The 144,179-nt window shown below is 41.4% G+C and overlaps 1 protein-coding gene across 10 annotated transcripts; it reads left to right on the plus strand.

The window, feature by feature from the left end:
- The first annotated feature begins 12,401 nt into the window (after positions 1-12,401).
- On the plus strand, positions 12,402-85,979 carry NCAPG2 (non-SMC condensin II complex subunit G2). 10 transcript variants are annotated; one of them, XM_075587836.1, is made up of 30 exons: positions 12,433-12,503; positions 19,044-19,224; positions 20,047-20,139; positions 21,219-21,287; positions 23,411-23,599; positions 25,137-25,251; positions 26,388-26,545; positions 28,786-28,920; positions 32,286-32,380; positions 39,966-40,035; positions 42,455-42,541; positions 44,877-44,969; positions 47,080-47,205; positions 54,503-54,682; positions 56,769-56,921; positions 58,748-58,970; positions 59,084-59,178; positions 59,778-59,951; positions 65,898-65,968; positions 66,959-67,112; positions 67,226-67,399; positions 74,771-74,887; positions 75,091-75,228; positions 76,482-76,581; positions 77,295-77,485; positions 80,265-80,408; positions 81,666-81,769; positions 83,607-83,707; positions 84,082-84,184; positions 84,740-85,979. In XM_075587836.1, exons 3-30 carry the CDS (start codon positions 20,062-20,064, stop codon positions 84,789-84,791), a joined length of 3,489 nt encoding a protein of 1,162 aa, XP_075443951.1. In that variant the 5' UTR covers positions 12,433-12,503; positions 19,044-19,224; positions 20,047-20,061; the 3' UTR covers positions 84,792-85,979. The 10 variants fall into 10 exon arrangements, with proteins under 10 accessions (XP_075443949.1, XP_075443956.1, XP_075443959.1 ...); XM_075587839.1 differs by lacking the exons at positions 12,433-12,503; positions 19,044-19,224 and adding exons at positions 12,514-12,790; positions 17,572-17,644; XM_075587834.1 differs by lacking the exon at positions 19,044-19,224 and having other exon boundaries at positions 12,402-12,503.
- The last annotated feature ends 58,200 nt before the right edge of the window (positions 85,980-144,179 follow it).

The raw sequence follows: 144,179 nt of genomic DNA on the forward strand, positions 1-144,179 counted from the left end.
AAAGTAAAATAGATACAGCAAAAGAGAGACAAAGGAGCATGATGCTACTATGGATGGAAAAAGAAAGATGGGGAGAGAGAGGGAGCACATGATAGAAAAAACCCTGCGCTGTGTCTTGTGTGGTTGAAAAAGCAAGGAGAAGCAGACAGTGAAAAACGAGGGAAAGCAAGCAAGCACTCAGAAAAACGGGGGAGCCGAAGATGTGGGATTATATCTGGTGAATGATGTGGATGCCATCCAATGCTAAGGCAAGTGCTGTGGAGTTATAACTGGGGCTGTGTGGCAAGTGTTTTGGGTGCAATCTGCTGCTGTGAGTGCAATCCAGTGCTGTGGCAAGTGAAATCTGGCACTACAGTATATATATATTGTGTGTGTGTGTACAGTCATACTAATAAGTGCTCCCACATAGCTCGTAGGTCGCACCACGCCCCGTTCCGCAGCGGAACGGGATGGACCCAATGATGAAGCATGCCACCAAGGGGAAACCCTATTGGGTGAGGGTTATATAAAGAAAACATTCTGTTTTCCTTGCTTTTTTGAAAAAGAGTTGGTTTTGCAGTACTGAAGGGTCTTTTTTTGATTAGAAGTATATATACCCACCCACCCACACTGTGTGCCACACACATACACTTTTCCTTTTTCAAGTTTCTAGTACTGCATACAGAGCTGTGTTCAATAAATAGTGCATTGTAGGTGAGTTATTTGAAGTACACAAATCTCATCTTACCAATATAACTATGCATTATGCAAGTATAGCCCATGCTCCCCCCCCTAATAGCAGATCAGGTCCCCTAAGATGTTCTGGGGTCTGGCTATATGTCTCTGTGTGGTGCATACCTGCTGGCAACAGGAGGGCCTGAGTCTCCCGCGATGACATGGGGGACAACAGGAACAGGTTACTGGGGTGGATGCCTTCGTCTTGGTTCAATGGTGCAGTGCCTCCATCTGCAGTAAGCCCCAGGGATGCCAGGTGGAATCCCTACTGCAGAATCCCCTCCACAGGGATGAGAGATTCCAGTCTCACAACACTCAGTAGTTTATCAGCAGGCTCTTTATTCTCTCAGCAAAAGCAGGTACAGTTAATCAATACTGTACACTAGCTATTCTCCCTTCAGATGTTCCCTGCCTCCACTCTGGACCCCAAGGGCCACCCAGAGTGGGGCTAACTCTTCCCACACCCCCTAAGCAGGGTGAGAGGTATTTGGTCCACCTATAACTCACTAGGCCCTACTCCTCAGGAACCTAACTCACTCTAGCTATTGTCAGACTGACAGAACACACACTTCTTGTGCCTCTAAATAGGAAGTGCACTGCTCTTTTATGATATCAGCAGGCACCGCCCCTGTGTCTCTTGCTTTGAAACCACCACTCAGGACAAGTGCTTGAAGTGGGGGAAACCCATGATAACTCCTGGTAACCTGCCCTTACCAGGGATTATACCAGGAGGAGGATAGAACTACAGCCCCATTTCTTACCAGGGCTACACTCTCCCTCAGGTGGAATCCAATGGTCCCCACTTGGACCTAATTTGCTGGACCATCCTGCAGGTGAACAATCTGTGAACATACAAAACATAATTAGTAAATTGTGTACACTAGACTGTAACACCCATAATGGCGACATAACACAGTAGGAACGCCCAACATGGAGAACCCTAACTCAATAGTAATGACGGGGATCAGGCTTCTTCACTTCCCGCCCATTGTGATCCACTATTTTAACAAAGAAGGGTTGTACAGGCCCATTCTCCGGTCTGTACAGAATGTTATGCATAAATATATTCCTGCCTGTACTCCAAGCCTTTATCACAGAACATATTTTATCCTCCCGTATGTAGGTAGCGCTACCAAACTTAATCCTCACGTGCTCAAGGACTGCATCTCTGAGCCAGGTGTCTCTCTGGTCCTCGATCTCCTGCATTATTGGCTCTGGCACGTATGGAAACTCATATCCATGAGATTGCCGGTATCTCGCCGCTATGGCTCTGTCTGCCCTACTTAACTTAATAAGGTTCCCGGTTCCCAGCCTTTCCTGGCAGTACCCAAAACTTTGGCTCCTCAGGCGCAATATCATCGTACAGAATAGATGAGCCTTTGGGGGTAATAACTTTTTGCATAATTTCTCTCCACCTGTTATCTAACTCGTCGGCAACCTCCTGTGGAGAATAGGTGCCTACGTCCCACCAGTGATCTACAGTATCTTTCTTGATTAACACAAATCTGGTGCAGTCCATCCCCTCATGATACCCGGTGAATAATGGTGCCCACCATTTATCTCGGTGCTCATATGAGGATGACACACTCATACCTTCCTCAGACTCTGCTCTGGAAGATACACCGGATGTCGCTGCCTCTGTAGAGTGCGAGCCTTTACGCCTACCTCTAAGGACATTCTTATAGACCGTGGGGTTGATCTTAGGTGGTTTGGGACTTACGGGACCCGCTTTTGCAGTAGAGTGGGACCCTCGGGCTCTACCTCTAGGAACAGGATTAAACACAGTGGGGTTAGGTACATGTACAACACTTGACAATGGTATCTCCCCATCAGAACCCTCATCACTTGCCACCCAATCCCGCCTATCAGTTGAAAATTTGGGCGTCTTATCCAGCTTACTCCCACTAGGACCCGGTGGCACGACACGTGACGGGGCAGTGGCCGGGGCAATGGCGCTAGGGGCGGAGACCATAGGATTGCCAAAGTCCTTTACAGTGTCTCTGAGTCGGGCGATACCACGACCTGTAGGTATTTTCTTACTGGCTCTTTAGGCAGCACTTCGGGCTCCTCGCTTGGCTACTTGGGCTTTAAACTCTTCGAACGCATGTTCCAGCCCAACTGTCCTTATTGAAGCAATCAAAGCTTCCGGGCCTCTGCGCCAGTCTGACCCGGAAGTGACGTCATCGCTGGTCATCGCGGAATCTCCATCCGCTCCTTGGTCTTGCACCGGAAGTGCGTCGAGGACCAGAAGGGGCGGTGGTGGACCATCAGGGTCGCGGATGGGCAGGTAGGCCTCAAGCCCTTCTCTCTCCACAGGTTCATCCTTCACCTGGCGGGAATAAGGGGGTGTTGGTGTCCTCTTACCGCTCCGCTGTCTTGCGATGCTCTGCGGTTCCTCCGGAGTCGTCTCGAATCCCATCTCCGCCGCACTCGGAGTCGCCACGGCCGTGGGACTTCTACGCTTTCAGGCCGCACCAGCACTCGCCGTCGGGGGGTCTCCGGACTCGTCTGCTCCATCTCAGGGGTAAGCGGAACTTCTTCTTTACAGCTAGGGTGGTCCACCAGCCGGCGCATCACCACCGATGACAGGCTGTCTGTCTCATCCGACGAGGACTGCAACGGCTCCTCCGCTTGGGGAATCACCTTGAGTCCTTGTGGCACCGCCAATGGGTATGGGTACGAAACGGGCCCGTTCCGGTACCTCCACTGCGGTCGCGCTCTCCTCCGTCGGGACATCTCTTGGTGGCTGGGCCTGGGTCCCTACCGCAGGGGTGACATATGGGACCAGAGCAGCCTTCGCCTCCGCCTCCTCTATCTCGATCAGCGTCGATGGAGAGGCATCTCGCGGTGTCTTTATTGTAGGGCATGGCTCGATAGGCCAGAGTTAGAACGTGCCACACTGTTGGCACCGTGCTGTTGTACTTGGGGCTGGTCTGGGTGACCTGCATTGGACACACAGGCACCGCAGGTATTCTTGGCCATCAACCTCCACAACCAGGAAGCCTCCTGGAAGCTGATAAGTGGTTACGCTTAGGTCAGCTATCTTTTGCGTGGGGGTTGATTCGCTCAGCTTGCTGGTTTCACACTTAGCTCCTTCTCCTTCACCACTCAAGCAGAAGTGAAGTTCCTCAGCCTCACTTCCTGTCCCTCCTTCCGCTGGGGAGGACTGTTGGGATTGGTTCGCAATGTGCCCCCTCCCTCTGGTGGAAACAAGAGGAAGGCACTCTCTCTCTTTGTGTGACGTGGCTTCATCCGTCAGCCAGTCACTGCACAGGTGGGTGCGTCTACAGTTTTCGTGCCGCTCCCTTCTTTTGGCTGGGGATCTGGGTTTGGCGCCAAACCCCTGCACATCTCTCGCCATATTTCTCTTACAGCCTGCTTGCACGCAGCACGTGTGCGATCTAGGCTTGGTGGGAGTCACCATTTTGGATTGGCTGCAACACACGTTGCAGTGAATGACGCAGCTGTCGCCATTTTAACCTCCTCCATGCCCCGCAGAGCACATTTATCTCTCGCCGCCATCTTTAGTGAGCCCTCTAAGCCCACAATAGCGCTACTCTGTGTCTATAGTGTAACTCGTTCCTAGACACTTACTACACTTAATGGTGCTCTAACCTATGAATATAACGCATGGCATACCCCAGGCTAAGCAGAACTCTCTCCTTGTACACCGCACTCGCTGACGGTTCATTATAAGCACTCTGTGGTGTGTTTTCTGGATTCTGGCTAGTGTTCTTGGCATTCCTAACTACTGGGCGTCAACCTACTTTGCTGAAGTCCCTGACCTAGTTAACAGGCTACCCCCACAGGAATCCTACACTATGTGCCTCAAGGCGACTAGAACAGCTATAGCCACTTTATCCAAATTTACATCACCCTCCTAGGGTGTACTGTGCGAGAGGACTGTCTCTCCTGACTACCCCTAGTCTGCAAAAATGCCCATCCTTCTGCAGCCCTTGCTCTGAAAGTGTACATACATCTTTCAGCTCTGCTTCGCTGAAAACCTGTCCTGTTTATCTCAGCAGCGCCTCCAATTATAGCCCATGCCCCCCCCCTAATCGCAGATCAGGTCCCCTAAGGTGTTCTGGGGTCTGGCTATATGTCTCTGTGTGGTGCATACCTGCTGGCAACAGGTGGGCCTGAGTCTCCCGCGATGACATGGGGGACAACAGGAACAGGTTACTGGGGTGGATGCCTTCGTCTTGGATCAATGGTGCAGCGCCTCCCTCTGCAGTAAGCCCCAGGGATGCGGGGTGGAATCCCTACCGCAGAATCCCCTCCACAGGGATGAGAGTTTCCAGTCTCACAACACTCAGTAGTTTATCAGCTGGCTCTTTATTCTCTCAGCAACAGCAGGTACAGTTAATCAATACAGTACACTAGCTATTCTCCCTTCAGATGTTCCCTGCCTCCACTCTGGACCCCAAGGGCCACCAAGAGTGGGGCTAACTCTTCCCTCACCACCTAACCAGGGTGAGAGGTATTTGGTCCACCTATAACTCACTAGGCCCTACTCCTCAGGAACCTAACTCACTCTAACTACTGTCAGACCGACAGAACACACACTTCTTGTGCCTCTAAATAGGAAGTGCATTGCTCTTTTATGATATCATCAGGCACCGCCCCTGTGTCTCTTGCTTTGACACAGGGTCAGGTGATCTACCTCAACCACTCAGGACAAGTGCTTGAAGTGGGGGAAACCCATGATAACTCCTGGCAACCTGCCCTTACCAGGGATTATACCAGGAGGAGGATAGAACTATAGCCCAATTTCTTACCAGGGCTACACAAGGATAGCTTGGATCTCCTAGCAGGAGAACTTTAAAAGGATTTTTCAACTCCTGCAGCTCATCTACAACCCACAGTTTATTCAATTCCGCCAGCCCGGTGATGAACAGAGTATTTAGTGATCACCATTTCTTTTTCTTGTGCCCCACCTGGCACACATCATGTCGGAGGATCCTGCGCAGAGAAGCAGCCTTAAAAAGTAGAAGTACGGCTGGAATTTCTGCACTTAAGCGCCAGAGTGACATGGCAAGTTCTCTAGGCACCCACCAGATCCTGCAACCCTAAGTAGCTGCTCTTTTTTGATGTCATAACTACACTTTCACAATTGCTTTATTAACTTTCAAGCTTTCTCAAATTTGCTTGAAAATGCACAATTTGCCCACTCTTTATTTCAACATTTTCTCGGGGGGAGAACCCTCCTTATGCTGGTCGGGCTCGCTCACCACAGTGCACTCACCACCACTTTCACGCCGGGCACTGGCCGTTAAAATTCTGCCCCCTCCGAAAAAATTTTTGCGGTCGCCCATGTTAGATGGTACACTATCAGCTGTGTAATCCATTGAACATGGTATAAGAACAAGAGATGTGCACGCAGCCGGCATAAATCTGAAGAAGGAACTATTTCCGAAACGCGTTATTCCTAGACGGTTGTGTGTAGGAAGTTTGTACACTGAGAGCCACCAAAAGTGTGTTACACAAGTTTAGACTTCATTTGTGGAAATCAAGCAAAACAATAATTTTCCATTAACTATTATTTTTATGTATAAACGTTTACGTCTACATTCCATATGCGTTTGCTCACTAGACAATTATTTTTATTTACGGCTCATTACATATCACCTCACTTTCATCTGATATTCTCCTCTGTTGTGAGATTTCCCGTATCTTGTTGTCCCTGGGGTTCTCTGTCTCTGCATCAGCGCCATTTCATGCTAATTATTTCTACTCCATCTGTGCTGTCATCTGCACTTGTTAGAGTAAAAAAGTCTGTATTAACCCAGTGCTTTACCTATCAGAGTTTGCCATTTGCTGATGTAAACAAACCTATTTAAGTAACATAATTTCCATGAAGGAAACAAGTGATTATTTCTCTACATATTCCAGTGAACTACAGGTAAGTTTCCTCCAGAGTAAACCTAAACAGATATTTAAGCCTTCTCCTATATATTCACAATCGATAACGTAGTGTAATCAAGAACAGAAATACTGAATTACAGTCCTGCACCTTTGAAATAACTTTGTGGGAAATTACATTTACAAACATTGTAGGCTACATTGGCCCAGATCCACAAAAGGGTGCTAAGCTTTAGCACACCTTTACTCCCATTTTGAAAAAGAGAGGATACCGAACTGAGCTTATTAGATCAAGACAAATACTTGAGGAAATAGCAAGAGCTACGAATAAAAGATTACCATTTGTAAGCCCATACAATTCATTGAGTCTCATGGTCCTTAGGAAAAATTGGTCCATTTTGCACCTGTATTCATCCCCGAGGGAGTTGAGTGTGGCATCATCACTTATGGTCTATAGTAAGTCATAACATCTTAGAGATAAGCTGGTTAGAGTTGATTTGAGTTCAGGGAAAAATCAAAATACATTTCTTAGAACCCCAGATGTTTGGTACTTATCCATGTTTAGGTTGCACCCAGTGTAATAATTTGACAAATAGGGAATTTTTTACACATCCCTGTATGGGGGCTAAATTTATGATTCAGTGGTACCACACTTGCAATACTGATTTTGCGATCTATTTGATGAAATGTCCTTGTGCATTTGCATATGTGTGGGAGACCATTTGCAAAATCAAACACCGCATTACCCAACATAAATCTAGCGTAAAATGACTGACCTCCCAGTATCTGCACATTTCTTACATGCTGGACATGGAATTTGTCAACTAAGATACCAGGTGATTGAGAAGGTAATGAAGGTGTCCCAAGGGGGTGACTGGGTGAAACATCTAAAAAGACGTAAAGCTTATTGGATCCCAAAACTTGGGACGATGCATCCCATTGAACTCAATCAGGAGTATGATTTGGTACATTGTATGTAGAATTAGCCTGTGGGCAATTGAGAGAGGAAGTACCGAATCATGGTAACCCTTAACATAAAGTCATCTAATGACTGGTGGAGCCCATAATAGGCACCCCCATGCTTTTTAATCTATGTACTATGGGTCTCATTTAATCCTGGTTAATTGGTTGGCATCCAATTGCCCTTACTAAGGAAAGCAGTACATTGTGGTAGTGTTGATCAAGGTCTTAATAGATAAACGCACTTTGGTATACCCGCATTCTGGGTGGCTCCTTGTAACAGTGCTCATCTCAAGACAGGAAGCGGACCCACAAGGCTGAGGCAGGATATCAAATCACTGACCTGAACCGTGAGACAGAGTCCTGAAGTGAGTATAGCGAAGTCAGGTTCACAGGCTGGGATAAAGACAGGCGGCAAAGGTGTGGAGTTGGGGTCATAGGCTGAGGTCAAGGCAGGCAGCAAAGGATCAGAGTTAGAGTCACAGGCAGAGATCAAGGCTGGATTCAAACAAAGAGGAACGCTGGAGTCTAGTAAGAACAAACAAGAAACCATGCTGTGGCAAATTCCTGGAGAAAGGCAGAATGCCAGTATCCAATATGGCCACTGTTGTTTCAGTGTGGATGGAAGTGATGACAGAAATAGCTAGGAAGCAAGATGGTCACTTGTGCTTCAGTTTAGGCACCAACTGTACCAAAGCTTTATAGTATACCCCTCCCTGAGGAGCGAGCTCTGGGAGATTCAAGGCTGGTTTGAGGGGAATTTTTTTTCGGAAACCTCGGACCAAAGACGGGGCTTGGATGTCCTTGGAACCCACTCAAGATCTTTACTCTGGACCATAACCCCTCCAATACACCAAGTGGTCGAGCTTGCTACGAGAGATCCGGGAATCCAACGGGCATTAAATTTAAAATTCCTCCTGACCTTCCGCCATGACAGGACTTTGGAGGGGGAAAAATCATTTTGGATGTAGGGCCTGAGGAAACATGAAAGACAGGAGATATTATCAGGCTGGCTGGAAGTTCCAACTTAAAGGCTGCTGGATTGATTTGCCTTAAAATCCTGTAAAGCCCAATGAATTTGGGACCGAGTTTGGCTGATGGTAGCTTTAGGCACATGTTTCTGGTGGAGAGCCAAACCCGATCCCCTTCCTTAAAGGGAGAAGGTAGTCGTCTACATTTATCAGCATGTGTCTTCTGCAGGGTGCCCGCTTTCAAGAGAGATGTGGACGTGTGTCCAGAGGCCCTGTGGTTCCTTGAGCTTGAGGTACACTGCTGGAAATCTAGAGGGTGTCATTCCTCTGGAAGGTGGTAGTTCAACAATAAAGTCCATAGCCACATAGTTCCAAGTCCGATCAAGAATTGGCAGTAGTTGGAGTAGGCCGCAGGGAAGGGCTCTGTGCACCTTGGTTTGAGCACAAGTAGCCCAAGCGGCTACAAAATCTTTGATATCACTAAGAATCTTTGACCACAAGACGGTGCGTCATAAATATTTGGATATTTTCTTTACTCCAGGGTGGACGACAAACTTGGACTGATGTCCCCAACTTAGAATCACTTTGCGGAGGCACAGAGGTACATAGAGTCTCGGAGGTACAGGTGCTTGAGTAGGGACTAAGAGGGAGAGGAGCCTATAAAATGGGTGGACATGACACGTGAGTCAGATTAGCATGAGCCTGAATGCCTTCAGGCTCGATCAGTGTGACTCAGGGCCAGGCTGCGTTCCACTGATAGAGAGCTATTAGAGGGAGAGCAGTACAGTACCTCGTGGCGAGGGGCCCAGCAGATCCTGACCGGGAAGCCACACAGAGTTTCAAGAGCTATCGGAGGAGACCCTCAATGGTTGCAGTTAAAGTGGTACTGAAGTATCTTTGCAAAATACAGGCCTGCTCCACTTTATTACATTAAAGATCTTCAACAAAATGCGGCACCATCACATAAGCTCAGATACCCCAAATTTGGTGGCCGACACACTGACATACACCTGTGCAGTGTTTATGTATAGTGTTTATGCTGATGTACTGTATTTTGAAGTGTATTGATCCTTTGTTAAGGATCACAAGGTTATCAAGTACTTATCTATTATATAAAATCGGTAATATCTTACATGCAGTGTATTTATTTCCCGTTGTCTAACCTTAAGCCATGTGTGGCATATCGCTTAGAAATAAAGGCCTCAGGTATTCACCTCAGAACTAGGTATCAGTCTGGGTTCTAGAAATAAGAGGGGGTTACATATAGTTTGATATCTCCCTTATGTATGAATGTCACGATGGACGCACTTAATAACACATTTATATTTTGTGGATCCCAATTGAGCAGAACAAGTTGAGCAAAATGAACAGAGATTTATTCCCTTGATAGGCAAACACACAACAACTGCAGAATACACGTAATAATTACACTTACTGGTATAGGAACAGGGGATAATGTCCAGAAAGGTGCAAAGCATCAGAAGATTGTCTTTTAAAATGTAGTCCTTTTGCAAGGGCGCAAATTGCCAGCCTAATCCTTCTGTGAAAGTGCAAAGTCTTTTCTGGTTCTTTGGATTTCGTTCTGGAATCCCCAGGGCTAACGAAATCCTGAAGCAGGGCTAGTTTCCTTGTTGCGATGTTTTTAACCCCTTGCGTTCTGGAATCGTAGCCGCTGTACTTAGATTTTATCCGCTTGAAGAAATCAGGTAACAACAACACAGGAATGCAGGTTACAGTCCTCTTTAAGGACAGGGGCCATTGGAGTTTTACATTAGCCTCATCCCATTGGCAAGGAATTATCTTCCTCCTATCAGAACCTGCCATGTGACGTGGGCAAATCCTACAGCCAGCCCAGGTAACTCTGAGCATGCTCAGTAAGCAGCTTGGTAGCACTGCTGAGTAAAAAGGGGCCACTCATTTCTGAGGACGCAATGTCTGTAGTGTGGTCCCAAGGTGTGAAATATCCAGGATGAGTAACAGGATCTGCTACTCAGAAACCTCCTGATTAAGTGACACATTAAGACTCTGGGGTCTTTCATCCCCCAGACCCATAGGCATCGCCTCCACAGGGGGCTCATGTATGCATACCATTTGTTCCGTAATGCATTACAAAGGCAGGCAGAAACAATAGCATCCTGCCTGTACATTTTAAAACTGCAACAGAAAGGCAGTTCATCAAAAATATATGTTTCACTCATGACAAAGTTATATTTTTAATATGTGTGTGCTTGGGGGGTTACACTGAGGTGGCACACCAAAAATCAGGGTGCTGGCTCACTCCGTTCCTAAATTAGCAGTCTTAATGGAACGACTCCTGTTATTCAACACTGCAGGTAGCGACTAGCCTGCAAAAAGGGGACAACAATGCATAGAGGGGAGAATGGTACATGGGAACAGCATATAAAATTAACCCCTTCCTCACCCAATACGAAATAGGGGTAACCAGCCGAGCACACTGCCTTTATTAATGCGCTGATTACCCCCATTTTCTTCACAATGAACCAAGAGGAGAGATCCCTGGATTCGTCTCAGTCCCATGGGGATATCTCTTAGGCTGCGTCCATAGAGGGGGGGAGCAGTGCTGAAACACCCTGACGCTGAGGCTCGCCTGCTGAAGCTGTGCGATTTCATGCACATGCAGGCGAGCCAGCGGGCGCGATCGGGTGGTGGGGGGAGGCGGGGCAGTGACGTCGCTGGGCCAATCGCCCGCGACGCACTGACGTCAACGTCACGGCGCCGTGATGTTGACGCTGCTTCACGCTGATTGGATGTTTTCAGCCGGCAGCACGCTGAAAAACAACGTGACTGTTGGCTGAAAAATCCAACTCCTCAGCACGCCTGCGGACGCTCGCGTGAGCCCCCTCCTAAAGACATCCTCATTGAGGATACAGGAGCTTAGCGCGGAGCGTTCGCACAGCTCAGCGCTGCTTGTCCTTCTATGGACGCAGCCTTAGGCTGATTGACGCCGTCCGGGGGCGTGTCGGGGGGCGGGCCAGTGACGTCACGGAGCTGGTTCGCCCTCATCGGGCGAACCGCTCACGTGACCGGCCCTGCACTCCGGCAAGCGCGAAAATTTGAAATTTTGCTAAGACTTACGCTTCCGCACGCTTGCGGAAGCATAAGCGAGCCCCTGCTAAAGCCGCTCTCATTGCGGCTGCAGGGGCTAAGTGCCGAGCGTAAGCGCGCCTCAGCACGGGTCAGCGCATAAGCGCCTAAGGCTGCGTCCATAGAAGGACAACCATGTCCGAGGCCTTAGGAGAGATCGAGGATGGTCCCTGCTCGCTCTCAAAAAAGTATTACGTTAATTAATCTTACGATATACACCTGTCTGTATATTACAGTCCATATCATTATGTAAATACAAAATTAGAAAGTGAATGTGGTGATTATTGTGCTTGTGTGTAAATTATAAGTTATTACTATTATTATTAATTGTCGCTACCAACAACAAAAGTGCACTACCATCCCGAACCCAAATAAATAGTAGATCAACATATCTCCCAAATAAATAGTAGATCATCAACATATCTTTTGTAAAATAAATAAATAAATAAATATGACCGTGATAATAAAAAAAAAAAAAATGTCACTGTGCACCAACATTTTTTCTTTTTTTACCCTCAACATTGCATCTGCCAGTGTTTCTCCCTTCTCAGGACACCTCAGGTCAGGCTTTAGGAATAACCAATGCTTTATCAAGCACACAATGCTTCCCTTATAGGCGAAACTGTGACTAGCTGGGGTATTGAGAAACATTAGTGTCATACTGTAGTCTGGGGCTGGCGAACTCCTAACAGCTCTGTAAAGTGCTGAGCTTGGGCGTTGTCATGGAAACAAAAAAAAAGAGGCCGGCGAACGTCAGGCGGAGAGAGCAACGTGTTTCCTGTGTGATGACGCACATCCGGAAACAACTGCGGGCGGGCTCGCGGCTCAAGTTTGAACGAGAGAAGGCGCGCGAAGCGCTGTTGGGCCGGATCGTTACGAGCTGCGGGTACGGTAAGTGCGTCACAGCCGAGACCTGGCAGCAGCCGCCCGCACTGAGGACAGAAGCCCTTTTGTGCCGGCGCCCTACGCCTCCCAACATGTAGCAGCCCCTGTCACAAAGAGGGTTGACCGGAGGGTTATATATCTCACATTGATCATACACTACATGTATGAGAGAGAATTTTGATGAAAGAAAAAATAATTTCATTTTTTTCACGAGGGAGTCTTCCTGGGAGTTTGAATCCTGGGACAAAACCAGCCTCCCGTTTGCATGAGATATTCTCATCTAGCTCCCGAAGGTCTCTGTGTTATTAAAGATTCAGCACAAGCACACTAACATAATGGAAAGGCTGCGTGCTGTGACCTGTATTTGTGTGGCTGAGTCCCCGCTGGCGCTGAGCACGCTCATGCTTGGGGAGCGCTCCAAGCATGAGCGCCGCGTGTCCTCTGATTTACGCAAGCGCGGGGGAAGGGAGAGGCGGCATTGCGGGCCGGCTGAGCGAGCGGGGAAGTCAGATTTTTTGTTTTGTTTTGGTGAGCGCAGGTGGGCGTGTGCCTGCGCATGAGCGCGCGCCACGTGAGTGGGAACATACATATTTATATGTAAGTTAAGCGGCAAGCGCCGCCCGCTCAGCACTAGCGGGGATGCAGCCTATGGCCTGGGACATAGGTTCAGCCGCGCTCCTGCTCTGCCTCGCCTGCTCAAAATGGAGCTTTTTCCTGTCCTGGCAGGCGAGGCAGTGAGCGCGCTCTGGGGGCGAGGCGGAGGCGGAGCGGAGGCATGTCAGGAGGTGAGGCGGGGCTATTCCCTCGCTCCCATTGGATCCGCTTCCCAGAGCGGCACATTTTAAACTTGCCTGTCTCGGCAAAGTTTCTGAGCCTCCGCACGCATCAGCACGCATGCGGAAGGGGAAACTATAGCCGCGCTGATGACAGATGCAGGGGGTTAGTGCATCTGCTCAGCGCGGCTCAGCCCGGCTCAGCGAGGCTGAAGCTACTATGTCCCAGGCCTATGGGCTGGAGCACACGACGCTGCGTGCGCCTCCGTCTGCTGGGCGATGTGTGATCATCCCCAGCAAACGGAATGATCCGACACACCACACCCCCACGTGACGCGCACGTTGATGATAATGATCGCTAAGGGAGCAGGAAGCCAGGGTCCCTCTCGGCATCTCAAGCAACAGAGACCCCCCTCTCCCCAAAACAAGGGGCTGCAATAAAGTTGTGTGTGACAGCCTGTGATTGCCTGAGACATAGGTCACTGACAAATAATCACACAGTCACAGGATAATCATGTCGTGTATAATGTGCAGCGGGGATTGGGGGTAAAAGCAAATAGTAATCTTTTTTTTTTTTTCCTCTGCCCCAGCTCCTATTGCGCACAGTCCCCTGTCCCAATTTCAGCAGCCAATCAATGAAAACGTCTGGACATTGGCTGCTGAAACTGACGTCGCGCTGCTGCAGCCGGGAATCACACTTTTGAAAGACTCCAGTTACAGAAGCAGCGACGACGCCGTGCTTGGCAGCCAATGGTAGTTTCAACAATGAACACTGCCATTGGCCGCCAGGGGTCGGTGATGAATGCGAGCACGAAAGCGGGTGAACGTCGTGTAGCGCGGTGTGTGCTCCAGCCCTACGACTTGGCTGGCAGTATTGTCACTGTCGTGTTACTGTTCCTCTGCCAGTGACAAGGGGTTTAAAAACGACTGGAAATACAAACATGAAATATTTTCTCTTTCTATATGTTTTTTAGCTCGTTTTGGCAGGTTACAGAACATGAGTCCAACTCCATGCCTTGTCAGCATCTAGATTGGTTTTGACAGCAGCCAGGCTTATTCTTTTATTTGAGTCCTTGTTTGTTTTGGTAGTGAAACAATTATGTAGAAGACGTACTGTATGTTGTTCATGTTTGTAGGCATAATGTTTTCAGATTGGAATATTAAAAAGACTAGTGGGAATACAGCTTTAAAATGAGCCCTTCTGCGTGCCTATAATATTGTGACTGAGGAACCCCATTCCATTTATCCTATATACTTAAGGACTACAGCAGTATTCTGTTTCAGTTTCTTTAATGAACTTAAGAGCTGTTTATGTAATACATAATGTATAACATTGCATTATAATATTTAACCTTTTTGAATTCAAATATTGCAAAATAGGAATAATTTGTCGCGAAGAGTAAAATGTTTGCTGTTGCCATTTCCCCCCCCCCCTAAGGAAACTCTTAGGAAACTGCCAGGTTGAAAACCACTTGTCTACTTTATAAAATCAGTTTTTGTGTATTGCATGTGCACACTGTTAATAGACCAGAAAACCATTGTCTTTATGGAGCTCAGTGTACAGAGCTATGTATCGAGCTCCTGGAAAGTGCATCTTGACACAAAGCTTATATTTGTTTTGCCGTTGCATTATTTATAACCACATTTTATATAGTGCCCTTATCCAGGGCGCTGTACATTAGTTAGTAAAACAATGGTGGGGTTACATAACGGAGGGCCCCGGGCATGCGGCGGGTTCCGTTCTAAGGGCCTGCTGCAAAGCGAAAAGCGCTGGAAAGTGGAACCGCGATTATCAGCGTGTGCGCATGTGCAAACCGGCAATTTCTGCATGCGTGACCCCTGGCTAACCCGTTCTGCGCAGACATGGCGGCCCCCTTCTCTGTACCGCCGTATATGCGGATCGCCGAGAAGCGGGGCCCTACTGAATGGAGCATTTCATATATATTTCATGTATACATATGTATGGGCAGAGAGTAATTGTTAGGATGTCTTTGTGTTGGATGGATGGGAACATTACAGTATTATGGTTGGATTATGGGTTAGATGCATTGAAAGGTTGGTAGGCAGGGGTTAAGGTCAGGTCTCTGGATTTAGTCTTGTCGATGTCATGGTGATGTGTCTGACAGTGGAGGCAATTGATAATGGCACAAAATAATGGACTTTGGTCACAAAAATCCAAAGGCAGAATACAGGATTAATGACACTGAAGTCAACTACTATAGAGGAAAGCAACCGGAGAGTTAGTATGTCAGGTTACTTAAAAGTAGATAAGCAATCTATTTGAAGGGGTCCCAAGTATGTTATACAAGTGTGGAGAAACTTGTGGGGAGCGCAGGTATCACCATAAACATGTAAGGGAAAAGAATAATAATAAAATAGTGTGGTATGTCTAAATAAACACAGCAACCTAAGCAGGAATCATGAATGGGAACTCACATTCTCCCAGTGGTAATACAGCCTTTGAATAGCAATAGATGCAGTGGGTAGATTCAGCAATGTGCAGGGGGGTCTTGCTTGTACACACTGCCTGATGGTGGCAGGACGAACCCTCAATGGAAATGAAATAAAGACAATTCTAGTGCAACACTGTATGTTCACTGAGTATATTGAAAAAGGCAATTGATATTGCACTTACATGATCAACATGTGCTTAGACACGTAAAAATTGATGCGCAGCATAGGTGTACTCCATCCACCCCACTCCCGAGGTCGCGTCGTGTCACTTCCGGTCCGGCCCGTCGCGTCACTTCCGGTTTCATCGGCGAACACAGAATGGATCCTCACGGGTTCTGGGGCTTGTATGGCACACTTCTGAACTGCTGCTGGTTCACTCAACGCGTTTCGCTGGCGTGGCAGCTTCGTCAGGATTCCTGACGAAGCTGCCACGCCAGCGAAACGCGTTGAGTGAACCAGCAGCAGTTCAGAAGTGTGCCATACAAGCCCCAGAACCCGTGAGGATCCATTCTGTGTTCGCCGATGAAACCGGAAGTGACGCGACGGGCCGGACCGGAAGTGACGCGACGCGACCTCGGGAGTGGGGTGGATGGAGTACACCTATGCTGCGCATCAATTTTTACGTGTCTAAGCACATGTTGATCATGTAAGTGCAATATCAATTGCCTTTTTCAATATACTCAGTGAACATACAGTGTTGCACTAGAATTGTCTTTATTTCATTTCCATTGAGGGTTCGTCCTGCCACCATCAGGCAGTGTGTACAAGCAAGACCCCCCTGCACATTGCTGAATCTACCCACTGCATCTATTGCTATTCAAAGGCTGTATTACCACTGGGAGAATGTGAGTTCCCATTCATGATTCCTGCTTAGGTTGCTGTGTTTATTTAGACATACCACACTATTTTATTATTATTCTTTTCCCTTACATGTTTATGGTGATACCTGCGCTCCCCACAAGTTTCTCCACACCATTCCAGATAGGAGATAATTGGATCTTCTCCTAAGAGGGTTGAGCAGCAAAGTTTGCCAGTTTTCAATATATTTGAGCACTTTTGTAATTTATCACAATATTTTTGATTTTTATATATATATATATATATATATATATATATATATATATATATATTTTCACCTTCATAAGTAGCGCCTCACAATTTTTGTTTTGTTTTTTACATGTTATACAAGTGTAAGACACCTATTTTATGCGGAAACGCAACCTCTCAATAAATCAACAAAGATGTTGATGTTCAATGCAGATCTGTCCACACCTTGGTTCTGACATTTCCAGGTACACAAACAAATAAGTAGGAGTAAAAACAAAAAACAAAGTTGCTCTCCACAATTCAGACACGGGAATCTGCTTGTGTGTGTTGTTTAGCATAACTATATTATTTCCAGTGACATTACTAATTTTCAATGTTTTAAAACGGCCACGTAGTTTGTTTGTTATTGGTGAAAGCTTATATTGAGACTTTAATGGAATAGGACCTGCTTACTGTTCCATACTTTATTGAAGACTAGCTAAAGTACCCGACATCGCACGGGTTGATGTACTTTGGAGTCATCTTTTCCATTGCAGACTTGAAACTGAATCAATCGATAATGGCACAGTCTTTAAAGCTGTAAATGCTACTTTCCAACTTTTTTTATTATTATTTTTATATGTAAAGCATGTGACAATGTATAATTCTACATTCTTACCTAAGCTGTGAATCGTTTTGTGCTCTTATAAATCTGTCAAAATCCTGATTGTGTGCCTATCATAAAGGCTGCTTCAGTCAGTGTAACTCAGCAGCTACAATGTATCCTTATATAACTAAGGTAATGTTATCTATTGTTACAGTTTACAGCTCAAACTGCTGGGAACATTTGCCACAAATTTTCCCAAATGGGAAAGATCTTGCATTGCTTGAGAGGTGGGTTAAAATCTGCTATAGAAATCTAAGGATGCTTTAAAACGAATTAAAATGGCATTAAGAGTTGAATACAAACAAAAAAACAGTCTCTATTCTAATACTACAGAACTAATAAAAAACCCCATAAGATTTCATGTTTTTCTGCTTCAACCCGATCAGTAATTCTGCACCACCAACCTCCAGTCACTAAGACTCTCATGTATTTCCTTGATTCTAAGATGCCATCGATTGTAAGACACACCATTGATTTAATAACACCCTTTCCCCCTGCTATGGGAGATTTGGCAGTTGCTACCTGGTTTAGTGCTGCTAAGGTTCTCAGGATTCTGAGCGTCCGCCGATGGTATTGGGGATAAATAGGACAGGCTTTTGGATATTATCTTCTTTCTCTTTGGTGCAGCGCCTCCATCCTCCAAGGTCTATCATAGATAGGTGCAGTCCCTGCAGTAAAACTCTCTTCCCTCCCCCTGAATAACTGCATCCTAGGGCAGGAGTAAAACAACTGGCCTTTATTCTCTTACATCATAGATATCTTCTGGGTTCCTGGAGCCAACCCAAGGAGCCTGAGGCCCCACCATTCTCTTCATATTTCCCTTACCCCCTGATGGGATAAGGGGTATCAGCTCCCACTCCCCTGAGGGAGGAGCCAGAACCAGATCCCTTGCTCCAACTCTACAACCACTCTTCCCCCAGAGAGGAGAGAACAGAAGAACACTAAATTGAGAACTGCATCCCCTTTTTGTTACCAGGGGAGGGTCCCAGGTCTTGCTCCCGTTAAGTGGGCAGTACCTCGGCTGTGGGCCACCCCTCCTGTAACTACTAGGAGTTACTTACTGCAGCAAGGGTCATGATTAACGCTAACACTGCCTGCGCTGGTATCAGGACTTATATGTTAGGCAGAGGAATTTAGTAGCATGGGGTCAGATGGCTACACAGCTTTTTTGGGGGGGGGGGGGACGGGGTGAAGAAACACTACATTAAATGTACAGAAACAATGACACTTAAATGAATGCACCTTCACAGCCTGTCATATGGCAACAGAAGCCTCCTGCTCAGCACTAAGAGTGGCGTGCTAGGGTTTGCAGCATCATGTTTTAGGAACGTCATTCCACAACGTAGAGATCACGTGATCCTCAGTTGACTTGCATTAGCAGCCATATTGGTACAGGAACCATTCCGTTACAAATACCCGTTTTTCAATGTTTTCCAGCATGTACAAAGCTGCTATTCCAGATTCGGGAGGAGGAGGGACAGGTCTTCACCTCTTATTGGAAGAAGGAAACTTATCAGGGGCATTTATAACCAGGGCTCAACTTGCCCGCTGTTGAGTACCTGGGGTGTGGCGACGTCTCCCGGCATTCTCCTGCTTCTCTGTAACTTACGACTGTCTCCCCTACAGCTCCTGTGAAAATGGCTGTGTGGCGTCAAATGACACCGCGTTTCCATGACAATGGGACGCTACATGACGTCACACAGCCTCAAGTGCCATGACAACTGGACACCGCGTGATGTCTTGACAGTTGCAAGTTGCAGGGGAGAAGCAGAAAAATGGTGCAAGACGCCGCACCCCGCCGCCGCAGGTAAGGCTGCGGCCAGGCAGGGAATGGCTGCGCTTGTGCGCTGCGCCCTGCTCGGCCGGACGTTTCATAGCCGTCTGGGGGCGCGGTCATGACGTAACGGAGATGGTTCGCCCTCATTGGGCGAACCGCTCACGTGACGCGCTTGCGAGCGGCAAATTCAAATTTGTTTGCTCTAAGTGCCGAGCGTGCGCAGGCACTTGCTCACGTTGGCCACACAGAATTACCGCAATGTTTCATTGCGGCCAGCATGGGCGCGCCCGCTCAGCGCCACCTTGTCCGAGGCCTAAGACTAGTGAGGCGGGGTATGAGTTTTTTTTTGGGGGGGGGGGCGAGTGACTATTTGTTTTATGCGAATGTTTTTTTTTTTTAATTATATTTGTAGAGCCCTGATTATAACACTATACACTTCAGTTCAAATGGCCAACTACGTCCCACGTTTCTTTTGACATTGCTTGTAAGACGCATCCTGATTTCAGAAACGTTAAAAAGCGACAAAAAAGTGTCTTAGAATTGGGAAAATCCGGCATTTCTTTTTCCCTTCTGGCTCTCACTCCCTCTTACGCCCCCGGTTTGTGGAGAGAGAACAACCAGTCAGAGGCGGAGCAGTTAAAAGCAGGAGAAAAGAAACGACTGTCCCAAAATAAAAAACTAACCCCCAGGTGTACACTCCTAGGGTTTCAGGTGTCTAGGTTTCATGGTCATGGAGCTATGGCTCTGATAGACAGACACACACACACACACACCAGACTATTTTATTATTGTTATAGATGACCGTCTAGTCAATGGTTTTTAGTATGTGGTATTTATTTCTCTCTTCGGTAGGAGGAACAGTTCAAAATGTCAAAACGTGAGGCATTTTTGCAAGCTACTGCAAAGGATTCAGTAGAAGACTTCTTGAATTTTATTCAACTTCACGTGAGTACTGTGTGAAATTTGATATTTTTGGTACAGAGTTGCCAACCACTTAATAAAATCTGTTTAGCTAATTTTCTATCGGGGCTGAAGGAGTGGCTCAGTAATCCCAGTGTAGAGTGACTTGTCCTATGAGCTTATCTCCCTGTGCCTCAGGCACCAAAATTAGACCGTGTTTCTCGCCAAGGTTTAGGGGAGTGCAACGGGATATCAAAAAAAGAAGAAAACAAGAGTGACACAAAATAGTGTAATATGTTTGAATTCTAATGGGGGTTATGTGCCAGTGTGATGTATTACTTACATTCTCCCATAGTTAAAACGGCCTGTTCCAAACTGGCAATTCCAATGGTCAGTGCATGGTCAGTTGATATATAAAGTGGACATTCTTTAAAACCAAATCACAAGTGATCTATATAAACCGGAATCTGTGAGGCTGCATTCTCACCACCTGCGTAGCGTCTCCACGTCCCACCAGATGTTACAGCCGACACTTGCGAATGCAGAGTAGGCAGCAGCAGTGTCTTCCCCACAGTTCTACATTTGGGAAAATATGAGCAATACATCACACTGGCCCATAACCCCCACTAGAATTTGAACATATTACACTATTTTGTGTCCCTCTCTTTTCGTCTTTATTTGCTATGCACCCCCCTATACCTTGGAGAGAAACTGTGCTTTTACTCGCAGGTTTTTTTGGGGGGAGCTACTTTAATATATACTATATGATATGTGTAGAAAACAAATATAGTTTGCTCAAATTTATAAGACGGAGTGTAAAAATGTTAAGTTGTGAGAAGTGCATAACGCAATTGATAAAATTGTGTCAACAAAAATATCAATTGCAATAAAAAAACAGTGAAGTGAAAGACACACTACTTTCCTTGTGAATATAGGGTTTTGCTGCTGTTGATGTAGGTGGCTCAAAAATCACAGATCAGAAAGAATAAAAGCGCAAAACCTTCATGGTGTAGTATTTAAATTGATTTTAGTGCTATAAAAAGGTAATGGATGCACGTACAAAAAAAGACATTCGAATGGGCATTGTTGGTGTAAAAACCGTGTATACGTTCTCTTCAAGGCAGACTCTCGCACCTGGCCCAGATAGGTGTCGGTGGAAGGCAGATAGACGTGTAGTCACCGGAGTAGTACAGGTAACCTCTGATACAAGCTGTAGGAGCGCACACACCACCTCACCCTGCTTGCGTGGACAAATGTATATAGAATTGCACTCGGAAGCGGTAAGCGCCCTGCACCGGAGCGCTCACAGATAACATCACGGCTAGCGCTCGTAAAAATCAAACGGGCAAGTCCGTGCAGGTCTTAATTATAAAAGTTTAAAAAACTAACTTTAGCAACCCAATAAATTGGTACAAAAGTAGGCAAAGCACACAAAACGAAATCCAACACATTTCGTAGCGCGACGCTACTTTATCGGAATAGTTTTAATACTGACTGTGTACTATTTAAACCCCTCCACAGAGAGGGATTGGTTGAGAAATACAGGTGCAATCAATTAATATAAAAACAACATACAGTAGTTGCTTGTTTTAATAAAATAACATGGTAAAAATGAAACACAAATATCCAAGATTGTAAATCCCAGAGGAAAGGGGAGATAAAAAAAAGTGTTTTGGCAGTTATACATTGATATATACAATCTTATAAATAAACCTGCAATTGGTATTTAGCAAGGATAAGCAGGTAAGGCTTATAGGGCCAAACTTCATAGACTGCTCTTAAGATCCTTCATTAGCGTTGGGTAATTGAACCTGTAGAGGTACTCCTAATGACCTTGTGAGCCTAACCCCAAAGAAGGGAGAAAGTGAACATTTACATTCAAGATCTTCACAATGTTCTTGGGTAATTTAATGTTTAATTCCAGTGATTTTAAATTGGTTTATATTAGAGACTGAGCCAAATTGATCTAGAACATGGAGTAAGTTTGGGAGATCAGTTAGTGGTTTGCATATGGATAGCAACACACAGCCTCCGACGAGTGACAATTTATATTCTTTCCGTCCTAACGAAATACCTGAAGTGTTAGGATTGGCTCAATGACTGTGATGAATAGGAGAGGGGAGGGGGGGGCAACCTTGCCTTGTAATTAGCTATCTGAACCTTATCAGTCATGATCCTTTGACCTTAGCGGTCAGAGAATTCTATAATTCTTGCACGCCTCTAAGAAAGTTGCCTGATAAGCCCATATATTTCATAACCGAAAATGTGTATTTCCAATGAAGCCTGTCGAAGGAATATTCAGCATCTAAGGAAAGCAATACAGTAGGCACCTTTTGTCAATCGTGCTCTATGGATAATATCTCCTAACGTTGTCTGGGGCATGCCTGGAGTGGGTGAACCCAACTTGATCTTGGTGGACTCTTCTTTACTTAAATTAAGTGAGGCGGTTGGCGAGGATCTAAGCGAAGAGTTTGACATCTGTATTGATGAGGTAGATTGGGCAGTGACTGGCACAACTGATGGGATCTTTACCTTATTTTAGAATCAATACGATATTGACTGAAGCCTTTGTCTCTGGCACTTGCACGTCCTCCAGAAATGTATTTAATAATGTGGTTAGATAGGGGGTAAGGATATGTTTTTATAGTATGAATTGGAAAAGTCATTAGGGCCGTGGATTTAAGATTATTTTTTTATCTCCTCACCTGAGAGAGGTTCAATAAGTTTGGCCAGTTGTTCAGCAACAGAAGCTTGCATGATCTCAAAAAGCAATACAATACAGGTTGGTTAACCAGCTTAGGATCGACAACCTTGTCTTCGTAAAGGGTTTGGTAAAATTGTTGTAATTGATCAATAATTTAAATAGGGTTGTGAGTCCATGTCATTTGTACGTCGAATAGCATGAATGTTATGCAAAGAGTAAGTATTTTATTTATTCATAATGTTTTACCATGAAGTAATACTTTGAGTCACCTCTCGAATTCAAGTAAGTCCTGGGCACAGCGTTATCACAATACATGGTTACATTAAAAGAACTTCAGGCTTGTCCGCCTTTGGGGCGACGCAGATGTACACTGAAGGGGTTCAGATTGAAGGCCGCTGTGAATTCAAAGTCCTTTGTCAAAGTATTCCTCTATTTCCTTGCCAGCATTGTATGGGCCATATTACCCTCCCGTTAGTTTAATAATATCTACCTGTACCTTTTACCTGACCCTTTCCCGTGGTTTGAGGGAATAACTGGTATCTTGTGAATGTTGGTAGCTCCCTCCTTCATTCAATTGTTCTGTGCCCCTAATACTTTACCAACTTTTTACAGAAAGATGCATCCTCTCCTTTTGATTTGAATGAATTACTGCAAGAGTTGCCAAGGAAACAGAAAGAGCAATTATGGGAGAAGCTGAAGACGTTGTTAACAGATACGCTGGTGATTAACCCAGTGGAAGGATGGAAGACAATAGACGATGAAAGTGATGATGACATGGAAGTAGAGTGTCCCTCAAATGTGGTAAAAATAAATCCTACTTCTGTGTTGTTTGTTTCAATTGGCTGAGGAAAAATGTATAGGTTCCATAACCTGGCATTGTATTTGCGTCTAAAAGAAGCAATCACTGCGGCACCTTTCCCCAACCCCTTCTTACACCACCCTTATCGCTCTCTTCCCCCTCTTCACTGTCTGAATTGTTGGAGAGGTGTCTCAGCCAGGACCTGCCTATCCATGTCTTTCCACCCAGTTTAGAGGAGACTGCTGTGACATAGGACAATTGTACACTACAACACTCCTTTTATTTAGATCCTGCTCCCAGAAAAAGAGGTGTACAGGGGGTGTTTGTGGCTTACATTTTGGCATTGGTTGGGCCTTTTTAACAAACTACAGTAGTAGGTAGCTCTGTTGATGTCAATCATTAATCACTACACTGTGACGTGATACCGTGAGATGGGTTAGCAGCTCTCTGCAGTGCACCACTTCTGCTTTTATGAACCCCAAAAGGAGGTGGGGATTAGAGCATTCTTTCCCTGGAAGCTCATTGCTATGCTACGTTGTAGGTTGGCGCATGCTTTTTTTGTATAGCTCACTGGATATTGCTCCTGCCACAATTTTAAACAAAAAACAATATTTCACTTTGCTAGTGCTGGAAAAATAACTGAAACAAACGTTTCATTAGCCAGTCAGGATATGTACTAATGAGCCAAAATTAAACAACCCCCCAAAAATTGTCTGATCTTCCTACTCTTACTGTTTCTATCAGTACCCTTTACTCTGCATAAGCATCCCTCCTACCCATCAATTTCACTGCATGCAATGTTCCACAACTTCTTGCCCTCTACCTAAATCCTATGGTATGTTTGAGCATCCCTCGCCCTACACCAGCACCATGTGTAATGTGCTTCCTGCAGAGGTGAGATAATGGAAGCAACACTTCCTTACTCCAGCCAGACTCTGCCTCACTCAAACTCCACCCCACTTCTCTCCCGACACTTGGCCGAAGTTTTTTTTTGGGGGGGGGGGGGGGGATTGTTTTCTGTGTGCAGATAAAATGTATGTAGGGAAAAGAGAAGATTGATGGCCAGAAGCTACATTTTTACTCTCTAGGACGAAAAGCACTCGCCAAATACGAGTGGGCACGTTCAGTTTTCCAGCCCTGAATACTGCTGTCATCGCACACAGTGGAGGGGGGATTGAGAATGACAGGCAGAGAGGGGGAACGGGGAGATGAGAAGGGCGGCAGTGACAGGGGGAACGAGAATGACAGGGAGAGAAGGGGAGACGGGAGGGAGAGAGGGGGAGACGGGAGGGAGAGAGGATGACAGAGAAATAGAGGAAGAGGGGTAACGAGAATGATGGAGAGAACAAGCTGCTGAAAGTTTGCCTAGGGCCTGAAATATCCTTGCACCGGCTCTCTGGATACTGACAATCACAATGTTGCTCCACTCGAACCAACACTTCACAATGAAGGAGTTTTATTTAATCAATTTAAAGCCAAAAATAGTTGCATAATATAACTGGCTTTTGGCAAATATATATTTTATTTCCACATTTTTAGAAGCAAACCATGACTGTTATTCACGGGGTGACGATTGTTGCAATCTCTTCTATACCTGTAATAGATGAAGATGTAAGCTATGGAGCGCTTCTGGAATGTGCTTCTATACTGAATGGTACGTACTTAATATCTTAAAATGTGAGAAATACACCTTTTATATTCAAACCTGTTTATCAATGGGTTATATTTCTCATTAATACTGACTCAACTGATTTCAATATAAAAAAAAAAAATTTGTTGGGGGGGTGGGATTTAACATTTATGCAGTTACCATGAATGTGTTAAAGTGACAACAATATATACACACATATAGGTGAACACAAGGGATCACCAGAAAGCCCCTAGTAGTTGCACTCAAATAGGTCGCACTAACAGTAATAGTGTGAACACAATAAAGGCTATGAATAGCCTAACCCTTTAATAGGGTCAACCGCAAAAGGTCACACGAGAGTGCACAAAAAAATAATAAAGTTTTTTATTAAACCATAAATAAAATCCGACGAAAAAAAAGAATAAAATCGTATTGTAAAATCCCCAGATGCTGAGTGGAGGCAAATAATGTCACGTAAGTATAACGCCAGAGTGTATTCTTGACTAATGTACACTGTGTAGTGCAAACATATAATAACAGTAGCCCTTTTGTATGGCTAACAGGACAGGGTACTTGGTCACCAAATGTGTCAAAAAGTATTACACAAATGCCATATAGTAAGGTAAATATATATGGCTAGTAATAAACACAACGCTGGTATAGGTGACTGCTGCCTTGAAGACTGCTAGGTAAAGGGTTCTAATGTGCAGCTGGTAGCTCAGGATGTTTGTGACTACCACACGTATCTGGTGTGTTTGGACAAATATATATATATAACTGCTACACACTATGTTGTTCACACATATAGTCACAGCATCCTATTTTGCAGATAACAGGACCCTATTAAAGGGTTAGACTATTCATAGCCTTTATTGTGTTCACATTATTACTGTTAGTGCGACCTATTTGAGTGCAACTACTTGGGGCTTTCTGGTGATCCCTTGTGTTCACCTATATGTGTGTATATTCAATATCTTTCCCCTATGCACCTTTATAGTTTTCTGTTTGTCCTTTGTCTGGTGAGCGACATGTTTCTCTGTGTAGTTCTTAAAGTGACAACATCCTGTCCATTTACCTATGGACTTCTTTTATTTTATTTTTATAATGGAAGCATAAGGCCACTAATTACCGTATAACAGCTCAACTGTTTTTATTTGTAGGTATTTTAAAGGCTTTGCCAAAATCTGAAATTGCTGTTCGGCTTGCTATCCGACAACTATGTGAAGCATGGTGGGAAAAGGGATTACGAAGAAAGGAACAATTTGGAAGAACTGCTTTTCTTTTGCTTTTGTCAAAATCCCTTGAAGCCAAGTCCGTGGTACGTTGAAATGATGAGACACAGTATTTGAAGGGCCTCGTTGTTAAGTTACTGTATATAAACACCTGATTGGGGAATCGGTTTTCTATTTCTGGTTTAATAAAATTACGTTTTACAATGAAGAAATGTAGATTGTGAATCTTTCACAATCTTTTTCAACACATCATAGCTTCCGAAAAAGGGTTTTGTTTTTTTAAATATATAAAAAAAAAGTAAATTTTCAACTGTCAGGTAAAAATTGTATCTGTTGCAATATGTTTTTTTTTAATCAAATGATTTCAGAGAGATATATAATGTGATGCTTGTTTTAATACTTTGAGATAACAAACAATTGGAATGCAACGACTTTATACAATGATCGTCGTGTCTGACAAATTCAAGGATTGGAAGACTGTTCTTAAATAAAAATAATAATAAAATGATGTATTCTAGATTTTAGTGTGACTAAGGCTGCGGCCAGGCAGTGAATGGGCGCGCTGGCGCTCGTGCGCTATGCCCTGCTCGGCCGGGCGATTCGTGGGCGGCTGGGTGCGCGCTCGTCTGGGGGCGCGGCCACAACGTCACGGAGCTGGTTTGTCCTCATTGGGCGAACCGCTCACGTGACGCGCTTGCGAGCGGCAAATTCAAATTTGCATGCTCTAAGCGCCGAGCAGGCGCGCTCACGCTGGCCACACACATTGCCGCAATTTGTTTCATCGTGGCTAGCGTGAGCCCGCCTGCTCAGTGCCACCCTGGCCGAGGCGAGGCCTAAGGCTGCACTTATAATGCCGGTGACAGCGGTGCGACGTCACGTCAAAACGAATGCATTGCTGCCGTCGCGTGCGCTTATAGTAAGCGCGATGCGACGGCTTGGTCACGATCACTGGAAGTCATCTCAATTTGATTTTTCCAGTGGCAGCAGCCTGACGTCGCCGTCGGGTCGCCAGCACTATAAGCGTAGCCTTAGACTAAAGGAAGCTATTTGTTTTTTTGTTATGGTGCAATTGATAATTTCACCTCGTTGAGGTCATGTGATATAGGTTTAAACTAGAATTTGTTTAGATTTTGTGGAATACAGTTTTGGGCTAATTACATTAGTTTTCCATTGGGATAAAAAAAAGGAAGAGAAGATATAGCGCACCAAATGAACCACCCGTGAAATAAAAGAAATAGAATAAATCACGTGTTGAAGAGAAATGATGTAAAATTCACTATACCAGGGGTACCAAGGCAAAATATAAACACAACAAAACCTGATGTCAACAGTAATGGAGAGTCTGCAGCTGTCCAAAAGAGAGAGCTAGTCATCTCAAAAGTACTGGAAAAATAGAGAAAAGAGAGCGCACAACTCTCATAGTCAAGTAAAGTTTTGTAATAAGCACAATTGTGTATAAAGATAAGTATTGTGCGTACATCAAGACAACTCTTTAAGCCATGTCTGCCACATGAAGTTAAAGAATTGTCTTGATGTACGCGCAATACTTATCTTTATACACAATTGTGCTTATTATAAAACGTTACATAACTATGAGAGCTGTGCTCTCTCTTCATTTTTCCATTGTGATAGTTGTTTTTTTTTTTTACCAATTATTGCGATCTACCGTCCTTTATTATTTTAGCCAAGCAATTTCATGGAAAAAAAGCATTTTTTTTTTTTAATAAATCCCCTTCAACAATTATTTTCTGTATTACAATTTTCTTTTAATGTGGAGGCACCATTGTTTAGTAATAATGTTTTGCTGCTGAAGATTGAGCATATTAAAGGTTTTCTGACAAGTCGCATTCCATGTTCTGTTTTTTTTTTTTTTATATAACTCTAAATAAGCCCCTCTTTAGCCTACTTTTTTTTTTTAAATGTACATTTTTAAAGAAATGTAACCTAAATAGACTATAAAAGATTGTGTTTTTGAAATCGCTGCTCTTGTAAAGATCATGCTGGGAGGGATATCAAATACTGTCCATGGATCAAATTTTATAATGTGTGTGTGTGATTTCTTGCAACTTAATTATGACCAAGTTTTATTTTTCCTAATCTTTTAATGACTTTTTCTTGTTTTAATCAAGAATAGTACTGTACATGTGAGCAATTTTGTGTCTATTGACCTGCACATTAATTTACAGGTTTTTATAAACTATGCTCCTGTGCTGAAATCATCTGTTTCCTTTATAATTTTCAGTTTGAATATTTTCCTTTTTGATTTAATAAGGGCGATAAAAGATGTAATTTTCAAATGAGTTTTGAATACGTTTATCTTTTACAGTTAGCTGACATCGCTCATCTTTGGCATCTCCATCAATCCCTCCTCAGTTTTGATTATAACTCATTGGAGAGTAATGACGTGAAGGATTTGTTACTCCAGTGCTTCATGAGCATCAACCACATAAAGAAAGAAGAGGTATAGCTGTATTTTTGGTCTTCCCTTCCTGTTTGGATGTTTTCTTTTTTCCCCATGATGTACCTTGTACTCCTTCAACACCTTCAGTTAAAGAAATAGGTGCACCAAAATTGGGGTAAAGTTCTACATGGTAGTAGATAGTGGTAAAAGGCATAACATCAATAACAAAGTGGTGTGAATGTTTCTTTATATGGCAAATCCAAAATCTTCTATTGTCATTGAGTGAGTGCTAATATACCATACTTTTTCAATGGTGCAGCTACGTTGTTGGTGAAAGGGTAGTTCTCTGCTTTTCAAAAATGTTGTTGGTTATCATGGGGAAAAAAATAAATATTGTGATTTGTTCGTATTTAAATGATTTAAGGCAGGCTAAACACTAGTTAATGTAAACTTTGAATGTTTCCATGTAAGGTAAAGACTTTGTGTTTAATGTATCGAGAGAGTTTCAAATATTGCTTTAAGCAGTCATACCAAGTAATGAACTACAGGCATACCCCGGTTTAAGGACACTCACTTTAAGTACACTCGCAAGTATGGACATATCACCCAATAGGCAAACAGCAGCTCGCGCATGCGCATGTCAGCACGTCATGAACAGCAATACCGTCTCCCTACTTGTACCGAAGCTGTGCGCAAGCGGGGAAACTATGGAGCCTGTTACACATGTCTTATTTACATCAGTTATGCACATATACAGTATGACGATTGCAATATAGAACATGCATCGATAAGTGGAAAAAAGGCAGTGCTTCACTTTAAGTACATTTTCGCTTTACATACATGCGTAGGTAATGCGGGGTATTCCTGTACATGGTTTTCCTCTGTGGCGATAAATTCTACATACCAGTATGTCAAAGCGGCTGTTTGAGCTGATTTCATCAGCAAGTCCCCGTACATTTTCTATCGGAAATGGCAGAAATGGCTGCTTTGGCATATATAGAATTTACCCCCGTACCGTTCTGTACCTGTGCTGTCCAACTGTCACTTTTTGTGATGTGATTTATCTGTAACTATCAACATTTGGTACCGGGGGAGGAGGGGGGGCCTGGGTGTCACCAGTATTCTGATTTTGATGTTGTTACATTATATCTGCTCGCTTGCCATGGAGCATTGTTTTTTATTTTTTTATTTGGGTTAAGGAACCCAAAATTATAGTGTGACATTCTAAGGAACCCAAACAGCGCATCTGAGATCAGATGCATTGTAAATTATTCTGTATTTGGTACCATTTTTTTAAATTACCTGAAAATTACAGGGAACCTCTTTAGGGATACCCTAGGATCCCCTGTTGAAAAACACTGTCATGGAGAGTTAAGTTATGATAAATTAAATTGAAGTCTATGAGACCTGGAACTTACTAAACCATAAACATCATAAACTTCCATAAAAGCGCTCTTCTACTTTTTTGAATTTTTAGAACATATAATTTTTTTGGAAGTAGCTGACCTCAAGTGTTTTGTGGAATTTTCAGTTCTTTCCTATATAACATGAGCAAAGTATATAATTATTTTGAATAATTCCTGTTAAAGAGGCAATCCATGCTGTTTTTTTTTTTAATTCATTTTTGTTATATTGGGTTGAAGCAGGGGGTCTCCAGAGCTGAGCCCCATTAATTTCAGCTCAGGGGACCCCCTGATTCCGGAGATGCAGTCCTCCGTTGTAGGTGCCGGAATCCGTACCAGGGTTCACATGGCTGCTTTTGAAATTTCCCGGGCCCTGTGGGCTAATGGGAAGCCACGGCGTCACCCGGTACAGTTTCCTATTGACCCATGTGACGCAGGAGCTTTAACCTGCAGAAAACTGCAGAGAGATACTAGTACCCCTTCTTGGGAAGCAGGGAGTCCCCGGAGTTTAAATTAATGGGGATCAGCTCCAGACCCCCTGCCTCAATCCTGTATTAAAAAAACAAAAAACCAAGCATGGATTGTTCCTTTTTAAGATATTGATTTACTAAATGTTTATTACGTATACGAAAAAAAACATTTTAAATTCAGACATAAGATAATTTCATACATATCACACAGGCACAAATAGGGCAGCAGAACTCCCCCCCCCCTGTTTCCTTCCCTCACCCCCCTGTTTGATGCAGGGGGTCTTTTGAGCTAAATCACATTGATTCAAGCTCTGGGGGACCCTCTGCTTCCGAGATACTTACCTCAGGAGTTGGTGCTGGTAGCAGCTCTGACTGGGCTAATATAATGGCAACTTAAATGTTTTATGTCTTGGAGTCCAATAGGAAGCAGTAATGTTTCCCCTTGCCGTTTCCTATTGGCCCATTTGATGCGGGACATTTTAAATGTCAGAGAGATTCCGGTACCCCCTACGGGAGGTAAGAATCTCGGGGAAACAGGGGGGTCCCCAGAACTGAAATAGACAGGGTTAAGCTCCGGAGACCCCCTGCTTCAAACCTATAAAATCCCATATGTTGGGCCCCCAGGGGTGCTGCTTTAAAGCCTCAGTCCTACTGAGCAGTGTCTGTTGGAGTGGGGCGTGGGGCGTGGGGATAAAGAGCAGGGAAACTATTGAGCAATAAAGCGGTCTTCCTGAACCACTGGCAAACTGTCACACTATCGATAGGAATAAAACACGCTCTCTGTAAATGTAGTTTCTGTTTGTTTTACAAACTTCTGTTAAAGGGGAGTTAGCGACAACTGACATAAATAAAACCCCACTAACGATACCTTCATCATGTAAATTGTTGTTTTTTTACTCTGTTGCATGGAAAAAATTTCAGGTTCTATGGACTTCTTTTCTGCAGATTGCCGTTGCAGAAATGAATCCTCCTTTTTTCATTTTACCGTGCTCCTATTCCCAAGCACTATAACCGTTACTATCCCATTAGCACTTGCAATGGTCACAATGGCAGGGAAGAAGGTAATTTAATAACTACAAAGCCACTGCTGTTCTGTATTCTGTAGATGCTTTATAATGTCTGGTTTGAAGAGGTGTTCTTGTCTGTTTATAGGAGTGGTTCTGTAATTTTTTTTAAGACTTTTTTTTTCTGCTCTTATCACTTTGAAGTGTTTTTAAGCAAATTTAAAAAATATATATATACAAATTAGTTTCTATTTGTGTTGTAAAAATTGGGAATTGTGTGAAGTCTTTGTTAGGAACTCCTAAAGTCAATTCTTTCTGGTAGAGATTACATGAGTGTTTTTTTGTTCTGCAAATCATTACATACCGTAGCAAGAAAGGATAGTGGAGTCTGTGACAATTACCTGTTGAATTTGAAGGAAGATGAGTTAATATTTTTTTTTAATTTACTAGATGTATGTTCACCTGTAGTTTTTTTTGGAATATACCAAATCGCATTTTATCTCCAATATAACTTTTTATTAAAATATACTTTGTTTTTCCATTATTAGGGTAGACGATTTCTCAGCTTTCTGTTCAGCTGGAATGTCAACTTCATTAAAATGATCCATGGAACCATTAAAAATCAGCTGCGGTGTTTACCAAAGTGAGTTCATATGCACTTTTTGCCTCACCTTTTGCTACATTATTTAGATTATTGCCTTTCTCTGATATCTTGCTATGCAAATACTTTCCAATTGTTATTATTTATATATATATATATATAGCCATAAAATTCACAACAAAAAAAGAAGTGCAAAAGAAAGACAGTATCAATTGAAAGATAAAAACAATTAATAAAAATGGTAAACAAATAAAAAACTTAAAGATTAGCATTTGTGCGATGGAAACATTACATTCCAAAAATCCCTCCAACATCTCGGATGTGTTGGTACCGTAAAGTCCCTCCATGTAGATGAATCCCGGAAAATCACCAAAAACTATAGAGGGACCAAACTCAAAATCCTAAGAATAAACCGCTGCAGAGCTCCTTGCAGCGTTCTCGTGGGACCAGGGGGGCGCCGGAACATCTGTCATCACAGCGTCCTGCGTAAATAACGTGATTACCTCCAAACCTCTACACGTTTCGCATCACATACGCTTCATCAGGGGTTGGGTCTATTGATATAAGGGCTATCATATATATGTATATCTATGTATATGTATACACACACAGTGGTTGACAAATCACCCAAAAAATCTACTCGCCACCTAGTCCCATCCCCAATCCCGCCCTGCTTGGCGGCTATGAGGAGGTCGCCACGGGGCCAAATCCAGTCGCCACGGGCTTGTAGGTGAATGGATTTGTCGAACACTGTATGTGTGTATATATATGTATATATATATATATATATATAGTGGTTGACAAATCACCAAAAAATCTACTCGCCACACATAAAAATCTGCTCGCCACCTAGTACCAAACGTGTGCTGCTTGGGCCAATATTTACTCGCCCGGGGGTTAAATCCACTCGCCCGGGGCGAGATATATATATATCTCACTCCCTCCCGAACAGGCGCGCGGCGGCCATTTTTTTTTAATTAGCGCGACCCCGTTACTAACGCGGTGGTCTCGGGGTGGACCCAGAGGACCGCGTTATAACGGGGTTTACCTGTATGTATGTATATATATATATATATATATATACACATATACACAGTGGTTGACAAATCACCAAAAAATCTACTCGCCACCTAGTACCAAACGTGTGCTGCTTGGGCCAATAGGAGCTCGCCACGATGTTAAATCCACTCGCCCGGGGCGAGCAAATGTATAGGTTTGTCGAACACTATATATATATATATATATATATATATATATATAGTGTTCGACAAACCTATACATTTGCTCGCCCCGGGCGAGTGGATTTAACATCGTGGCGAGCTCCTATTGGCCCAAGCAGCACACGTTTGGTACTAGGTGGCGAGTAGATTTTTTGGTGATTTGTCAACCACTGTGTATATGTGTATATATATATATATATATATATACATACATACAGGTAAACCCCGTTATAACGCGGTCCTCTGGGTCCACCCCGAGACCACCGCGTTAGTAACGGGGTCGCGCTAATTAAAAAAAAATGGCCGCCGCGCGCCTGTTCGGGAGGGAGTGAGGAGGGAAGGAAGAGGTGTCCGGAAGCCCTACATGCGGGCCACATGCCCCCTCCCTCCCAGCACCCTCCCTCTCCCTCCCATCCCCTTCCCTCTCCCTCCCAGGCCAAAGGACCGTGCCCGTTAATTTAATACAGTACAGTATATGTTAAAAAAAACAAAACTGCACCGGCACTGGTCTCCCTATCGACAGTGCCGGTCTGCCGGAAGTCATCAGCTCCGGCGCGAGAGCGAGGCCCGGGGAACAGGTGATCAGCCGCCTGGACCCCCGCAGCACCAACCCCCCCATCCCCAGCACCGTCACCTCCCCTCCCCGGGCACCATCACTCCCCCTCGCAGGACCGGGCCTCCTTGCCCCGCTGTAGCGCAGGGTCGTCTTGTCACTCCGCCGCAGCGCAGGGCCCCGCCACCCCCCCACAGCACAATGACGTCCCACCCCCCGCCCCGGGCCGTACCGCCAACCTACCCCCACCTACCTGCCCCCTGCGCTGCACCGGGCCATCCCACCAGCCCCCGCAGCATCGTGGGCCCCCGCAGCCATCACCCCCCTCCACCGCAGCACCACCCCCACCGGCACGCAGCGCCCCCCCCCCTGCAGCCACAGGCCTCACCAATCATCCCCAAGGTAAGGCCCAGTTCTGGAACAGCAATCTTTAGACAGATGAAACTAGGATCAACCTGTACCAGAATGATGAGAAGAAAAAAGTATGGAGAAGGCTTGGAATGGCTCATGATCCGAAGCATAAGACATAACCTGTAAAACACGGTGGAGGCAGTGTGATGGCATGGCATGGGCATGCATGGCTTACAATGGCACTGGGTCACCAGTGTTTATTGATGATGTGACAGAAGACAGAAGCAGCTGGATGAATTCTGAAGTGTATAGGGATATATTGTCTGCTCAGATTCAGGCAAATTCAGCGAAGTTGATTGGACGGCGCTTCACTTTACAGATGGACAATGACCCAAAACATACTGCGAAAGCAACCCAGGAGTTTTTAAGGCAAAGAAGTGGAATATTCTGCAATGGCCGTGTCAATCACCTGATCTCAACCCGATCGAGCATGCATTTCACTTGCTGAAGACAAAACTTAAGGCTCAAAGACCCACGAACAAACAAACTGAAGACAGCTGCCATAAAGGCCTGGCTAAACAAGCTGGTCTTAGCTGATTGGAAGGTGGCTCCTCCCATCTTGTTGAAGCTCACCCCCTCCCACATTTAAATGGTTAAAAGCTCACTCCATAGCATATCCCACTCTCAGGGGAACTTGCTTGCTTGCAATATGATTGTGACAAATCTAATACAGAGTGCTTTTCCTGGTAATGTACAGGTTAATAAAAGCTTCAATCAAACTTAGAACTATGCAACTAATTTTGACAGATTTATTATAAATCATTCTTCCTGGTAATGCACAGGTTATTAAGAATTTATATTAGTGTTAGGGACCCTTGAGATGTGGTCTGCCGTGTAGTGGCTCAGGGGCTTACAACACTTTGGCCAAAATGTTAAACTAAAAGACCATTTTATTTAATAGATATCTATACATATATATTTAGGCACTGTACCGTGTATAGGTTTCACTGGATGTGCAGTGAGCTCTGTCTGTGTTTCATGTTCTGTCTCTGGTTTTAAAATTTTTAAAAATGTGTATAATATTTTAAATTAAAAAAAAAAGTTACTCAAATGGATAAAATAAATGCAATGCAACGACTGTTAAACTAACAGACATGCTGAGAGGACGGAACAAATAAGTCAAAAAGTTACTTTAAATACCTGAGACAACGTACCCGCATTTTAGTTATCAACAATTACCTTAAAAAGGTAGTTAGTTCTATCAATTCGTTAAAACCACAGGGATGTTTAGATCCAAATGTGTAAATCCAAAATTGTTAAGCAGTGACAGCTTGTTTTGCAGAATAGGGGATGGATTCAATCCCTGTAAAGGTTAAAGTGCTGCGTCACATTTATGAATATCGTTAAAGTGACTGGGCAAGGGTGTAAGTGGTTGGCCCTTTTCCATTAATTTCGGGATATTTTTTATATTTTTTAGATGCTCAAGTATACGAAGTTTGAGTACCCTCGTGGTCTTACCAATGTATTGTAAACCACATCCGCATTGTAATAAATATCACATGCGTGGCAAGACAATTGATAAAAACGGGGTACTTTTTCTGAGTAACTGTAGATACGACTTAATTGTCCGTCCTCATATGGTTGAATAGGGGGTTTCTTATCGCACCATGTGCATTGTTGTACTGTGTGAGAAACATTGGTACATCCTTAAATGTATTAACTTTTTTTATCATTCCCTTCTTTACTAGATACTGTACTCAATGTATCTTGTCTCTCATTTTTTTTTGGCCCATACTTTAACAAAGAAGCCCGTTCCTTTTTTTTGCTTTTCTTAATGATTCATCAACCAGCACTTCGTTGTAATCCTTTTTAAGAAATCTATCTTTTAGAAAGAGTGCCTGTTCATTAAAATGTTTTTCATCTGTACTGTTACGTTTTAGTCTTAAATTAATTTAAAGGAATATTCTTAAGCGATTTCTCATTGTGACAGCTAAGTGGGGTGGAGATAAGCATTGACATTCGTCTACTTGAAATGTGTATTTGTTTGAATTTTCTTATTTTCAATGAAGACTTCCAAATCCAAAAAATGGACACTGGTAGTGCTATTTATACCACTAAATTTCATATTGAACTGATTTGTATTGAGTGCCAAAATGAAATGAAGATAAGTGGTCTGACTGCCAACCAAAAGATATCATCTATGTACCTCCTCCAGCTTAAGCTGCGTAGGAGGCGTACCAGTGACATGCAGAAACTTCCACTGACCCATATAAAGATTAGCAAATGACGGGGCAAATGCCCTCATCGCAGTGCCCAAAATCTGTAAATAATACGTAGAATCAAACAAAAAATAATTATGACCCAAAATAAATTCAATGGACTCGATTATAAAAGTGATCCGGGACAGTGGGATCTGTTGATTACACTTGAAAAAATACTCTCTAGCCTCACAGCCTTTGGAGTGAGGGATACTTGAATATAAGCCCTGTACATCCAAAGTGGGAAGCCTATATCCCTTCTCCCACAAAAAATTGTCCAATGTTTGCAACACATCAGTGGTGTCTTTAAGGTAAGAGTGAAGTGTCATGACCATGGGTTGCAAATAAAAATCCAAATATACTTATAAATTAGACGTAAAATAATTTATACCAGAAATAATAGGGTGACCAGGAGGTGACGTGAGGGATTTATGAATTTTGGGAATGTGATAAAAAAATAGGAACTGTCGGATAGCTATAAATAAAAACTCAAACTCCAATTTCGTCAAAATGCCCTTATTAAGTGCACCCTGCAAATGTTGCTTAAGTGTAACATTACAACACAATAGAAAAGCCACACCGCTCACTAGATCAATAATAATTAGAGTTTCTCCTTCTCTCTGGTTAATTTAAAACATAAATGGGTGCTGCCTATGTACTTAATGCTAATAGTATTAACAATTGAATGAAAGTGTGACAAAGTCGCAGAATCATCCATAGATAGTACATTTGTGGTGCACACCACATTAATACATATTTATATTTTATACAGTGATGATATAACGTGAAAAACCATAAGTGATATAGGTGACACAAACTAAAAATCACACAAACCATTTAAAATTCCACGTGGTGTTCCCTGACCAGTCCCAATGGGAACAATTCAACATACTTCACAACTGTGACAAATAAACAGCCCTAATTTAATGAAGTTATGACCACATTGCTGAGACTCATATACACATATATAGGATTGCGTAATTCTTAAAGCTTAATTAGCCCAATCTGGTGACCATATATATAGCACCAACGGAGGTAGGTAACAGACTGTGATGTAGCAATTATTGTTGTGAATGAATAAAGGGAGATCCCTATTGCTAAGCTCACATATGAATGCTGTTGCTAGTAACAGCCCAGCTCTAGCATCGCTGGCAAGTTGTACTGGGAAAACCTATTGCTAATGGTATATTTATCATATGTAGAACACATTGCACTCAAATTGCAATAACAACATTCAGGATTGTAACAACAAAATCATTGATTTCAAGGCTACCAGTCTTAACCCTTAGTCCTCCGTAATAAACCATGCAGCTGTGTGAAGGCAGGCAGCAGGCTGTAGTATACCACAGTTTGTAAGTAAATGTAGGGCAATCCCTATTGCTAACCTCACATATGAATGTTTTTAATAATAATAGCCGAGCTCTAACATCGCTGGCAAGTATTACTAGGGAAAACCTATTCTAGTGATACATATAACATATGTTGCAATGTAAACATTCAGAGTTGTTACAGCGGATACTTAGCTACAAACGCTGCCAGTCTTAGCCCTCAGGTCTCCATAGACAGCGACACGCTGTATGAGTCCCAGCAGTGACTGAGTCAGTCACACCACGTGCTTGACGTCACCACGTCACCACGTCACTAAGCCCACGCCCTACGTGTTTCTCTCCAGGCGGAGCTTCGTCAGGGGCAGGTGGGGTCATAACTTCATTAAATTAGGGCTGTTTATTTGTCACAGTTGTGAAGTATGTTGAATTGTTCCCATTGGGACTGGTCAGGGAACACCACGTGGAATTTTAAATTGTTTGTGTGATTTTTAGTTTGTGTCACCTATATCACTTATGGTTTTTCACGTTATATCATCACTGTATAAAATATAAATATGTATTAATGTGGTGTGCACCACAAATGTACTATCTGTGGACGATTCTGCGACTTTGTCACACTTTCATTCAATTGTTAATACCAAGTGTAACATTGAATGCCTTTTGAAGGATCTAACTGTAACCGTTTGTAAGAAATCCCATCTGATAAAATACGCTTGGCCTATACACAGTACTTATCAGTGTCCTGTAACACTAGGCCTCCTTCACCTTTTACTGGCTGCTCGTATTGTGAAATCCAAATTCGATCTAAGGGTTTTAATGCTCTTTTGCTCACTAGAGTTCAGATTAGAGAATGATCTATTGCGACTGACACTACATCATTTTTTAATTTCTAATTCAACCATTTTCCGAAAAGCTCAACTTATTGCCTGCTTGCAAAAAAATATGTATTTCGGTTTGTAACCAGTGTGTAAGTAGTTACTGTTGATAAAATCGGGTTCACTTTCCCTGAGTAGATCATCCAGATTTTTAGCCTATTAGATCCTGTGAGATCTTAATAAATATTCTAATTATGCTAATCCCTGGTGCGCTGTGTGCGTATTCTATTTCGTTTTATCTGATATCACCCAATGGGTACATCTCATTCAGGAGACTGTGGGGAGTGACTCCATGCGCCTGGCAGCAAAGGGATTGGTTTCCTTATAGAATTCTCAAGACAGCACGAGCGCGGAATTCTCGAATTGTGTTCCCCATTATTTCTTAATACCTCATCTGTGATTTCCATCTGTAATGTTTCCATTGCACATGCTAATCTGTAAGTTTTTTTTAATATGTTTATAAAAATGGTTGTGTTTATCTTTATATTGATGTCTTTTTCTTTTGTGCTTCCTTTTGTGTTGCATGTTGTCGCACAGTTTGCCCCGTTTGATTGCGGGAGAAAGTTGAAACAGCAAGATCTACTTTAGTGGGATCTTTTTTTGGGAGATCCTAGGGTCAGCACAGACCCAATCCTTTAATTGCCATAAAACTACCAATTTATGTGTGTGGGGGGCATACAATATTATCACCCTACAAATAAGCCTGCAACTGAATAAGACACTGTATGCTTTTACATTTCTAACCACAACCCTCTTTCTCTTTACAAATATTAAGATATGAATTTTAATTCTGTTGTACGCTCCTTTTTGGTAGCAATTCCAAAGGTTTTTCTAGGAACTTTGCTATATACTACGTAAATATAATAAACAATGTTTGCAGGTTAAAGTCAAGTACTGTACAACTAGTTTCATCTTGTATTACGATGACTATTCAAGTACATGTACAACTGAGAAATCAATTATTTATAAATACATTTATATTCTATAATGCATCCAAACTGTATTGCAGGAACTAAATTGTATATTTTGTTTTTTATAACAGATCCTTAATGGCCCACGTAGCAGAAATTTATTTCAGAGCCTGGAAAAAAGCTTCAGGAGATACTTTAGAGGTATTTCCATTTATATTTGATCATATTTTATGAGTGAATTTAAGTACCAGAAGGAACACTGTGTTCCAGAAACATTGTACTCTTCTTTAAGTCTTTTGCTACTTTAATACATTCATTTTTTGTTAAGAATTTTACAATCTGATTTTGTTGAACATGGATGGATGAGTTATTGAACCAATACATGTTTTTCTGCAGTAGGGTGTATTTTTGTGTGTAATCCTCCTTGCCGGGCTCTAAAGGAGTTTACAATCAGAAGGACTACATACATGGCGTTGCTCAGTCTCTCATACCTTTTCAGGGTGTTGGGTCCGTGCAGGCTGGGAGTGGATATGCAGATAGAATAATGATTGGCGCCAGGAACTTTTTATAGTACAAACGAGCTTTATTGACCGCTGTTGATAATGCTCTACATATAAAACGTACTTCACTTCAGATATTAACTAGTGGCAAATAATATGGTTACTCTGTGCTTCTTCCACTGGTAGCTATCGCTTTTGAGGGGGAAAATGGTTGAAAAGCACTGCTATATGCACTTACTAATGAGCATTGTGGCATGTTTAGTTAAGGCATGTTCCCTAACTAAAAACAATAAAGGCGACAGGACTGCCTTACTACACATAACTATACACGTAAAGCAGCAAAGCGTGAGATCTTATGCTTTTTTAAATCCGTTCTGTACATTTTTTTTATTTAACTCTTAATGCCGTGTTTAATGAGTTTTCACTCATAAGTAGTGCAAGATCTTTGGCAACAAATGATCACAAACAGAAAAGTTTTACAATGTTCCCAGCAGTTTGAGCTATAAACTGTAACAATAGTCCATGCTAGCTTTGTAATATCAGGATACATTGTAGCTGCTGAGTTACACTGACTGAAGGATTGATTGGAAGTGAAAGGCGGCCATTAGGCACACAAACTGGATTTTTAAATTTTTATAACAGGGGCAACAAATGATTGCCAGCTTAGGTAAGAATGTAGAATTGTACATGTTCGCATGCTTTACATATACAAATAAGAAAAAAAAAGAAAAGGGGAAAAAAAGGGGGGGAAATGTAGTATTGCTGCTTTAAACCAATATATATGATTCACAGGAGACTCCTCCCAGGCAATTTCTTATACTGTCCATTGTATTTTTAATCAATGAGTTACTCATGGGATATATTTATTTATTTATAAAAATGTTTTACCAGGAAGTAATACATTGAGTAACCTGCTCGTTTTCAAGTATATAGGCAGCAAGCGTAAAAGTTACATCTTCCGAACACAACTCAATTATCCAGAATTTTAGCTTTACAAGTTATGCTTGTTGTGTTGAAGTAATTATTGGATGATTTCTTCAGTGGTGTAAAATAATTTAAAGCTGTTGAATGTTTCTTTTAAGTGGCAGTCCCACTAAGCAGTCATTTGTGACATCTTATCAGTTTAAGTGGCTTTCTAAAAGATTCCGCCACTAAAAGTCCACATTTTCCTTATTTTTGTTCTGTTTAAAATGGATACATTTTTGTCAACCTAGGATTGGGCAATAACAAAACTTCCCCAGAAAGATGATTGTCATAGCAATATTTATCATGACAAATATCTGCTCCCTAGGAAGAGAGACTAATGGTTTTAATAAATGTGAACAGTTTTTTTTTAATAAATGTTTAAAACAAAACAGCTTCCCAATAATGTAACAGTTTTGACCAGTTAAATAAATCACATTTTAAAATAAATAAAACACTTTTACTGCCCTTTATTCCTGAACATTAAAGAGTAGGGATGGGATTAAGTTTAAATTTATATTGGCAGCTTTGCCTTCTTTGAAGCCTGTGTGTCTAAGGGCTCGTTCAGTGTGCCTGCTTTGGCATATGGAGGGCGCGCGTCCGCGAGTGCGCGCGTTGCTGGTGTAGGAGACGTCCGATCATCCCCTGCCGACAGCCTGGGCGTTCTGTCGTTCAGTGGGCGTGTCTTTGACGTCACATCCTAATCCTCCCGGCCACAGACAGAGAGCAGGGATGAGGTGTTGCAGCCTTGAAATCATTCTGAAGAATGATTTCATTGGCTGCCTTGGTCCCTGTGACGCTGCTTCAGCTGCAGTAAACGAAATTTTCGTTTACTGAAGCTGTCGTCAGCGGCAACTCCTGGCTTCGGAGGCAGGCCAGTAGCTACCCTGACAACAAGTATTCAATTTGAATACTTTGTTGCTCACGGCAGCACGCACGTCAGCACGCCCTGCCCCCGAAGCCAGCACCTTGAACGAGGCCTTAAACTGCATGTAACCATCTGCCCCATAAATGTTAGTCATCCAATAGTATCCTTTTTTTTGCCCAACTCTGACTTAAGCAACAACAATTGTATTCTAACGGTGTAATTTGTTTTATGATATATTACTGACATGTCGCACTGCTTTATGCAAACGTTGTTGCATCTTTTTTCGTAGACTATTGAGCACAGCTGTTTTCAGGACTTAATGCATCACGGTGTTTATCTTCCAAGAAATTCTCCCGTACATCCCAAAGTGCGAGAGGTAAAACATTTTTATTTTTACATTGCAGTCAACACTTCCTTTTATATGGATATATGCAGGGCATGACAAATTCTTAAAAATGTCGCACGCCCGAAGGAAACAAAGGCACTCGCCTCTCCCCAACCCCACTGAAAAAATGTTAACCCCTCCTCCCTCTCTCACCTACTCCCGGTGTCCTGTCTTACCGGTGGCGGGTGCAGCGGCATGGTACAGCGTTCTTCTGGCATTCTTCTGCAAGTCCTGTGTCTCCCCCTCCAGCTCCCGTCAAAGTGGCTGTGCGGTGTCAAATGACGCCACGTTGCCATGACAATGTGATTTCATGTGGCACCCCGTTGTCATGGCAACGCTGTGTCATTTGACACTGCTGCCATTTTGAAAGGGAGCTGGAGGGGGAGACACAGGACTTGCAGAAGAATGCCGGGAGAACGCTGAACCACGCCGCTGCATCCGCCACCGGTAAGCACTCGACAGTGGGCCAAATGCACTCGCCCCAGTCAAGTGGCTATATGTACAAATGTACCTAATCTTCAGGTCTGTGAGTTTTTAGAGATTCCACTTAACTAGAAAAGGGCCTAACTGAATGTGGCATGTTTGTTAATAACTATAGCCTGCACAACAGGTGTCGTTTGCATACAATCCAGAGTTGCGAAATTTCTTAGTTGCTCTTAACATTTGCACACTATCACATGAATGCATATTTGAGCCTTGATGGTCCATGCTTTATCAGTCATTTGCAGACGATAGCAACTGTTTCACCGTTGATATAATGACCACATGTAAACAAGTGTCTCATTCATTTAAGGATATTGAGTGTGCTGAGTGCATAAGGGATATATAGGGTTATTAATCCTGAACTTTACTATGAGCATTGCAAGAAAACCTATACAGGCAGTCCTCGGTTATTCGACACAATGCGTTACTCAAAATGGCGTTGTAAAGCGAAACGTTGTAAAGCGAAACACGTTTTCCCATAGGAACACTGTTTAAATGAAAGTTTCCGTTCCTGAAGGCATTTTTAACACTAAAATACACCAAATATTTTATGCAGGCAATAAGATATGCAGCACACACATAAATTATATAGTGTATATACTGTATTATATATATAATATAACATAATAAATAATATATTATATAGTATAATATAATATTATATATATACGCTCTTACGACGCTTTGCAACGTTGTTTATGTGAATATGTATATATATACACACATACACAACGTTGCAAAGCGTCGTAAGAGCGTTGGATAAGCCATTTTGGCGTTGTAAAAATGAACATAGGTATGCATTGCATAGCGTTGGATAAGCCATTCGTTGTAAAGCGAAGCGTTGTAAAACGAGGACCGCCTGTACTTGCATCTGTTATATCCTGACTAAACAAAGAGTTTATCTTGGAGTCTCCTGTGATGTATCCCACATCCCGTGTCAATTTGTTTAGGCTGACTGTGAATCGTTATTAATATTACTCAGTATGCAGACATTATCTAACGAGTTACCAGGTATATACTTTGTCTCGTATCATTTGGAGTGCTGAGACTTAATATATTCTATATTTGCTAGCGATGGGTATTGAATTGAGATACCATTGCGGTCACTTTGTAGTAAGGATTATAGTCCCTCTATCACCTATAATTCATTCTGGTCAGTTCATGAGTCGCACCCTAGGGGATTTTAACATTATTGTGCTATGTATATATTTTATATTCAACAGCGACGACGTTAAACAATAAAACATTTTTTATTTTTTCATTCTTCTGCGTTAATATTCTAGTGTCATTGGGAAGGGGTTAATTAACTCCACCTAGTGGGACAATTGGTATCCCAAGGCTACTATAGCTGATATAAATTATGTGCAACACTGAGTGCAGGTATCTGGGTTCTACTGTTAACCATGAGTTAACTTTTGTTCTTCATATATGCATATACCCCAGTGCACCTTTGTTCATCTCCTCTGTACTAGGTTGAGCGTTGAGTTAATTTTCTAGTTTCACATTAAGGCAGCAACAAAAGAGCTCCATGATTATATAAAATAAACTATTTAAAAAAAAATTTAGTGAGCAGATTGTATTGCTCTATGAACGGCCTGTTTAATTGTTAACTTCTTGAGCGCTACTGTTCTGTAATCTACATGAACATTACATGGTTAGTCTGTTTCCCCCCTTCACTCCCCCAATGAGATTGGTTGGTAGTGATGAACTCCTGGTTTTAGATGCGCATTACAAATGGAACTATTCATTTGTTTATTATTTTTCACTTTGAACTTTTAGCATTCTTTGCACTTTGAATTATTCAGTGCATTTCTGATATACTGCTTCTTTTTCCCCCTCACAGTTGCTAAGCTACATTCACCAACAGAAGCTGCGGCAGGGTGTGGAAGAAATGCTGTACAGGCTATACCAGCCTATTATTTGGAGAGGTTTAAAGGTGATCTCGACTATTTCAATACCTTTGTATATTGAGTCTATCAAAGACATAGATTAGGGAGTAAAATAGGTGATTAAACCGATGTTTTAAATGAAGTTGACAGACAATTGTTTCTCAGTCCTTTCTGTCTTTTTTTTTTCTTAACATTTTCATATGCAGTCCAAAAAAAATGAATGTTTACAATTTTCAGAAATTATATTTATTGTTAGAAACACCCTAAATAGGTTAAAAGTGGTGTAAATCACTAACTAACATTCTGACATACAGATGTACCCACAGTTCTTTCCTTTGTACTACGGTTTGCCACTAAAGAAGCAGCTTAAATTTAAGACCAGTCAGATTACTTCTGTATCAGCATCCACTGTGGCAAGAAGTAGAAGTTCAGGAATGGGGAAAAGCAGTCAAATGCTAAACTTTACTTTCCCTCATATTTCATGCAGGTGTTCTTAAAATATGACTTTATATATGCATATACATATAATGTATCTCTGTATATAGATAGAAATATATAGTGGAATGTAATATTTATATATGACAATAATCAGTGGTTGACAAATCACCAAAAAATCTACTCGCCACACAAAAAAATCTACTCGCCACCTAGTACCAAACGTGTGCTGCTTGGGCCAATATTTACTCGCCCGGGGGTTAAATCCACTCGCCCGGGGCGAGCAAATGTATAGGTTTGTCGAACACTGACAATAATGTACAAACATAATGTTAGCTCCTTTCTTGATATATTAAACATACCCATTTTACCTGCATGAAGACATTACAATTATAGGGATTATTAATTAAAATAGGAAAAAGCCACACAGGAAAAATGTGTGCATTTATATATTTATTGCACACTCCTAGTGTGTTTATAGTATAAGAATTTATTTTAAAAACACATGGTGAAAGACAAAGGTAAGCATTGAGATTGGAGACATCCGGTTACCTGAACCGGCTTGAAGAATCCAGTCACCAATGTTTGTCAAATGGTCCGATGAAGAAAGCTCCTCATGGGTAACCATCAGCAGTGTAAACTGGGTCCAAAAGAACTCCAGTATTACCAGCAATCTGGAGTAGTAGATAGAGGGGAAAGCTGGTGTAATTGCCAGTACAGGTCCGCACTCGAAACGCTGCGCCGATATTGCTCCGGCAAGTGAAGGTACGTCAAAGGCTTGCCTCCACTGGGTAATTCCTCGAGCACGGTCTGACGTGACGCCACAAGAGCCCAACGCGTTTCGTCACTGCATGGATGATATAATCAGAGGAATGACCACTTAGTGAGCATGCAAAATATTTATAGAGAAACCTCTAGACTGATTGGCTAATAGGAAAATCCAATGAATAAAGTACTGGTTGGGGAATCAATTTCAACCTTTCTAAATGCGTTTAAAAATCCAGATAAGTAATATACATTGTATGAATACTTGCATTTATAATCCAAATACATATAATGTATAATATAAAAAAGTAATATAACTTTGAAGGAATGCTAGTAAAGAAAATGAAATGAATATATTATATATATAAATTAGATAAAGGGGGAATGAGGCAATAAGTATTGATATAAAATATAATGAATGTGTATATGAATAATATACACTGACAAGATGTACATTTACACCATGAATAATGTAAAGATGAATATTGAATATTATTGATAAAAAATAAAATATAAAAAATAATACATATATTAATAAATTAAATTATAACTAACAACTGCTAAATCAAGAACATATAATATTTATCAAAATAAAATAAATATTGTATCCATTACTAATAATTGCAAAAATGCAAAAAAAAAAAAGGTACAAAACAGATCAATATATAGCAACAAAGATACATTCCAAGCTTGAAAAAGGAATGCGAGATTCATGCTAGCTATTAGACAATGGTATTAATACCTACATTTTCATTTAGACCCTCTGGGACCAAACAATTACGTTTAAAAATCCAGAAGGTCTCTTTTTGAGAGAAGTTTGAACCGATCACCTGCTAGAATGGATGGAGGAATATGCTCCAGTCCCATAACTTTCATGTAACATGATTCTTTTTGTGACAGTGATGGTGTCTTCACATTTTACAAGTAAAGGTGTGCTTTGTTTCCATTCCCAAACAGGCCAGAAACTCAGAAGTTCGTTCAAATGCTGCATTGTTATTTATTGAAGCATTTCCTATACGAGACCCCCATCTTAATCATGAGGATATGGACAATGAAATCCAGAAGCAGTTTGAAGAACTTTTTGTAAGTAAAAATAAAACAAACTATTTGTTTGTATGATCTTCCTCAGTTAAATGTCATATTTCGAAACTAGCTATCAAATAAGTCTTGCGATGTACAACTTTAAATTGTTGTTAAATTTAAAAATTGTATAATAGATGAAAGTATTTATCTCCATCCCTCCCTTCCTCCCTCCCTTCCTTGTCCCACAGCAGTGCACACCTGTGGGCTGACGGAGTAGCTCAGTAGTAATTTTACTGCCTTTAGAGTGGGCGAACACCACGGTTTGCTCCTTGTGACCTTTCGGTAATGCTGCCACTAGCACATTGCAACGGTACACGCATCGCACCAGTTGGCGCAGACACCATTGTACAGTAATTAGATGCATGTGACAAAGGGGCAAAGCTAACGCATGAATTACTTCACAGTGGTGTCGCTGACCTGCAGATGCAGTAACGCTTGTCGGGGCCGTATACAGTGCAGAGAAAACAGCTTTCTTACAGAAAGTTCTGGCACTCCTTAGGTCTTGCAAAATTATAAACATTGTTTATTTGGGTGGTTTGACGTTTCGTTCTATAACACAGACCTTTGTCAAGATGCAAAGAGCAAGCAGTGCCCCTTATATACTCATAGTAAACTAACAAATGTGTTAGAGGTGAAGACTACGTGCCTAATTGTCCTCTGTTATGTGTTTTCCAACAGGTGATGATTATCAGTGAGTAAATTTACCCTGGAAAGTATGCTGCTAAAGCTTACTGTGAAACATTTGTCAGTATAACAAATTACTAATACTGGAAAGAATGTAGAAGTGTAACTTAAAAACAAATAAACATAAAATAAATGTAAAATCAAGTAAATGTTGCCAACTATCGGGTACATCTAAATTGATACATTAAAGCCCCATGTGTTGATGAGAGAAATTCACAACACACATGCTGACAGGCAGTGAAATCAAGCCACAAGGGTTCTCAATTGCTGCTGACATACATCACTAGTTTGCATGTGCCTGCTCCATATCCTGCATTAATCATCCTCAGGGCTGTACACAGGGCAGGGAATCATACCTGCCATTTTTTATGTTCAGTACTCCATAAGACAAAAACAAATATTTTCTTATTAGTGTGACTTTTACCATTAGATAGGACATGAAGAACTTTGACCAGAGGAGGTGAAGATGAATCTTGTATCTCTCTTCCTCACATCAGTGCCTTCCTGTTATACCCAGAAGTAGAGCCCATGTTTTTTTTTCCTTCTTCTGTTCTTTAGACCAGTGGTTTTTAAACGTTTTTTTTTTTTTTTTTTTTTTTAAAGGAACCCTACAATTATATTGTGAAATTCTGCAGACTCCAACCCCAACCGTCTCTAATAGTGTGTCTGTGATCAGATGCATTGTAAATTCTGTATTCGGTAAAATCTTCAATTGACCTGAAAATTGCAGGGAACCCTATAGGGGATGCCGGGGAACCCACGTGTCCCTAGTAACCCCTGTTGATAAACACTGCTTTAGACATTGATAGGATTGTCTTTCTGTACATGGCCCACCTTCAAGGTTTTTTTCTGAGGAGGTTTTTGCCAAGACCTTCCTGTATTTCAAGGGGCGGCAGCACGCATAAGCCAACGTTCTATGGCTCATTAAGGCAAACAGGTTTTTGCTTATGCTGCATTCTTCCACAAAGTCCTTATGGAAGATGAAGCCAATAGGAGTCCTTGTACTTGCAATAAGCAGCAGCAATATAAGGCTGGTATAAGGGCACTTGGAACCTAATTATACTACCCTGATGGATCACGTTATGTTAGCGGCCCTGGGTTGCCTCTGCATTCTGGAGCAGTTTTCCAGATCCTCTGTCTTCTTTCCCTTGGGAAAATGTATTGTCCGCTTCTGTTACCAGGGGAATATTGCAGTGGTGCATGCGTTGTGGGCATTTATTTATTCAAGTTTGGTGCCAAAACCAGCAATTTGAATTTCTGTATTGAAGGTTGAGCACAGCATTCATAAGAGAAAATGGCCTTTAACGTTCTACAATTGGATGTTTCTAAAAGCTAGTGGTGGCTTTTGCATGTATTGCCAGAACTATTGGTATTTAAACAACCTGTTTAGATGAATGTACAGTATAGGTGAAAGCATCTCAAAGCAAAGAATGTTGATGGCCTTCAGAAATCTGAGTTGTTAAATTTTGTGTTTATTAAAGATGGGTCTGCCTGGTTCGCCAAATTAAAATAGGTCTGGCTGGTACGCCAATGAAAATAGGTATCTACCTTAGTCAATAAGTTCACGGATCAAATTCTTTTGTTCCAGTATTCAATTATTCAGAGGCAGAAAGCCATCTATATAGGTCTTGCACTAGCATTTCTTGGTTATAAGCGGAGAACTATGGTATCAGTTCAAGTTCTTTACTAGTTCTAAGTTCAATACACACAGGATGAAACTCATCCCTTCTTGTAACCAATGTGGCCTCTTTCTCATGATCAACCAGAGCAATTAATATTAATAAACTGTAAGAAAACATATTTTCCTCTTTAATTGTTATCTCTAGTCTTAGACATTCATGGTAGAACAATGTCTCTCTATAGTTTCTCCCGACATCCTTTTGATATGTCTACTCATACCATCAATTGCTATTCTGACAAACTCCCTAATAATGAGAACAAACCTTTGTAGATACCAGAGGGCCCCACTATATCTAATCCTTTCTACTCCGTAAATTCTTTCACTGTCTCAGTATTTCTCTATGACCCATTTGTATTAATGACCTTGCTACTTATAGATAACTAGGGAAAAAAACTAGAGTTCCAAATGTTTTGGGGATCTAAATATCATTAGATTCCTGGTTAATTTAGATCATCACTAAGTGAGCCAACAAATTATTTCTGTTTATGTAAGGACTTTTTTTATGACTTCAAACAAATCAAAGAACGCTTGATTCCAAAACACCACCATGTGATCACTTGGGGTATGAATCAAGTGGTCATTCAGGTCCCCAGTGATGGTAACGGAAATGGAGAGTTCTCCCTCTAGAGAACGTGCATAAATCAAATGACTTTCCCATAACGGTCAGAAGATCTTTTTGACGTTCAGGGAATGCCATACTGGTAACAATAGTGTTAAGAAAAGTATTTTTCAAAACAGTTCAACGTTTCTCATGGAAACGGAAGGTAGTTGCAGTACAGGCAGTCCTCGTTTTGCAACGCTTCGCTTTACAACGAATGGCTTATCCAACGCTATGCAATGCATACCTATATTCATTTTTACAACGCCAAAATGGCTTATCCAACGCTCTTACGACGCTTTGCAACGTTGTGTATGTGTGTGTATATATATACACATTCACATAAACAACGTTGCAAAGCGTCGTAAGAGCGTATATATATAATATTATACTATATAATATTATATTATACTATATAATATATTATTTATTATGTTATATTATATATGTAATACAGTATATACACTATAATTTATGTGTGTGCTGCATATCTTATTGCCTACATAAAATATTTGGTGTATTTTAGTGTTAAAAATGCCTTCAGGAACAGAACCTTTCATTTAAACAGTGTTCCCATGGGAAAACGTGTTTCACTTTACAACGTTTCGCTTTACAACGCCATTTTGAGTAACGCATTGTGTCGGATAACCGAGGACTGCCTGTACTTATGAAACCACTCAGAGAATTGTAACGTAAGATTTATTTGCCTGTGTTCTGAACAAAGAATTACTGTGGCTCAAAATACAGTACTTCACAATGGGGTTTGTATCTATGTTTTTATTTATATAGCGCCATTAATGTACATGGCACTTTACAGTAGTAATACTCGTGACAATCGTAAATAACAAATACAAATAACAGATCATGGAAATAAGTGCTTCAGACATAAAAGTAACATTTGGAAAGAGTAGTCCCTGCTCTGAAGAGCTTACAATCTAATTGGTAGGTAGGAAGAACGTGCAGAGACAGTAGGAGGGCATTCTGGTAAGTGTGTCTGCAGGGGGCCAAGCTTTATGCATCATGTGTATGTGTATGTGTATAGTATTAGCCAAGGTGCTACACATATGCTTCTTTAAGGAAGTTTGTCTTAAGGTGGGTCTTAAAGGTGGATAGAGAGGTTGCTAGTCGGGTATTGAGGGGAAGGGCATTGCAGAGGTGTGGGGCAGTCAGTGAGAAAGGTTTAAGGCGGGTGAGGGCTTTAGATACAAAGGGGGTAGAGAGAAGACGTCCTTGAGCAGAACGCAAGAGTCGGGATGGTGCATAGCGAGAAATTAGAGCTGAGATGTAAGGAGGGACAGAAGAATGTAAAGCTTTAAAAGTGAGGAGGAGAATTGAGTGCAAGATGCGGGATTTGATAGGAAGCCAGGAGAGGGATTTCAGCAGGGGAGACGCTGAGACAGATTTAGGAAAGAGTAGAGTGATCCTGGCAGCAGTGTTTAGGATAGATTGTAGGGGAGACAGGTGAGAGGCAGGAAGGCCGGACATCAGGCGGTTACAGTAATGGAGATGGGAGAGAATGAGGGCCTGAGTCAGAGTTTCAGCAGTCGAGCAACAGAGGAAAGGGCGTATCTTTGTAATATTGCGGAGGAAAAAGCGTCAGGTTTTACATACGTTTTGAATGTGACAGAGGAGTAGAGTGTGAACCCTAGGCAGCGTGCTTGGGCTACTGGGTGAATGATAGTACTTCCAACAGTAATGTGGAAGGAGGTAGTAGGGCCAGGTTTGGGAGGAAGTATGAGGCGCTCTGTTTTTTGCCATGTTAAGTTTAAGTTGGCGGAGGACCATCCAGGATGATATCGCAGAGAGACATTCAGAAACTTTGGTCTGTACAGCAGGTGTAAGGTCAGGGGTTGAAAAGTAAATTGTCAGCATAGAGGTGATATTTAAACCCAAGAGATGTGATTAGGTCACCTAGTAAAAGTGTGTACAAAGAAAAGAGAAGAGGAGTGTGGAAGCCAGATTGTAGAGGGTCTAGGAGAGGGGTATCGAAGGACAATTATGGCAGCAGCAGAACTAATGAATTACCTAGTAACCATAGTTCTTAATAATCCCTGTTTTGCATTTTTCAATTAAGACTATATTATCCAAAATATAGAACTTCTGTATCTCGGGGTATCATTTTCAATGCACACTCTCCCTTTCCCTGTTGGGATTGCATGTCGGCGTAAACCAAGGAAGAGTATAGTTAATGCCGAACAGAAATGTAAAAATGTGTACGGCTGCTAACTCTTTCAAGTAGAAACCTTCCCAACTGCAGCAGTTCCCTGCTTCCTTGAGGATAGCAAGTCTCTGGGATTAAAACAAGAGTTGTCCAAGGGTAGATATCTAAATCTTTTAAAACGAAGCATCTGACAACTATCACATTTTGGTTTGATGAGGACTTAATTTGCAAGGCCAATTTGCACATTAAACATTTAATGTTTTAGAACTACAATGGGATTTTATGGGGTTTAATAATTTTGGTAGAATATGAAGAGGGGGTACATTGAGACTGTCCCAGAGCTGTGGAATACCTAAACTGGCAAGTTGACACTCAAGACCTGTGCTTTGACCAAAGTTGCCAGCAATCTTGTGTGTGTAAAAGAGAATACTAGCAGGATTTCAGCAACATTCTTTATGGACGTGGGCAATCTCGATGCAGACTTCCTCAGTACAGCATCAGGAGAGTGATCTTTGCAAGCCCAGCTTTATGCTGTCCTAAATCAAATATGGGGAATCTATAGGTGGATTTCATGGCATTAATAGTCCGTTTGAAGAATACAGCTTAAGGATTTCAATGAAAGACCATGCTGGCCGGTTCCAGGGTCCTTTTTCTTACATCACTTTGAATCAAAGCTCAAGTGAAAGGTAGATACAATGAAAATGGAAGTAATTCTCTTCACTCTATACTTACCAGAGACACAGTAGAGGTTTGTAAAATGGCTCCATGAGTTTCATAAAGCATTACATGTTGTATCTCTTATGCGGGAGTTCTGTAGCCTGAGACGAACAAATCAATAATGCTAGTAAATGTTTCTCCCGTACACTTATTTTGCAAATGAAGTCCAGAAATGTAAACCCCCTTTAAAAAAAAAAAAAAAAAAAAAATATGAAATGTTGAATTGCTATTAGTGCTATTAGTGCTATTAGTGCTATTAGTGCTATTAGTGCTATTAGTGCTATTAGTGCTATTAGTGCTATTAGTGCTATTAGTGCAAGACAACACTCGCCCCGAAAAAAAATAAAATGGCGTGAGAATTCACAACCTTGAGGATAACTTCAGCATGGAATTGAAATCTCTTTGTACCAGTTTCCCTGGATACTCCCGATTTATATTTGTGATGTGCATTATTATTTTGAAAGTGAGAATTTTAGCTTCAAGATTTCGTCTTCAACTCTATACATGGCAGCATTTTTGCTCTCTGTTCTTTCGGTTTCAGCTTTTATATCCAGATAACAGACTTTATAGTAGTAATGTCCCCTTTTGTATCTGACCCAGGAGATTTTTTTCTGCTGTGGCTAAATTAACCCTTTCACTGCCATATACAGGCATTCCCCGGTTTAAGGACACTCACTTTAAGTACACTCGCGAGTAAGGACATAGCACCCAATAGTCAAACACCAGCTCACACATGCACCTGAACAGCAATACCAGCTCCCTACCTGTACCGAAGCTGTGCGCAAACGGGGAGACTATAGAGCCTGTTACAAATGCGTTATTTACATCAGTTATGCATGTACATGACGATTGCAGTACAGAACATGCATCGATAAGTGGAAAAAAGGTAGTGCTTCACTTTAAGTATATTTTCGCTTTACATACATGCTCTGGACCCATTGCGTACATTAATGTGGGGTATGCCTGTAGACCAGTTTTATCCTAGGGTGTTGGTGGTCCCACCAGGAAGCAAAAGGGTTAACACACAAGGCAATATTTAAGGTACATTTATTTTACACTGCTTTTTAATAGTAATTTCTCCAATGTGTTTTTTTTTTTTTTTTTTGCCCGACCGTGTCACCCTGATTTCTTGTGTATTAAGACTTGTTATGTTTTCCTTATTTTCAAATTGATGTGGATACAAATGTTCCACATTTTAATTGATACACCAAGATCCTTTTTGTTTCAAAGTTCTTTCAGGGGCAATAAGGGGATTGTGTATGAAGTGCGTTGATGCCTGATCAGTACTACAGCATTTTAGAGCACAAGGACCTAAAACTTTTATAGTCTATGAACATCGCAGCCATGGTAAATAGTGTACTTGGTTGGTGGAGCAGCACACTGTGTCTTTGTATTAACTAGGTCACTTTTGAAACGTCTTTGTTCTGTTATAATGTATCTATTTTTGTAATTTTAGAGTCTCTTAGAAGACCCTCAACCCCTTGTGCGTTCTACTGGAGTTCTAGGTGTATGTAAAATAACTGCCAAGTACTGGGAGATGATGCCTCCATTAATCCTCACAGATCTTTTGAAAAAGGTAGTCCTTGATTTAGCTTCTGATGCAAGTTCGGCAGATGTTCGCTGCTCTGTTTTTAAGGTAAGAATTTTTTGGACTGCAAAATGATGTTTTATTTTCTTTAGCTAATTGCTTTTTTTTTTTAATGTGATACTGCCACTTGCAGATCAATACATTTCAATGACTTGCTTACTTGTAGGAATTAAGAGTTCTGGCAGTTCTCCTGTATATTTTACATATATCGTGGGTGATGGCGGTGAATAGATATGGTTGCAATTGAGTAAGGGATTAACTTATTCAAAGTACATTGCGGAGGAGAAAGGGGAGTTGGCTTGAGTAGCCGTGTGTATTAACCCAGGTTGCATATCTAAGGCACGTGCTCACCAGTGAGCTGTTCGTGACAGATGGTATATGGTGACGGATTGAGGGGAGATATTGTTCATTTGAGGGCCTTTGCGAAGGTGGAAAGTGGGCCAGCTAGAGAGCTGTGTATTAACCCAGGGCTGTTCAAATTTCTTGAGCTGTGCCCCCCTGCCCAGCAGCCGCAGCATTCACGCCCCCCCTCGCCAAGGTCTTGGCGTCCAATGACGTCACGGGTCATGTGACGTCACATCATGTGACCCGCCGTGTCATTTCATGCGCATTGCCATGGCGCCACGTCACATGACCCCACTGCGTCATTTACCACGTTGCCATGGCGACGTGTCGCCAAGGACCCAGCAGAGAGCAGGTAAGGGAGTTAAAGGGCTCACACCTCCCACGGCATTTAATTTAAATGCCGTAGGGAAGAGCGCAGGGCCTCTGTAACCGCCGCACCCCTCAGTTTGCGCACCCCTGTATTAACACATGTCCCATATGCAGGTCACGTGCTCACAGGTGTGCCGTATGTGAACATTACATTTTAAGATTGCACAGGTCCCAGTCAAAAGACTACCTGTCTCTTTTTGAAAATGCACTGAATAGTTGATCTACCTTAATTTCAGACTGTAAAATCCCACTGTTTACCACTGCATATGCCTTTTAGCATGGTGAGCCCTTCACTGAACTGTGACCAGTGTTTCACTAGATATACTTGTCCTGAAGAACAATGTACATATCCAACTCAGTGACTGTTTTCTAGTTTTCAGGGTACAAATAATTTTCTGTTAATTTAGTACCACAGAATAGAAATTTGCTGTAGGCATATATTTTTTAAGGGTCTACATACTTGAACAGAAATGTGTACAATGTATACAAGGTGTAAAATAGCCTGCTATCTCTCAATGGCAGTCCAAATAATGGTTATTTTCAGGCAAGCTGATTTATCACCGCCATCTAAATAATTTGATAAGTGAAGTCAATACCTGGAAAGAAATAAAGATAAATATTAAACATTTTAATTTGGGAAAATCAAAACAACCTGGTGAGAGGTGAAAGTAAACTGACCCGACACTGTATCTGGTAGGCTATTTGAAAATGGGTATTTCATGCCCTGTATAGTAATTTTCATGCACCGGCGTCCTGCATCCCCAGGGTCAGTAGCAGAGCCGTCCTACATTCTACCCACCCCATGCACTCACATCTACATACACATGTTCCATCAACACCAGATTGTATGCATAATATATCCTGGTTAGTCTTACAGCTGCTGCCTGACACAGAGCACTATGGGTGATCTCGCCTGTTGCAATAACTACTAAATCCTCCTCCACAAAACACTGACCTAATTTTGTCCTTTTACGTTTGTAAGTGGCATACTTCTTGTTGCCACCCATTTATCTGATTTTCATGTATCTGTATCAAACCATCAGTTACTCGCATGCCCACTCCAAATGTATCCCAATTCTTCTGCAGAAAAATTATAGCCTACAACGCAGTGTGTTTATATAGTTCCACCACCATTCCTTTTATTAACCGCTTTGTTTTCTTTGGCTAAATATAAATAGAATTGCAGTTAGTATCTGGCCTAATTACAGTTGCAATAATTGCATTTGATGGACATATTTTTTTTTCTTTTACTTTAAACTTACCTACACTTACTATACTCTTACAACTCTATCCTTTCATCAATTTGGGCAATAAATACACTGCAGTAAACGTGATCTAATTGTGTATGTCATTGATTTAGCTTAAGAGTAAATAAGGTTCTAAACTGCAATTGTATCTGCCTTTTTGTATTTTCTTGCAGTGTTTGCCAATACTTTTGGACAACAAGCTCAGTCACCCATTACTAGAGCAGATGCTGCCAGCAGTAAAACACTCTCTCCATGATAATTCTGAGAAAGTTCGAGTGGCTTTTGTTGATATGCTGCTGAAAATCAAGGCTGTCAGAGCTGCTAAGGTATTGTCCATAGGATATGAGAAACCAATGCTAAACACCACAGAAACCAATCCTCCTTACTTGCCTGTCTCTGCGCTACTGTACCAGCTCTACCAAAACAGAATGGAGAGACCATTAAAGCAACAATCAAGTTCCCCCCTCCCTTCCCTCTTATCTGAACCCGATTGTCTTCAGAACAGGAGGTTTTCCACTTTTAATAAGGCTATATTGAAAAGGAAAGAATCGCAAGGATCTAATATGATGTGAGCTTTCACAACAGATAATAGTGTCAGGCAGACTAGGTTGGCCAGGTGGTTCTCTGCTGCTGTCAACTTCTGTATTCATTCTTGTAGTTGGTGTGCCTTAATTTTTTCTTTAAAAATTAAGTTGTGAGCATCAAAGATAAATTAGTTAGAACATGGTGCTGCTCCTGCTACATAACCCTGCCCTCTCCTGACACAGTTCTACGTTAACTGCCTGAACAAATTGTCCGCCAGCTTCCTTAATCTGCCTACAGTAGCCCAAAATGACAAAACAAATGTGCCTTTACAGTGACTTTGCCAGTCTTCGTGGCTAATTGCCTTAGGGTCAAATTTAACGCTTCTTGAGGATTACATATAATTAAAGTAAGAGTGGACATGCCATTTTTTAAAATATTTTTTTATTATCAAAAATATTGTGTAGATTATCGATTTAAACTAGAATGTTATTATTTTTTTTTTTTACTCTCAATAATGTAAATATATATCTAAAAGTAGCACTGGAGAAGGACTGTCATTGCATTTGAATTGAGAGTGCTGCCTGAATGCCAACAATCACTTTCTCCTTGTACTGTAACTCATGCAAACAAAAATAAATGGGCTACTGAGCCAGGATTTATTACAATAAAATGTTTCTTTACAATCAGTCCAAAAACACAAATACACACACACCGTTGATCAAGCACCTAAAACTAACATAAGATGCAAGAAAACAATTGATGTGTGCATCACTGACAAAGGCGTCACGCAGGTTTTTGTTTCGTTGATATATTTGCAAAATAGAAAAATAAAATCACTATTCCTTTCGTGGGAATTAGAATCTAAGTAGTATAGATACATATAACATTGATTATTACACCAGCTTTTGTTGAACTAGGGTTGATTGATATTCTTAGGTTCCTGCTTCAATGTTTTACTTTGCATTATGTATGGGCCCATCTATGGTGGCGCTATAAGGAAGCCTGATTAGAATCTTTATGCTCGTGTAAACATAAATGTAGAAGTCCTATTTGTCATCTTATGTGCAAAACAAAGCCAAGTGCAAAAAGGCCAGGCTAAACAGAAACTTCTTGTATCGGAAAGCTTAAAGATATTTTGATATTTGATATCAAAAGCAGCCCTTCCAAACACCCCCTCTGTTTTTTTTATCTTTATTATTTTTCGTTGGGGGGAGGCAGGGTGTCTCGGAAGTGACCCAGCATTAATTTCAGCTATGAGGACCCCTGGCTCCTGAGATGCTTACCAGGGAAAGATGCTGCCGGTTACATACTGATATTGAAATCTCCCTGTGTTACATGTGACAATAGTGCGGCTTCCTATTGGCTCCTGTAACGCAGGGGATTTAAACACCGTTTGTTTCTCATGGTGGGGATGCTGCCGGCGGCACTTTACCCCGATAAGTATCTCTGGAACCAGGGTCTCCCTGGAGCTGAAATTAATGCATTTCTGCTGTAGAGACCCCCTGTTTCCAATCTATGTAAAAAAGAACAAAGAGCACTAATGGTTTTTTAGCAAGCTACTGTAGGTCTGGAATGGCCAAGTACTTTGGCATCTTAGTACTGTTTTTTTCCCCCCTCTTATTTTCAGTTTTGGAAGATCTGTCCCATGGAACATATTTTGGCTCGTCTAGACGTGGATTCACGCCCTGTATCTCGTCGCATTGTAAATCTCCTGTTTAACTCATTCTTTCCTGTTAATCAGCAAGATGAAGTTTGGTGTGAGCGATGTGTCACACTAATACAAATGAACCCTGCAGCAGCACGAAAGTTTTATCAGTATGCCTATGAATACACTGCCCCTACCAACATTGGTAAGTTTAATTCTCTCTGGTAATGCTCTGGAAGTGAAAATAGTATTCTTACTTGTTTTTTAGAGGGTTCATAAACCACAATATCTAATAGTGTAACCTTTTTGTCTTTCCAGCTAAATTAATGCTTACCATACGACGTTGTTTAAATGCCTGTATTCAGCGAACTGTTGAAGATGATGATGATGATGAAGAGGAGAATAATACAAGTGTATGTAGAACCTAGCAATTGTGCCTCGTCTAGGATTTACAAGTATTTTCTCATACTCGTCAACTTCTTGATGAGTTTGGATGATTTAGGCTCATCATATATTCCACAGCTCCACAGAACTACACAATAGACATTTCACAACTGACACCATATCTTTGAGTAAATGTCTCTTCTTTTCAGTTGGCTTTAGGAAATTAAGACTCAATGTGAGAGACCTACTTTGTTCACGAAGAGTTCTTTAAATGAGGTCAGATCTAGAGAAGAAACTTGTGAAGTCTCAAAAGTTCCCAATGTATTTATGAAGTACCGTAAACCAATACTGTTAAGATTTTTTTATCCCACACTAATTTAGCAACTATACCTCCACACTGGCAGCAAACACATTTTTTATTTCTTTTTATAAGTAGATATATTCTTTTGGCATCCTAGACATTACTGCAAAAATAGTGTTATCCCATGGACATGAGTGAGATTAAGATATTGAATGCAAAATGCATTGAACAAAAAATGATCTATTTAATTCCAGCCGTGTTGTTTAATCCTTTGTATTTAATGTTGGAGCTGTGCTTTTTGTTAATTATACAAATATGTATTTTCAGGTGCTGATCAATGTGTTGGCAACAGATGACTCTGCTTCAATGGCTAGTTTACTGGAAATAATAGTGATTCTATGGAGGAGCATCCAAAAATCTCTTGACCATAATGATGAAGCCAAAAACTACACCATTGGCAAATTTGCTACTGTGCTTCCAAAGTATTTTAAAATATTTAAGGTAAATCATGTATAATTAGGGTGATTTATTATTGTGAGTAGTGGCTAATGAGACAGATAATATGCATTATGTACCCCTACCTTTAGAGAAATTTAATTCTCAAACATATATATGTAATTAAAAAAAATGGAAATGACAATGCTGCCATTTATATTGTATTAATTAAAATATTACGGTGCTTGGGAAGATTAAAAACGGATCTTGCACTCTACAAATGCAAAGGAACATGCTAATATATTGTAGATAAGTAGCAATGCTCTGGTACTATAATGTCCATTCCTCAGCATGAAGAATAGTCATAGTGGTCCTGAAGAATTGCTCCTCTTTCAATAATATGCAACTCTGCTACAATTCATATTAATATAATTAACCTTTTGCTTTTGGAGGCGTGCATTACCTCTCAATACGTTCTAGAAAAACACCACCACTTAGGGGCTCATTTTATGTTTTCCTATCAACAAGAAATAATATAACGTAGCATTAAAACATTCACCTAACGGTTCATGGATGTGGTAGCCAGTAATTAGAACGTTTTCTTACAAAACCAATCCTATTGAGCGACCCTTAAATGTTGTTTGGTTTCCCTAAAATGCTCTCAAATTTAAGGAATATATTAATATATATATATATATATATATATATATATATATATATATATATATATATATATATACATACATACACACACACACACACACACACACACACACGTATATATGTGTGTATATATATATATATATATATGTATGTATATATATATATATATATGTGTGTGTGTATATATATATATAATAATTATGATATAATCCTTAAATTTGAAAGCATTTTAGGGAAATCAAAAACATTTAAGGGTCGCTCAATAGGATTGGTTTTGTAAGAAAACGTTCTAATTACTGGCTACCACATCCATGAACTGTTTGGTGAATGTTTTAATGCTACGTTATATTATTTCTTGTTGATGGGATCAGTAGAAACTCTCTTATCTGACTCGGTCAGGACCGGACGTTGGTCCATTAATCCAAAAAGTCAGGGAAAGCGGAGAATCATAGAAAATGATGCATACAAATGTTAAATATTTTATTTGAACTTAAAGCATATAATAAACATAAAAATATAACACATCACACAAATATAACATATATAATAAAACATAAAATACAAATATTTGAGAACAAACACAACTAACTCTTGTTAATGATGCAACTCAAATATGTTTACTCCACATACTCCAAGTATGTTTTCCAGAGAGAAAGTGTTGGTTAAGTGGAGGTCGGTTAAGAGAAGTTCTACTGTACTGTAAACATGGCGAAGGCCACTAGAAATTCAAATTATATTTAGTTGCTAGGAGCTGAGGACACTGAAAAACGAGGAAGCAAGTTGCCTTCAAATAGACAAGTTTCAAGTGTTTTCTTTTACCACCACAAAATGTTTTTTTTTAAAAAAAAGAGACTATCCGAGAGAGTTCCAGAGCAGTCATTACAGAAGCCGAATCGTTTTGACAGCAGGCTCGCATTCCTGTTCGGCATGAGCAAACCAGCATCAAGAAACTCGAACAGCTTTATGAGACATGGATAAAACTGACAAAAAATTCCAACAGGCAAAGTGACAAACAGAAAGCAAATGAAGCTGAATTTGTGAATAACCTTAATGAGCTTTTTGATATAGCTCACACGGACGCCCTAAATTTGATAAAGATCCAAGAGGACAGGGAATGTCTTATTGCCCAAAGAGAAAAAGCATGTTGTGGTGGCTTAGGTTGATTGACAATGTTCTTTCCAAAAAGGAAAACAAACGTGAAGAACGTAAAAGTCAAGCAGAAGAATACCGTCACCGTCAGAGTTATGAAGAGCAAGCTAAATCTGCAGCTTAGAAATCTGCTGCCAACATAGAATCTTCAAGTGATAACGGGAAGTTACCGATGCTGAACAGACCACAAGTGATGAACCTGTTGCATCAACATGTAGCGGTAAGAAAAGGGCACAGAGGAGTATTATGATTTGGCAGCAGTATTGACAGGACAAATATAAGGGACAAGAATGCTACCTACGTCTTGCCAGCTACAGCAAATTACCTTGGACAAGACATAACAGAGTTTAATATCAATATATCATCGATTCGAAGGCAACGACAACCGATTCGAGCACACCTTGCAACAAATTTAAAGAAGGAATTCCAAGTCTCTGTACCTTTTTGGTGGTCCATTGGGATGGAAAGCTTCCAGATCTTATAAGAAGTGAAAATGTGGATCATCTGCCTGTAATTGTGTATGGTGTTGGCATTGATTAGCTGCTTGGTGTACCTAAATAGGAATCTGGTTCTGGAGAGTGCCAAGTCTCTGCTGTGGCAAATTTGTTAGGAGAATGGATGATTTGTGACAAAGTAAAAGCCATGTGCTTCGGGACAACAGCGATCAATACTGGGCATAGTATTGAGAGCTTGAAAAGGATCTCTTGCATTTGGCATGTTATCACCATGTGCAGGAAATTGTGTTGGAAGGTGTTTTTAGCGTGTGCATGGGACTGATATCTGGTCCAGAAGTAGCAATTTTCCAACGTTTCTAGCAGTCATGGGCCAAAATCGATAAAAAAAACCCAGTTTGAAAATTGAACTACCTGTGAAAGAGTTGTGGTTGCTGTGGATCCTGAAAAGGATGTTATTTTGGCCTTTGCATTTAGTTGGCTTCAGTTGCAACAAACCAGAACTGATTATCGAGAATTCCTTGAACTGTCAATTATTTTCCTTGGCGAAATTCCACCACAAGGAGTGCGATTTAAGACACCTGGGGTATTTCACCATGCAAGATGGATGAGCAAACCCTTGTGTGCTTTCAAGATAGTATTTGTTATGATGACAAATACATGGTTACAAATACATAGTTCCATAAGTGAACAAGGTATACATTATATACAAGACATTGCACGCACAGTTAAAGATAATATATATTATAGGCATATGTAACAGTTACAGACCAGGTTCAAATGTGTGACAACCTTAGTCTTGAAAGAACTTAGACTGGTGGTGGCAGTGAGAGTCTCCGGTAGATTGTTCCAATTTTGGGGTGTACGGTATTAGGAGGAAGAGAGGCCGGATATTTTGCTGAACCTTGGGACCATGAACAGTCTTTTGGAGTCAGATCTCGTATAAGTGCTGCATGTGATAGGGGTGAGGAGCTTGTTTAAGTAGACTGGTAGCTTGGTCAGAAAGTATTTGAAGACAAGACAGGAGAGATGAACTTTGCGCCTAGACTCAAGTGATGTCCAATCTAGTTCTTTGAGCATTTCAAAGTGATGTGTTGTAATTGCATTGGAGAACAAAACGGCATATTTAATTGTAGAGGGTATCAAGTTTGCTAAAGTGGGTTTGAGGTGCTGAGCCGTATGTCAGGGTATCAATGTGCATCCCAAATTTTAAATGGGAGTCAAACCATATGCCCAAATATTTTAAACTAGTAACCAGGGTTAGGGTGATATTGGCGTTGGTTCTGATCTGGAGTTCAGTCATTGGAAGCTTAAAAAATGTAGCCTTGAACCCAAATACCATTGTTAGTCTTGTCGGTGTTTAAAAACAGTTTGTTTTTGGAAATCCAATTTTCAAATCTCAAAAAGTCAGATTGAAGTATGTGTTCAAGGTCAGAGAGGCTAGGGCTGTGTGTGTATAAGATTGTGTCATCTGCATACATGTGTATTGAAGCTCCCTTACAAGCTGTAGGAAGATCAATGATGGACACTGAGAAGAGTAGGGGCTCCTAGAACAGAGCCTTGCAGGACACCACAGGTGATATTCAAGGGGTTGGAGTTAAAGCCTGAGATAGACACATGTTGGGATCTACCTGATAGGTAGGAATGAAACCAGTTTTAAGCATGTTCCCCTATTCCAGAGCACTGGAGTTTAAGCAAGATAACATGATCAACAGTATCAAAAGCCTTTGCAAAATCTAGGAATATTGCACCCGTGAGTTGTCCCTGTTCCATTCCACACTGGATCTCATTGCAAACTTTTAGCACGGTAGTTATGGTGGAGTGTTTGGGGTGAAAGCCAGATTGGAAATGTCTAGGGAAATTTGTCTTGGTATAGTAATCGCTTAATTGGGAGTGAACACATTTTTCCATGACTTTGGATTGTATTGGGAGAAGAGAGATTGGCCTGTAGTTTGAGACAGTGCTTTTGTCACCACTTTTGAAGATTGGGACAACTCTGGCAGTTTTCTTGGTCTCAGGGATATGGCCTGCAGACAAAATAGAGTTGACTATGGAAGCAATCGGTTTGGCAATGGCTGGGGCACCAAGTCTTAGGAACTTAGATTGCAGTAAGTAAGGTCCACATTGGCTGCTTAGTTTTAATTTGAAGATAAGGATGTTAGAAAAGATATGGATGTTTAGAAGCCAGTTCAAGCTTTCCATACAAGAGGACTTTGTGATATACAGGTACTGTCTCTCTCTCTCTTTCTCTCTCTCTCTCTCTCTCTCTCTCTCTCTCTCTCTCTCTCTCTCTCTCTCTCTCTCTCTTTCTCTCTCTCTTTCTCTCTCTCTTTCTCTCTCTCTCTCTCTCTCTCTCTCTCTCTCTCTCTCTCTCGTGTCTGTCGCAATCCTGCTGTGGGGGTCCATATTGGTTGTGCGTGACAGTGGCACTGATGGCCGTAAGTCTTAGACTGTGTGTGAGTGTATGTATGTGTGTGTATATATATATGTATATATATATATATATATATATATATATATATATATATATATACATACATACATACACACACACACACACACACACACACACACACACACACACACACACACACACACACACACACACACACACACACGAAAAAACACAGGCGCAAAAAGTGATGAGTGAAAACTGTTGCAAAGTATCAGGCTCAGATGTGTGCGGAGTCTCTGCGTTCCAGGTGGAGCCAGAACCAACTAGCCGCCATACAGATCAGCAGTGAGGAGAGGATCTTGATATCCTACATGCCTGTTTTATCTGCTACTTTGTAAGTAGCCTTTTGTCTTTTGCGCATTCTGAAGATACAAGCATACTTCACCATATTTTGCTTCTTTTTTATTATTTCAGATTCATCTTCATTGGTTTCGTCCATATGCTATTAATTCTTCCCTGATACTTTGCAACAATTTTCACTTATCACTATTTTCGCCTGTTTTTTTTCTCTCCTGTCTATATTTCCATTACTATTGTGTATAGTATTAACACATTGGAAGCATTTAATGGTACATTGTCTGATTATAGTGTTTTAATTGCGCACGTAGTTATTCTATATATGTATATATATATATATATATATATATATATATATATATATACATATATATATATATATATACATATACATATACAGTGGTTGACAAATCACCAAAAAATCTACTCGCCACCTAGTCACAAACGTGTGCTGCTTGGGCCAATATTTACTCGCCCGGGGGTTAAATCCACTCGCCCGGGGCGAGCAAATGTATAGGTTTGTCGAACACTGTGTATATATATATATATATATATATATATATATATATATATATATATATATAATCAAAAAATAAATAGATGATACCGTTCTGTGGCTAATGAAATGCTTTTATTTGTGCGAGCTTTCGAGATACACTGATCTCTTCTTCCGGCGATGTTACAATGAATGAAGCAAGGATAACTTAAAAACAGTGTCTCTTGGAATGTTACCTGTGCTTGTCCTTCCCCCGGTGTGGATGAGATTTATGGCTTTATAGATTTATCGCCGGAAGAAGAGATCAGTGTATCTCGAAAGCTCGCACAAATAAAAGCATTTCGTTAGCCACAGAACGGTATCATCTATTTATTTGATTATTGAAGCTCGGCTAACACGGTACTGATACCTCTACATGAATATATATATATATATATATATATATTTTTTTTTAGATATATATAATAACGTAACACATTTCCTGGTCTTATAATTTGTAGGATGATCGCTGCATTGTTCCATTGATCATTTTGGCTTCTTTCATGCCTGCTTCTGCCATTCCAACATTCAGGTAAAAATTTGGAAGCTGAAATTAATATATATATTTTTTTTTGTGGTACAATTCAGTCTCATTCAAGAGCGATTAAAATACAAGTGGAAAAATAGTTTTTATCCCCAGCACAGCATAGAGAGGAAAACAAAACAAACAACAGTCCTGAATATTCTTATAACCAGATATTGTATAAGTGACATTACAACACGCCTGTATGCATTTCAAGGTCTTGCATGCCACCAATAAAATTATTCTGCATAATAGGCCTTAGTATGTGACACCTACATTACACTGAAAGTATACTGATTCTCTTTCTCCTCACCTCCCCTTTTGGTATTGCCTTTACCTGTGTAGTGTTTCTGTAATATACTGTATTTTTTCCATTTTTTGTCCCAGTAAAATATATCTTGTTAGAAGCATGTTAAGGACTGTTTTTCTTTGTGGTGGGCTGGAGATAAAAACAATTTTCAATTGGTTTTATTCTGCCGCATCTTTGCACCCTCTTGTTTTTCCTTTTCTACGTTTTCACCACAGAATCTGGCTCTCATAATGAGAACGAGCACAATTATTTCATTAGAATAGCAGATCCACATGCTGGCTTTTATTTGATTTTTTTTTTCCCACTAAAGAACTGTCTCTCTTGCTTAAATATTGTTCATGGGTCACTGGAGGCCAATAGAAGGCTTTCTTTTGGTCATGATCATAATAGTTTTTGTGTCAAAACTGACACGCACAAAATAGAAACATTTTGGGAACCAATTGTTATGTGGGGAGACCCAGGATGCTTTGTCATTAATAATCTCTGATTTTAGTTATTTATTACTAATAAACACAAAAAGGAGTTCTGTGTTTTTGTTTTTTAATTATTATTTTTATGTCATCAAGTAGGAGATTACGTCTCTGAGTACTAATCAATAACTGAATTGTCTAACATCTGTTTCTAAGACCATCATATTGTTGCTGTAAGAATAATTAATACTTTTTTTTTTTATCTGAAAACTATTTCAGCTTCTCTGTCTTATCAAAGTTGAGGAACTTGGAGAAAGGTGCTGATGAAAACAAATACTCTACTCTGATTGACTGCCTGTGTCGCTGGGGACAAGTGGGGCATATATTGGAGCTGGTAACAGAATGGCTTTCTGAGACAATGCCGGAAAAAAAGGTAAGAAGTTTTTTTTGCTTATTTTAGTTTTCACTCTAAAATACTTTGTATAATTTACATATGTGGAATATTGATGTCCATTTTTATTTCCACTTTTGTTCCATACATTACAGAATAGAAAGGATTCCAAACGTCAAGTGTGTATTCAGGACACAATGGAGCCAAAGCCAGAGTTGGCCCTTGATTATATTGAGTATATTATGACCCATACCATGAATCGAGATTGCCTCCTATCTGTTCCAGCAAAGAGATTGAATCAACTTTTAAAGGTGCTAGGAGTTGTGAAGGTAATTTTATTTTATTATTATTTTTTATTTTTTTTAAATAAGCCTGTCTCTAATTCTTTATTATTTAACAGTTTTAAGCTTTTGCCGTTGGGGTGTACTGTTTACTGTACATTGGTTAGTTAAAAAACAACTATTTCCATCCCAAGTAGGGCACCTGATAAAAAAATTCTTGCATATATTCAATTGAATCCATATTTTACCTTATAATATAAAAAGACAAAAAATGGAGACAAGCACGACCTTCCTTTAGAAAAGTGCAAAAAATATATATTTGGGCCACTTGCCCCAATTCTCATAATCATAAGTAAATTAAGTCAGAAGATACATAAGGGAAGAGTTCTTATGTTCTCATATTCACCGTCGTTATGACAATACGTAAGGAACGTCCCGTGGGGTATGATGCCTGTGGGGTGCTGCAGTTGCTGGCAACAGCAGGACTACCGGCGTCCGCGTCCACTTAGGCACAGGTAACTTCGCGATTTCGGGTTACTCACGTCAGCGTCTGGTGTCACAAATGGCTGCTTGCCAAAAAACTCGTATCTCCTCTGAATAAGGAAACTGCGCTACCTAGTGAACCCTACGTGTTTTGCTTGTCCAATAAGCTTCGTATGGGGATTGTGACTGACAGATTAATCTCCTAATATACCTTTGCTAATTGAATACATACAATTATACAATTTATATATCTATTATATAATAACATGCAATAAGACAAAAAAACAGAATACATACATAATTTTTAAAAGATTATTAGTGTAATGAAAGTTGGTATAATCTTGGGCAAGGTACTGTAGTATAAGGCAGAATAAGGGATTACCTATATACTTTTGCATCCTTATTACATATAGTTAAACTATTAATATTACTTTATTAAACCCACGTTTAAAATACAATATAATAAATGTAAATTAAATATATAATATGATTTTGACATCCATGGCTAACTTTACATAGAGTATCAGGATTTCATTATAGAAAAGGGACAATGTGTTAATTTAACCCATTGGGTACTTTTGTGTGCAAGTTGTGCACTTTTCTAAAGGAAGGTCGTGCTTGTCTCCTTTTTTGTCTTTTCATCTCATTGAGGGTCCCCTGGTACGACCCTGAAGAGCCGAGGAACCCGGCCTTAGAAGACTAAGCATTGTGACCTTTTTTTTAGTATTTTATATCACTGTTGGAACTTTAAGTAGACCATGGAATTGTATGTTTGTTTACCTTATAATATGTCTGGCTCACACACAACACATATAGTGCTCCTAAATTTTAACCCCATAAACACTGCATTCATGTCGCGCATCCCATGCTATGGGCTATATCAGGGGTGCGCAAACTAGGGGGCCGAGATTATCTGCGTGGGGCTTACAGAGGCCCCTTGAGCTTCCTGAAGGCATTTAAATTAAATGCCGGAGAAGCGAGTAGGCCTCTGTAAACTGCACTTATCTTGGTTCTGGTGGCTTCTGGAGATGCGTCAAATGACGCTGCGGAGTCATGTGACGACACGTTGCCATGACAACGTGACGTCATGACGCCCAGAACGTCTGAACCAAGGTAGGGGGGGAGGGGGCGCAGAGAGGGGTAAAGCCAGCAGGGGTCACAGGAGAAAAAGATTGAGCTCCCCGTTGCTATATTATTGTTTTGTTTCTCTTTTCTCTGTGCAGTGGAAGAAATGCAAAAGACACAGTACAGAATTAGCAGTGTAGGACCTGCTAAATAGGGTTACACGTGGTTGCAGGCCTCAAATGTTTTGGCCAAAGAATTTAACCAATGACCCACGAGGCGTAAAAAACATATAGTAATGAACTGAATAATTTGTCATGTTGGATGTAGCATTGGGCCTTCTTTATTTACCTTACAATTACAGTGTTTTTTATGACTAGAACACAACCTGCCTTATGGCACATCAGAGCATCACACTAGATTGTAGGACAATGAATAAGCTACTCCCCTGTCCTTGTGTTATTATTGTCCTATGAATATTTAGGTTTTTTATTGACTGCATTGAAAAAGGTTATTTATTCCAAATTGCTTGGTTCTTAATTTCTAGTTATGTACCATGTAACAGAGCTGCAGGAAACACTGCAAAATACAATGAACTAATGGAGGAGTGGCCTGCGTAGAAATTCATATAGATGACATCTTCCATACGAGTATGGCTTTTAAAGCAGCAACACCGTTTTTCTGTAGAAAGCAAAATAAAAAATGTTTTAACCTTGCATTAATTTTTCTCTTCATTTGCAAACGCCTGGCAGAGAAAATGTGCCAGCAGCATATTCATTGGCTCTCTGGAGCTTTGCATAATATCCTTTTAACCACAAGGTTTGCAGTGATGAGGTCGCAACAGACCTGTTCAAGTGAAACTCCCTCAGTTTAGATAGTGTAAGTTGAAAATAAAGTAGGTAGTATCTGTCATACTGGGTAATGTAAACACAATGTTCAACTCGAATCCCTCTGAATCACTGTTCCCTAATCCTAAATTTGGCTCGTATTTCCTGGTAGCCCAGGAACGTGTCAAAGCTGAGAAGATCCGAGATCGTCCCGATCCCCCTCGATTTTAATTGTTCGTATAGCTTAGATCCGCATCCCGGGGGGAATTTTGGGTTATTTGTTAATGGCGTGAGTTGCGGATTGGCTGAGCACAGGCCAGATCTGGTCTTGTGTTTTGACCATATTTCCCAGGTAAGTAGAGACGCCTGTAGTTTTAAGTTGTGTGTTTACCTATCTCCTCTGTCTATACTCTAGAGGCAGGCCTGCAGAGAAGGCATTTTGGCATACTTAGATTCTATATCGATCCAGCAGTGTTTGGCTGGGTCGGCATTCCACATAACAGCTTGTTTCAATTGTGCTGCTAAGTAGTATTTGTGAATGTCTGGGACGGCCATACCCCCCCCCCCCTTCCTCTTGATGCCAACAGGACCGATCTTGCTACTCTGGGCCTTTTGCCCTGCCAAATAAAGTTAAATATTCTGTTCTGTATGCTCTTTAGTTCCGCGCCAGGTACACGGACTGGGAGTGTCTGAAAATAGTATAACAGTCTAGGGAGTATGTTCATCTTAACGGAAATCATTCTCCCAATCCATGATATCTGGAAACCTTGCCACTGTTCCAAGTTTTTCTTAATCGTTTCCCAGAGCGCTGGGTAATTATCTTGGTATAGAGCTCTGTAGTGTCTTGATATATTTACCCCCAAGTATTTAATATATAAAGGACACCACCGATAATTGAAATTTAGTTTGAGTAATTTCACTTCCTTGTCTGAAAGGCTAATATTTAGGCCTCCGACTTTCCACTATTTATTTTGTACCCTGACACTTTACCAAAGTCCGACAGTTCTCTCTGCAGGTTCGGAAGAGAAGTTTGGGGTCTGGTCAGGGTCAGAATAATATCATCAGCGAATAGGGATACTTTATAATTTATCTCACCTATTCCGACGCCCTGAATGTTCATATTGTTCCGAATTCTAGTCGCAAGTGGTTCAATCGTGAGGGCGAAGAGAAGAGGCGATAAGGGGCACCCCTGCCTTGTGCCATTTTTAATTTGAAATCTCTCCCGTTCCGCCTGGGAATTTGACCGCAGCGGAAGGGTTCTGGTAGAGAGCCCGGACCCCTTCCAGGAATTTGTCTTTGAAGCCAAATTTTTTCAAGGCATTAACTAGGAATAACCAGTCTATCCTATCAAATGCCTTCTCTGCATCTAGGCTCAGAAGCATCGCTCTTGTTTTGGACATATGGACGTGATCAACTATGTTTATTATTTTGCGCGTATTATCCGCGGCTTGACGCCCAGAGACAAACCAGACCTATTTTTGATCGCTGTAATTTGTGATCTTTTATGTATGCCTCTTAACTTGCTAGCAAGAAGTCTATCGGCTTTATTCCCTTTATCAAAGTACCTCTGGCCCGTCCATTTTAGAGCCTTTTCTACATTGTCTAATTGTATGTCTTTTAGTTTGGTTCTGGCGGCGGTTAGTAACTTGTAAATTTTCCTGGATGGGTTTAATTTGTGTTTTTGCTTGAGTTGTATAATTTTCTCAGTGAGTTCTTTAGTTAGTTTTACTTTGGCTTTTTTCCTGTATGATGCTATCGAAATAAGTTGGCCCCTGATAGCCGCTTTGTGGGCTTCCCATAGAATAGCTGGGGATTCCACCGTACCCAAATTTAGCCTAAAATAGTCCTTAAGGGCTCTTTTGATCTCTCTTTCTATCTCTTTGTTGTTTAAGAGGGAGTCATTTAGTTTCCAGCTATAAGTGAATGTTTTAATGAATGGGGCCGAGAGGGTCAGGAAAATGTGGGCGTGATCTGACCATGTAATTGGGCCTATGTCTGTGTTAGTTGTTGCTTCTAGAATGTTCTTGGTAGCAAGGAAATAATCAATACGGGAATAGGTCTGGTGAGGGGCCGAGAAAAAGGTGTAGTCTCTTTGTCCCTGGTGCTGAGCTCTCCAAATATCCACTAAAGAAAATTCCTTTATGATCCCTGAAGGTTTTCCCTAATCTTAGTGCTTGGGTTGGGTGCGGTCGTCCTGGTATGGTTGATTTGTCTTCTGCTGGGTTGAGTGCCATATTAAGGTCTCCACCTATTATCATGGAAGACAGATATTCCGGGTCAATCTCCTCTAGTACCTTTTTGAGAAAATTCGGCTGATTCTCATTGGGGGCATAGAGGTTGATCAGGGCGATCGCGGATCCCGCCAGAGAGCCGTACACCACAACAAATCTACCCTCTGGGTCAGTAGTGACTTTTGTTAAATTAAAGGGGGTGCCCTGCCGGATCAAAATAGCTACTCCCCGCTTTTTACTACTAAATGATGAGTAGTAACTCATAGGGAATGTGTTTTGGAAAATTTTGGGCGACTCCTGCGCTGTGAAGTGCGTCTCCTGGATAAAGACAATATCACCATTGAGCTTTTTTAATTCTTGAAGGGCCAGCCTTCTTTTCCTATTGTTCTGTAATCCCTTTACATTGAGGGATACTAGTTTAATTGGTCCTTGTTTAGCCATAACCTTTTTAGGGTGTGTCCCTTCTCGCTGGGGTCAGTGACTGGATGTTCAATTAAGTGTTGTTTTCGTCCTTTGTAGGCCTTGGTTGACCAGTGTGTGAGGAGAGGGGGGAGGTGGAGGGAGGGGGCCTGCTGGGATAGTAACAGCAGGTAACAGAAAGATATGAAAGTAGACCTTGGTGTGGTCTTAGTGGATTAAGACCGACTTAACTAGTAGTCGGTTTGTCGGGTATAGAACCCTTGGGGGGTGGGTCCGGTGGCGGCAACCGTCCGGAATGGGCGAGGTAGAGACCCTATGGTTCCCCATTTACCCGAATTTTCCCAATTATTTTCATATGGGTAGTAGGGTAGTACGAGGGTAGTGTTTATGTAGAGGGGATCTTAGGTCCTGGTAGGCCCGGTAGTAAGTATCAGGCTCACTCTACCCTTCTTTGGCTTACAAGTCCTCTCCTAGCTCGGAGGGAATAGAGGGGGAGTGGGGTAGGTTAGGGGAGGTTTGTTGAGGGCAGGGAGGGGAGGGGGGTAGGGGGGGAAGATAGCTGCACATTCAGACACCTTTGTTTTATACATCATAAATAACCTTATACGGTTTCCTTGATCCCTGCCTCGTGAGAGGAGGTTGTGTTCAGTCAGGACTCAGATTTTCTTTGGAACCTTTAGTTGTCTCAATTTGCCCTTTGAGATTGTCAGGAGGTGGGGGCGGGAGGGGGAAGGGGAGGGAGGCGTAGGGTTGAATTTCTTTTCCTTTCTAAAGTTTCTGTTTACATTTATTTACTATCCTTCACATAATATGCTGACATTCCTTCTGCATGTGCTCAGTAACTATATTCTGGATGTCCTGAAGCATGTAGCTATTTTATACCGGTACAAGAGTACAGTTGGGCAACCATTTTGCAGTTGAAATTGGTTGTTTCAGGATTTCTTCTGACCCTGTGAAATCTGCCTGCCTTTTGATTACACACCCAAAAAATGTCTAGCTGCTGAAGGGTGCGTTGCATATATATTAGTGTTTTTTTTTCTTCTTGTATCGAAGGTAATATCCTACAATTTTTAATTTATAGCACATTTCCCCCAATAACTTTATTTAAAAATAGCTAAACACGTGTTGTATATTAGTTTTTCTCCCCTGGATGTCATTGTTAACCACTATTTGTTTCTCTTCATAAAACCACTTATTTAACAGAAGTTTTTATTTATTTATTTTTTACACAGTTAAAATGCTTGGAAATCATGAAGGCATGCAATGAATGTGCCATAAGACTTGTAGATGTAAGAACCAGGTCTACCAATCTAATACATTTTATAATCGATTTTTCCTTTCCATTCAACTGGCAGCACCATAGTTATAGACTCCACCTCCTGAGGTAAGACTGGAACAATCTTGCACCCCCCACCCCCTTCCCTTACCTGGTGGTAAGAGCTTGTGCTAGGATTATTTTTATTATTTTTGAGGCTCCCCTAAGGGGATCTCAGGCCAACAGGTGTGTGGGTTGCTGGGGATAAGGGGGTTAAGGGCACCCTATCCTGGGCACAAAAACGGCATGAAGGACTCCCCAATACAAAGGCAGTAGAGTCGCTTACCTCGGTGATGGCTGGTACAGTGAAGTTAGCCATCGTACCCATACAGCCCCCCCCCCCCATACAGCAACGTGGAGAGGCCGCAAGTGCTTCAGTCCATCAGACTGCACACCGCTTTCTCTTAATTTGTACTGTGGTTTGAAAATAAATGTGTTTAAAGTGAACCTTGTTACCTGCATTTTTTTTTTTAACTCCTAACTATTTACTACTACAGTATAAAGAACACTGCACAGGTAGAAGGGAGAAGTGCCAGATACAGGACAGGTGCAAGATTCTTCCTGCTCTTCCTCAGGAGAGGAGTGTATTACATGGTGCTGCCTGATAGACAGAAGGAAAACACATTTTTGTTGAGCCAAGTTTTCAATTTTAGATGCTTCCTCACTTATTTCAAGATTGGAAAAATACTAACTTAAACAATTAATTACTGTAACTACCCGCTGGCTTTCCTCTTTGTTAATGGGCTGGCGTCCTCCTGCACCCACTCATTCAATTTCTTATCCAAGATCCATAATCTTGGATCTTCCTCTAAAGACAAAATCATGGGGCTTTCTCTAGGTCTGTACAACTACAACTTTAGTAGTTACTTCGCCGTTAATCTAGCTTTATGAATCTTTATCCTGATCTGTTCGTATATGTCGTAAACAAAACCCTTTTTTCACTGCTTGGTTATAGCTGCCATTGTTTGCATGTTTAATTTTTTTCACTCTACCACTATTTCTTAAACATATGACTATGCACATATATTTAGTATTCAAGGCCAAGAACATCTGCCCCTAAACCTTTTATTAAATATTTTAGGAGCTGCTGTTCTCGTTTCTGAAGCCATTGGAAGCAGTGACACACAAACTAAATCAAGCAACTGCTTTGAGAGCCTTTAGTCTTTATTGTAGGTTCAGTATCCATCTCCAACACAAGGTAAGTGATATTTATTCAAACATCTCATATGATAGCACTTTGCATTGAAGAATCAAAATTAGTTATATTGGCAGGATGGGGGGGAAGCAGAGCTTAATCTGTGCAACATGTATTCAATGCTCAAAATACTACTAATGCCAATTACTAAATTCTTGCATGGAAATTTGGAAAACCTTTGCATTTCTTTTCTATCTGGCTAATAGTTTGGTTCGGAAGGCAGAACATATTTGTCAGTTCTGGAAGACACTGGAGGATGGATCGAAAATAACGTTCTTGGGAATCTTGAAAGTAACCCAGACAACACAGAGGAACAGTGTAATTTGTCACAACTAATCCTTAAGGTTAGAGTTCATGCCACATTGTGTGTGTGTATTTTCCTTTGTAGGGAATAGAAGCGAGCACAGTATATTTGAAAGCAAAAAAAGGTTTATTAATCCATACCAAATGTGTCCTGGGACACGACGTTTCTATCCCCTGGGGTGCCTGACATGCACATTATTGGTAGGCGGCAACTTTGGTTTGGGTGATCATACATTCTGATAGAAGATACTCACAGACATCCTTAAATAAAATGCAAAGGTTTTATACAAGAATTCAGGAGAATATACCGCTCACTAAAATGATGTAAAATGTATTATGCATACGATTGTCGCCCACAAATGCCTACAGTGGCATTGGGTGCACCCTATGTGCTGAATAGAAATATTTTTTTCAAAATAGAGATCCGGTTGTGTTACCAACCACAGGTTGTGTTACCAACCATTCTCTAGCAAGAAGCACATTTATTGGTGCATACCGGGGCTATTAAAACGTAACATTTAATGTTCCTACAATCAAAAGTCTACACGTGCAAATAAAGTAATCAAATATAAGTGTGTATTATTCTTTTAAAATATAACAGGAGGTTGGGTGAGACGCTGTCAACGCTGTAATGTTGTGTAGACTTTTATTGATTGTAGGAACATTAAATGTTAAGTTTTAATAGCCCTTGTGTGCACCAATAAATTTGCTTCTTGCTAGAGATTGGTTGGGAACACAACCTGATCTCTATTTAAAAAAAAAAAAACTTTTATAGTATCAACATTTTGGTCCCTTTAAGACCTTTTCTCAAGATACCTTAATGCTATAAGTAAAACTTTTGCATTTGATTTAAGATGCCCGTGAGTGCCTATCTTCGAGAGAGAAGACTAAAATTGAAAGGTCGCTATATCACATATGGACAAATAAACTTGGCCGATAGTAAGTGTATGCTATGAGTAACAAAGATCAGAGTTTGCTTTCTTTCTTCATTAGAAAATACAGAAACCCAAGAACACCCTGGGTACATACTGCAGGGCACAAAAATAAATGTTTTTTGGGCAAGATTGCCAAGTTCTTAAAAACATTTGTTTTCAATACCCCAGTATCTTGTTAATTAATTAATTCCCTTGTGATTCTCAATCATAATTGTAAAATAACTGGTCTCCATCTCTTACAATTATAGTTTGTAGATTTTTGAAATATAAAGCTCTGTGAATAATGGGAAGCATGCAGTATTTCATATTTTATGCTAAAAAGATAATTTTACTCATCCTTTTTTTATTTCTTTTGTTAGGAATATATGACCGTTTGTAAAGATGTTTTAATGGTTGGCCTTGGTGATTCAGAATTTCAAGCACAACAACTTCAAATTATTCTTGCCATAATACAGACAGGTATGCTGCACCCTTTCCTAATGCATTGTTGTTGTTTTCATGAAATTTGAAAATGTCTGCTTTACAAACCACAACTTTATAAACTACATAATCCATTTCTATGCAGAACATTTTAACCAATCAATTAATCAATCGAACAGGCACATATTTATGCTAAGATATATCTTTCATACGCACATTACAAGCCCATTTTTAGTTTAAGTAGACCTACATTCTGGATATTCTCATTCTCAGAAACTTAAGGGTGATGATCACAAATACAAAATTGAACCTATCCCATTTTCAATATATATTTAGCAGCTTTTCTTTTAGCTTTAGAAATTATATAGGCCTACTAGGAAGATTTAAAGCTGCATAAAACATACTTTGTGGGGAAACAAATTCAAGAAGATCTTAAGTTCTATAGCTTCAAAAAAGAGATGGGTTTCTGTACATACAGTAGTAGGATTTTTCAAATGAAAGCTGCATTATGATGGCCTGAAAACAGTAAATCATTATCTGAATTAAATAAATCTGTAAAATTACTTAACACATTACACGTGTTCATTTTCTCATATCAAGGATAAATTGTCACTCATGGGTTTTGTTCACAAGGATGAGCATAAATCACACAGATTACCTTTAAGATGGTGTCAAAACTGTGCCCATTTTGATATCTTATATTGTTTACGAACCATGTTACATATTGTGTATCTTTTTTTTTCCCCATCTAGAAAAGTGCCATATTTGCATGCCGATGCTTATTTCTGTATTGAAAGAGATAACAGAAGTTTGTTTGGCTCATAAGATGGAAAATACCAATGTGGACACGGATGAACTTCTTGATGCTATACAGAAGGTGTTCCATAAAATGTTAGAGACTATGGCACGCAAGCTGAGAAAGCAACGTGAAGAAGCACTCCAGGTATAAAACTACATTGTAATCGGCGTAACTATTGTGCCGCTAAACCCCACAGTGGGGGGGGGGGGGGGGGGCACCATGAGCACAGGTGGGTCCTGCCGGCCGGTGCTGTAAGTTCTACCCCAGATTGGGCTCAAGTTCTTCGCCGGCTGCTGCTTCTCTGCTAGCTGTGGGGACGGGGCCTTCCCTGCACACAGACAATCCCTCCTCCCCCTACCTGTTTCCCATCCCCAGTTTGAAGCTGCTCACAGCTCACAGGAAATGCTTAGTACTACCCATCCCCCTTCCTCCAGGTGAACAAGTGTGTGACTGTTATGATTGTGGTGTGTGTGTGTGTGTTGTGATTGTGCGGGTCTGCGTTGTGGGTGGATGTCGTGATTGATTCAATGTATAGGGTGGGTGGGTTGAGTGTGTGTTTGTGTGGGGAGGAAGGGAAGTGTGTGTATGCTTAGCACTACCCTCCCCCCCACATCCCCACAGGTGAAAGTGATTAGGGAGGGGGGGGTTGGGGTGTGTGTTGAATGAGTGGCCAGAGAGAGACGGAAGGGAGAGAGTCAGGGGTGTGAGAATGAGAGGGGGGATAATAAGGATCAGAGGGGGGCTGAGAGCAAGGTGTGTGATTGGTGGGGGGGGGGGGGTGCTCACATGGCCGCTGACATGAGGATCCCGGTATAAACTATTTTTTTTGTGGTTTGTTTAGGGGGTCCTTCTAACATTTTTGCAGGGGTGGGGGGGGAGGGCAAAAAATGTACACCACTGATTTGTAATTGAGCCATTGACAACTGTTTGGTGATAAATGCGTACTGCATGTAATTCTAATAATTTCAGAAATACATTTTTCTATACTTATACTTGTTTAAATGTGGTGTTTTTATTATGTTTGGTACATAGTTAATCACATTTTCCTAAAGTACAAATAAATTGGCGCCAAAAGTGGTGAGACTTTTGCCCCAATATTAATTGTTGTCTTCTGGGCCCATTGTGGAAGTGCTGTACTTTTAAAGAGCGCTTTTTGAATAAGGACAGGATTGGTGGTATAGCTGTTGGTCACTGCACTGCTTTTGGTGCGTGCACCATACTATCGCCTTGCATTGTGGGGTGTGACACTAGGAATCAGTGCAGTGATTGTGACACAACTGTCAAACACTTATTTCCAGTGCTGCATTGGGTTGGTAGAGATAAATCAAATTTTTTGAGCCCTGATAATCCAGATTTTGTTTTTTAAGTGAAACTTCTTTACTGGCACCTACAGATTTTTGATGGGAAAAATCTATTGCCTTGTCACGAAAAAGCGTCACTGGGCACAGGCAGAGACACTGGGCACAGCCACGGGCAGAGACACTGGGCACAGCCACGGGCAGAGACACTGGGCAGAGACACTGGGCACAGCCACGGGCAGAGACATTGGGCACAGGCAGAGACACTGGGAATGGGCAGAGACACTGGGCACAGCCACGGGCAGAGACATTGGGCACAGGCAGAGACACTGGGAATGGGCAGAGACACTGGGCACAGCCACGGGCAGAGACATTGGGCACAGGCAGAGACACTGGGAATGGGCAGAGACACTGGGAATGGGCAGAGACACTGGGCACAGGCACGGGCAGAGACATTGGGCACAGGCAGAGACACTGGGAATGGGCAGAGACACTGGGAATGGGCAGAGACACTGGGCACAGGCACGGGCAGAGACATTGGGCACGGGCAGGGACACTGGGAATGGGCAGAGACACTGGGAATGGGCAGAGACACTGGGCACAGGCACGGGCAGAGACATTGGGCACAGGCAGAGACACTGGGAATGGGCAGAGACACTGGGCACAGGCACGGGCAGAGACATTGGGCACGGGCAGGGACACTGGGAATGGGCAGAGACACTGGGAATGGGCAGAGACACTGGGCACAGGCAGAGACACTGGGAATGGGCAGAGACACTGGGAATGGGCAGAGACACTGGGCACAGGCACGGGCAGAGACATTGGGCACGGGCAGGGACACTGGGCACATCAAAGTACTCAGTATATGAATCGCCAACTCTCACTCATGCTTCTCTGAGCAACCCCAGTTTGGAGTAGCAGGAGAGAGTGAGAGTTGGCGATTCACATACTGAGGACTTTGACGGTTGGATATACACCCTCTTTGTTGCATCTGGACTTTAATTCTTTAGCCTGTGCTCATCTGCATTTATATTATTATCACCAGTCTTCATTTTTGGGTCTTGCGTAGTTTGTTGGGGATGCAGGGTTAGGGAAGTAGTACCTTTGGTCCAATTGGACCTGAGGGAATGGGCCTGAGGAAGGGGTCTTAACTTTGAAAACGTTGCCCCCCCTCCCCCCCTCCCTACATTCCCCTTTTGTTTCCCCCTTCCCCTGTGTTGTTCCCCTACATTACTCTATTTAGGGTCATTTGTGTGCTTTTGTGTTCTTCACATGTAGTATTCCAATTTTTATTATATCTTGTGCTTCTATTATTACATTTTTCATTTGGCATATTCCTATGTTTGATCGTATTCTATAAGTCAGAGAGCGCTGGAACACACTAGTGTTTTGATAAATTGATGTATAGTCTAGCTTGTACTCTTATTGTGTAATGCCATTTAGTATTTGTCTTATGCGTTTTTTTTTCATTTAAATCTTATTGGCACCTCAAGTTCATGAAAAATATTAATTAGGTAACTCGGCAGCATCTGTACTTTCAGGATTTATTTATTATACAGTAGTGCTGCAATAGAAATTGATCTAATTTTGAACTTTATTTCCTTGTATCTATTTTTGATTTGTAGCTTCTGCAGTCTGTCCAAGTGCCTCTCGGAGAGTTCATAAACACAGTTCAGGGCTGGCACGCTACTTGCACAGAGGTTCACCATGGAATGCTCTCCACACTTTTGGCTGCAGTTGTTGTTGAAATAAGCTACTCGTTGCGCAAGGTATGTCTTATTTTGAGAAATAGTAGTTGAACGGCAGATCATTATAGGCGGTCCTCGCTTATCCCATTGCGGGTCAATGTTAATCGGCGGCAGTGAAAGTTGGATTATGCGTCCAGCAGACTGCATTATGTGGCGCCAGATAAAGCATCCGACGGATAGCGGGACGTCGGATACTGAGGGCTCACTATAATAATATTTTTTTTGTAAGCATCGCTGTCTTTTTTTTTAGGGGGAAAAAAGCCAATAACACAGAGCCGTAGTCCTAGACCCTGAATTGCCAAAGGCATGATATTTGCTTTTTATATGTTCTGTATATTGATTGTGTTTGGTAAACTGCACTTTATAAGGCTTGCTCCAACGTCTGCTCTATTGAGGCTCTCTTAATATATTACATTTATTTATCTATTTTTGTAAACTTAATGCAACAGCTCTTCTAATAAGTACCCGTGTTAGTAGTAGCTCTGATTGTGTAAATCAGACACAATTAATGGTTTATCCCTGATTTTGTTTTTTGAAGGTGTCAGAATAATTGTTTTATGAATCAATTTGAGCTAAAAATTTATATTTTAGTGCCCACCTAAACTAAAACAGAGAACGCAAACAGATAATTTTCAAGCTTGTATACATCTAGTACATTATACATGTTACAGACTTTTCAGCCCCTAAATAACTTTTAGCAAGGCTTCGTTAAAACATTTTTTTAAATGTAGCTAATTTTGTAACTATGAAAGTTAAAGGGTAATTTTGTAGTATAAGGTAGCCTACAATAGGATATTGACTTAAAAATTATGAAGAGAAAATACATTTGCATCATTGTATACATTTCAGAACCAACTGAAAGCAGACAATGTTTGGGGTTACAAAAATAAGAGTTCATCTGATCAAGTAGTCTAGGACACTTGCCAGGCCATTTGGCTGACCCAGGGAGTCTGGGGGATTCTGGGCCATTTTGGATCATTCTTATAACTGCAACCTAGCACCTTAAAATGTGTGTGTGTATACATAGTGTGTGTGTGTGTCTACTGTAATTAGTGGGGTGCTTATGTATATTGTTTTTTAGGTTAACAATGTTAATACTTCCGTAAATTGATTAGAACATTCTAAATGGTTCACGTTTCAAGAAAAAAACTGTAGCTGTGTTCCAGAAACATAGCGGTATAGAGAACGATGCTATTACAACCACAAAAGCTGGTATGACGGTTTTATTGTACATTCATGTCTTCAGTGTTTGCACAAGTGAAACATTTGCTTTGTTAGACTGCAGATCTAAATGAACTCACCCCACCAGCATCCATTGCCGACCTGCCTCCACTGTCCAGATGTTTAATGTCAGTTATTGCAAAATCAGCCAGTGTTCTGAGGTAAGAGATCTGTCTCCTCATTGCAATGTCTTCTCTGTAGATAGTTTAAATATACTTTAATTGAATGTATGTAGAAATATTACGTCATCAGAAGTCAACATTAACCCTGCTTTGGTAACAGTTGTAATCAGATATGTTTGTTTTTTTCTATGACATTCTTTGTTCTGTGGCACTGAATTGGTCCTGATGGAAAAACGAGATTTGCAAATTGTAAATCTTCCTTTTGTGCAACTGAAATGGATTTAGGTATATGCCTTTCAAAGGCTATAAATAGGGATTCCGGTTTTAGGTCCAAACTGGTTAAACGCCACAAACTGTTTCTTTTGATTTCCACCTCATGTAGCAGCCCAGCCACCGGTAAGGACACAAATGCAAAATAAGGATCGTATGGAAACTACAATGAGTGCACTGATTTAAAAAAAAAAACACACAATTTGTGTTTAATAATACTGAACACCGATTATTTTTTTTATTTTCTTTTAAATAAAATGAATACCAGAACCAAAACCCCCCAGATTTGACAAAAAAATAAAAATAAACACGAAAACCGGAATCCCTACTTATAAACCAAAGTATCTGTTTACAGCCTTCACATCAATCCAATGTAATCTGCAAGCAAAATGTATGAACTTCTAACAAATACAGCCATGTAATTAAGTTAAAGGTTTGTCATAAAGCTTGTTCTGTCCACTCTTTGTGAGAGGATTTGTGCAAACTAAGTACTTTTCAAATCATACTGTTACTTTTACTTCTTTTTGTTTATAGGCACAGGCAATTTTTCTTCCAGGATGCTTAAATGCTACAAAAAATGTGCCGCAGGTATATAATAGCGCAGCAATTGTCACAGTTTTGTAATCGTGTTGCTCATGTATGTTACACATGCCTATTTGCCAACATGGCAGTAAGTTGTGTGGACCACTACGTTTTTATCATGTCCTAAATAGTACAACTGCATGTACAGTATTAGAGATTTCAAATTGTGCTGTTAAATCAGACCTAACTAACTTGTATATGATTGTTGGAGATGTGCGCAGAGGGTAAAACACCGGAGACTTTTTTAGGATAAAATAAACGTAGACTTTTAGCCAGCAGCTTTAAACAGAAAACGGCTTCATATCAGCAAACAAAATTAGAGCAGAAAATAACAACCAGGCCTAACCCCATGTAGGGCACTGACTAACACTACAGAAGTCCTTATCTGAGGGCTGTAAAGGCTAAGCCTCTTTACCAACCTTTTGACACAAGTCAAAAGAGAGAGGTACATGTAGACAATGGTGCGTTCCATGTCAGTCCAGGGTCTGTGGGGTGATCCCTCTGGTTGGTTCCAGGGACCAGTGTTGCCTTGAACAGTCTCTCTCTTCCCCTAGGATCTCTCTGGCAACACAGACCGTCTCTCTGGCAACACAGACCGTCTCTCTGTGTTAGAGAATTTCCTTGCAGTCAATGCCGCAGGCTTTTTAAAGGAGCTAACGAGCCAGCTGAGCAGGTTAATTAGGACAGTTTCATCTGAATTAACCTGCTCCATGCTGGGCTCAAGCTCTCCACACAGATTTTCCTGCAAAACTACTTCAACAGGGACCTGTTACAGTGACCAAGTAAATGACTGCAGTAGCACAAAAGTTGATGTTGCATTTTGTTCACCTAAAATCTGTTCTTATGTGGGATGTGTAATTTAAGTATGTGCTAATCTGTCAGTTCCTTTCCCAATATAGTCATGCTTCATGGAATCTCTAGGGAAATACATTGTCATTCTATGACAAACTGCATTCCTCTAGAAAAACGAACAATCTCTCTGTACTAACAAGGACACCAGAAATAAACATATTTCTTTTTCAAGTTCATTTTTAGGTGAATTAACTGCATGCATTACATCAGAAGAAGTTGAAGGAATTTTAAGCTTGACCGCAGCTTTATACATTGCTGTTGTTAGCAACAAGGGTAAGACCTCTTGCGTTTTTTTCTAATTTATGTTTTCTGTGTGTTCTGTTTTCTGTTTTCTGTGTGTTTTCTGTATTCTTGTCTTGGCAGTTAACACTAATCAAACTCCAATATCCCTTATCGGAGTTTTTAATTCTTCAACCCTCCCCAGCTTCCCTCCACCCCCTTCCAAGTTTCCTACTAGAGGTCACCTATTGATTAGTTATTATTATTTTTTAAATTGCAGGAAAGTTGTCTGTGTAAAATTGGCAAAAATTAGGACTTGGGGATATATACATTGTAATCAGTGTCTGCGACTAAGTAGAAAAGTATATAAAGGGGATAGCAATTGTTTACATATTTTTTTTTATATATATATATATATCTGTATAAAGGTAGAGCAATGACATCCTCTGTTAAGGATATGACTTCAACAATTTATCGGAAATTGAAAAAATACAGAGAAATCACGATGGAAGATCCTGGGAGCATAGAAAGGTAAAAAAGAATATTGGCTTAAATATCACCAGTCTGCTAGAAAAATAATTTTGCCCTAAAGTGCTTTCATAAAGAAACCCACCTAAAATACTTTTCAAATCTTTATTTCTGTGAACACTGAAAAATTGTATTATACATGGTTCCCATTACTTGTCAGAGACCGGCTGGAAGCATACTTTGTGTGGCTGGGTTTTCCTCCAGGGTGGTAGATGATATATAGACTCATGTGACATTTTATTAGTTCAGCAAATAAAGAAATCACTATTGATGCTAGAGAAGTAAATTAGCTCCAGTAATGTTCTAAAGCAACATTAATCATTAGGCATAAGGATAGTTGTTTGCAGATGTGAGATTTGTTTATTAGACCAGCCAATAGTACAATTACCATCATCTTCTCTTACATAAGTGTTGTGTAGGAGTTTTGAAACAGTTTGTTGTAAAGTAAATTAACTTATCCATCAAGCAATGCTTCAAAAGATTATATTTTGAAAAAAAAGTACATATTTTCATTTACTATGATGCATAACCTTGTGTAAAATGTATTTTTCATTTCAGAGCGATATATGAATCATCCACAAAGATTTTAGAAGAGCTTCTGCAGCGATAAACTCAAAAAAATAAAACAAAGGAAAATTGACTGTAAAAAAAAATCTTCTTTTTTTTTAAAGAAATTACATATTTGGAAGCCTTTAATACAACAAACCATAGCATAACATGCATTTTTTTTAAACCATGTATATTTTTTATAATTCCTGAGAAGAAATACTGCAGAGAAAAAAAGAGAAAACAAAAATGTATCATGCCTAATTGTATATTGTTTAATCAAATATTTGTATGAACATACGATTAAATACCTTTCAGTGCTTCAAGGTACAATCCTGCCACGTCAGTATTGTTTTAAAATATATCTTCTATAAAGACAAATCTAGGTCTTTAAATTAAGCATTGCAGCTCCCCTGCAGTATCCAGCAGCCAGGTATACAACATGAGTTGTTACTTCCAGTTTATGTTGGTTGAACGCATTATGTATTCTCTTCTATTTTTTGTTTTTCCAGGCGGGAAGCAGGAAGTTGAAATTCTAGTCATACAGTATGTGGTTGATCAATAAACAATAACTTTATAATATCTATTTCATATAGCGCTTTATTCCCAATGGGACCAAAGCGCTTCACAATTACAGTATAGCACGTGATACGCAGCACATACTGTAGGCATTTTTCCCAGACACAGTCCCTGCCCTGTAGAGCTTACAATGTGATTTTGATGCCTGAGGCACAGTGAGATGAAGTGACTTGGCCAAGGTCACAAGGAGCTGACATCTGTATTTGAACCATGCTCCCTGTTAGAAATCCATTTATTATATTACAATGTATGAATGAGAACTTATATCAAGACAATTGCATTGAAAATATATTGTAGGATTTTGAATTTTTATGTAACAAAGGGAACTGAATACTAAGTGACTCTGATACATAGCTAATGTTGGGGGTTGGCTTGGTAAAGGCCTGGTAGGAAATGAGCCTTAAGTAATCTGAGCTACTGGAGCCATTTGACATTTCTTTGCCCCATTTCTGCCTCGTGACTAAGAACAGTTGCATCTCCATTTTCTTTCTCTTTGCCTGGACCCTCTTCAAGCAAACACACTGCATATAAAGTATCATCTAAGTTGCAGAATGCGATTGAATAAGCAGTCCTTAGTTCTATGAATACGATCAGAAGCACATGTATCATTGACTAAACTATCATTTGTAAGTAACATTGTAAAAATAAATTGACTTTGTCTGCTGGAAAACCATTTTCTGAAGTTTTGGAATCTTTCTGAATATTAATTGGAAATATTATTATTATTAAACATTGGCGAGCCAACTACGGTTCAATCTATTTTTCAAATTTGAATCAGAGGGGAGATTTGCAGACTTTGCAAAGACCAGAGAATTCAAGACTTGGGAAAAATAAGATTGAAGCGAACAAAAGAATTTCAGGTGAAGGAAATTGAAGATTTCCAGTGAGGCAGAAGTCAAGGATTTGAAAGGTGAGTAAAATTGATTTATTGATTAATATGCCAATGAAAGTAAAATTCAGTTTAAATGCTTACCGTATAAGTGTTCAGATGCAGAGCTGATTTATGGGAACAAGGTAGCAAACTAAATCAGTTAAGTGATGAAAGTTACTCTGTGTTAAGAATGACAGGAAGAAGGTTGCAAATATTATTTATATGGTAAAGATTTACAATATGATGCTTTTTAAGGATTACAATGTGCATGCTACTGCTACTGAGACAAAGAAATGTATAAACTGATATGTTAAAACATCGCCTTGAGAAACAAATTGCTACATCTAACATTAAATGTGTGTGGGGGTGAAAAGGAAAAATCAACATCTTCTGTGTCATCATGTATCCCAGATACTAATGAAGACCTAGTTGTTGATAGCACAGAAGAAATTGATTTGAAACTAAAGATAAGCATAATTGAATCTAAAAATTCACGCGCAGTTAATGATTTACCTACGTACAAAATTGGAATGGATGCGTTTCACAATGCAGATATATTTGAATCGTACGCTGATGGGTTTAATTTAACACACGAACAAAAAAATAAGATATTTCGAGTATGGTTACCAACTTTTATATCTCGACGTTTAACTGTTCCTGTCAGTACACCAGAAAAAACACAAGAGGGCGAAATAATACAAGGGACAGACAAAAAACAATTAAATCAATTAATTCATACCACAACAGGAGAAACCAGTGTGACAATTGATATTTTGGATAAAATGACGATGCATTTCAATATATGGTAATATATAATGTTGTTTTCTGATAGATTGTCCAGAGAAAATAATTAAAGCATTTGTGAAAAAATTCAAATATCTGGATCCCTTGACTTTAGCAGTAGCTTTAGAAAAAGGATCAATAGATGTTGCAGCTTTGTTCATTGATAATATCAGACGCCAACTGCTGCAAAATAATCCTAAATTTAAAGTGTCTGAAGTTAATAGGAACAAAGAGGACTTAGTTTATGGTACTCAAAGGGTTAACAGACATGCCGTCTCAAGCAGAGCAGAACAAAGGAACAGGCAGAAATATATTCCCGGGGGGGGGGGGGGGGGGGGGAATTTCGAAAGGAAATCAGATGTTATTTTTGTCACAGATTTGGACACATAAACAGAATGTAAGTTTTTTTTCTAGATTTACAGTTTGAAGAATTGAGAAATGAAAATGGATTTATTGAACCATATGTACCTCAAATACCAACACATAGTCCGCATGTACAATTGTCTGCACCTCAGGAACAAACACACAGTCCATATGCTCAAAGAAATAAGATAAATTGTTGCTAACCATGCAGAGTTAAATGACTTGAGACATTAAAAAAGTAGTTATTTGTACCACAAGTAATCAAGACATGTTTCTTAACCCACAATGGCAATTAAAGAACATCACACCGCATCCTCTTGAATGTTTAGCACCAGTTTATTTCGACAGTGACGATAGGCCTTTTGTGAAATGTCTTTTAGAAGGTCAGGATACAGAATTTCTTATTGACACTGGGGCACAATTAAGTGTGACAAGACCAGAAATTGCCAGTGTTATCAGAATCACAGAGTTGTACCATTGTGGGATTTAATGGGCATGGTACAACTCAACCCTGTTATAGCGCGATCCGCTAGAATGCAGATCCACTTATAACGCTGTCTGAGCGTGGCTCCCGATTTTAAAAACATCTCCAATTTTTTTTTTATTAGGGAAATGACTGCTGCACGAGAACTTACCTCATGAAGTACTTTAAAATCAAGAATTGCAAAAATGTTGCTTGAGAAAGGTAGCACATGGGTAGAAGTATTACCTGCTAGAACAAAATTGATAGACCGCACTCACGGTCAAATAAAATAATATAGTAATGCTGAATGCAGGGTGCAAAGGAACATAAGAAGGACCCAATATCCTCCTATACAATAACCAACAGAACTAATAGTTCTAGCATACCTGACTATAGGAAAAGTATGCAACAATTGGAAATGCCAAATCAAATAAGTATTTAATAAATGCACAAGTTATATACAAGGAGCAAAGTGAGGGAGGCAACGTTTCGGTACAAGTACGTCTTGTTCCTTTTAGGGACAAGGGGGAAGGGGCCTGTCCCCGAAACATTGCCCCCCTGTTTATCCCCCATTTTTGCACCTCCCCCCTTTTTCCCCCTTTCTTTTCTCCCATTATTTAGTGTACTTTTTTCTATTGTGTTGGTGTCACTTAGCTCCTTGTATATAGCTTGTGCATTTATTAAGTATTACCTGCTGTTCCAATGAGCATTAGTGGTACAAGTTCTTCTGCAACTCAGTACAGACCTTTTGAAATCATGATGGGTAGGAAAATGCCACTAACCTTTCCACTTGAACCATTTCTGTCCATTCCACAGAAAAGTTGCTATTGCTAAAAAATCAATGGTTGCAATCGCTCCGAAATAATCTTGAAACAATTTTGCCATATGCTGCATCTAAAATGCAAAGGATGACTCCACCTGATTTTTCAAAGTTTAAGGGAGGACAGGTGGGGAGGACAGGTGATGATAAAAACGTTCAGAAAAATAGGTCCATGACAAGCAAATTGGGAAGGACCTTACAACATCATTGATATTATGGGACAAGTGATGTTACCTGTATAAAGGTTACCTGATTCTGTAAGTAAACAAATGTAGACAGCAGAGTTTTTGGGTCTACATGGACCAATGTAAATGATATGTTTCAAAATAATGGTATTGTATTTTTACAGATCATAGGTGATTATATGATGGAAGATGGATGGTATTGGATAATAGGATGCAAGAAGAATCAACATAAGCTACGCAATAATAAAAATAAAAAAAACAACAATTCAACACCAGATGTTACTGTACATTCTGATCTACATCCTGTCAATCCTGACATGGAGCGCCATTGTTGTCATAACTTATGGGACTGAACATTTTTTCATTTCATTAGGAAATAAGAACAATGGGACTATTGTTAATATGGAGAAGGGTATTAAACAATGGTTTGTAGAAAACATTAGTAATACTAGTGGAAATAAGAGGGTTAATAGAAGGATTCTTAGGAGGCGTGGGTACATTAGGAAGCATAGCTAACAGCATGGATATACATTCTATAAAATCTTAGCTAGGAACCGCAGGGTTAACGGGAGGAAAGGGAATACATGTATAGTATTTAGAATCACATTTTGGAAGGCATGCTTATAAAAACTGCCTCAGTAATAGGACCCACCTGTCCTGCATCTCCAAAAAGCAACTTTAGTTCTTATAAATGGTGAACAAAAAACTCAAGTAGCCAGAGCTTGCTAGGAGGTACAGATTGAATATTCCATTGATTTTAAAGTAATAGCACAGGCTTTGCAAGTTGGGGTTACACCACTAGGACTTAAACAAAGTTTGCACCAGGGGTATGTATTTGCTCTAAATCACACAGATCTATGGGTGAATTAGTGGCTGGGATGTTCAAATGGTGTATGTACAAGTACTTCTTTATCAGTTGTAGGGAAAGAACGAGCATTACTTCTTATAACAGTATTGGGAATACCTGTTGGCAATACTCTTACAGTATATTATAATCTCCAATACCCTAATTTTGTTTTTGACACTACTACAGGGAAAGCTTAAACAAGTAGATGCATCTGCTTGTTTACATTTTAATTCTAAAATAATTTGTTTACCACACCAAGCTATGATTATTTATCATTCATATTTCCATAATCATAGTTCATGTTATGAAGGTTTGCTTCAAATATTACAGAAAAGGTTAAAGGAAGCAGAAATTAGTTTTCAACATGTGCAAGGTCAATTGAAAGAAATAGAACATGAATGGTCAGTAAAGTCAGGATCCTCTTGGTGTGGAAAGTTTAAGAAATCTATTACTAGGTGGTCAAAATCTGTGCAATCAACTTTGGGTACTTTTTTCATTCATCCTTTTTATTATTGTATACGCTAGCTTTATTATATATATTTTTTTCGATTACTTTTATTATGTATTACAAAATGAATGTGTATACGCAGATAGAAGAAAAGGTAACTAAAGGAAAACAAATATTGGAAGATGTGGTAAGAAGAAAATTACTCTTACCAGATAAGGATTCTCATCTTTAGAACTATTTTTCAACAATTGTCTTTATAAGTTTTGAAAGTGATACGAATGATGTGTGTTTGGTATAGGGTTTTAATTTAATTCAGAGGGGCTGTTGGAAATCTATTACATTCAATTCTAAATTATTTCTTACAGTATATTCGATATCTTTAATCATGGATGCATTCTGAATATCTGGATTAACATTCTGATTTATTTCTTCCAACAGGTATGTCTGAGCTGAATTCTATCATCAATTGCTACAGAATTTAAAATATAATTGGTATGTCTGTGTGAGTTGATTAGGCAAAACCCTCCCTTAATTGTTAGTCAAATGCATGTGATCACAGTATTGCTGTGTCACATGTAAAGTGTCTGGCAGAGTTAATTTTGGAGTTGAAATTGGAGGTGTAGATCTGGACTCGGCACAACAACTTTGCAACTGTGAGAACTTAACTTTCTAATAGCTGTGATTACTTGTACTCTTCCTATCCTCCAGTACCTGCAAAGTCTCTCCTCCTGCATCTCACTGTGCCCTCCCTATTGCTTTTTCTGTTTACTGTTAACTCACTCTTGTGAATGTCTCTATTCTCTCCAACTTCCCCACTCCCCACTGCTCCATTATTTATACACTTCTATCCCAACAACTTCTTTACCCCTCAAAAAACAACACCCACACAAATCCTCTATCTACTCCTGCTGCTGGGGATCTCCCCTAGGCATGAAGCCAGACATACACACCTGATCTCACCCACGGCTCCCTGCCATCTCTTCCCCTGTAAATAGTGTTAATTTTCTCATTTAATACTGACTAACCTTAAAAGTCGCCCCACAATTCAAGCATCCCAAAAGCCTGCCCTCGTTGTCCTTGTTATCAAGGCAACCCCACGTCCAGGTTCTTTCAGTGGCATTTCAACTCAGATCATGTGAACCCGCGGCCCAGAGCGATATGTATAAAATAAAAAATAACGATAATTAGTATAATACTAGGAAAATGCTATATTTTATACCAATACATACAATGAATGAATGAGAACTTATATCAAGACAATTGTGTTGAATATGTTGTAGGATTTTGAATTGTTATGTAACAAAAGCATCTGAATCCTATGTGGGTCTGATACATAGCTGATATTAGTGGTTGGCTTAGTAAAGGCCTGGTAGGAAATTTGAGCCTTAAGTAATCTGAGCTTCTGGAGCAGTTTGACATTTCTTTATTCTTAGTCACGAGGCAGAAAGGGGGCAGAGTTAGTTATCAATAACAACCAGTTGCATCTCCATTTTCTTTTTTCCTGGACCCTCTTGAAGCACACACACCGCATATACAGTATCATCTAAACTGCAGAATGCGATTGAATAAGGAGTCCTTAGTTCTATGAATACAATCAGAAGAACATGTATCATTGACTGACTAAACTCATTTGTAAGTAACATTGTAAGACTAAATTGACTTTGTCTGCTGGAAAACCATCTTCTGAAGTTTTGTAATCTTTCTGAATAAGAAATAATAAGTGGGAAAAATATTATTTAACACTCCCCTGCTTCAAACTCGGTGACATGGTTTTCAGTCGGTGCCTTTACTTACTGAGATAGATATAATATAATAGGTATAATATGGGACCTATTGATGAATGTATATTCTGTGCGTTTATTTTTTCTGAACTATTATGTTCATTAAAAAGCATCAGCAGCAAATACATCTAACTTTCTCCAGGGGACAGATGTAAGTGAAGCTTTTGTCTCTGCTGGTATTGGATGCGATGTTATTTAGTGGCAATGGACCAGCAACATGAGAGCTAAAAAATGAAAATATAATAAGCAATGGTTACATATTAAGTAAATTCAAATTTAGAGAACTTGGTCAAGTTTCTCAGCCCCTTATCTGCTGTGCACTGTTGCAAGCTGCCGCTGTGCCAATCATGGTGTTAAATTTATTTATTTATAAAATATTTTACCAGGAAGTAATACATTGAGCGTTACCTCTCGTTTTCAAGTATGTCCTGGGCACATTTGTTGCACGTCTGTACACCAACAGATTCAATCTCATTCCTAGTGCCAACACAACTATCTTGATATACAGTAACTTGGAATATCACACTTCATAGGATTTTATGGCAGTAATGACATAATATTACAACATCCCACCAGAGGGAAGAACGAGGCTGGCTAGACCTAAACATCTAATTAGATAACTTCTTGGGTTACCATCACAGAATCGCTCGCATAACCAATCTGACAAAAATGCTCAAAGCACTTGATGCTGTGCACATACTACTAGTAAAAAGTATTTTCGTTCCCTGATAAATTTACCTAATATAAAAAGAAAGTGTCTGTGTGTCTCAAAATAAACCAACCTAAAATAAATGTCTGTTTTTTTAAATCAAGCATTGTCTTAAGTGCTATATCGCTATATGAATCCCTTTTGGGAACATGCTGAGTTTAAGACCGCTTACTATTTCTTTCATTTAACGTTGATCAACAAATCACTTATAAAATTGTGGTATTTTATGGGGGTGTGGTAAGAAATATGCTACTTTGCCACTTACAGTATGTAATAACAGTATGTAATTTTAACTTTTGGAAATCTGGTCACCCTACTTTTGGAACCATTTTGTTTTGAAATTTCACAGGTTTCCATCAAAGGTAAGATCAAAGCAATATTACTGTTATCAAGTTCAAGGGAGATTAGAACATATATTTAAATCTTTATTTTCTCAATATATGGGAGGAAGCAGTTCAGGACTTCTGATATGAGTGCAAATACATCCGAACCCGAATTTAAAATGTATGACATTTTCTTAGTCTGTTCTGCAACTGCATAATTTGATGGTCGTAAGTAAGCCTAAAATCACTTCCATGCACATACAGTACCAAATTACAAGTCACAAAGTTTCTAGCATTATCATTTCACTTCATTATGCAAGTCACAGTTTGTGTCCCTCCAGTTTTCTCTATCATTAGCACTATGAACTTTTATAAATACCGCAGAAATATTTGAAGCAGGAATTCATGTGGTGCTTTATTTCACTGACTGGTTAATACTGTAAATTATAACAATTAATGATTTACATTCCCAGTATCATTTGAACGAATTGCAGAGAAATATCACTGATTCTGTGCCTGGGTAACAGAAACCAGATATTTCTGACCCGTAGTCAAGCAGCAAAAACATTATTGGAAGCTCCAGGCAGCAGGAGGAAATTGACTCAGATTTGTTTTGCTATTATACAGCCCCAAAATCATGTTACCACTTGTTACATCGATTTATCCTCGTCGATGCCAGGAGAGCCCTACACCCTCAGGAAATGGATTATTCATTTTATTTAAACCCACACAAAATGTATTATTTAATGGTGGATAACTGCACTTTTTTTTCGTGCTAGATGCAAAAATTCACCTGATCGGATCCCTCGAAAAATGGAACCAAGTTTGAATAGAAGGCTTATTTCTCCAAAATGTCAATGGAATCTGAATAACTCAATACTGAACTTACCTGGAGGGATATAAACGATATCCAAAGAATTAGAAATGTAAATTTTATGAAATCTTCCAATTTTTATATTGTGTGGCACATAAGGCTGCCATTAGAAGAGTTCTGACTAGAATAACCTTGCAGAGGAAAGAATAAGGCAGAAAAGAAATGATGAGCCTCACTAAGGGCCTCATGCAGAGAGCATCGTTATTTCAAAATTCGCCATTTTTTGTACAATTTCGCGCAGAAAATGGCGAGTTACGAAAAACGCGCCAATTTTTTTTTTCTATTTCTAAAACTCGCCTCGCGGCTGGCGAGAACCTCCATCTCGCCATTTTTAAAACTCTCCGAATGCAGAGAGGTACGAACGGCATGTAGCGGCTGTTCGCGCCAGGAAAATGGCGCGATTTTCTCATTTTTGCCGCGCCAGGAAAAGTTGGCAATAAGATGGCGCTCGCCGCCTATAGCAAAGGGGACAAAAAATGCGCGATTTTTTCTTTACACATTTCTGAATCGCGCATCTTTCCCATTTAAACTCGCCACACGCATCCATGTTAAACATAGCAGAATTTGAACTTTTCTGCATATGGAGAATAAAACTCCAAAAAAGCTACTTTTTATGAAATTCGCCAATTTGAAAATTCGATGCTCTCTGCATGAGGCCCTAAGAAAGTGAATTGACTTGAGTCCTGTAATAAAAACATGTTCCTGGACTTTTGCAATAAGCCCAAGATTTGGCCCAAAGGGAGACTTGTTGGATCCATAAGATCAAAACAATGATTCCAAAAGGGTTAAAAGCAGAAATGGATAAGGATATTGCAGCATTTCTATTATACAATTCCTTGGACCTTCCATTTTTAAATATAATTTTTGAGTATATATTTTTAAATGTATTTTTTAAATATATTCTATATTTTTTTATTAATGCATAAACTTATATATGCACTTTATTAGCATATTTTTATGAGTATTTATTGTGATTTTTGCACAAATGTATTGTATTCCACTAATGTAATTTCCTCTTTTTCCCATGTTTTTGATCCATGCGCAATGAGCCTGTATACCTTAGTCTTTGTGTGATCCAATTCACAGAGCGCTTTCTCAAGGTAAGGGAAGTTGAGAAAGCGCTCTGTGAAGCGTGAAACGTTGGTAGGGCTCTCCATTGCCCTGTTTCTCCATGACCAATAAATAATCTTTTTATGGGATACGCACCCTCCTTTCTACTTTTTTGATACCTACTGTAGTGCTCTTCCAGTTTTTCTCCTCTGATACCTGTGCTACCCTGTCTTCTGAGAATAAATTCTACTGAGTGGAGTCTAGAGACCATCCATTAAGGGTTTTTTGAGCTGCATATTTTATTTCACCTTTTTGAATATTGCACAAATGTCACTTATTATGACACATTGAATGTCAACAATTGCACTATAGTGCACTTATTATTCTTTGCATTTTTTGCATGTTAATGCACTAATTAGTGTTCATTGTCACAGAAGCGCCCACCTGTTGTTTTGTCACTATAAACACAATGAGGCAAGAGAAAAATCTGCCTTGCCAACCAAGCCGAAAGTCGCAGTTTGGTGACGAAACGCGTCAGGGAATGTCATCGCGTCACTACGACGTTACGCATGCGCACGAGGAGGCCGCTTCGAGCGCGAGATAACATCGCGGCCATTCAAGTGTCGGAGGCAATCTCTGGGACTCTTGCAGACGGATTTGACCGTTGAGGACATCTCTGGTTTCGTGGTAGCAGCCACATCGTCCATACAGCCCTGAGGGAGCTTCGATCTGTTGATTCCTGATACAGAGAAACCGGATGGTGGTGAATTATTCACAAATTGCCTGAATTGTTTTTTACACTTGAGTGCATTTCCTCCCCCCCCCCCCCCCCCCACCTTCCTTTTTTACCATTAAATGTACAATTTTACACTATGGGGCGTGCGCTCTCTCCTTTTTTTCCCTATCTATATATATATATATATATATATATATATATATATAGTGTGTTGGGTAAATGCCTCCAAATACAAAGAAACAACATATGGGGTGCAGAAATAGAAAAAAGTTAAATGCTATTTATTGAAACAAAATAGTTTTAAAAATCCCTCACAAGTGTTGTTAATTTTAGGGTGCCTGTAGCTGGAGTCCTTGTAAGCCTGGATGCCAAATAACCTTTGTTGCCACTATGCTTTCTGCCTCCTTAAGTGCCTCTGTTCCCACAATCTATCAGTGGTTTTGTTTGTAAAATGAAAAAAAAAGCAACAACTTGCAGATCCTTACATCATTAAATATTGTCATTCTGTTATAATACCATATTTTGCAACCTTTGTCAACAAAAAATACATAATTAAATGATGTGTGAATATGAATTTTTATAATGTAATTTGATATTCTAATCATGCAATATTACTAGATTCTATTAACCGTAGTCGTGATGCGTATCTGGTGTGCTTATGATAAATCAATAGACTCCCACATTTCAACATCAATAATTAGCAGTTCTGCTAGATTACATCTTGAATGGAAGCAAAATAAATTATTAACCAACAATAGCCACAATGTATATATTAATAAATTCTATGCATAGTAAAAAATATAGATAATCTTTAATATATATATATATATATATATATATATATATATATATAAAATTATATCAAATCGAATGAATATGAATCAGATAAAATTATAATATATAATAAATGAATGAATCAGATAAAAAGAATATGAATCAGATAAAAAAAGGAAGGGGATGCAGCGACAGTAGGAAATAACAATTTTCTTCTACACTTTGTATCTTTATAACTGCTTCTTTCAATTGCTTATTGAAATGCTGCTAAATCCAACTCTTCATTCAGACCTCCTGGATGCAGTGTTTGAATTTTGAAAATCCAATAAATCTCTTGTTTTCTTAGATTTCTTAATCTATCCACCCTTCGTGTACTTTGCTTAATCTGTTCTAAACCCATAATTTTCACATCTGATGGGTCTTTATTGTGTTTATATGCAAAGTGTAATTTTTATACATATTTCTACCTTTTTAGTATTTATTACAAACTTAAATTGAATTACTGAGAGTGGTATACTGCTATATAAGTCCGAAAGAAACCCAATTTAACACCAAGTGCACCATCGATCATCTAGGTTTTCAGTTTTTGCTGTTGGGTAAATGAGTGTGTTAACACCCACTGTCTTAGTCCTTTCCAAATCCCTCTCCTTTATCTTATGATTGCCTTGGTTCCTATTACATTGCAATATAATCTCTTACATTGAGGTAAGGCCTTTTATACCTTATCTGTTAATTTTCACACTAACTTACCTATACTACATCAGGATCTACATTTGGTGGAATACCATTTTGGATAACACCCTAAAAACAATATTCCTAGTTTTTGTGGGAACTGGTAAATTGTAAGCCTTGACCTACAAATGTCTTTACTGATATTTCTTCAAAATAATATAGTCCTTAAAACAAATTTTTAACTTGTCAAAATTGATATTGTTTTTCTATCTGAACCAAGTGTAACCCTCCCTGCATGGCTCCTAGGGTGTTGACATTTTTGTACAAAGGTTGACTACTCAACATGAATTACCTTGACTCAGGGTGTTGGATTCAGGCGGCTGGGTGATAAGGTAGAAAGGATGTATAACAATGGACTACATGAACTTTTTTAGTACAGTACAACTGTCCCAAGCACAGGGGCCGCTCATACACATATTGACAACATTGCACTGCATTTTCTATCAGACATACACAAATACATTTCTCCCACCAGTGCCCACTGTTAACACTCGAATGGAGGTACATAAACTTAACTGCTCTGCGTAGGTGTGGGACCTGGCCCCCCTTGCAGCTTCGGGATCATAATCCGTATTAATTTGATTACTCTAGGCCCTACGGGAATCCTGGTGGGTATTTCTTAAATCGCCCAATACCTTTGGCCTGTTTGGGAACTGCCACTTCCATACAGACTGATGAATATTAGCACAGATCTGCGGTTAGAGCTGATTTGCGGACACCCAGGAGTAATTTGTTATTGTTGGGAGGCAGGGGGTTGACTAAAAAAAGAAATCTACTAGCTAGTAAACTCTAATAAACCTACAGCTATTTCCACGGCAAATATACAAATGATATAAACTACTGTTAATCATGTGAGTATCACTGTTTTTTTTATCTTTAAAAATCCAAAAGCTGACCTCGTTGACAGTTGACCCCCCACTTCCAAAAACTAAAACGCTGCCTCTGTTGAATATAGATATATGGACTAATATGCCAACATGTTATGGATAATTCAAGGAAAATGATGCTACTCCATTGTTTGCTACATAAATCTAGCTAGAATAAGCAATCCTTATGGTGTGTTGACAAAAATGCTAATATTCTACAGTAATCAATCATCTCCTGTGCAGATACTGCTAAAAAATAGGATGTGTTCAGCAAACACACATATTGCTCTAGTGTTTCATAGCTTGCTAAACATAAAAACTATGCTTCTTTTATAGTTCGCATCTTTTCTGCTTCCCCCTGAACACATGTTTCGTTGGAAAAATGTTCTGAAAAGTTGAGGGAGATTATGATTTTTATTCAAAATCAACTTTCCATCAGCAAATTTTGGGAAGAAATACAATATCAAAGATATTTATAACAACATTACTGTATTGTTCTTTATTATTGTCACATTTTAACATGCAAACAACTTACAGTATCATACAGTGGTATAATAATACAATAAGAATGTGATACAATATATGTCTGCAACAAACTTACTGCAATGCATGAAATTCATTTCCAGCTCTCTATCTTAACTTCCTAGCCATTACAGAAGCCTGGCTTACGCCTCTAGACACCGCCTCTCCTGCTGCACTCTCCTATGGTCATCTCTCTCTTAGCCACAGCTCCAGACCAGAGAATAGACAGGGTGGAAGAGTTAGCATACTACTTTTCCCACCCTGCACACTACTTTTCCCTCTCTCCTTCTGATCCTTCGAAGTCGATGCTATCTGTATTTTTCCCCCATATCGCTGTCATCTATTGCCTCCTTGGACCTACATCTGATTTTCTTGACGACTTTTCTACGTGGCTTCCTCATCTCATCTGACACACCTACTGTCACCCTTAGAGACTTTAACATACTGTACCAATTGAAAATCTCAATACCACTTCTGCTGCCCATCTTATTTCTTTGACCTCCCAGTGGATCACCTCTCCTACTAACTGCAACGGACACTCTTAACCTGGTTCCCTCCCGCTTCTGCTCTGTCTCTAATGCCTCTGACACACCCTTCCCTCTCTCTGACCATCAGCTCCCAAGCTTTAGCCTTGCTCTACGCTCTGCAACCTCCACAACACCTACTTCCACATGCACATACAGAAACCTACATGCTTTAGACCCCTCCAATTTTCTGCATCTTTACATCCTCTCCTCCTATCTCTACCCTTTCTTGTCCTGACTTAGCAACCTCACTACATGACACTACACTCATTAGCTGTAGACAAAATGGTTCCCACCACCACACATCACCCCAGACCAGTGTTTCCCAACTCCAGTCCTCAGGGAACCCTAACAGGTCAGGCTAAGGGTATCCCTGCTCCAGCACAGGTGGCTCAGTCAAAATGACTGAGCCGCAGATTGACCCACCTGTGCTGGAGAAGGGATATCTTTAAGACCTGACCTGTTGGGGTTCCCTGAGGACTGGAGTTGGGAAACACTGTCCCAGACAATCTAAGCCACAACCGTGGCACAGACACTTTAACTGCTAACTAGGTTCTGACATTATGCCTCGTGAGACCTCTCTGCTTACAGCTACTACCGGTGTGTTCCAACACGAGTCTATGCAGCTGGATGTCATTCAGTCCCCAGTCATTGATATCATCCTAGGATTCCCATGGCTGTGGGCTCACATCCCACAGATCGACCTGTGCTTCAGGTCAAGTGATTCCTTGGAATCCATCCTGTATGTCCAAGTATCTGATCTGTCCATGCTCATTGGGATATGTATGTATGTCTTAATTTATATGGCACCATTAATGTACACAGCACTTCACTTCCTGAAGAAACCGCAATACGGAGAAACGCGTAGAGTGAGGCTGATGAGAAAAAACTCCCACAGGATCGGCGTCCCCCGGAGCAGATGACGTCACTTCCGGTTTCCGGTTAGGGTGAGACGCACCGGTGACACGCACGCCTGCCGAGGCAGAGGGGGGACAGAGAACAGCTCATTCATTGCTGAGATCCAACCTGTGTGATCTAAACGCTTGTTACCTTTTATAACCATGTGAGTGTATTGCACATATACTTACTTTTAAAGATATTTCGTACAGTCTGCACTATGTCCGTTTTATTATTCACTTAAGGTCTCCAGCACTTACCATTCCACTTACCTGTCTGACGGTCCAACGGGCTGACACACATAAAGAAACCTTTATGGGAACATTGCTCACTCTACACTTGTGAGTATCCAGCACACTGCACCTTGATATTTATCACATATCAATCACAATACTGCACCATCAGGGAATTTTCTTCTGTTTTTTACATGTCATTGCGCTTCCTGATGTATTCAGAATGTACCTGGGTGTTTCCTGGGTTTTTTGGGGAATTGCCACTGGTTTTTGTTCGAATAAGAGTTGCCTCTACTGTATGAGGTCTTAATTATCAGTCATGGAGCTACTCATGGGAGCGAATCCTTGTAGCTCTGTACCAGTGGCATTTTTGGGTCTTCTTTCCACCCACCTGGCTTTTCTGGATGTCTTCAGTAAAAATCAGGAAGAGGAGCCACCTCAATCGTTCTTTTGACTGTCCAATTGATCAACTCCTTGGGATTCATGATAAACACCTAGCTACATTGAACCTGAAGCTAGACACCACCTCCACTTAACTGCAGATCATTTGCGGTTGATTCAGCTCAACTAGTCCTGCTCCTAAACCCCTCCCATATACCCCTCCTCTCTCTCCAAGATACTCTCCCTCCCAGTTACTCCTTTCTTTTTCTTGTGGCCCACAAGTTAAAGTTGCTTTCTAGGAGCATGAAAGAAAATTTTCTATGGTGGAGGATACACAGAAGAGAAGCGCTGATAAATGCAGAAGGCCTTCATTTGAATACCATGTCAGCAATTTATGCGGATGGTCTACCGGAGTATGTCGTCCAGAAGATCATGGACACCCGTATCTCTAGAGGATCCCTCCAGTACCTGGTCGACTCACAGGAAGGATTTGGATCAAGGCATCCAACGTCCACGCTACTGTCTTGGTTAAAAACTTCCATCAGGCTTTTCCGGCCAACCCTGCCCCATAGCATTCGGAGTCTGCCAGTAAAAGTGGGGATACTATAATGATCTCCAACATGGATGCCCCCTGACTTTTCTGCCTCTACCAACATGGCCTGCCTTCTCCTTTTATAAGACTTCCATTTCCCTCCCTCCTTGCCTGTGCAAGGTACTCCATACCTTGTCTCCTGTATGAAGCCCTGTTGCTGTTTTGCTTGCCTCAGACCCCTTCCTGCCACTGGACTATGCTGTTTCTCTCTCAAGACCCCGGAACCCTGACCATGACCATTCACCTCTCTCCTGCCCTGACCCGGACCCCACTATTCTACTGATTCAGGATTTAGATCCCAGGCATGGGGCGGTCTATACTCTCCACCACTGCCAAGCTGGTCTGTCTCCTTGACAGTACCAAGCAGCATAGGCAAACATAACACAAAAGGCGCCAATTACCTACCCTCAGCCATGTATAAGGGTCTCTTCTCCTTACTAATTCTCCTGGATCTTTCTGCTGACTTCAACACTGTTGATCACCCCCTGCTCCTGAACACTCTCCACTCCATTGGCCTCCATGACAGAGCCTTCTCCTCATTCACATCCTACCTATTCAACCGTAACTTCAGTTTTTCCTTTTCTGGTGTCTCCTCTTCCAACCCTCTTTCTTTGGGGTCCCACAAGGCTCTGCCCTTGGCCATCTACTTTTCTCACTCTAAACCTCCTCACTTGGTGAATGTAAGAATTCCAGTTCGGTTACATTATTATATTGTAATTCGGTTTGAATCCGGTATATAAAAACAAGATATCGTGCATGATATTGACAACTGTGGTTAAAACTTATGCAATCATAAGAGCTTATGGCATCATCTTGGATTAACATTTCATATTTGGTAATAAATGTGTATGGAGGATGGTCAGTTCCTTTTCAGATATGACATCAGTTTTGAGCTTTGGACCTTATCTAGTAATAGAATTAGTAGTAGTAAGGGATGACTTGGGCGAGGTCCCCAGTGGCTTTGGCCGTGCACGCTAAAGCATGCGTGCCACACACCATAGCACAGCCCTCTACAAGGTGCGATGTGTGACCGCCTTGGCCAAAAAACAAGATTTTTGTTTTTTGGCACGGTGGCCGAGCATTGGCCATGTCACGGAAACGGTTTAGCCAATGAGGGTCGCCAGCCGCATGACGTTATGGCTGCGCCCCTGCCATGCCTTCCCCCCCCCCCCTCCTGTTGGATCTTCTGCTCTCCCCTGCAAGCACAACCACAGACCACAGGTCGCGACTGATAAGGGTGCACGTGCCACCAGATGCTCCGGTGCGCGTGCAGCCATGACCACTGGGGCCAAAGCATAAGGGATATTGTCTGGATAAATATCCAGCAATGTTTAGCTAGTTAGATGAGAGTGGAATTCCACTAGGAAGGATAAAAGAAGGATTACACAGAGGAGGAGGAGAGAAGGAACCAGGTTTACCATCATAATACCAAGAGTGAACAGAAGGATTATACCCAAGAAAGGAATAATAATTTATGTAACCATCTTTGAAGATATTATAACTTATTTGATGTCACCGCTATTTTTGTATGTGAGTATTTATCTTCATTGGCAATGTGTCATCACGTGACCCCGCAGCGGCATTTGATGCCGTGTTGCCATGGGGACACGTCGCCAAAGACAAGTTAAGGGACGTTGCAGAGGCCAATTTAATTGAAATGCCTTGGGGAAGAGCACGGAAAATCTGCAACCATCACAACCCCCGGTTTGCGCACACCGGCCTTATTTGGTAGAGCGCTATAAGGTCTGTTGTAACCCACGGAAGGTGGGCCCCACTGTACTCTTACTCTGCGTAGTGGATCATGGGTATCACAGAGTTTTAAGGACTCCGATTGGAATTAGTTGAGCGCAGAATCGGGGTTGGGATTTAAGTCGATTTTGTACTGTTGGGGCAGTTGGTAAGGTCAGCCAGAAACGGTTGTGGGTAAAAGTTTCTAAATGTTTTATTGAGGAGAACTTTAGGGCTTGATTGGGGTGGTCTGATTTTCCTTACACATTACACTATTGCAAGGTCCCTAAAAATGTCAGGTAGGCTGTCAGAGGATTGGATTCTGCTGGGACTAGAGGATATAATCCAGTCTAGCAAGGAATGGTTGTGAGATTTCAGGTTTGTCCATGTGGGTTGGGAAATTAGTTGCATTAGGTTGTGACTTTAGTTGTACCTGGATTTTGTTGTTTTTAGTTTCAAACCAATTGTAGTTGAATTAGCAGCTCACTCTTCTCGTTCAGAAAGGAAATTAAGCCAAGAAACTGGGTGATATCAGTCAAGGATTGTAGAGGGGCTTTAAGGGGGCGGTAGATTCCAGCAATAAGAACGGGCTTATAAAAGGGGAGGCAGATTTTGCCAACTAGGATCTCAAAAGAGGGTGGGCTTGGGGGACAATTTAGCAGCATAAATTGTAAGGTGTCTGCAATATAAAATAACACCACTCCTCCTCTCTTTGACCTGTCTTTCCTAGAAATGGAGTATCCCTGAATGGCAATATTTGGATCAAGGGTTTTAGGCGTTAGCCATGTTTCTGTGAGAACGATGGCTTTGGGTCTATGCATAAGGCACCATGCCCCCAGTTTGGACAGAAGGCTCCGGATATTTATATGGGCGACAGATAGATCATTTTGGAATTTGAAAGGGGTATTCTCAGGGATTTGGGACAGAGTTGAAAAGAGAGGGCCTGGGTTAAATTCAATATCACCGGCTAAAGAAAGTAGCAGTATAAATAGACATTTGAGTAGTGTTCTTGACCCTGTTCAATTTTCATTTTGTATTAATGCTGGTAGTTTTTTTTTTTTTACACTTGAATAGCATTTAACGTGTGATCGAGCTCCAAAACCCCTTATTGGAGCTTAGTTAATCCCATCTATGAGCCCAATTCAGAGAGACGTGAGATACGGACCTGAACAAAAGTTGGTGCATCGTTAGCTGCGCCTTAACCCACTTCTCATCATATTGAATATGGGTGGAATAAACAGGTCTATAAAAATGCACTGATTGTGCACTACTGTAGCAAAACACATTTTGTACTAACCATGCAATATTTTAATTGATCTGAAATTCTTTTTTTCTGTCTTAATTTCTTTCTTCCATGTACTCTCTCCCTCCGATCCCTACTTTTCCTCTACACTCCCTCTGTCTACTTTTTCTAATTGCTCAACACTGTATTTGCCCATGAAACACCATTGTCCATCTCTCTATCGATCCCTGCACACCTTTCCTCCTGCCTCTCCCACATTAACTTCATTCATTCTCCTTTCATTCCTTCCCTCTTTCAGTCCATTCCTACTTTTCTCCAAACACATCTTTTTTTTCTAGCACCTTATTCCTCGAACTCTCCCCCTGCACATTTTTACCCCTGCACGTCACCCTCCTCCTGTCTTGGAACACCATTAATCCTCCATCTACCAACCATGGTGGCTGCATTTAACTTTACTTTGAAGTTACAATGCCTGGAGCAGCTTGTCTCTTTGCTTCAGCTAGTCCTAAAAAGAGGGAAGAGAAAAGAATGTCCTGAGTGACAGTGAAAGTCGTCTTCAGACATAGCAAGGGGCGGGGGGAGGATTGAATGTGATGAAATGGGGTGATTGGTGAAAAGTTAATCAGAAATGGAAAGGCATAAATATAATGATAATCATCTCTGTAGCATTTAAAGTATGCCATTTGCAATTTCTGTTGACTCTTGAAATTACTTGGCTTAAGAGATCAATCCATAAACTCAATGTAGATTATACATACAATCACGTTAATGATGGATTTACATTTCTTTGTTTGCAGAAGTGAACCTGTTTTGTGCCAAAACTCAGCCAATGTAAATACGTGTATGACAAATCTCTCCGTTAGAACTTCATTTTCCTTCCCTTTCACCACTAACATTGTCACACATTATTTTGCTCCAATAATCTCTTCAATGTGTTTTAACGGTTTAAACCTTTCCTCTCCACTCTCCATTTCTGTGTGCATGTTCTCACCCGTTTTGCCATTTCTGCCCCTTTTACTGTTTTAACATCCTCCTTCCCTACTGCGTGTGCAGATTACTACAACTGCGATTGTTGACTACACTTAGCAGGGTGATATCAAGGTCAAGGAAATAGCAGATTGAAGAAAAAACATTTTGCAAAGAAAGCATTTAGTTGTGTTGTCTCACACATCATGCAAGCTAATACTCTCCAATTAAACTAAAAGAGGGGGTGACTATAGTCATTAGCAATCCTGTTTACTATCTACCTACTGTAAACACAACTTTTAACAACTCTAGCAGGAGGACGGTGACCCTTAAAATAATTGTATAAGCAGCACATCTTTGCTCAATATAATTGCTTACAATATAAGCAATACAAAATAAATTATAGTACTTGCATGCAGCTCCTGTAAATATAAAGCTTTTATTATTCACAACTTAAAAATGAAATCAAACACATGCATTAGTAAGGCTGTACCAGAAAGGTCACAATGCCCCCATACATTTCATAATGTCACATCTTCAAGGGGAACACCCAAATGGCCCAAGGGACAATGGGATCCAAAGGAGTAGAACCAACGGCTAGGCATACAGATTGGGACTCAGAGGGAAGAGAAAGTGCCAGAGGTCGGCATACAGTATAGATAGGGGAGCCTCGAGTAGAGAAAACACCAGTAAGTGTAGAATTAACATGCCAGGGCAGGGGTAGCTAAACTAAGGCAGCAATTAAAATAAAGATTTACCCTGTATGGACTGAAGGCAAAAAAGCAGTCTGATGCCCAGCAGGAATCCCAGTACGAGTATCTGCAAATGCATACAGAATGGATAAATAAACTCAGACCAAGAGTCTAGTATTTTTGAAAATGTCTAGCACCCAGCTGAAGAACACCTGTGATTTTTCCAGCATAGAGGGATAGCTACAGCAGGGCACAAAAACACCATGCACTGGAGTCACTACTCCCAGGCAGCACAACATAAATATTATAGAATTTCAAATATTAATAAAATGGATATATCATTAGAGAAACATAAGAAATATCTACGTTACGATGACCCCTAACTTTTAAGACACAAGTACCCTACTTGATATGTAGCAATTGGACTATCAATAAAAAATATTGTCTGACACCCATACATTCAGCATTTTCCAGCCAGGGCAAAAGACAACAAACAAATAACCATAGGCTTATTAATGTCAATAATATGCCCGATAATCCATTCTTTTAAACTGTTTTTTAAACTTCTTTCCATATTGATTAATTATTTTTATATATTTACAACTCTGAGCTCCTCATACAGAACAACAAATTAATGTAGCTTATCTGGTCAGAGGGCCATCACTGGAACCAGGCACTCCAGCTTAGATTCTTGGTAGACAATCAATATTTGCTGGGCCAGGCATTAGCTCAACCAAGGTGCATAGTAAGGGCGTCAGGAACTTAAATGAAAAAATAAAGACACACAAATGGCAGACAGCACCACTATATATTTAAAAAGTTATATATCGAGAGGTGCGGAAGGAATAAACAGGGATCCCTTAAATCCCCAGAAAATGACAAAAGTCATGCTCGCACTCATAATATTGCGTCCCTCCCCTGGGAAGTATGATGCATTTCTCAAGGGGTGCTCATTACTGTATTCTGACCCTCTCCTGCCCCGAGTGATCTTCAGCCTAACTAAATAAAACAGATACTGTAAGGTCTAATTTCAATGATTCTATTTTTCAGGTTAGGGGACATATGAATTGTTTATCATCATTTGTAGTCTATGCCATCACTTATCCTTGCGGTCCTATGCAAGTGACACAATGCTAGGTAAAATCCATCTCTAAATCCTCTCATTGAAGCCTTTGCTGTGTGTATTATAGTATATGCAAGTGACACAATGCTAGGTAAAATCCATCTCTAAATCCTCTCATTGAATCCTTTGCTGTGTGTATTATAGTATATGCAAGTGACACAATGCTAGGTAAAATCCATCTCTAAATCCTCTCATTGAAGCCTTTGCTGTGTGTATTATAGTATATGCAAGTGACACAATGCTAGGTAAAAAAAACATATTTGAATGCTGTTTTCTTTCAACCCCTAATCAAATTAAGCATTGACACCTAGGCAGGGAACACCCTGTGTAGAAAACCATCTGTTTGAGTGTGCCTCAGATGTGCTAATTAAGCAGACAGAACCAAACTGTCAGGTGACTTTTTAGGTCCATATAAACCCAGTCAGAATTGCTAGTCTGCCTGCAGCCCATGTCCAAGTGACTCATTATAAGTGGCAGGACTACTGAACAACTGAAGTTTAAAAGGAAGGACAAAAGGAGTGAAGAAGTGGAATCCTCCAGCTGGCCGTGATTCCTGCATTTGAACTACGCTGGAAAGGAGGATATTATCTATACCAGACTGCATCATTATTGCTGTGATGGTGCCTTTATCATTTATATTTGCTGTGTCTTCATTTCTTCTCAAATTATGCACGTCTTTTTACCAGCCTCAGTATGTCTCTAACTCTATTCATATATCTCCATCTCTCCTTCCTTCATCACTTCTCTGTTCACATGAACTCCTTTCTTACCTGCGTCCTCTGACACCACACAGCTATATCCCCTGCACTAAAAAACACCCCTACAAATCATTGTCACACATCCTCTTTCTATCCATGCTTCTCCTCCTTGCTTCTGAGGATATCTATATGTAGCCATGTGTAAAAATGGTGTACATCTCTTTCTCATGCTGGCAGTAAACCTGGTAAGTATGCAGGGTTGCCAGCAACAATCATGGAGGTTTGCCCTCAAACCCTGGTGAGGTGTCCTATGTCACAAAGGAAGTGACAACATGCTTTGTGTCCACTATTAGTGACACAGAGGTGTGTCTGTTTCTGGAGGTGATATAAGACACAGCACTGTCTAAAGTTAGTGTGTTAACAAGGAGCTCTGACTGAGTCTACCAGAGTGTCTGCAGCAGTTCAAGGCTGCTAGAGTCAAGTGCAAGTTAACTACACACTGTGTCCAGGGACCTGGCACAGATGGTGAGCTCCCTTAGGGGAGAGGTGAACCAACTCCATTAAGAGAGGAGGAACCTTCTGAAGGGGGGGTACCTCAACAAGATGAGCGGCTAAGCACGACCGCTATGAGGGGCAGTCTGTCCATGGAAATGATAATAAATATGCCCGGGTTCACAAGATCCCTTCTGTGTGAGTGTGGAGTTACTCAGCAGAGGAATGCACCAAGAAGGAGTTCCCCATCAGATACTTCCCCCTGCTGCCGCAGAGATCCTGATGCGGTGGAGGCGCTGCATTGAATGTGAGTAGGACTCAAAGCACACTACCTCAGACGCCTGTCATGGTGATATTCCCCATACCAACCAGCGGGCGACTCAGGAGTCCTGTAGCCAGCAGGTGCACCACACAATACACAGACATGTAATGGGGCTGATAGATCACAGGGGCCAATATGAGATTGGGTGGGGGCCAAAAATCCGTTACATATACATATATATTTAGGCACTGTACCGTGTATAAGTTTCACTGGATGTGCACTGAGCTCTGTCTGTGTTTCATGTTCTGTCTCTGGTTTTAAACATATATTGCCATGCTCAGTAGCACTCCTCTGTGACACTTATATGCTTATATATATGTTGTGGTTAATTTGGGGGTTTAATATGAGCTTGCAGGTGTCCTGTATGTTTTACAATTCTTGTTCAGCTGGTCTTAGCTGATTGGAAGGTGGCGCTTCCTATCTTGTTGTAGCTCACCCCCTCCCACATTTAAATGGTTAAAAGCTCACTCCATAGCATCTCCCACTCCCTGGGGAACTTGCTTGCAGTATGATTGTGACAAATCTAATACAGAGTGCTTTTCCTGGTAATGTACAGGTTAATAAAAACTTCAATCAGACTTAGAACTATGCAACTAATTTTGACAGATTTATTATAAATCATTCTTCCTGGTAATACACACGTTATTAAGAATTTATATTAGTGTTAGGGACCCTTGAGATGTGGTCTGCCGTGTAGTGGCTCAGGGGCTTACAACACTTTGGCCAAAATGTTAAACTAAAAGACCATTTTATTTTAATAGATATCTATACATATATATTTAGGCACTGTACCGCGTATAGGTTTCACTGGATGTGCACTGAGCTCTGTCTGTGTTTCATGTTCTGTCTCTGGTTTTAGATATCTCTCCCAATCCTGGTCCCTGCCTTATTCCTACATGCGCTCATCCTCGCCTGCCAATTGCAACCTCTACTCCTTCTGGTGTCAACCCCTCCAACCTCATACCAATCCCCTACTACCCTCCCTCCTCTCTCCCATTCTCTTGTGCCCTTTGGAATGCTCGCTCCCTTTCTAACAACTGCCTCTCTGTACATGACTTTTTTCTCTCGTACTCTCTGCTCCTATTTGCTATAACTGAGAACTGGCTCATTCAGTCTGACTCTGCACTGGAAGCTGCCCTCTCTTATGGTGGCCTTTCTTTCTCCCACACTACGCGCCCTGATGGCAGGGCTGGAGGCATGGGGCTCCTGCTCTTCTCTCTCTGCCGTTACCGAACCCTTCCAATTCCTCCCTCTCTTGCTTTTCCCTCCTTTGAGCCTCACACTGTCCAGATCTTCTCTCCTCTCCCTGTCCATGTGGCGGTCATCTATCGCCCACCTACCGCTACTCATCCCCCTTCTGCCTTTCTCTCTCAATTTGAATCCTGGCTCTCTTTCTTTCTCTCCTCAGACTCCCCTGTTCTTCTCCTTGGGGACTTCAATTGCCACATTGATGACCCCTCTCTCCCTTGGGCTTCCCGCTTTCTCTCTCTAACCTCTGAACCTCTCTCTAACCTTTGAAAAAGTCGCTTAGACGAAACGCGTCAGAGAATTGTTCTGTCTTTTTAATCAGGGCTTATATGCCGCATTAAAGTTATTTTGTTGCACGCCGCCGCCAGCCTGGTATGTTTTACTGCAGTGCTCCGCAACCTTCCCCCTTTCTTCACTTACCTGGCCTTCAACAGTGAACTGCAGCCAGCACCCACAAGGACGGCCACTACCTCGACCTGGTTTTCACTAAAAACTTCTCTCTCTCTGATTTCTCCATTTCCCCCTTTCCTCTCTCTGACCATCATCTCATCTCATTCTCTCTATCTCGCTTCTCCCCTTCTCCACCTCCATCTACCCCCAGGTTTTGCAGAAATCTGCGCTCTATTCACTTACCTGACTTTGAGTCCACTTTACGCTCCTCCCTCTTCTCTCAAGCTCTGCTACAGACCCTGACAACCTGGTCAGGAACTACAACTCTGCCTTGTCCTCCTCTCTTGATCTACATGCTCCGTTTTCTCTCTGCCGCCCTCGCCCTTCTAACCCTAGGCCCTGGCTAAATTCCCACACGCGCATGCTGCATTCCTCCACTTGTTCCTCTGAACGCCTCTGGAGGAAATCTCATACTCTCGCAGACTTCCTTCACTATAAATTTATGCTATCCTGTTTCAACTCTGCCCTCTCGCAAGCTAAACAAGCCTACTTTTCTTCACTAATCAACATACGCAAGTCTAACCCACGCTGACTGTTCTCTGTCTTTGATACTCTACTCAAACCACCCTCAGCTGCCTCTCCTTCCTCCATCTCCGTTCAGGACTTTGCTGACAATTTTAAGGAAAAGGTGGAATCCATACGTCAGAACATCCCCTCTGTTTCTTCCTCCCATCCTACACCTCTTCCTAACTCTCCTCCTGCCTTCCTTGACTCTTTTTCCACTGTCTCAGAGGAGGATGTGTCGCTGTTGATCGCCTCTTCTCCCTCTACCACTTGCTCTCTTGACCCCATTCCCTCCCATCTTCTAAAACCTCTTGGTCCTACTATAATCCCTACCCTTGCACACATTTTTAACTCCTCCCGCTGCTCTGGAACCTTTCCATCCTCCTTCAAACATGAAACAGTTATTTTGCCTCTAAACTCCTTGAACGTCTTGTATTCTCTTGCTTGCTCCATTTTCTCAACACCTATTCTCTCCTAGATCCTCTACAATCTGGCTTCTGCACTGCTCACTCCACGGAAGCAGCCCTCACTAAAATAACTGACGACCTCCATGCTGCCAAAGACAGAGATCATTATACTCTGCTCATATTACACGACCTCTCTGCAGCATTTGACACCGTGGACCACCCTCTTCTCCTTCACATTCTCCATACTCTTGGTATTCGGAACAAAGATCTATCCTGGATCTCATCCTACCTCTCCCATCATACTTTCAGTGTCTCTTCTGCTAACACCTCCTCCTCTATTGATCTCTCTGTGGGGGTACCCCAGGGCTCTGTACTGGGACCCCTTCTCTTTTCTTTGTACACACTCTCTCTAGGTGACCTAATAACATCTTTTGGGTTTAAATATCACCTCTATGCTGACGACACACAAATTTAACTTTAAACCCCTGACCTTACACCTGCTGTACAGACCAAAGTTTCTGAATGTCTCTCTGCTATATCATCCTGGATGGCCCTCCGCCGCCTTAAACTCAACTTGGCTGAAACAGAGCTCCTCATACTTCCTCCCAAACCTGGCCCTACTACCTCCTTCCACATTACTGTTGGAATTACGATCATTCACCCAGTAGCCCAAGCACGCTGCCTAGGGGTCACACTTGACTCCTCTCTCACATTCGCCCCTCACATTCAAAACATATCTAAAACCTGTCGCTTTTTCCTCCGCAATATAACAAAGATACGCCCTTTCCTCTGTTGCTCGACTGCTAAAACTCTGACTCAGGCCCTCATTCTCTCCCGTCTTGATTACTGTAACCTCCTACTGTCCGGCCTTCCTGCCTCTCACCTGTCTCCCCTACAATCTATCCTAAATGCTGCTGCCAGAATCACTCTACTCTTTCCTAGATCTTTCTCAGCATCTCCCCTCATGAAATCCCTCTCCTGGCTTCAGATCAAATCCCGCCTCTCACACTCCATTCTTCTCCTCACTTTTAAAGCTTGGCAGACGTCAGACCTGGCCGACATATAGAAGAAGATGGCGCTGGAACGCAAGCGCTGACGGCGCATGCGCAGAAGAGAGGATGACGTCACTGAAATGCAAAAACCGGAAGAAGACCAAGAAACCGGAAGAAGACTCTCATGAACTGTTGTGGCACAGTATGATGACAGGACTGATCAAGGGAGACGGATTGGGGACGGCTGGGGTGATTTTTTACTTGTTTTCACCTGTTTGTTTTGTTTATCATTGAGGATATATATATATACTGGGTAGATCCTCATTTGGTGTATGCGTAGTCACTTGAGAAAGACCTATTGGTCGAAACGTTGTGTGGAACAATACATTTAATTTCTTTAGAAAACCGTGGAGCGCTGGATCCTTCTTTCCTGAGTATACTATGGAAATTGCCTGGCAGGTACTTCCTTGAAGCAGCAGCACCGGTAAACTATGTCTAATTTTTCTATTTTGTGGAGTGCAGCCTAACCCCTCTCTACACTTTTATGTCTAAAGCACTTATTCCCATGATCTGTGATTTATATTACTGCTGCGGCCGAGTTTATTCGAGCATTTGCCCGTTCTCGGCCGCAGCAGTAACCTGGCGCGCGCCGGAGGGTGCCGGGCGCGTGCCGAAGCAGCGGAGGAGAGGCCCGCCGATCGGGGCTTCCCCCTCTCCTCTCCGGGTCCGCCGGGTCCCCCGGAACCCCCTGCCGCCGTCCCCCACATCGCGGGACACCAGGGCTCCCTCGGGGAGCCCTGGACGCGCGTGCAGGGGGCGCAGGCACCCGATGACGCGTGACCGCGCATCGGTGACGCGCGGCACGCCGAGGGGATGCCACTAGCAAGCCGGGAAATCTCCCGGCTTGCGGAACTGGCCGCACTTTAATAAAGTGTGTCGCCAGTGTATCTGTTATTTATCTGATTACCACATGTATTACTACTGTGAAGAGCTATGTACATTAATGGCGCTATATAAATAAAGACATACAATACAATACCAATATGTAGGACGGACAGCATGCACCCTCAGCACGCGTTTTCTAGAACATAGGCACAATATTATACATGGTTTATCAACACATAGTTTATCCAGACATTATTTAGAGATACATAATAAAGACCCGCCGTCATTATCAATGATGGGTCTGGAGATGATTACCTCAACACTATTGAGTGGAGACAGATCTAAGAAACTAAATACCAGAGAAACATATTGGATATATGTGCTCGGGACTTCAAATCCAAAAGGACATAGATGGCTATGCACTAAGCAGTGATAAGTCGTTTTAAGAGCGCAAGGTGCTCTTAGAACGTGAAGTTCCGCTGAGCGCTATTTACTAAGCCGTGCAAACAGGCACTTTGCGCTCTAAAACTGACTTTTTCCAAGAAATTTTTCAAAGTCCAACTTTGCTTGTACGATCAGCTGTTTGCGCTGAATCCTGCCCTTCTGCGGGATTCACTAAGCAACGCAAACTTATCGTACGCGAAAGTTGCGCTGAATAAAGCTCACCAGCTAAAGGCAGGTGATAAAAAAACAGGAGTTTGAAAATTTCTTTGTTTACAGTTTTGCAGGCGCAACACCCATACAACAGGCCGGTGGGTGTCCCCGGCTGACTCCGCGGGGGTCCTCGAGGGAGGCCGGGGGTCCCGCGGGTGTCCCCGGCTGATCCCACGGGGGGTCCAGGGGTCCCACTGGTGTCCCCGGCTGACCAAGCAGGGTTCCCCGCGGCCATCCCGGGGTCCTTGCGGGTGTCCGCGGGAGTCCCCGCGGGACTGCGGTACCAATGTTGTGCCTCCAAAAAAATAAACAATATTTCTAACTAAATACACCCCCCTCCCCCTGCTCCCAGCCCCCTAATACATACAATACAGTAATGGGCAAAATTACTATTATCCACATATGGATAATAATGCATTTACCCATTTAAAAACATATAAATCACAATAAATACATATTACACTTACCTTTTCCAGGCACCCACGATGAAGGCCATCTTCATCCTCATCTTCATCCTGCCCATGTCCCCTCCTAAGCTGCAAAACATACAAAACAATCAAAATAGCCAATGTAATGTCCTCTAACCCCTTAATCACCTTAGCGGTACTTAACCGCTATAGTCATTAAGGGGTTAACCCACCCTCACCCAGCACTCGGGAGGCCTATGCACCCTCCCCCACTACCCACCCCGTGAGGCCTAACAACCCACTACTCACAAGGAGGCCTACCCAGCCTGGCTTGGGGACATTACCAACTTCCCCCACCCCCGTTAAACACAATAAACAGCACTATATTTAATAAACACTACATAACCCACCCCCATAAATACCTGATTTATTCTTTTACATACAGGGTTAATACCCCAGGCCCACGGGAAGCCCCGGTGGCCCTGACGGTTGTCTGTAGACCTCACAGTAGCCCAGCACAAGGTTTCAAACAGGGTCTGGAGGTGGCCTCGGGTGATTCCCGCGGGGGTCTGGTGGCCCACGGGTGGTCCCTACGGGTCTGCGGTGCCCCCACAGATGGGGCCACCGGTTCTTTCCCGCAGGTGTCCCCCGTGGACATGCCAGCCTGGTACCCGTGAGCGTCCAAGGAGACCTCAGGTGGTCTCCTGAGGTCCCCGCAGACCTGAGGAACCAACCCTGTATTAAAAAAAATATATACCTGTCCTATCCATTTAAAAACATAAATATCCCCCCCCCACACCCCCACACACACATACAGTACAGTAATGTGCAAAATAACTAGTATCCAGATATGGATAATAGATTATTTGCCCATTATGAAACACATAAAACATGCATAAATAAAAACCTGAAATCTTAATCTGAAAATCACCACATTGCATCTTACAATTAAACCAGCAGCACTTTTAAAAATAAATGATATCTCCTCTCCAACAAACCAGCAGCTAGACAAATGTCACACAATTGCATTGAGTGTGTACATCAGCGGTGCGCAAACTGTGGGGCGCGACCCCCAGGGGGGGCGCGAGACTGCCGACGGGGGGCGCGGGGTTTACAGAGGCCCCGCGCGCTTCCCGAAGGCACTTAAATTAAGTGCCGGGGGATCTGCAGGGCCTCTGTAAACCATACTTACCCGTGGCTCCGGCGGCTTCCTCCCGGCGTCGCCATGGCAACGCGGCGTCAAAATGACGCGAGGTCATGTGACGTCACGTTGCTATGGCAACGTGACGTTATTACACCGGAGCGAGGGTAAGTTGGGGTTGGGGGGGGGGGCGCGGGAGTGAGGGGACAGCCGGCAGGGGGGCGCAGGGAAAAAAGTTTGCGCCCCCCTGGTGTACATGATGAAATTAATCTGTGCATCATGTAACACTATGCAAAATCAATTTCAAAATAAAATACACCATGAACAACAACATACTATGCCATCCACAAAATCAAATAGAAACTAAGCAAGTAAACATAAATACATTTACCATCAATCAATTAATCAATTTCCTAAATCAATTACAATACAATCCAAATCAATTATACAATTCACTATTCAATTCCTAAATCCAAACCATTGACAAAATAATTGTACTTCAAAGTAACCACGATCATACAAATCTAACTACCAGAAATAAGCCATTATTCAAAAGCAAGACCCTGAAATATACTCCTGCAAAGAGCATTACAAATGATATGTAACTAAATAAAAATTAAATTACACACACAACAATGTGCAGCTAAATACATTTGAATCAATCAAGCAGCTAAATACATTTGAAATACATGAAAAAAACATAAACATTAGCAAATCAATCATTTATTATCCCTGTATGTCTATCCATATATATATATATATATATATATATATATATATATATATATATATATATATATATATATATATATATATACACATAACATACAGGGGCAATAAAAAAGCATAAAAAACAATGCATTTTCATCAAAAAAATCTAGAGACTGTTGATCATCTTGGGACTTGAACTATTTCTACTGGATATCCAGGATTCCATTGTATGTTGTTGTTCATAGTGTATTTTATTTTGAAATTGATTTTGCATAGTGTTACATGATGCACAGATTAATTGCATCATGTACACACTCAATGCAATTGTGTGACATTTGATATACATTTGTCTAGCTGCTGGTTTGTTGGGAGAGGACATATCTTTTATTTTTAAAAGTGGTGCTGGATTAATTTTATTATGTGATAATTATGAGATTCAGATTTTATGTTTTTATGTATACATGTTTATGTAATCCTTAACCATTTATTTGTTTATTGGTGTTATACGTATATATATATGTGGTTCAGCTCCGGAGACTCCCTACTCATGTACACTATTATTAAAATGTATTTATTTTGTGTACGATCTCCTGTAACAACCTTGCAGAACAGAATCTCCATGCAAATGTTACAGGCGGCTTATTTTTTCTATCAGCTAGCGTACGTGAAGTTTCAGTGCGCTAGCTGAGGGAAAATACATTGCACGCACGATAAGCCAGTTTTGGGCACGTCCGATAGAAAATGGGCTGAGGGCCTTTGTGAATCGCGCAGCCGGCTTCATTTTTTATCGGACGTGCTAATTTTTTTCAGGCCGGCGCGAAAGCTCGGAGCTTAGTGCAATGCCCCCTAAATGATTGTATAAATACAAGCACTATTGTGTAGTCCTTTGTTCTTCCTTCTTCTACTTTCAGGGTGTCAATCAGAGGTCTGGTTTGAACATGTTAAGCATGTTCCCTCTGTTTTTCATCATCTGAGAGGTCCTTGGCCAGGTGCACATATACATAATTAATCGTTTATTTACATTATTATTTTTTAGATTTTGTATTTTAATCACATAATTAGCATAACCATTTATTATGGTAATATTAATTCACATATTATAAGTCACATTGTTTTAGTAGACATACACCAAAATTGAATATTTCACATTTAATTATAATGATAACACATATCATTTACATATTATTCATAGGTCTACATACTGTACCTATATTTATTTAGAACACCATACTGTATATGATAAACAAATCACACGTATACACGATTTTGTTTGTTGACCCCAGAAGGAAGGCTGCCAGCATCCAAGATGTGTTCTTAAAGGTTTTGCTACACTATGGATTCATTGTGATCCATTATATCGACTTGTGACTTTTTCTCTTTCATGATTTCATTGCTTTTTTACATATATTTTTTACAGTTTGATTAACAGTTTTATATTAGTTGTTATTAGTTCACCCATTTGATTTATTGCAATGATTTGTTTTATAGTCATTTTTTATTGGAACATTGAGTTTTAGCCTTAGTTATTAGCAGTATTCAGGACAGTTAATATATTGGTTAATACTATTTATAGGCATCCTATCACCATTGTTTAGGTATATTTATTTTGGTTTGGACTGAGGTGCTATCAGTGATTCACCCCTTAGGTGCTGTATACAATTCCCCTTTTTTTTTGTTATATATATATATATATATATATATATATATATATATATATATATAGTTAAACGTACAGAACCCCAATACGCTCATATTGAACCCCCAAAATAACCAATATATATATATATGCGTATAGGTGTCAAAGAGGAGTGCTACTGAGCATGGCAATATATATTTAAAACCAGAGACAGAACATGAAACACAGACAGAGCTCAGTGCTACATCCATTATAGTCATGTCAAAATGAGTGCTACTGACCGTGGCAAATGTATACAACAAAAGACAGAGGTGCCCAATGCCACATCCAATTGACAATACCTATATGGTAATAACTATAAAGTAATAAGTATAAAGTACAAATACTTCAATAATAATATTGTCTTTGTTATTTAGTTAAACCCTTTGGCCGAAGCGTCATAAGCCTGCATACCAACGTCAAGGTATAGCCAAATTTGCAGGTCCTAACACTAAACTGTGAACCTTTCCTTTTACCTCACACATATATATTCTTTTTTTTTTTTTTTAAACCTTATCCTTTTTTCTCTTTGTGATAAGATGCCAGAAAGGGATGTTCTGCTTGAACTTCTCTTTTTTATTTGACTTGCAGAAAAAAAGTGTTAAAGAACAGAAATAGCTTTGGAAATAATAGGTGTGTACTGGGAACAGAAGCTATATTTCTAGTCAAAGGGCTGTTTTGAAATATTTTGAATAAAGGCAAAGAAGACTTCAATGGGAAAGTGCAATTTACTGAATGCTCGGGTCTGGATCACACTGAAAGGGTTTAATGCTGAGCATTGTATTACGTGGAGATAGATATAACAGAATAGCCGTGAGATAGAATAAAAAAGGATGGTAATTATTATGAGCTAAATATCTCATTTTAAAAAGCACTGATTTATTGAGCTGTTCAAATCTAGGTCAGAAGCTTGCGTCCAGCGCGTTATTAGTAATCTGAAACCAGTTTGTTATAATTTGGTTCATATTCATTATGATTCATACCAATTGGGCTAAAATATACTAGTGCCATTTTTACATTTATAACCCAAGTCTGTGTAAGAAAGAAGTCATTTGATGGCATCTAATTTTTTTTCTAAATAATTTTTTTTTATTTTTTAGATTATATTGAGGGTGGGGGATTGGGTACAGGAAGAAAAAAAGGCGTGTAAGGGACAATAGAACAACCAACACACTTAAATCAACAGTACAATCAAATTAATAGTAATAATAATAAAAATAACAATACTAATAAAAAGTGTGGGGGAGTGGGGAGAGGCAGGAGACAATAGCAGACACAATCATTTCTCAGCACCGTTACTAGAATTTGGTTAAATCTTAGAATGTAAAGACCCTGCTGCTATTGCCTTAATATCTTGACATTTGTATTTCTTGCATTGTCGATATACTGTTATCTTCTGGAAAAGCCCTTATCCAGGGCCCCCAGATCGTCTCAAATGTAACTATAGAATTGTTCGTACGTAAGTGCGGTAAGTTTTTCCATTTCCAGAACATGTCGAACTTTTTCCTGAAAGATCGGATGAGACGGTATAGCCGTCTGCTTCCATTGAAGCGCTATTGTACATCTTGCTGCTGTCAGAAGATGCGCAATTAATTTGTTTAAAGTACAGTATATGACACATTTGGCACAGGTTGCCCTTTAAGATCATTAACACGGGGTCCATTGGTATAATAATGCCTAGTGTTCTGGTGAGCTCTCTCTTGATTCCTCCCCAAAAGGGAATGACCTTTGGGCATGTCCAGAATATATGATATAATGTTCCCCTATGGCCACAATTTTTCCAACACAGGCCACTTACCCCTTTATAAATGAAGCACCCTGCTATATTCCTCTGGCCTAGAAATTGCAAGACTTGGTAATAACAGGCACTGCAAGAGTTAATCCTTAGCACATGGCCCTGCATGTGAGTGAGTTCCTCTAGAGCAGCGATTTTTAACCGGGGTTCCGCGAGCACCCCTCAGGGGTTCCGCAGCACCAGGGGGTGGGGGGGGGGGGAGCTGGAACAACTCTCCCAGCTGTCATAGGCCCTGTGGCACCCCACACAGCAGTGAGCTGGCAACAGCAGCAGCCCGATCACTGCTCTTTCCTCTCCCTGCTTCTGCCGTCAACTTCCGGCTGACAGGAGGGAGAGGAAGCATCATGTCTGTGTGGTGGAGAGTGAGTGTGTGTGTCTGTGTGTGTGTGTGGGGGGGGGGAAGGGAAGGGTAGAGTGTGTGTGTGTGTGTGTGTGTGTGTGTGTGTGTGTGTGTGTGTGTGTGTGTGTGTGTGTGTGTGTCTCTGTGTGTGGGGGGGCTGAGGGGCAGAGAGTGTGTGTGTCTGTGTGGGGGAGAGAGAAAACGTGTGAGTGTCTCTGTGTATGTATGTGTGTGTGTGGGGGGAAGGGTGAGGATAACTCTACTTCTATCTGGGTTATGTAGGGACCAGTGTAGGTGAGCATCTCTTTTGCCTAAGGAAGAACCTATACTGATCGTGATGTATGAGGATGATTGCACCCAATAAACCTGTTCAATTGAAAAGTTCCTGGCACTCCGTTCTACTTTATTGACTATAGTTCCCGCGAGGGGTTAACCCCAGTCCGTGGCTGGGCCCTTGCAGGTGGAGGCACTGCGGCATCATACCCCAAGCTCCCACATCGCGGAGGTTCAGGCTGCAGATTTGCCAACAGGTGAGCACAAATAACATCTCCTAACTGTATATATCCTGATCAGCGGGGTGGGGGTGTTACATAAATATGTGCTAATCTATCTGGTGTTAAATACCATCTCATCATAATCTTGCATCTATTTTCCTTGATAATTGTGCAGACAGATGAGCTCGCCACAATCATCCCTAGAAATTTATTTTCCTATATCCTTCTCCCACAAAATCATATATGACTGCTTTTCTTTTATCTAGGAGACGCAAGGTGTAGTATATACTTGAGATCAGCCCTTTTAGATGCGTTTGTACTGTGCACATCTCTTCAAATATGGTCAGCTGTGTATCCCTTCGCAAAATTGATTTTGAGATAATAAAGTGCCTGATTTGTGTATGTCTGAAATATTCTGAATATGGAATATTGTGTCTCTCTTGTATTTCTTCAAATGTATTGAGTTTCCCCAAAAACATGGCATCTTTGCTCCTAACTATACCTCTTGCAATCCAGATATTGTTCCTTCCTGGTATACATCCTGGTGGGAATTTCTCATTCCTCCATAGAAGGTCATGAGAGAGGGTTGTCCTTTTACCCATGTATCCCAAATATTTAAAGTGAATTTAATAACTGTATGGTTATACACCTCTCTAGGCCTATTCTTCTTAGGGATCCACAGCAACGAATCTGTATTCTGTACAGGCATCTCAGTCACTTCTATCTCCACCCATTTAATCACCTGTATGGGTCTATGCCAGGCCAATAGGTGCTGCGGCATGGCCAGACCACCATCTATCTTTAATGCACATAGTATACTTCTTTTTATTCTTGTTTTCTTTCCCCAAATGAATATATAGATTTTGCTTTGCATATCATTCATACTTTTGATTGTGGTGTTAATTGGGAGGTTATGAAACAGAGAGCAGTTTGGGAAGAAAATTCATCATAACTGACGTTATTCTCCCTATCCATGATATACAATACCTACAGTATTCTACTCTTCCAGATCTCTTTTGATCGACAAAAACATCTCTGGCTAATTAGCTTTTGTAAAGCTCCGAATACCTGGTGGGCAAATATACCCTCAGATATTTGATATTTTCCTGTCTCCATTCCCAGTGCCAGGGCCTCTGATTTTGTGTTGTTGTTTTTTTTGTAGTTTGAGAAAAAATTAAATGTCGAAACCTCCTCAAATAGATTAGGGAGGGATGTCCGCAGCTTAGTGAGTGTTAATAAAATGTTATCCACATAGAGTGCTATTTTTTACTCTTTGAACTGTTTTACCAAACCATTGATAACTCTATTAATCCGAATTTTGTTTGCCAAGGGCTCTAAACTCAAATAAGCGCAAATAACAAGGAGGACAGTGGGCAACCATGTCTGGTCCCATTCTTTATATGGATTACATACAGGACACCTGCAAGCTCCTATTGAACCCCCAAAATAACCACAACATATATATAAGCATATGAGTGTCACAGAGGAGTGCTACTGAGCATGGCGATATATATTTAAAACCAGAGACAGAACATGAAACACAGACAGAGCTCAGTGCACATCCAGTGAAACCTATACACGGTACAGTGCCTAAATACATATGTATAGATATCTATTAAATAAAATGGTCTTTTAGTTTAACATTTTGGCCAAAGTGTTGTAAGCCCCCTGAGCCACTACACAGCAGACCACATCTCAAGGGTCCCTAACACTAATATAAATTCTTAATAACCTGTGCATTACAAGGAAGAATGATTTACAATAAATCTGTCAAAATTAGTTGCATAGTTCTAAGTCTGATTGAAGCTTTTATTAACCTGTACATTACCAGGAAAAGCACTCTGCATTAGATTTGTCACAATCATACTGCAAGCAAGCAAGTTCCCCTGAGAGTGGGAGATGCTATGGAGTGAGCTTTTAATCATTTAAATGTGGGAGGGGGTGAGCTTCAACAAGATAGGAAGAGCCACCTTCCAATCAGCTAAGACCAGCTGAAGAAGATTTGCTATATATGCTGTGTGTGTAAATTTTACAATAATTTCTTGTAAGGCGGCTGAAGGTACACTCTTCATTCCTGCCACCATACCTTTGGTTTTGTTCTAATGATTAAAGGTCATTTATATCTCTCTTCCATACCCATAGTGTTTTGTCCCATATTTTTGAAGTGAAACTTCTTTAGCAGCACCTACCACATGAGCAAAATTCAGTGGGAGTTGATGGAGACGGAAGTGACGTCACTGCTGGCAGAAGAGGCCATCAGCAACATTCACTGTCACTGAATTTTGCCAGTTTCCACCAGCAGGAATCAGGAGGAACATACACACACACACCCTCCGCCGAGTGAGCCCCAAACACGCACTCCAGCCCCTCCCGTGAGCCACCGAGCATGCCCTGCCACCCCTGTGAGCCGCCGAGCATACCCTCCCACCACTGTGAGCAGGGCCGCCAACAGAAATCATGGGACTCGGCTCAAATGAAAGGAGCAGGGCCCCCCCTCCCGAGCCCATAGCGCACCCCCCGCCCGAACCCATAGCGCACCTACCACGAAAAAAATATTTTTTAGCGCGCAACTTTTACTTAACTGTTTTCTTATTGTGATACAGAAAAAAACATTACAATGCAACCTGTTTATTTTTATATTTCCAACAAAAGACATGTGACTGCCTGCCTGGGTGGGTGAATGACAGTGACTGGGTGGGTGAATGACAGTGGGTGGGTGGGTGGGTGAATGACAGTGAATGACGGGTGGGTGGGAGATAGTGACTGGGTGACAGTGACTGGGACTGGGTGACAGTGACTGGGTGACAGTGAGACAGTGACTGGGTGACAGTGAGACAGTGAGACAGTGAGACAGTGAGACAGTGAGACAGTGACAGTGAGACAATGACAGTGAGACAGTGAGACAGTGACAGTGAGACAGTGACTGGAGACAGTGGGTGGGTGGGAGACAGTGGGTGGGAGACAGTGACTGGGTGACAGTGACTGGGTGACAGTGACTGGGTGACAGTGACTGGGTGACAGTGACAGGGACTGGGTGACAGTGACTGGGTGACAGTGAGACGGTGAGACAGTGAGACAGTGACTGGGTAACAGTGAGACAGTGACTGGGTGACAGTGAGACAGTGACTGGGTGACAGTGAGACAGTGACTGGGTGACAGTGAGACAGTGAGACAGGAACTGGGTGACAGTGAGACAGTGACTGGGTGACAGTGAAACAGTGACTGGGTGACAGTGAGACAGTGACTGGGTGACAGTGAGACAGTGACTGGGTGACAGTGAGACAGTGACTGGGTGGCAGTGAGACAGTGACTGGTGACTGGTGACTGGGTGGCAGTGAGACAGTGACTGGGTGACTGGGTGACAGTGAGACAGTGAGACAGTGGGTGGGTGACAGTGACTGGGTTGGTGGGTGACAGTGACTGGGTGGGTGGGTGACAGTGACTAGATGGGTGGGTGACAGTGACTGGGTGACAGTGACTGGGTGGGTGACTTACCTTGACCGGGTGGGTGCTGGTGCTACTTCCTTCCTTGCCCCCCAGTCGCTTCCTGCTCTGCCACCGATATCCTCGCGGCAGCTGCCCGGGGCGGGAGGGGGGCACGTGAGAGGTGGGCTCAGGGGGCACGTGAGAGGTGGGCGGCTGGGGGGGGGGGTGCGAGACTGGCGGGCTGATCCCGCAGCTGTGGCCCAGGGGAAGTTGGGTTGGGGCGCGTGCGCGGGGGAAGTTAAGTTGGCGCCAGGGCCATCTTAACAACATTAGGGGCCCCCGGGCAAAGCAGTGCACAGGCGGGGGGGGGGGGGAGTGGGGGCCTGCCTACACAATCACTCACATGAATAAAAAGGTAAATTAACAATTTGTTAACGAATAGTTAATATCCCCTGAATATCTCGTTTACAATTTATTCTGACATCTTACTGTTACAGTGTTATTAATAGAACAATCTTTTATATAACTTTTACAATACCTCACAAGAGAAACATCACTTTGCAAGCTCAACCTGTATCATCTTTTTTATCTGAAGAAATATCACAATAAAGACACAGTTACTGGTATATACTTCTAACCTATGCAGACTATCGCTCCCAGCCTCCCACGCGCTCACTAGCAGCAGAAGGCACCGGAAGTGCTGCACTGCTAGGCTGCGAGCGGTTGTGACGCGAGCCGGGCTGCCGGGCGGGCGGAGAGCGGGCGGAGAGCGAGCGGAGCCAGGGTTCCACTTCCGGGCAGGGGAGAGTGAGCGGAGCCGGGGTACCGGGCGGGGTGAGAGCGAGCCGGGGTGCCGGACGCCGCGGCGGGGGGAGATCGAGCCCTCCTAGCTAGACTTAGAATGGAGATTTTACATTTTTAGCATTGGTGGGTAGAGTTGCCAGGTGGCTTGCCCAAAAATACTGGACACAATGGTAAAAGTTGTGACGCCCCCAATACATATATATATACAGTATATAAAAAAAACACGCTCCCGAATACATATATATATAAAAAAAAAATACCTCCCCGATACATAGAAAATATAGCCCACCACACCCATACATATAAAATATACCCCTACCACCCCCAAATATATTAAATATCCCCCACCGCCCATATAATATATTATATATATATATATATATATATATATATATATATATATATATATATAATATCCCCCACCACCACATATATTAAATATCCCACCACTAGCCCAATACATATAAAATATAGCCCCACCACACCCATACATATAAAATATACCCCTACCACCCCCAAATATATTAAATATCCCCCACCGCCCATATTATATATATATATATATAATATCCCCCACCACCACATATATTAAATATCCCACCACTAGCCCAATTCATATAAAATATCCCCCCACCTCCCCAATTCATATAAAATATACCCCAACCACCCCATATATTAAATATACTCCTACTACCCCCATATATATTAAATATACCCCTACCACCCCCATATATTAAATATACCCCTACCACCCCCATATATATTAAATATACCCTTACCACCCTCGTATATATTAAATATACCCCTACCACCCCCATATATATTAAATATATCCCCACCACCCCCATATATATTAAATATACCCCCACCTCCACAATACATATAAAATATACCCCCACCACCACCCATACATATAAAAATATACCCCCACCACCCCAATACATATAAAAATATACCCCCATACATATAAAAATATGCCCCCACCACCCCCATACATATTAAATATATCCCCACCACCCCCATATATATTAAATATACTCCTACAACCCCCATACGTATTAAATATACCCACACCACTCCCATACATATTAAATATACCCCCACTACCCCCATATATATTAAATATACTCCTACCACCCAATACATATTAAATATACCCCCACCTCCCCCCCCCCATTGTCCTTACCTTATCTCCTGCAGGGCACAGAACATGTCTCTGGCCCGCCGGGGTGTGGGCTCCGCCCCTGCTGTCCTCTGGTTGGCTGTCCTGAGCTCCAATCAGGAACAGCACACCAGTCCTCCTTGCTCTGCCCAGCCACCGTCCCGGTCCGCCCTCTCACTGCCTCCGCCCTCTCAGCACTTAACGCTCGGTGGACACCTGGCATCCCTATGGTGGGCACGAATGGGATGGGCGTGTGGGGCCCTCCTATGCTGTGGGCCCCCCCTATGCTGTGGGGCCCCCAGGCAACTGCCCACCCCAGCGTGCCCCTATGTTAAGACGGCCCTGGTTGGCGCGCGGGGGAAGTTAGGTTAGCGCGCCCGGGGGAATCCCATGGCACATCCCCTCTGTCCCACGTCCCACGTTGGGAGCCAGGGGTGGGAGCGGGGGAAGCGGGTATGGCCGGGCCCCCCTGACTCATGGGGCCCGGGACGCCAGTGCCCTGACTGTGAGCCACCGAGCACATGAGCCCGCCCCCCAGTGAGCCGCCAAGCACACCCTCCCGTCCCCCCGTGAGCCGCCGAGCACGCCCTCCCGCTCCCTGTGAGCTGCCGAGCACACTGACACACACACGCTGACTGACACACAGACACACACAAGGAATTCAGTTATTATAAATATAGAACTGAAAATAGCTCAAACACACGTTATAAGTCAAACTTCATTGCGTTTTGGCACTGAAATTGTGTTTTTATTATTAATTAAAAACATCACCATCACAAATACAATATCTGTGACAAAACAGTGACAAAAGACAAAGAAGTTTCACTTAAAATGCGCATGATCAGCAAACACAACTTTTTTTCACTGCCTTCCCTAATCAGTGGTGTATATATTGTTTTTAGCATAAATGTATTTATCTTCGGGTTTATTATTAATTTGTCTGGTTCGTTTTGTTCCCAAAACCCTGGTATTTTGCTGCTATGTGACCTATGTCACATGACACAGACCTTTGCATGTAAGCAAAAATATGATTATCTGTAAGATAAGATATTTATTTTTGAATTCTTCAAATGTACATAGTGTTCTTTCCCCTCAACCCATACATCCAACACATTTAGTATTCTTTTACCTTTCCAAATTTTACCTGTTCGGGAGGGAGTGAGGAGGGAAAGAAGGAAGAGGTGTCCGGAAGCCCTACACCAGGCCTGCACAACATGCGGGCCACATGCCTCCTCCCTCTCCCTCCCAGCCCCCTCCCTCTCGCTCCCAGCCCCCTTCCTCTCCCTCCCAGCCCCTTCCCTCTCCCTCCCAGCCCCTTCCCTCTCCCTCCCAGGGCAAAGGGCCGTGCCCGTTAATTTAATATACGTAAAAAAAAAAAAAACTGCAGCGGCACTGGTCTCCCTATCGACAGTGTCGGAAGTCAAGTGGCTTAAGCTCCAGCGCGAGAGGGAGGCCCGGCGCGCGCACGGGAGCAGAATTGTGGAGCAGGTGCCTGCTGTGATCAGCCGCCTGGACCCCCGCAGCACCAACCCCCCCAGCACCGTCACCTCCCCTCCCCCAGCACCATCACCCCCCTCGCAGGACCGGGCCCCCACACAGCAAAGGATCTCTCCGGAAGACCGCTCACCCCCCCCGCCGCAGCACAGGGCCCTCGCGCCGCAGTACAGGGCCCCCTCGCCCCGCCGTAGCATAGGGTCGTCCTGCCACTCCGCCGCAGCGCAGGGCCCCGCCACCCCCCCACAGCACAATGACGTCCCACCCCCCGCCTCGGGCCATACCGCCAACCTACCCCCACCTACCTGCCCCCCGTGCTGCACCAGGCCATCCCACCAGCCCCCGCAGCATCGGGGCCCCCGCAGCCATCACCCCCCTCCACCGCAGCACCACCCCCACCGGCACGCAGCGCCCCCCCTCTGCAGCCACAGGCCTCACCAATCATCCCCAAGGTAAGGCTGATTTATGTATATGTGTATTGGGAGGTGTGTGTGTGTGTGTGTGTGTGTGTGCAGTGTGAGCAATGAGCAGTGTGTGTGCAGTGTGCAGTGTGTGTGCAGTGTGTGTGTGTGCAGTGTGAGCAATGAGCAGTGTGTGTGCAGTGTGCAGTGTGAGCAATGAGCAGTGTGTCAGTGTGAGCAGTGTGTGTCAGTGTGAGCAGTGTGTGTGCAGTGTGAGCAGTGTGTGAGCAATGAGCAGTGTGCAGTGTGAGCAGTGTGTCCAGTGAGCAGTGTGTGTGCAGTGTGTGCAGTGAGCAGTGTGTGTGCAGTGTGTGCAGTGAGAGTGTGTGCAGTGTGTGCAGTGTGCAAAAAAAAAACGCGGGAAAACCGCGTTATAACCGAATCGCGGTATAACGAGGCGCGTTATAACGGGGTTTACTTGTACCATTTTTATTTTTTAACCCTGCAATAGTCATCTGGGATCTTTCGCCTTTCAGCATATTACTCATAAATCTGCCTACTCTTTTCCCACATTTAGCAAATCTGAAGTTTTGTACTTTTGAATAATATTCCACTTTCTTTTGAAGCACTAGGTAAAATTCAATTTTTTTTCTCCAAATAGAGCTTTTTTGCAGCGCTGGACATATTTTTGCTTTATATTTAGAAAATGCTTTAGAAAGTTCCTTATACACCTGTAGATATTTTCTGTTAATTTCTTTTTGCCAGTTGGCAGTATATTTATTTATTTATTTATTTATAAATAAGTATACGCAATCAGGTTGCCTCTTAACACTGCTTTTGCGGTGTCCCAAAACAATAACACATTATCTTTGTGCTGACTGTTGTTCTTTTCAAAATCTTCCCACATTAATATAATTGCTTCTTTGAATTTTTCATTATTAATCAAATTTGTTGGAAGTCTCCATATTCTACAGCTGCCTTTCTTTATCTTATGATTTAGGTCATATCCAATGGGGGCATGATCTGACAGACTTATACAGTAGTTTCAATTTCTGAAGATGTTATTCTTTCAACTAGATGTGCTGACACAGGAAAATAATCTAATCTAGACAGCGTGGGGTGTGCCTTTGAAACACCGGTAAATTCTTGCTCCAGTGGCTACAATGCTCTCCATGCTGTTATTTATATTTGTTATTTATATGACATGTATTACTACTGTGAAGCGCTATGTACATTTTATGGCGCTATACAAATAAAGACATACATACATACATACATGCGTCTTCAACATTAAGTAGAATCCCTAGCACCGGTTTGATATATTTTTGTCTCTTCTTTTTCACCTTTTCTATCAAAGTGAATGTTATCTCATATAGTAAAGTCGCCTCCCAATATAATTTTTTCATTGAATTTGCTAAGTATATTAATGGTTTTGGCAAAGAAGGTTTTACATTAAATTGTTGGCGCATATATGTTGCATAATATAATCTTTTCTTTTGCCACACTCGTTTCTAAGATTATATATCGTCCCTGGGGGTCTATTTCTTCAGATAAAACTTTTACCTCCAATCCCTTTCTGAGTAATATCGCTAGCCCCCTCTTGCTTTGCTATTGAATGAGGAGTATTTTCAAGCTTGTACCCAGCTACTTTTTGGATTTCTGTGTTCGGACTCAATCAAGTGTGTTTCCTGCAGGAAGATTACTTCTGTGTTTAAAAGCTGCAAGTGTTTTAGAATTTTCTTTCTCTCAATTGGTGAGTTTGTTTTCCCCGCGTTCCACAACATAAATCTGGTTTTAGAAATTATTCCCAACTATCTTTTGGATTTTTGGAGAGAAGATAGTCTTCTTCCTGTGTTTTGACCATTTCCGTACTTTTGCTGGTTTCGTTGCTACCTGGGAAGGGGATGAGAAGATAAACAGGGAAAACAATACAGTACACAAAACCCAATACAACAAATTGTGCAGCATAACTGCGTCCATTTCTACTTTCGACTTCCAGCATTTTACATAACCAATAATATAAATTTGAATTTGTTCCTTAAACCCAATTACCTATGACCATTAACTATTTTCTTAACCTTTCTATCTTTATCTAACATTTTAGATATATAACCCCTGACTGATAGCATACTAGCGAGTATCTGGCACTACTTAGTACCACACGTTTGTCCCATCTTATATTTGTATACGGTCTCTGTGCTGTCTTTCACCCATTGCACCCGAGAGCGGGACTTTTTCTGAAGTGTTCCGTGAGGTGGCAGGCGGTGACAATTCTGCTGTCTCACCGGATCGCTTCTTCCATAATTTTCCGTTTTTCCGTTTCATTAGGAGATTTATAGATGACATCATTATCCTCTGGAGGGGCACACGGGATCTTTTTGTTGAGTTTGTTAACAAACTCAACAATAACACACTAAACTTAAAATTAACATATGAGATTGGGGATGACAGCATTGTCTTCCTGGACCTTAAGATCATGCGAGGTCCAGAAGGTAGGATAGAAACAACTGTCCACAGGAAGTCAACAGCAATTAATAGCCTGCTACACACACAGTCAACACCCATGTAATCTCATCAGTGGTATCCTGATTGGCCAATTCCTGAGAGGGAAACAAAATTCGAGCTATAGGCTGAGGAATTCGAGCTACAGGCTGATTTGATGCGACAACACTTCCTTGCTAGGGGCTATATTAAAAACAGTGTGAAAAAAGCCTATAATAGGGCCAAACAGACCCAAAGAGTGCACCTCCTGAGTACCAATCCCAAACCGGTGGATAAAAAAATAATTTGTCTAGTCGGCACATACAATAGGCAGTGGCAGAACATCTACAACATTGTTAACAAACACTGGCTTGTCCTCCTAGAGGATAGTGATCTCTGCCAGGTGCTCCAACCAAAACCAAAGATGGTTAGTAGAAGATCTAATATCAAAGATCTCCTGGTTCATAGCCATCCATCTAGAACCGGTGACTACAGGCACCTGGCTGAGTCGGAGGACACCTGGTAACTATAAATGTCAGGGTTGCCACACCTGCCAATATACCCAGGTCACGAAGACCTTTAACAACTGTAATGATTCTAAAACATATACCAGGCGTCATTTACCAAGCGGTGTGTAGCTGCAGGAGAAAGTATATCGGGAAGACTAGTTGTCAGTTCAGATGCAGGGTCCTCGAACATATAAGGACCATTAGAAACATATCTGACACCCCCGTAGCGAAACACATCAACGGTATGCATGGTGGCAACATAACCAATCTCCGTTTCAAAGGGATCGATCAGTTAAATATAATAACAATATCAATATAGACCCATAAAAAGGAGAGTAGACTGATATACTTACCTGGATTGTAAGGATGTTTACCCCCCTATATAAATACATTAATATTATAAAAGCCACTAAATGATCTTGAAGCAACATTGCTTGTTTTAATATAACCATTTTCTCTCGAGGATTTATTAACCACTTAGCTGGGTCACAAGGAGCCCAATATCACCATCTTCATTTACTACCATATGCTGGAGTCTTCTTACCAACTACTACAGTATATACTTACCTATGTATAGACTCATTTTTCACAGCTATGTACAGTATATATAGTAGACCATGTGATTTTATAGCTAGGTGGTGCTATTGTTCCATTTTACTAGCCCATCCCCATTTTCTGGTCTCAAGTTTTTTTACACACATACTTACAATTAAAGACCAGACAAGAGAGTACTAATTTAATAGTTTTTTACTTTTCAATCACTACATTTGTGATTGTTCGTGTTCTTGTTCGTTCATCAGTGTTGTGTCCAACCTTATTTTAATTATTATAACCATTAAAGGTTACGTCTTAATTTTTTCACATATCCACAGTTTGGTGAGTGCTGTACTTTAAGGGGTCTTATCACTTGCTTTGGCAAGTTTTTGTTGCTCTGTGATGTTATCTGTGCCATATGATCTTTTATTTTCTTTATTGCTTCTTAAACTTTGTCTGTATGTGTCATAAATAGTAGTTCCATATATTCTCTTTCTGTGGCAGCTAATTCTTCTTTTGTTAATGTAATACCACTATAGCTATGCTTTTGCCACTTATGTCCCCTTCTAGCTCACTTTCTCTCTCCCCTGCCTCATTTTTCCTACCATGGGACCCTATTTGTTTTTCTTTTGATGCAATGCTTTCTTTTTTAGAGAGAGCTCTGCATTTCACTTTTTCCTCCTCACCTTCTCTGTAATCTTCCCCCCTCCCTTCTCAGCCTGCTCCATTTCCCCCTCTCTCACCTCCTGCATGTGTCTCTTCTCTTTCCTCAGCCCTCTTCTGCCTCCATTGCTGCTTTTCTCCTCTGCCTGCTTTGCTGCTTTTCTCCTCTGCATTCAGACCTCTCCTGAGCTTTTCAGCAACTGCAGTTGTGCTTGTCTAGCAGGGAGTTTGCAAAGCCTCTGTTCCCTCCTCAGTTTCTGCATACAGTACTCAGCCCTGCTCCATGTCTCAGGCTGTTTTTGTCCTCTGCTGCCAAGTCCCTTGCCTGCTGGAGTGCATGTTGCCCCAGCCATCTTGGAATCCTGGTGTCCTTTCTCCTTCTTTGTTCCTCTTGGCATTGCTTTCTTGGGGAGGGTAAGGATCTTCTCCATGCAGTTTCTTTTCGTTGCTGGGGGTGTTTTGCTTCTTGTTTTGTTGATTTTCAAGGCTTTTTTGCTCTGATTTTTGGTGGTGGGTTAACAGAGCTCTCCCAATGCATTTGCTTCCTATCCAGTGCCATACTGGAAGTCTAGTTTCTGCATTTAATAAGACCCTGTTTTCAACATTCAGTATCGGTAGTTGACGGGAGTCCAAATATGTTTCCAATTGTTTAAATATATCTTGATTTTGTTTATGTTTATTCTGTACATTTTACAGGGAAGAGTAATATTCTATGAGCTCACCTTCCACAATCTTTGAATCACGTGATTTCTCCATTTCTCATTTTGATCTATTTAATAATAGTAGAAGTTTGGACTTTCTTAATTTATGTTCCAATAGTCTATATGCTTCATTATTCTTTTGGTAAAACTGTTGTTTGGTCCATTTGAGGGCTTTTTCTGCTTTACTAATTTGAAGAATTATCAAGTCTCTCTTAAGTTTAAGCATTTTTTGCTCATTTGAGTTTGTGGGTTTTCTTTATATGTGGTGTCTCCTTCTGAAAGTTTGAGTGAACATTTTGTAATTTTATATTCCCTTTGTTTTTCTTCAGCGAGGAGATAGCAATAAGCTTTCCCCTAGTACACGCTTTTTGTGCTTCCCATATTGTTGAAAGGGACTCATCTGGTGTATCACTGATAGAGAAAAACTCTGCAAGATGTGTATTTATCTCTTCAACAACAGTGAGATCTCTCAGAAGTTAATCATGTAGCTTCCACATAGGTCTTACCACGATAGGAGACAGGTAGATGAAGGCAGTGCACTACCTAAAAAAGCAGGAGGAGGCTCACAAGTGACAGCAGGTGACACACCTACGCGTTTCGGGCCGTGTGCCCTTTATCAAGGTGATTCGGGACTTATTACATTTTGATGCACCGGTTACCTAGACTCCTTACCACGCTAGGGTTTATACTGTATCTCTAAATGTGCATGTTATCAGCGCGTGGTCAGACCAGATAATTACATTGATCTTTGTATCTTTTACTGCTGGGATCAGTGAGTGTTCAATGAAAAAATAATCGATTCTGGAGAATGCTAAATGTGGTGCCGAATGGAATGTGTAATCCCTCTCCTTAGGGTGTTGTAACCTCCATATGTCCTGTATACTATATCCTGTATACATCAAGTCAAATCTGTATCTTTTGAGTCTTGTTCCAAGGGTCCCTTTTGGGGGATTCGATTTGTCCAGTTTTATATTATATACTGCATTCAAATCCCCTGCCATAACTATTTTCCCCTTCAGTGAATTTGGATAATCTGGAGAAAACTATCTATTAAAATTTTTCTCATTTGATGCATAAATGTTAGCAAAAGTGATGGTTGTGTTTCCAATTGTGCCCCTGAGGAACAGAAACCGACATTCTATGTCTGAGTTACTTTCCTCCAGGGCAAATGGTACCCAGCTTCTCACCAACATGGCTGCGCCTCTTTTTTTCATGTGCTGATGCGAAGAACACCGAAGGGAAGGCTTCATCAAAGAGTCTGGGCTGAGTCTCCTGTATAAAAACAACATCCAACAATTGCTTATTAAAATCCTACAATGCCATTTTCCTTTTCCTGGGATTGTTTAGTCTTGTAACATTCAATGAACCCAGTTTTAGCATGTCGAAAATGAAACTGTGTTTAATAAACATTTTTGTTGCTTTGTATATGGACTGGATATTTATTCTGCTATATTCATATCTCTTGCCTTAACTGTGGGGAGGGAAGGGGGGAAAAAAACAACAAGATGTATAAAACATATAGGTTGTGTGGTAATTGGTGCTTCACAAAAATAAGCTCAAATATTCATGAATACATGTACATCCAGTGTCCAGAATATCTGTATAATTACAGACAGTCACCCTAGGGAGATATGGGGACCTAGTGGTGCCCACATGGCTACCACATAGAACAGTTCCCTAGTGAAACATCACCAACTCATAGGGTATGACACATGAATAATTAAACACTAGAAAGGTAATAATTGAAGGGCTGATGCCCTTTACCTGAATGTATGCCTGTATCTGTTTCCCCACACCTTGAGAAAGTCCTATTGGACGAAACGCGTTGGTGCGTTTCCTACCCCATTGCCAACCTGATTTACTAAACATTTTTTTTTACCTCATTGGGAGTTGCCCTATCTAATTTTTGCACTTTGGATGCGGAGGCTGCTCCTTTTTCTTCTACACGTCTTGATCTCCATTCCTGAGGACTGCACGCTAGAGAGTCTATCCTATCTGGATCAAAAAAAAAAAAACCTTTAGTGGATCCATATAATTATAAATTTGGAATTATACATTGGGAACAACATGCATTGCAATATGTTTGTTTATTTTGTTTTGTTTTTTCATTATATTTAATTATTGCTTGCTTTATAATCTCATTAGCAGATGGTTTGTTATGTTTTTCCATAAATTTGATATATTCCTTATGTCTCCACTAGGTATGTAGAAGTTGTATACGTTTTTTACGTTTTATACACTTTTTTTTAAAATAATTTATAGTGTATAATAAGGGTTTTTTACTGTTTTGTCTTTTTTGCTTTGATTAAAGTTATGCTATTCAATGTTATGCTATGTCAGCTGATTCCGTTGCCCAATAGGAGTGGAGTCTCACTAATGCGACTCAGTTCTGGGACGCATAGTGATGACGTCACTACAGGCCGGTTTTGGCGCGAAATTTTTCTATTAAAATGTATGCCTGTATCTGTTTACCCACACCTTGAGAAAGTCCTATTGGATGAAACGCGTTGGTGCGTTTCCTACCCCATTGCCAAGCTGATTTAATAAACATATTTTTTACCTCATTGGCAGCTGCCCTGTCTAATTTTTGCACTTTGGATGCGGAGGCTGCTCCTTCTTCTTCTACACGTCTTGAACATATATAAAACAACATACATAAAACAATTAAATTACCCCTGTGGGTTTTCCAGAGATTATAGGACAACTTAGCCCTTAGGGGATGTAGGGGATTCCTCTGACGGCGGGGGTTCCCTTTCCCCCCCTTTTTTTAAAAAGGGGGGAAAACTTCCTGTATGTTCTCTAGTGAAGCAGGAGAACAGGATTGGATCCCAAACATTAAACCAAATACAACCAAAAATAACTTCTAGGGCTTTTAAAGCTCCTAAATTCATTTTCCTCTCTGGAACAGAATGTTGTAAACGAGCCACAGCTGGCAGCCGGTACCGATGTCGCTCATCACAGAGGCCAGCGAGCCTCCCTTGACCTTCAGGCGGGAGTGGTCTTAAGGTCCTCTGATTGGACCAGTTGTACAGTCTTTTCATGGTCTTTGTAGGATTTCCTCTTTCTGACAGGTTTTTAGCTATGATGAGGTGGTCAGTCACCTGAAGATTTCTGAATGTCTGCTCGATCTTTGTATCTGCTTCCTCTCTGCCACTTTGTCTGTGTCCAGATGGGTATATGTGACAATCTATTAGGTGATCCAGTTGGTGGTGGTGATTTTGTTCTTTGTTTTAGTCCCAGCTTAATTAGCGCTCTTTCTCCTTCCTCTGGAGTTTTCACCACTAATGTTGATCCGTTATGCGTTTACAAGTTTGAACGGAAATCCACACTTTTATATTTAATTTGGTGATCCCTCAAATTCTTTGTGACTGCTTGCAGTTCCTTTCTTTTGAGTAAAGTGGAGGGGGCGAGATCACTGAATATTTGGATTTGATGACCTTCAAATTCTATCCATGGTTTTGACCTAGAGGCCTGTATACTAGCTTCTTTGACTGTATAGTAATGAGCCCGTAATATAACATCTCTCATCTTGTTAGGGTCAGATTGTTTTGGTCCTAAAGCGCCTGTGCACCCTGTCTAGCAGCAGTTTATCTTCTGTGACATCAGGAAGCATGGTTTGGAACAGTTTATGCACAAATTCCTCCAGCGCTTCTGGGAGTACAGTCTCTGGGATATTTCTGAATCTCAGCTGGTTTTGTGTGGCACGATTTACTACGTCCTCCAGCGCTTTGGTCTGAGTATTTATTTATTTGGGCTTTTAAGGCTACTATCTCGTGGTCAGTAACATTTTGGGCTGAGATCAGTTCATATGCTACCTCTTCCAGACAGTCAGTTCTCTCTCCCAGTCCATGTAAGTCTTGTCTTAGTTCAGACACTACTTTGTTCATTTCTATTTGCATTTTCTGTACCATACTTTTAAGTAAATTATCTAGATCACCTTTAGTTACGGGTCTGGTACTGTCATGAGCTCCTGCTTCAACTTCTGCCACGGCTCAAATGGTGGCCTTGTGGCGTCACCATCTTGGATTTCTGTTTGCCCCCGCGGGGCTCTTCTTTGGAGGAATTGAGAGACTACCCCTGGCGTCTGCCTCTTCTCCGGTCTAGGCTTCATCTTGTCACGTGTTCCGACGGTGCTGCAGGAGGTTTTTGCGCTGGTGCAAGGTACACAATGCCTCTTTAAGAGGAGGGCTGTGGCGGGATCGGAAGAGCTCCTCAGTTAAGTGGCCATCTTGCCTGCATGTCACACAAGCACCCAACTTCTTGGTTGCAACTTTTGATGAAAACATGATTCAAGCCTGCCAGCCTCGTCAAGGTAAACTCTGTTTAGCAGGTCCCTACACTGAATATATGCAATTTATTATTGTATTATGTGCACAAATACCCTAGTGAGAAATATTAATACTTACACATCTCTTATTTCTGCGAGCCGTAAACACTCACCCACTTTTCAGTGGAGGGTGATGTGTAGACTGACAATGAGGTGTATAATACCTTTATGCTAACTGGAGAATTGGTAAGGGGCTCTATCCTTAAGGGAGGAGCCATACATCTCCAAGGAACTGTTTAGTAAAACAGAAACCAAGTGAGCTAGAACCTACCCCTATGACGAAATGTATCAATAAGACTTTAAATTAAATGCCCATATGGAGTATGCAGCATGGAAAAGAATTGGCCTAACATTTATGGAAAACAAATACTGCACATATTGCCTGTACTCCTCTCTTTGTGAAGTATGCAGCTGGTAAAAGGATTGTCCTTACATTTATGGGAAACAAAGAACAATACCTGCGCTCCTACCAATTGGACTAAAATATACTAGTGCCATGTTTACATTTAGTACCTAAGTCTATGTGACAAAGGAGTCATTTGGTTGCATCTGTTGATCAACACATGATTCAAGCCTGCCAACCTCATCAAGGTAGACTCCATTTAGCAGGTACCTACACGGAATATATGTAATTTCTTATTTCTTAAAGTTTTTGAAGTATGTGAATGTTAAATGAAGCATATGCTTATTTGTGATTTGGTGCAGTAAAAAGCTGGCCAAAGCCAGTATCAGAGTTCCCTTATTATAAAAGTAAACTGCGAGTGCACCCTACTGAGAAATATTAATACTCACACTTTTTTAATTGCACCAAATTATTGTGATTTGGTGCAGTTACAAGTGAGAGTATTAACATTTCTGTATGCCTCCCACTTCCCCCTCTCCCATGTTTCTTGCTGCACCCCACCTATGTCTCCTACTGCCCCTCTACCAAGTTCCCCACTGCTCCCCCCACATGTTTCCCACTACTCCTCCACCTCCCTTGTCTTCCACTGCCTCACACCTCATGTTTCACTTTACCCTCGCCTCTCATGTCTCGAAATCTCCGACAACTCCCATAACATTAACTGCTACCCCTTCCATGTCCCCTTCTGCCATAGTCCTGTCCATGTGCGAGCACCCCACACACACACACAATAGCACCCATTGTTGATTGCTCTCATAGCCTTTCACGTGCCAACCATGCCTACCACTGCCCCTCACCATGCTCCACGTTCCCCCAGACAATAGTGACCCCAGTGAAGTAGGGCCCTCTCAAAGGATACCACTGGCCCATTTAGCTAAAATTGTTTTCAATACCAGCCCCATTCAAAAACTAGTTGAAGAGCACTGCTCCATAATATAGTTTTTCTGTTCCATGCTAACTAGAGTCATTTAAAAAGTGACAGCCTGAAATGTCATTGTATTTAAACCTCGCCTTCAGGAAGAGATTGTTTGTCATTATTGTTATATCAGGTGCTTATTCTTGCCTTCTGTTATTCATTGAATGAGTACGGCAGAGTTGACCTATTCTTTTGCTTATCTTACAAAGATAGTTGTTGAGTAATTTCACAAAACAATACTTCATTAAAATAAAATGTCTTCACTAACATTGATGTATTTTGTAGCTACTTTTAACAAACACGTAGGCATAGATAAAATGACAAAAAAAATCATGTTTGTTGGCAAAAAATATCACCGAATGTAGATTTAATTAAACTTGATATAGTCTCAAAGTTTACAAGAAGAGGTTTAACCATCTAATTTAATTTTTCTCTCAACAATTCCATGACAGCTTTAACCATTATAGGGCTCTAATGAAATACCTGGTAAGGCTCAGGCCCTTATCATGTACAAGGTACATATTGGGTACGTGCTCATTTTCTATGGGGTGATCAGGCTGACTGCTGCGTCGGAGCCGTTTCAAGCAACTGGGGTCTGTGCGCGTCACGTAATTACTTTGAGTGATCAGGGCAGAACCCCTGTGTAAAAGAGCTTCAATAGAAAACCTGTATTGGTCTGAGAAATCCAGCCGGGAGCTGGTTAATTGCAGCTACAGACAATTAACCAGACTCCACCTGGCTCATCAGACAGGTAGAAAAGCCTCCTGCTTCAACTGCAGGGAAGATCTCTTGACCACAGAAGGGTTGTGTTTCCAGCAAGAGACTCACAGGAACAGATGTCTTGATACAGGACTGTGCTGCCTGCAAGATACCCTGAAACCAGACCCTCTACATCCAGGGCACAGTAGACCCTGGTGCCTGCCAGAGGGTAGACCCCCAATGGACACAACCCAGAAACTGGTATAAAGAGCCTCCTGCTTACAAGTACCTCTTGGACTTTGGGGTCAAAGGTTAGCAAGAGGCCTATCCTCCCAGCCCTGCAGATAGGGACTGAGAAAGTGAGTTAGCCCTTACAAAGGGATAGGATGTTTGTTTATTTGTGTGCTGCCTTAAACTGTATTGCTTAGGCTACGGCCACAGTGGTCATGGCTGTACGCGCGCCAGAGCGTCTGGTGGCACATGCACCCGTTTTAGTTGCGACCTGTGGTCTGCGGTTGTGCTTCCACTAAAGAGCAGGAGATCCGACGGGGGGTTGGCGGGGGCATGGCCAAGACGTCACGCGGCTGGTTTGCCTTCATTGGCTGAACCACCGCCGTTACGTGGCCAATGCTCGGCCGCCACGCCAAAAGACAAATATCTTGTCTTTTGGCCAAGGCGGTCACGCACACATACACGCCGACTGGGGCCTGCCCCATAAAGGGCTGTACCTTGTGTGCGGCGCACCTGGCAGATGACTTCATGGCTGCACGTCCTCAGCTCCTGAGGTGGCCCACAGTGCCTCTTAAACCTGCAGGGCCGTTCCAGCCCCAACAGACTGGTCCAGCCCGAACAAGCAAGAGCTCATGGCAGCCAGCCACAGGGCCTACCAGCACCCGGTCGGAGCCCACCGAGTTCGTCCCTGAATGGCGGTGCTTCAGGTGCAACCAGATGGGGCATATGACATGTGACTGCCCAAGCTTCACCAGCCTCAGGGTGCAGGGGCTGGGCAATGTACTCTAGCAGCCCGGGCCATCGGCTGGATAGGCAACCCAGATGGTCCAGCACTTTCACATATGTTCCCGATGTCTGTCTGGCGAGTTGATCCCTGGCGTGTTAGTCCTGGTCTCCCTTGACAGTCTTTCTTTAATTCGTCTTTTAGTTTTACCTATATATATAATTTTCCACATGGGCATTTTAGGGCATATACAACAAAAGCAGTGTCGCATATTGAAATGGATTTCAAAGGAATTACCTGATCAGTCTCTGGATGATTAAAGGACTCTCCCTTTATTACATTACTACAGTGACCACTATGTAAGCATGGGAATGCACCATGTTTTGGTTTAGAGATGAAGTGTGTTTCTTTTGATTATTTGATATCTGCTTTTACTAAGTAATCTCCAACACTATTAACACATCTAAAAGAAAATAGTGCTCTTTCTTTGAATACTGTAGTTTACCAAAGGAGAATCTCTCTGTATTACCGTCCAATGTTTTAGAACAATGTTCTTTATCTTTTTGGAGAGTACATTATAGATAGAAATCATTGGCATTCTTTTATCTAAATGTGATTCTGTTGTTGCTGATTTTAGTAACGTTTCCCTTGAAATATGGCCACATTTTTCTTCATGTCTTTTCACATTTTTTCTTTAATACCTCTCTTTAAGATGTTTTTTGTTAAATCATCAGCATTATCATTTTAGCTAATTAAGGTATTACACATTCTATGTATACAAATTAATTGGATATATGGTAATTCATCGATTTCTTGTATTTCTTGGATGCCACATATTTGCCAATAATATTTTTTTTCTATTAGAGGGTTTTATGTACAGTACACATCTGTGTGTAATATTGAGTCTCCTTTTAGTTTTTTTTTTTTTTTTCAGAGACTAGTACATCTAAGAAATTAATTTTGTTGACACCATAAATCAATGTAAATTTTACTGTGGGGATGCATGGTATTATCCTTTGCCATATTCAACCATTCTATGGGGGTCATGCAGTAAGCGGCGGAAAGGCACTTCTCGCCCGTTTCACGCCAAAAATGCCTACCCCTATTCAGTAAGGGGCGAAAACTTGGCGAAAAGCAAAAAAACCGCCAATGTGTTTGGCGGTTTTTTTTTCCACCATCGGCGCGGCGAAAAGGCACTTTTCGCCTCAACTAGACATTTTTTCCGCCACGCTCAATTCTAGTAGTGGCGAGTAGCTTTGCGTCGCTATTCGCCACTCTAGAATGGCGTTTTTCAGGCGAATCCGGCACGCCGCAAAAAGTAGGCAACTTGATGGTGAGAGGCTGCGGATGAGCGGCGGATCGGCACTTAGAAAAAATTCAGGCCTTTTTCCTGGCTGTAATTGATGCCGGGGGTCTCCTGGGCTGATACCATTAATACCAGCGGGGTAGCGGGGTGGGTGAAGGGGGTATTTGGCCCTTGTTGTTTGTTTAGGGCTTGCGGGGGGGTTGCGGGTGCACTTAACCCCTCCACGACCGTAGCGGTTAATACCGCTACAGTAATGAAGGGGTTAAGCCCTCCCGCTACCCACCCGCAAGCCCTAAACAAACTACTGTTGGGGCCAAATACCCCCTTCACCCACCCCCGCTACCCACAATAAAAAGAAAACAAACAGCCACACACTAAATATAAATGTATATATATATATATTACCCCAACAACCCCTATACCCCCCTAACATACAGTATAGTAATGGGCACAATTACTATTATCCACAAATGGATAATAGTGAATGTGCCCATTTAAACTACATAAAGAACAATAAATACATGAAATACATATAGCACTCACCCTTGTCCGGCTGCCACGATGAAGGCCATCCTCATCTTCATCCTGCCCATGCCCCATCCGCTGCTGCAAAACAGAAACAAGAATAAAAACATCCAATGTAATGTCCCCATACCCCTTAATCACCATAGCGGTTATTAACGGCTACAGTCATTAAGGGGTTAACCCACCCTCACACACCACTCGGGAGGCCTACATACCCTCCCACACTAACCCCCCACCCCGTGAGGCCTAACCACCCTCACCCACTACCCACAAGGGAGGTATACCCACATACCCTTGGGGCCAATAACCCCTCCCCCCACCCCCAGTACCCACAATTAACACAATACACTGCCCCACAATAAACATCATTATGTTTATTAAATACATAGCCCACCCCCTGTGCCCCCCCATAAATACATGATTTATCCTTTTACATACAGGGTTCATACCCCAGGGCCACGCGAGTCCACGGTGGGCCTGACAGGTCACCTGACAGACCTACAGGGTACCAGCAACTTGTTTCATACAGGTTCTGGAGGCCTGTTGGTGGGTCCCACCAAGCGCCATGGCCCCCAGGTGGTCTCTGCGGGTCACCGTGGGCCACAATTGGGTCCCCACGGTAGGCCTGTGGATGTCTGGGAGCCACGGGTCAGACCCACAGGTGTCTGAGGGGCCTCGGGTGGTTCTCACAGGGGTCTGGGGACCCACGGGTGGGCACTACGGGTCCACGGTGCCCCCACAGATGTGGTACCACCGGTTCTTCCCCGCACACTACGGGTCCGCGGTGCCCCCACACATGTGGGACCACCGGTTCTTCCCCGCAGACTACGGGCCCGCGGTGCCCCCACAGATGTGGAGCCACCGGTTCTTCCCCGCAGTGTCCCCCATGGACCCACCAGCCTGGTACCCATGAGATACCCGTGGAAACCGCAGGTGGTCTCCAGAGGTCTCACGCAGAACCAAAAGGAACAAACCCTGAATGTAAAATAAATAAACCTGACCTATACATTCAATACATCAATCCCCCCTTCCCCAACACCTACAGTACAATAATGTGCCAAATAACTATTATCCTGATATGGATAATAGATTATTTGCCCATTATTAAACACATTAACTAGCATAGTAAAATAAATAAACCTCTACTGACCTCATCAATAAGAAGCCTCCGTCGCCAGCATAATCCTTCTCGTACGTTGCCAACAAAATACATAGCCAATACATTGCAATTACATTCAGATATCAATTAATCCCTTAATCACCTTATCAGATAATAACCGCAAAGGTAATTAAGGGGTTAAGCCACCCTGGCCCGATACCCACCCTTCACACATTCATTTGTACAGTGGCTTCATCATGCAAAATCTAAATTAAAAAAAAACCATATATATATATATATATATATATATATATATATATATATATACACACACATGATGAACCAATATACAAATAAATGTTTCAGGGTTAAAAAAAACATGCTCTAATAAAAATACCACTTCTCCATATCATCCACAGTCAAATACAATCCTATTTCCTAAACAAATCAAATGTCATCTTTCAATCTAAAGCATCAAATGCCAATCAAAAGCCTCAAATGCCACTCCAAACATTGCATTTACATTGTATACATGATGCATACATTCTATGCACCATGTACACGCTGCAAATCAATGTTAACAATACAATATTCCAAAGAAAATACCATTACATCAAAAGAAGTATACTATTTAATCCAAGCAAGTCACCATAAATCAATTTGCATTAATAAATCACATCCCAAAACAATTACAATACCATCCATACCAATTACACAATTAACTATTGCAACCGTTAAAGAGAACAAGTTACCATCAGACAAAATAGAGGTACAGTACACCAAAAAATAAAATAAACAAAAGCAAGCTTCACCATGACATAAAGTACAGCATACAAGCCCAAAAATTACATCTATCTAATTCTAAAATACATTACACACACATCTATGCATAGCAGCATAGCCAAAATCATTTTAAATACTGCAAAGCAAGCTTTTCAAACAAAATTATTTCTTACCCTATATGTTTATATCGATCTAGACATACATACATACATACATACATACATACATACATACATACATACATACATACATACATACATACATACATACATACAGTGGCAAGAAATGATGTACAAAAAACAAACAAACACATGTAAAAAGCAAAAAAACAAAAACCCACTCACAGACTCCCGTTGAACAGCTTACTCTCGAACCAATCCACGCACAGGAACCCATAAAATAATAAACCATAAAATAATAAACCATAAAATAATAAACATTAAAATAATAAACCAAAACAATCCACAGGTCTTGTAGTTGTAATCCATCTTCATCTGTATTCTTCTTGTATCTGCGGCTCTCCTCATTTGGAAGGCAGACGCTGAGGAGGAAAGACCTCCGGAAGAAGAAGAAGAGCAGGGCGTGGCAGCAGACGGTAAGAAGACCCCGGAGAAGAGCCGCAGATAGAAGAAAGAAGAATACAGATGAAGATGGATTACAACTACAAGACCCGTGGATTGTTTTGGTTTATTATTTTAATGTTTATTATTTTATGGTTTATTATTTTATGGGTTCCTGTGCGTGGATTGGTTCGAGAGTAAGCTGTTCAACGGGAGTCGGTGAGTGGGTCAAGTAATGGTAAGTGAACAAAAGAAATGTATTTTATTTAACTTGTTTTTTTGCTTTTTACATGTGTTTGTTTGTTTTTTGTACATCATTTCTTGCCACTGAATGTATGTATGTATGTATGTATGTATGTCTAGATCGATATATACATACAGGGT

This window comes from Ascaphus truei, chromosome 2 (assembly GCF_040206685.1).
Source record: "Ascaphus truei isolate aAscTru1 chromosome 2, aAscTru1.hap1, whole genome shotgun sequence".
Taxonomy (NCBI): Eukaryota; Metazoa; Chordata; class Amphibia; order Anura; family Ascaphidae; genus Ascaphus; species Ascaphus truei.

What these genes read in the sequence shown, in the direction of transcription:
- NCAPG2 (XM_075587834.1), top strand. Translation starts at nt 20,062, where the DNA reads ATGTCAAAACGTGAGGCATTTTTGCAAGCTACTGCAAAGGATTCAGTA. An exon ending in TGAATTTTATTCAACTTCAC is followed by an intron (nt 20,140 to 21,218) that starts GTGAGTACTGTG and finishes TCTTCAAGGCAG; the next exon opens with ACTCTCGCACCTGGCCCAGA. An exon ending in AAATCAGCCAGTGTTCTGAG is followed by an intron (nt 81,770 to 83,606) that starts GTAAGAGATCTG and finishes TTCTTTTTCAAG; the next exon opens with TTCATTTTTAGGTGAATTAA.